Source organism: Leguminivora glycinivorella, chromosome 17 (genome assembly GCF_023078275.1).
Source record: "Leguminivora glycinivorella isolate SPB_JAAS2020 chromosome 17, LegGlyc_1.1, whole genome shotgun sequence".
NCBI classification, from domain to species: domain Eukaryota; kingdom Metazoa; phylum Arthropoda; class Insecta; order Lepidoptera; family Tortricidae; genus Leguminivora; species Leguminivora glycinivorella.
In genome coordinates, this window is record NC_062987.1 from 13,617,191 (window position 1) to 13,736,260 (window position 119,070).

Genomic DNA, 119,070 nt, shown 5'->3' on the forward strand with positions numbered 1-119,070 from the left:
TAACATAATCCAACATTTGAAAGTATTTATCACCAGAAGCCCAAACGAAGGCGGTTTTTTTTTTCATAATTTTTTTTTTTAAATGTGTAGACGTGATATCATGATAAGAAAATATGATTTTGGCCACTTCCAGGCTGCGAAACAGCGCCATCTAGTTTTAAGCCTTATGATGGATCCGCTTTATTGAAAACACTTTGTTTAAAAGACACACTTTAAGTTTATTTAAATACATTTTTACAGAAAGAATTACACAGAGAATTTTGGATCGTGCTTACGCCGAAGATTATAGACTGACGGGTTCTTTTCTTTCTCTTGATCATTTTTCTTAAATTAAATTCCAAAATCAAATATGAAAAAATTTATAGACAAGAATCCGTCACACTCCCAAGCGGGAAAGAACCGGAAGGTATTCCCTTCATCTTCACGCTATTTTGCACGGTTAAGCTAGGAACATACTACGCGGACGTCCGTCGTCGATCGACCGCGGACGGGGATCTGGAAAATGAATATACACCCGTGCAAACTATCGGTCGACGGACGTGGACGTGGCCTTGAGTGCATGGACGTCCGATCGAAATCTGGCTCGCTGGATGTTTTGGTGACCGTGCACACTGATCGGTCGCGGTCGCGGTCGATTTACGACGGACGTCCGCGTAGTATGTTCCTAGCTTAAAGCTAGGAACATACGAGTACTACTGCGACCGATCAGTGTGCACGGAACAAAACATCCAGCGAGCCAGATTTCGATCGGACGTCCATGCGCTCAAGGCCGCGTAGTATGTTCCTAGCTGAAACATACTACAAAACACACTGAAACATACTGAAACATACTGAAACATACTGAAAGCTAGGAACATACTACGCGGACGTCCGTCGTAAAACGATTTATTGTCTAGATCCGCGTCCGCGTTCGCGCGACGGCGGACGTCCGCGTAATATGTTCCTAGCTTCACTCAAGCTAGGAACACACTACGCGGACGTCCGTCGTAAAACGACCGCGACCGCGACCGAACAGTGTGCACGGAACAAAACATCCAGAGAGCCAGATTTCGATCGGACGTCCGTGCCCTCAAGGCCACGTCCGCGTCCGTCGACCGATAGTTTGCACGGTTATGTGTATTTCCATTGTCCAGATTACCGTCCGCGGTCGATTCACGACGATTCCTAGCTTGAAGCTAGGAACACACTACGCGGACGTCCGTCGTGAATCGACCGCGGACGGTAATCTGGACAATGAAATTACACATAACCGTGCAAACTATCGATCGACGGACGTGGACGTGGCCTTGAGCGCATGGACGTCCGTTCGAAATCTGGCTCGCTGGATGTTTTGTTCCGTGCACACTGTTCGGTCGCGGTCGCGGTCGTTTTACGACGGACGTCCGCGTAGTATGTTCCTAGCTTCACTGGTCCGTATCGTATTTGTTGCAACGTGTATAGAACTCTTTATGGGGGATTAATTTTCCACCTACTGGCAACCCTATCAATTCTTTCTTGTCTATGCGTATTGCACAATTTGTCTCGTTCTTTACCTTATTACAGGTTATGTTCAGTTGAGTTTTTGATTTTGCAAAAAATTTGATAATAGTGTAATTTTGCCACAATTTTATAATGGCGCAGAGTAAGCTCAACGACATGGCGGGCAAATTTGCGAAAGGTGGACCTCCCGGTCTGGGCATCGGCTTGAAAGTTATGGCTGTCGTCGGTGCGGCGGCCTATGGTGTCTCACAATCGTTGTTTACCGTGGAGGGTGGCCACCGTGCAATCATGTTCAACAGGATTGGAGGTATCCAACAGCACGTCATGACTGAAGGCATGCACTTCCGCATCCCTTGGTTCCAGTACCCGATCATCTATGATATCAGGTCGCGACCCCGCAAGATATCTTCCCCCACCGGCTCCAAAGACTTGCAAATGGTGAACATTTCGTTGAGAGTACTCTCGCGCCCCGACTCGAACAGTCTCCCGACCATGTACAGACAGCTAGGAACCGATTATGATGAGAAAGTCTTGCCTTCTATCTGCAACGAGGTACTCAAGTCTGTGGTAGCAAAATTTAACGCGTCGCAACTAATTACACAGCGTCAACAGGTCTCATTGCTCATCAGGAGAGAGCTTGTAGAGCGCGCGTCGGATTTTAACATCATTCTAGATGATGTCTCTGTGACTGAGCTGAGTTTCGGCAAGGAGTATACTGCTGCCGTTGAGGCCAAACAAGTGGCACAACAAGAAGCTCAGCGAGCTGCTTTCGTAGTGGAAAGAGCTAAGCAGGAGCGCCAGCAAAAGATTGTCCAAGCTGAAGGTGAAGCTGAAGCGGCTGAGATGTTGGGTAAAGCTATGGGCATGAACCCTGGATACTTGAAGTTGCGCAAAATCAGAGCTGCTCAGAGCATTTCTAGAATGATTGCTCAATCACAGAACAGAGTCTTCCTTCCTGGCAATAGCTTGATGATTAACCTGCAGGACCCTACCTTTGATGACCTCTCAGAGAAGCTGACGAAGAAGAAGTAACATATGGATCCGGTGGAGTGCGCTGAAGCTCTGGAGGCTGCGCCACCTCTCACCGATGTTGAAGCTGCTGTACTGATCAGTGGTGCTGCTTCAGTTGCTGTATAGTGCAATAACTTCCTAATTTGAGCATTTCTAAGTCGAAGGTTTACAATTTAAATGGAATTCAAAAATGTTGCATTTTATGTTAATTAGTTGTAGGACTATAGTATGTATGAGAATCAAAGAAAACAATACACTATCTTACAAACATATTGATTTTTTATTTAACCCAAATTTTCCTTAAAGTACATTATTACAATCTGAGAAAAAATCTAATTTGATTAATATACTAGTATTGAACATATATTTTCTGTCAATTCTATCTACATGCTATAAGGATAAGGAGATGCAATATAAAACACAATGTGACAAAACCATAAGTAAAAATGTGCCTAAGGGGCACTTGCACCACCCACTTAGCTCAAGTTTAGTGTCGACTGTAAAATTCCATATATAATGGTGGGTTAACCCTCCATTTTTGGTGGCGCAAGTAACCCTAAGTCAACATACAGTGGTATACTATTTCATTTGTTAACTATGAAACTACCGCTAAGTTAGATTTAGTGTGATCATTGATCAGGTTTTTATGATTGTGTTTGTTCAATATATCAAATGTTTAGAAGCCTGGCTACCTATTCATTTGTGGCTCTTGCTTCTTGACTCATGTTGGGACAGAGGGATGAGGATGACTGATTGGAGTGATAGGTATTACTGTAAAAAAAAACAAACGAATTATCTAAAACAATAATTTATTAACAGGAAACTAGAAATTTTACATATCACGGTTGCGGGGTTTCACTTTCTGAGAGCAGACGGTTGCGGGCAGCGGTACTTCGACATTTCGATTTCAGCCTCGAAGTAGCTCATGTTGTTGTACAAGTAGTATTCGGGAACCTTGTATGGCCCCGACTTTTTAGGGTCCACTCCAGGTCCTACTGGTTGAGATGCTGGAGCAATACAGTTTTGGCTGAGGCCAGGAACATTTTCGTTTACTTTGCCAGCTGATGCCGATGCTGGGGACTGCGAGGAACCTTGACCAGACCCTTCGCTGAAATATCTAGGAATAAATCTGAACGCGTTACTGTTTCTTGCGGTTCTGGCAAACATTGTTAAAAACTGCGCCCAATTTATATTATACAATCAGTCAAATCGTCACGAAAAAATAACCAATGATTCCAAAGAATAGTCAAAGAGAATATTCACATTCAGAGACAAACTTCACTGGCACATAGGCTTGTGTCGTTCACGAACTATGAACTATTAGGAATAAAATCCCATCAATGACCGAAATGAACTGAATCTTTCCGTGGTCTGAGAATCGGTCTTTGCTCATTTAGTTCAGTATAGGATCGGCGAGCGCGAGCGGTTTGGATCGAGAACGAATGTGTGACTGCGCCGACCGAGAGCGAGAGCTACTTAGCAGAGCAACAAAAAAAAGTCAAGTTTTCATATTAAACTTCGGTTACTTACAACCTTTCGGCCCGGAATGTTACTATCTATGGACTATTCGTATAATTTTGACACTATTCGGTCCCATTCGTTCTGATCTTTCCGACCGCAGTGATCGCTGGTCTGGCTGAACTAAATGAGCAAAAGACCTAAAAGAGCGAACTAGTTCATGGGAGCGATTGAACGAGATCGGAGCGCTCCGATCAACGAACGAAACGGCACAAGCCTACTGGCACATTGTTTTTTTTTATATTTTGTAATATCGCTTGCCATAAGCAAAAAAAAATTGTATTTTCGTTTTCTACTAATCTTTTCCAATGTCAGTGTCTCATTGTGCTCTTAAACTAGAATATAACTACTGACATTAGTTCAAAATAAAATCCCGAGATATTAACATATATTATTCACTCCGCGGGAAAAATAATCGGATCGTTACCAAATAATATAGCTAGCTTTACAAATGTTCGTCTATGCACTGCGTGCGTCTATGGTGCTTTTTCACGACTGTTTTGTAGTTATCTACCTTTGCTTATTTCGCCGATTATCGAGTCTCGGAGTATTATATGTGCATGATTTAAAGCATAATCCATAACTGTTACGTGTAATAATGTGCTACTATCAAAGTTAAGTCTTTATTCTTATAAGGAATTCCCTAAAGAGCTAGTTCAGCCATTTACATGAAAGGTGAGTACAAAAAACGATACCATAAGATTTTTTTTATTTTGAAGTGGAGCATTAGTTTCCTCATTGTTAACGTAGCAAAATTGTATGTAGTTATAAATCATATTAATATACTTGATAGTTTCTGTTAACCGACTATGAGAATTGATGCATACATGATAGTTACTGTATATAATAGTCATTTGTATATGTCTATTTGCCGCTATTTTGTATCTATATTTATGTATAGATAGTATAATCCTACCAAATTGAGATGGTCGAGCAGCAGGTGGAAACTGCGTTCCGTTTCAAGTAATCTTATGTAATATTGAATTTCAGAACGTACTTCCACAATATCTTTCAATACGTGTATAATGAACATACGATAAAAGATGGCTGCCTTACACGCAAAATTAAAATATAAAGTGCTGTAATTTCTGCCGCGCGATTCCTGTGTTGTTTTATATTGCTATATCTAATATATCCATTAGTAAGTGGTCAAACTATTAGTATCCGAAACAGTGATTTCGAGCAGATTTTTTTACTCTATGGTTTTTTATTTTCTTTCGAATTTAGTAGCATTATAATTCTTCTGCGTTGCGTTTTCGCCTGTACATAAGTAGTGAATTCGGATCGGAATTATTGATGAACTCTTTATCCGTAATTCATCAAATACTTACAAGTTTCCTATATTTAGTACTAAGTAATTCGTGTGTGTAGAACGCGTAACAAAATGGCAGAAGAAGTACCTGTAAGCGATGTTCTTTGTGATGCCATGGAATATTTGTGCAAGCTCGGATCGAATTTGAGAACGCGCTCTCAAAACCTTAAGGATAAGAGAATTAGCAAAGACAAGTTGCGAAATTCCCACGCGGTGCGTAAAGCGGCGTCTAAGGTGTTATTAATATGCGAATTATCACGAAAATCGCTGGAGAATGTCGAAAACGGCGTTAAAAGGGTGTTGACGCTTGTAGACGCCTCGCGGTGCTCGCCGGTGACAGTTGGCGCCAAAGATGAAAACTACTCAAGGAATAAGAAAAATTACTTCTACTTTGAACACGATTCTTGTAGGTTAAGAATTTCTGAGAAAATATTATTAGGGCATTATACGTCGGTCAAAGTTCATGCTAAAAGTATGCCCGAGTCTATGATGGATAAGTATCCTGTGTATTACAACTGTCGTCTATATAGAAAACGACAAGAATCTTTAAAAGACAGTGGTAATGTCACTCAAAAAACTAATAAAAGCGAGGATAATTCCTCTAAATCTGAGAGGGTTGAGGAAAGTGACAAATCAGATTCAGATGTGTCATCTAGTGACAAAAACATTAAGGATAAGACTAAAAATAAGAAGAAACAAAGTAAAGGCATTTTAAGTTCAGACGACAGTGATAATAGTACCAAAGAAAAGGAAGCAGATGGTAAAGGCAAGAATAAGCAGAAATGCAGGTCCTTCGAAAATAAGACAAAGGAATCTGATGATGAAACAAGTACAGCTATTCACAGTGATGGCAGCTTTGAAGATAAAAATGGAGAGAATAAAAGCAGTGAAAAAGAAAGCAATGATAGCCAGAAAGAAACTGCAAGCCCCTCAGCTAAAGCAAAAAATAAAGCTAAAAGCCCTGAAAGAGATGTAAGTAGTCTTGTAGACACAAATAAGCAAGTGATTAATGAGGAAAAGTCAAACAAAAATGAAAATAATCCAATTATTTCAAGTGATGAAGAAGACATATGCAAAAAGTCTAAAAAAATATAAAAAGTGTTGTGTCTGACAGTAGTCAAGAAGATTCAAGTGAAGTTAAAAAGCTACAAAACAAGAAAATAAAACAAGATGACACTAATGTTGTTAATGATGATGAGAAGTCTAAAACCATTGAAAAATTAGATTCAATGTCTAAGAGTCCTCGCAAATCTTCAATAAGTGATAGTGAAGAAAAGAAGACAAATACTGAAAAATCAAGAAAGTCAAAATCAGTCCGATTTATTGACAGTGACTCTGAACAAAGTAGTGAAAATATAAATGAAAATGAGAGGAAAAAAATTAAACTTGATAAGGAAAGTCTTGATAAAAAAAATAAGACTGATGAATCTGAAATTGTTAATTTAATTGAAGATTCACCAATGAAACCAAAAGAGAATTTGAAAAGGAAGGAGAGCAAAGAAGATAGAAAAAGTGACAATGTAACTGGAAATGAAAGCATGAAAAGAAAGCTTGACAAGGAAAGTCATAAAACTGATGCATCTGAAATAGTTAATTTAATTGAAGATTCGCCAATAAAACCAAAAGAGAATTTGAAAAGCAAGGAGAGCAAAGAAGATAGTGATTCTTCTACTCAAGATAAAAAACCTATGATCAAGTTAGTTAGTCTTAATAAGTTACTCAAGCCTGATGTACTACAAAAAGAAATCTATGATGTGGATACTAAAGTTCCCACAGTTACAAAGACATACAAGAATCGTAAAGAAAAAAATAAAACTCAAGATGATGAAAAGAAGAAAGCAATTAGTGCCTTCAAACCCAAAAAGTTTGATGTTGTCATTACTAGGCTACCAAAATTTACAGATGTATTTTTATGTCAACATGGGTTGAAGAAAATTACACAGAATGGATGTGAGATTTATACCTTGTCACCTAAAAAGAATGATAAAAAAAAATTAAGCCTGAAGACAAGAAAGAGTCATTCCAGGTCAGAAAGTAAAGAAAAATCATGTGAAACTGTTGATCCAGGGGATAAGAACAAATTGGATGAAGGAATTGAGGCGAGCAAAAATGCATTACTTAATTCTGATTCTGATGATATAGATACCAATAAGAAATTTAAACCCACTAGAAGGAAATCTATGGTTAAACTATCAGACTCTGAAAATGACGATGTTAATGGCAAAAATTCAAGATCTAAGTCACCAAGTGAAGGGAACCAAACTAAAAATGGTAAAATTGATAGTGAATGTAAAGAAGAATTAGCTAAAAACAGCGAACCAGAAAACATTGTATCTCTAGATCCTGTAGACACTCCAAAGACACCTGAAAGAAAAAAAGAAGAGACAGAGAAAACTACACCACAGTCCAAGCGAAAAATTATCATGGAGTCAATGCATGCAAAAAAAATGTTATTGACCTATTCCTCAAGTTCTGATACTGATGATGAGCAGCTCAAAAGTGCATTAAAAGATATTAAAAACTCCCTTTTGAAGGGTTCCAGTTCTGATGACGAACTAGATGTAAAAAAGATAGTTCAAATGAATAGGAGAAAGTTAGTTACTCCTTCAGATTCTGATGACAGCTTAAACATAAAGAAAAAAAACAGAGAAAAAGAGAAAGAAGATAGCAGTATTAGCCAAGTGGATGGAACCAATGATGAATTGTCTAATTCAAGTTGTAGCCAGGTTAGGAAATAGATAACTTTTTCATTAATACTTTGTCTATTTTCAATTTGAAATGTACATAAACATTCCTCTGTCCCAAGTTTACTTAAGTTTATTGTACCAGTACAATTGTTTCTGTTTATTGCACATTTATCTAGTTTAGGAGTTCTTTGTTTGTACAACTTAGGAAATAAGAATAATTTGTTTATGTGAACATAAGTTCCAGTATGACATTTAAGAATTAAAGTCTGTTAAGTAATAGCAGTGTTTTCTTTGAGTGAAAATCAGCAAATATTATGAATATTCTACAAACCAGGAAAAAACGAAAAACAGATCATTGACTTTCACAAGTCAAAAAACCCAGATGGGCTCAATATTTTTTTTATTATTTTGCTTTAAATTTATTTATAAAAAGTTTATTTTGTATATATTTATGTTCAATATTTTTTTTTACGCATAGGCAAAACTAGCATTGCATGACTTACTAAAAAACAAAAACAAGAGACTTAAAAACAACTAAAATTTCCAGATGGGCCGCTCTAAAACAAAACCTGCCAGTAGCAGCTCTGAGAATATGGACTCTGTTGACTCAGAAATTAATAGGTAAATATCAAAAAACACTGACTGAAAAAGGTCCTAAGTGTTACTTTTTGACAGTCTTCAAGGATAAGTATTGCTATGTAATAATCATTAAAATGGAAATGGGACAGTCACATATCACATAAAATGGGGCTCATCCTTAGTTTTGCTTAAAAAGGTGAAATAATGCCTGCCTATAGTTTTCATTCTTGAGGTAAGCTGGTCGGTAAGGTAGGTTATTAGTGTTATTACATTGTGTTGGGTTCAAGGTTTTGTTTGTGTTTTGTTTTCTGTTTAATGGCTCTGGGTATAGTAATTTTTAAAGCATGTCATATTCATACACAGTGTTTTTTTCATACAAAGTCCATATTTTAACATAAGGAAATAGATACTTACCTAACTTACACGAAATAAAAACTACATTTTTCAATCTCAAATGTATAATTATATTCTGTTAAACCTATAAATTATTCCATGGTTACTAATAAACATCATCTCTAGGTTTGTTTTGTTTTCGATGTTAGGCCTCCCTGTCTCGACAATTTGATCTAAATAATCAGAAGTTACGATTACCTGTAAGGCAGCTTATAATGTTGGTCGGCCATCTCAGTGTCAACAAATTTAGACACTAAGTGGATATGATTCCATCGTTTCTCGTCTTGCAGTGAGTAGCGTCGCCTTGCTAAAACATTGGAGTCACGTGACAAATTAGGTATCTATTTAATGTGCTTAAGGGCCTTATGATATTGTATTTTGTACAAATCAAATAAATAATTAAATTTTAACTTACATCTCTTAACTCACGCACTATACGCTCCAATTTTGTTAAGCCGTTAATTACTACATGTATAACCGCTACCACACACAACTCATGACAAAAAAAAAGTTGAAATTATTGTGACGTTGCAACTTTCGTAGGTAGGTATTACTAGGTATTTCTTTCGCAAAGAATTCGACTTTCAAACTGCCCATTTCTCGAAGCTACTAGTAAGATAAGGACCTAAAGAACAAAGATATTTACTATTTAAGAATATTTGGCCACCTACTGTTCTTTCAATCCATTCTAGACTCTTGTCTAATATGACAGTTTAAAAACAGACTTTTCACTTTGAGCTTTGAGAAATGGGCCTGTGGCAAGTAATGGACTAATGGTTGTAATGCTTAGTGAAACGGTAGGTATCTTTGGCACCAACCTCATTGTTTCAAGGAAACTTAGATAATACTTAATGTAAGCAACGGTGAAAATGGACAGTGGTTGCTGACTATGAATAATTCCTACATATAACATAACATTACCAACTATACCTGGCCACAAGGGTCGCTGAACATAGGAAGGCGTGGCGCGAGCTCGTGAAGGCCCTTTCCATCTCTGGGATGCCTTAAGACTACAACACACACACCAACTACCTAATAGATTCTGCACTCGATGGTATGTTCATTGTTAGTTTCGAAACCTTGGAATGGAAGGCGTGAAGGGCCTCTCCCGTATGCTGCTACGGAGGCTTGAGTATCTTCGCGCACCACAAATACCACAATGTGGACGGTCTTTTATCTGTTGTCATTCACATGCGACATGGCAATTTGGTGGCTTTCTGCACATTAATTTCTTGGAATTTCGGAAAAGCCCGTACACCGTGCGAATTCGCAGCTTCTGACGACGGCTTCCGATGATGGTGCGTTTATATTCATACCAAGCCGTAATGCGGAACATAAGTACCCTGCGGTTCATACGCACCGTTTTTTCTTCTGATACGGCAAATTGTGGGATTTAAAGAGGATAGATTCTACAGTAGGTAACAACGTTCGAAATCGCAGGATTGAATATCATTCTATAATGTAAAATACCCTATAATGGACGGCAATACCATTATGGGCAAAAAAACAGAAATCTTTAAAAATAACTATCTAAACTTAGTTTCTAAAAACTGATGGCAATGTACCATAAACTAGAGTCATAGAGCTGTTTAATTTTGAAGTTTCATTTAATTCGCTTATTTCTGAAGGATTTGGCGGCAAGATAAAAGTCATCAGTTCAAGACGAATTCTTAGTAATGTTGCTAAGAGAGTTGAGTTCATGAATAAAGTGATAAAAAAATAATACTTGTTGTAAACTTAAATGAATTTACTTATTGCATTAACCATGAGATAAGGTATAAAACATACTAGTTTGTTTCTCTAAAAATATAAAGAAATACTTAGTGTTATTTTGCTAGTGTCCATTAATGGAGCCGAAAAACTGCGTCCTTCCTATGATGGACAAGGAACAACTTACGAAACCAAAATTTGCAAAAAACTCCTATGTTAAAATAACCCAAACTAATTTTATTTGGGGTGTATAAAATAAACTCATTGAGTATCAGTTGGCTTTAAAAGTAAAATTTTTGACCTATTTCACTGTCCATAATGGGGGATCCATTACTGGAGAACTGCCGTCCATGATTGGAGAAAAAACACCTAGTTTTAATTTGTTAACTATGAAGAAACCAGTAGGAGTATCTATTCTGCAATGCGCTTGAAATGTAAAAGAAGGATAAGACATTCAAGTTTTAACATGCTTAGCGGTAGAATGTTGACACGTATCAGTGAAATATCAAAAATAGGCAAAATTTTATCTTAAACTGTCCATGATTGGGTCCGTTACCTTAGTACCTGTTAGTATGGTAAAGGCCTAAAAGACAAGAATATTTTTAAGCATTTGAGACTTCAATTGGATAAGATTTCCAGTTGGTTGCCGTCACTAAGATTCAGTAAATTACTCCCGAGCGGCTAACAGTTCTCGACCTCTATAATAGGTCAACCAAAATGTACGTTGTTGAAGGTATCTATAATATTTGCAATGAAGTTAACGGAAAATGAGTGTTGAGTAACTGGACACTCGGTCACTTACTTTTCTGTCAAACCTAATAGGTAATTTCTCTTAAAGCTCTAAGTAATTTTTTTTTTAACTTAAAAGCTTACCCAACCTTTTTTGTCTTAATTAGAAGCGTAAATAGATTTAGGGTTGATACATGTATGTATAAGTGTAAGGCTTGAGTACAGTGAGTACACGCTCTGAGCGTGCCGCGTGCATGTCAAACAATTGAAGTTCATACAAGTGTCCCAAATCGACGCTGCATAAGTATATTGTACGCACGCTCGCCGCCCGCCCCGTTGTACGATAATAAGATGGATAAGTAGAGAGCGGATTCCAAGTAGCGATTTAAATATGAATATGGATATGACTGGCATAATTTATTTTTTTTCTACACACAAAAAAAATGTATCGGAACATAAAAGTAAACCCTTTTTGGATGCTTTTGTGCATATTGGGCAACAATTATGATGATAATAAATAAATAAATGTTTGTTAATTTTTGTAAATATAGTTTATTTATTTAAGTTCTTTAATATTTCTTCTACACATTGCACGCTATAAACTTTTATTAAGACAAAAAATAGAAAAATGAAAATAATTCGCTTCCACAATGCTTACAGAAGTTGTGTAAAATAAACGATTGAAAAAAAATACAAACATTTTTTAAATTATTATCATTATAATTTTTGCCCAATACCTACTTATCTTATTCACAGAAAAACCCAAAAAGTGTATTAAAACTTTTATGTACCGATACATTTTTTTTTGAAAAAATAAAATAAAAATAAAAAATTATTTCTTGCCGTGTAGTCATATGCTTGTATGAGTGAAATATGACAGGTCGACTGTTCGTGTTTTTGACAGGCGGTAATTTAAAATCGGCACTTCAGCGGGGAGCGGGAATTCGCGATAGTACTCTTTATTATACCTGGATAAGAGTCCTTAGTCCTTAAAAGCATATTTTCCAGATTGTCAAACCTCAAGACGCTGAACCGCCGTCGGCGGAAATCTGTCGAGAAGTCGACTAGAACCACCCGAAGAATGCCGAAGGCGCCGCCGATCAAGGACGAAATGCTCGCCCCTGTCAGCTCGGGGTCCGGCTCTGAGAGCGAACCGGAGGCGGTGGACACGGAAGGTAGGGTTTCCAAGTCTCATGCTTTTGAACCACTGATGGCGTTCAGCTGACAGGTTGACTGCCGCCAATCAAAGCCGAGTCCCTGCTAGCTGTGGCCCTGAGAGTGAATACGAGATGGCAGAGACGACCGCCGCTTGCATCTCGAAGTAGTCTGTAAGAACCGATATTCAACTACAATAATAACATCATGTGTTTAACACAACACACACTTGAAAACTTGTGGAATCTCCTGCGATTTAAATAGCTGCTCCTTCGTTACATTCTGCAGAGTGTTGCCATTCTTCCCGCAGAGGTGCTTTCCATGACCATTCGATTATTGCCACTAAATAGTTGATACCTTTTGATAAATCTCCCTCTTGAACATACTGAGATGATGATGATGAAATTGCTGTGTGCTATCGATAGCGACAGTTTTTTTTCTCTAAGCATAATGATTCTTGGAAATGTTTTCAGAGCTGCCCCCAATCTCGGTGCCAAAGCTGAACGGGGACAGCATCAACCACATCGCTAAAGAGGACCTCCTGGCTCAGAGTGACCCGTCCAGCTCCGAAAATGAAAAAGCTAATGGTTCTGAGGTAGGTATGCCAATCTTTTATTACGGTTTGGAAACGTCGTAATATCTGCCGAAGTGTGAATGACCCTTATTTATTTATCGTATGACAAATAACTAGACTGCAACTGTGAGCTCAGAAGACATAACGGTTGCCAGGTTATATCAGTGGTTGATTCTTATTGGCGAACCGTGGTGCAACTCGACACCCAATGTCCCTCATGAATAGGTGTTTCAATCCAGAGACTAGATTGAGAATTTCTTCGAAATATTTAAAATGTTTTCGAGCAAGAGATATTTACCTTAGATGTCTTCATCTTCTTCTTCTCACCATATTCGTCCACTGCTGAACATATGATTTTTTCATGGATTTCCATTCCGTTCTATATGCGGCGGCTCGTCAAATGGTACCAAATACATTTTTTTTACTTTTTTTTCGCAGGAAGACAAAAAAGACTCTGATAGCGACGAAGACACGTAAGTTTCCATATAAATATTAAATTAGTATACTTAAGCATGTGTGTAAAAATGTCATTTGAACACTTTAAATCCAAAACTTTAATGGGATATAACATTTGTGTCTGTGTTTATTAAACGCTTAGAAAATATACGCCGTTTTTATTACAGTGTGAAGTCCACAAGACGCAAGGCGAACGCCATAGCGTCTGATTCCGAAGCCGAAGCGCGGAAAGCGGACAAAATGAGCGACTTTGAGGACTCTGAGGATGATAGCAGCGAGCCCAGGAAAAAGAGCAAGAGAAAGAAGAAGGTTTCTGACAGTGATGGATCCGTCTCATCTACGGACGGAGGGTAAGTGTCTCATAATGCCTAGAGATCCTACGCACACTGCAACTCTCCTAACGGCCCAGCCACGACATTGGTCAAAACGCGACAGCGGTGAGCGGCGGCCATACGTGCAAATGAAAAGTCCCATCGCTGTGTCTCGCTCCAATGTATGACCGCCACTCACCGCTGTCGCGCTTAGACCAATGTCGTGGCTGAGCAATTCCCGAAAAGTTTGTACATTTCGATCACGTTTCCGATTTTGATAAAATTGGTAGACTGATACAGTCCATGATGCTGAGCAAGATCCTACCCTAGGTTGTTTGTATGAAACCTTCCTTTTTTGTTACCAGATTTCTATACTTTTTCGGTAACAAAAAAGGAAAGTTTCATACAAACAACCTAGGACATTTTGGGAAACCTAGTGGATCTTGCTCAGCATCATCGACTTATCAGCCTACCAATTTTTATCAAAATCGGAGACATGATCCAAATGTACAAACTTTTCGGGAATTGCTGGGCTGAGCCGTAAGGCTCAAGGTCCTACCCACTTATTCAGCTATAAAAAAGAATAACCCCCTTATTCATAAACGTACACTAAAGTTATCAAGCCGATAAAGTTCGTTTGTCCCTTTCTATCACATCAGTACGTCGGAAAGGGACAAACGAACTTTATCGGATTGATAAGTTTAGTGAATGTTTATGATTAACGGGGTAAGTATACATACATTACATACGACATAGTTCCAGACATTCTGGTATTTAATTGCGACTTGGGGTAAAGTTACTTCTGAAAAATACAGACGAATTGAGAACCACCTTCCTTTGAGATATTTGAGGCAGCGGTTAAAAAGCATTGATCTATACCTATACTGAGAGAAATTTGCATTGTGAATTTAACAAGTTGGACTTGTTGCGGTTTATCCGTTTGAATCAGCCAAACGTATGTTTAAAACAATATGTGTCAGGCTGTTTTTATAAAATCGACTTGTTGATTCAAATATATTGTCGATTCAAATGACAAGTAGCTTGTTGTTTGAATCAAAGAGCACGTAGGCGCTATTTTAACCAAAAAACTTGTTGAACGAACATGAAAACTGGTTGTAAATCCTTTTGCAAAGATTCGCCAAAAAATATAATGAAAAAACTTTTTTTTTTATACTACGTCGGTGGCAAACAAGTATACGATCCGCCTGATGTAAAGCGGTCACCGTAACCTATGGACGCCTGCAACTCAAACAGTGTCACATGCGCGTTGTCACCCCATTAGAAACCTGTACACTCCCTTTTGCTGTGTTAAGTACACAGCAAAAAGGAGTGCACAAGTTCCAAGGAGGGTTCGTGTTGCCGACGACTCAAAGGACAATAGACGGAACAAGTTAGTTCCGTAAGTCCTCCCGTCATCAGCACACCGCACCCTCGTTGAGCTCTGGCAGCCTTACTCACCGGCAGGAACACAACACTATGAGTAGGGTCTAGTGCTATTTGGCTGCGGTCTTCTGTAAGGCGGAGGTACTTCCCCAGTTGGGCTCTGCTCTAGATTCGAGCGAGATGATATCCGCTGTGCTGTGCCCTACCACACAAAGCGGAATATCATTCGCTATGCCCTACCTCCTACTAAATGTAACTCCTCCTGCGCCTATACAGGGGGTTGTCATGAAGTACTAAAGCCGTACGATTTGGTTGAGAAAGAAGGACGGAGTTATATAACGGGTAAAGAACTTTTGCCATGACGATACTGATGTTTTATTTTTAATTTACAGTAAAAAGAAGCGTCGTCGCATCAAACAAGTGAATGATAGCGATGGCTCCGGTTCTGACACGGAAAATGAAGGCAAGAACAAACATGGCAGAAAGAATATTCGTAAGGTAAGACTCAATGCTTGAACAACTGCAGAGGCGAAACGACAGTTATATTCCACTGAAGAAAATGTCCCGTATATTCTTATTTTTATTACAACTTGTTTTCGGCGCTCAGAGCTAATGATTGTACATACTTTTTACAAGCTTTTATTCAACTTATGCCTTAAAGTTTAAATCACACCAATACGTCGGAAAGGGACAAACGAGTTTTATCAGCTTGATAACTTTTAACGTTTGGGTTTGGGTCAAAACATAGAAGCTTAATTTGACCCACTTCCCGTTTTCCGATTGAGCTGAAATTTTGCACACAAGTAAATCACGCGACAATGCAATATTATGGTATAATGGAGCTGATCTGATGATGGAGCAGAAAGTGGTCATAGGAACTCTGTTATGAACGTCGTATCTCCATCGAGTAAGGGGTTTTTAGAAACGTCTCGAAAGCAGTAGATGACTGTTGAAAGAAAGGTACAGTCAACAATAAAAGCTTGTGCCAAAAATGAAAGTTTTTGTAAAATTCTTGTTAAAATTTGCTTTAACACGTTAATGGAGACTTTAACTTAGTTTTAAAATGGGAACAGTTTATATTTCTAAGGTGTTTAAATACAATAATATTTCTCATTTGTGAAACAGGTGATGAGCAAGGACCAACTAGAAGAGGCTACCAAAAAAGCAGCACGACAGGAAAAGGAGAGGATCGCTCGTATTGCCGAACGCCAGAAATTGGTAAGTGTGCTTACATTTTTGAGTCTTTTTTAGTCATGAATTCCTACGTTTACTACGTTTATTTGCAATCATCGGGGTGCGAAGCCAAAATACCAATGATTTGAGACAACAATGATTTTGAAGACTAACGCCAAGAGAGAGAGAGAGAGAGAGAGATAACTTACGATAAGCTACAGATTTTCGACGGACTGCGTCCTGCGTCCATTTAAATGATACCCATCAGTTCTTCTAAATTTTGAACGGTTTAGCACATTTATACATACAACTCTAAAAGGAAAGTAAAGCCAATTTAGCTTTGGCTTTCTTACGTAGTAATGCTTATTGTAGTGCACTATCGCCCGACCCTGGGCCCCACGGAAGACCAGCGCTGTGGCACCATCTGTGCCAGAGCATATGCTGAGTGGTGTCCTTTTGCAACCACTATACAAAACCTTATATATCTTAATGCTGTGATCCTGTACTGCTTAGTATAAGTATCTTCTTGGTTGCGATAAATGTATTTTCTTTCTTTGTAAAGTTATTTTGATATTTTGTTGATATTCATTGTCCACTAAATTTGTTGTAGTACAACAACCTGGAATTCGACGAGTCTGGTAAACCTGACGAGGTGGTGCTAGACAAGGTAGTGTTGGACTTCAATCCCGAAACCAAGGAGCCTATCATCGAAGTAGACCGCGGGCTCGTGAAGAAACTCAAGCCGCATCAGGTTTGTACTAAAATTTTGAAAAAACCCCCGACCGCGACATAGTAAACCGATTTTCATGAAACATGGTTCACAGTGTTCTTAGGAACGTTCACAGTGTTCCTAACTCAGCTTTCAAACAAAAAAAAAACTAAATCGAAATCGGTTCATCCGTTCGGGAGCTACGATGCCACAGACAGACACACACACAGACAGACAGACAGACATACACACAGACAGACACGTCAAACTTATAACACCCCGTCGTTTTTGCGTCGGAGGTTAAAAAACGGCGCGGATCTTATTTCAATAGCATAGTACTGGAACGTTCATCCTACAACCGCGCGGTGTATTCCGTGTATTTGTATTCCGTGTGTTGCGGAATTTCATCACGACTATTTTTTTCATACTAAACTGTCACCGCATGCATGAGAATAATCATATCTACCTTTTCAGGCTTCAATTCGTAATAACAGTTGTATAATATGTAAAGATCGTTATCAGCGTGCTGTATTGGTGGCAGAGTATGGTTGGCAAAAAAACAAATACACAAGTATTTGAAACAATAATATCTGGGCGACCGAGCTTCGCTCGGTTCTATTTTAATATATCACGTCTTTAGATAAAAAAAAACTCTTATAAATACAAAAACAAAAAAAAAAAAAAGACAAAAAACAAAAACTTAATTTCTGGCCGGGATTCGAAACCCTGACACCTACGATCTATCTGCGTACATTAGACCGACCTCGTGCGACTGAGCTAAGCGGAATCGATGCGCGCGCGGCGAAATTAAGGACCATATTTTACGTTTACAAATGCGAAAGAAAAACTCATGAAAACTCGAAAATTCGCGTTTTCCGGGATCTAAGGCTACGCTAGATCGATTTTTCACCCCCGAAAACCCCCACAAAACAAATTTCAGCGAAATCGTTAGAGCGGTTTCCGAGATCGTCGGTATATATAAATAAATATATAAATAAATGAATAAATAAATATACAAGAATTGCTCGTTTAATAGTATAAGATATACTTAACTAATTATGAAATATTATATACATATTTATAATTACTTATCTGAATTACATTGAATAAACAACTAAACTTTGTTCAACAGATTTGGCTTCGTGCACTACTTTTGACTTGAACTACTTGAATAACATTCTAGATAGTCGTATCTACATAGAGTGCTTTTGATTATTTGGATTAAAATAATATATACTTCGCGTAATGTATTTTTATGACATAATTAATGTCATTTGACGTATATTGTTGACGTATATTGTTTTAAAAATATATAGTTGGCCGGAAAAGGCTTTGTACCGTAGAGGCGTAATCCTAAGAAGGTAAGTATTTATTTTGTAGTTATTTGTTTTTTTTGCCAACCGTACCATTTGCCACGAAAAGTGCACCTTGATAACGATCTTTAATAATATGTTTTTTTTTTGACAGGCTAACGGAATAAAGTTCATGTGGAACGCGTGCTTCGAAAGCGTGAAACGCATCAAGAAAGACCGCGGGTCCGGATGCATCCTCGCTCATTGCATGGGTCTCGGCAAAACTCTACAGGTTAGTTATACACTTTCCATCACAGTAAATGTGCCATTGCACGCAGGCAAAACGGGAGTTATAGAAGAATCTTTCTCTCTAGGGAGTTATGAAATTAGTAGTACTTATTTAAAAAATATATATCGTTTTTCATGTTTTTCTATATTTCAAGTGTGATGAAAACATTGTGCGTAATTCGGGGCGTAAGAACATTGCAAAGTCGAGTTTTTGAATCGTATCAACAAGCCGTCGTGATTTTACTTACTCTAGTAAGCAATTTTCAACTTCCGCGCCACGTTTCTCAATGTACTAATATAAGGTTAGGTTATGTTGAAAAGAAAAAAAAAGTGCTGTAGTAGGTTCAGTGGTGTTGATAACAAGTTGACGTTGAAATCTGCTATAGATAATGGGCAACTATGACCAGCTTGGCCAGTACAGCAAATTAATAAATGTTTGACATGTAAACACTATCAGGGGCGGCTCACTCCGCGATTCTATCGCCGCGCAACAAGTACATACTGGCGGCCGCGAACTATTATATATTCTGTGACACTATGTAACAGACTAAGGGCCTGTTGCATCAAACCGTCTGTCACAAAGCGTTCGTTAAATTTTATTGTATGGGAAATTCCATAGATGTCTGCTGCATGACGATGATGTGTCTATCAAATATGGTTGATGCAACTGGCCCTTAATATCTGGATATCCAGTGGATATTATCCACAGAACTGTAGGATAGCTCTAGTGAGATAGTGGTAATAGGCGCGATTCTTATCATCTACGCCTAAGGGACATATCGCAACGCATTGGATCGTAGACACTGACACCGTAAAAATCTACGTGCTGACTATATGATTATTTATTTTTTTAATCAAATCAAAAAGCAACACAGCATTACAGTTTACACCATGGCACTGTGAAACTACAAAATACAAAACAAGACTTATAAAAAAAACTACAAAAAATAAACATTAGATTTGGACGACGACGTAACAGCGTGGCTCCGTTGCGTCGTCTGACTCGGCGTAGGATTCGGCAGGTTGCCCCGGAACCGCCGAAATACCACACCCAAGTGAAGTGCACGTAATGGCGCGACTGCAGCTGTTGCACCCTCAGCGTGTAGCCAGTCTTCCGGCGAACGTACTCCACCACCTCATCAGCCCCGGCGGAGTAATGAATAGAATAGAATAGAATATTTATTTGTATTAATTGTACATCGTCACATTCATCTTTCATACACTATTTACAATTAGGTAAAATAATCATAAGTATTTCAAAATCACAATAAAATCATTACATTAAATTATAAAAATTAATAATTAATTAATTAAATAACATAAATTAATAATCAAAGTTCAACTTAATTTGTTAATAATAATTCTCTCATCCAAGGTTTATTTTGACACATTACTCATCGAGAAACTCTCTCACAGAGTAGTATGCTTTATTTGTGCAATACGTTTTGAGTTCATGAGTGAAGCGTCGTTCAGTACAGCCTTTTATTACATCAGGTAATTATTAAATGTTTTGGCACCTATTACCCTTACTGACTTCCCTGACTTCTGAAGTCTATGCGAGGGTACCAACAGCGCAGGTCTTCTCCTAGCCGAGTGGGATTTGCTTATAGGAAATGCAAGACATGAGTAGTTTATGACATATCCTTTTGATTGCTCGATGCTAATTTCTTTATTTCTCCACAGGTGGTGTCCCTAACCCACACACTGCTCACGCACAGCAAGCTAACAGGCGTAAAGCGGGTACTAGTTGTGTGCCCACTGTCTACAGTGCTGAACTGGGTCAACGAGTTCAACATGTGGCTCAAACACGCCGAGACTGACACCGAAGTTGATGTATTCGAGTTGTCCAGGTAAGAGCCGTTTTTGTGTTATCTTTAACTACCTGAACTACTTGCCTCCTGAATTTCGACAAATATTGTGGGGAAGAAACCGGAAATATTTGAAGAAATTGTTCTGGATTCATTATTTACAATTTTAAATGTCAATTTTCTAAAAACCCTTGTAGAGAGAGGGAGGGGGAGGGGGAGGGGAGAGAGGGGGGGCGCGAAGGGAGGGATAGAGAGAAAGAGAGAGAGAGATTATTGTTCTACACCCTTAAATATAAGTGCGTTTTTACATTATCCGGTCCGATATTGGATGTCGGGCCGATATCCCATACATTACAGGCGCCATCTTGGATTTTTTCTATTGAAACCCTTCCGACATCCGATGTCGGATCGGATAATGTTTTCACATGCACACATCCACAACGGACTAAAGATTCCTAATCTGATCGATGCATATTTTGTTCCAGACACAAGCAGAACTCAGAACGCTCCTGGCAACTGCAGCAATGGGTGGAATGCGGCGGCGTTTGCGTGCTCGGCTACGAGATGTTCCGCAACCTCTCCGCCGACAACAACAAGAAGTTCAAGAAGAAGATGCTCAAGACCTTCCAGGAGGCTCTCGTCGATCCTGGTAAGTCCAAAGACTTAAGTGTAATCCATACTAATATTATAAATGGGAAAGTATTTATGTGTTTGTCGAACTGGAACGACGAATTGACCTCATGTTTTAGGTGGAGATAATTGAAGGGATGGAGAGTGACATAGGCTACTTTTTGTCTCTTTCTAACGCGAGCGAAGCCGCGGGCAAAAGCTAGTATCATAGAATATCGTTTATTTCAGTATAAAAACACAGTTATACAATGCATACAAAGTGAAAAATAGGCTTATAACTAACAGTGTAAATATACTGAAAAAGATGAACACTCAGCATAATGCCCAGTCCTACTGAAGTTAGTATACGACGCTGGTCTTCTGTGATCCTGTAAGGCACGCTTATATTGGACGCAGAGGGCGGGTGCATGTCAAACAATTGAAGCACAGAAGTTTTAGTGTCCTGAGTCCACGCTTCATAGCGAGCCTGCCACGCTATACGCGTCGCTGACGAGCGTCCACTAGACCTGAGGCCAGGCACTGGTCCCACCGGGAGCTAGTAAGCTATGAGCTATCGCCTATAAAAACGAAAAAAAGATAAGCACTCCCGTGCAAATAAAAGAGACACGGCGATGTTTATAGTTACTCGCCCAGCGGTGAGCTATCAAAATGGCCGTGTCTCTTTTATTTGCACGGTAGTGCTTATCCTTTGTTCGTTTTTATAGCCGATAGCTCATAGCTTACTAGCTCGCGGTGGAACCAGTGCCTTCCACTAAAAATGTGATCACTTGAAAGGCCCGGTCACCACTTTGAGGGGCGGCAGCAAAAAGGTAGACCGCTGTCTCTCGCTTTCAATACAAAACAAATGAAAGCAAATGAACTTTGTGTGTTCGGTTATGAGATGTTCCGCAGCGGAGCTCAAGACTTTTTAGGAGGCCCTCGTCGATCTTGGTAAAACTAAAGTCCAGACTAAAGACGGGGGTCACTGAACACACGATATCAGTGGCCAGAAACTGTAACCTGAACTTATTTGAAGACATTTGTAGCAAGCATGAGCTTTGACCACTTAGACCATAAAAACTTAGCTGAAGTTAAAATATACTTTTGTGATTTTTTTCATATAAAATATGGTTCAAAAGTTAGAAACTTTTTCGCCCTTTACAATTATTTTTGAAAATATTAAATTATCAAAAAACGATCTTAGTAACGCTTCTTATTCATTTTTAAATACCTCAACAATATAACAAGACGACATAAAATATCAGCCCCCACTTTACATGTAGGGGGGGTACCCATCGATCTAAACTACCTAGATGCACCATCACGGCTTAGAATGTGTCCGCAGCAAATTGTGCTTGAAAATGTTCTAAGCACAATTGGGCGGTCAGTAGCGCTTCATCCGCCGTGTCGGCAACATGCCTAAGTGCTCCGTAAAAAAGTGCAAAAATAACACCTTATATACGTTGAAAAAGGATGACGTATCGTATTTCCGGTAAGTAATTGTTAATAATTTTATAATGTTATGCATTTGTGGTCAAAATGGCTTCCTAACTTACAAAAAACATTTATTTTCTAGAATAATTAAAGTAAATTCCTTGATTTGGTCTTACGCAGTTTGTCTCTTTCTCTCGCGCTATACTAGTAATGAGCGGACGGCGACAAAAGATGGATGAAGTGGAACATAGTTAAAAATGGAATGATGGAGTCGCTAATTTATATTTTTTGTAAAAGAAGCCTATTTCATATTAATAATGTATGTATTTATTTATTATTATGGACCAATAAGTCTGAAATAAATGATTTCAATTCAATAATATTAATACATATCTTATAAATTACTTTAATTATAAAAAGAAACAACCCGGGAATAGCAAATTCGTTTTTAAGTAATAAAAAAGCTTTTATTCCAGATTCCCAAAACAAGACGTTGAAAGGGAAAAATGGCGCAAGATTATAGCTGAGGAGCGGAGAGAAGATTTACCCAAACAAAGCTTTGAAAGAAATTATACGTAGAATAATAAATTAATGTCATCGTTCAATTCTTCTTTGTTTTAATAGCTACTTAATTCATATTCTCCAAGTGCACCCTCACACACACCACATACAATCCCTCAACTGTTTACCTTCACATAATCGCTACACATACACTCACTACACGCACACACACACACACATATATATATATATATATATATATACCTCAGTTGACTCTATTTAATAATGCAAACATTGCAAAACGTGGAGATATTAATCAGTTCAGTTGCAATTGTCCCCCAGTCCAAATTGTCCCGCCGTACCTTATATATTTTTTTGTTTGAGATAATATCAATAAAAATATCGTACAGTAAAAACTCATTTTTTTTCGCTTAAAATACGCAACATCTCGAAAAATGTTATACCAAACGTTTTGTTCCTTAAGAAATTTTCTATCTAATAGGATTTTTTAAAACAGTTTTTCGCAAAAATACCGCAAATTTCCTCATTCTCGCCTTTCATCTCATAGCGCGACTCCCATGATGCCTCTGTCCATCCTCGTTCCCAATGTAAAAATGGCGTTTAGATTGTTGCAGCGCAAACGAAATTAAACTTAAGTTGGTTGCAATAAGACGTAGATTTTTTTAAAAATATGCACACCTGCGATCTGCGGTAATAAAATTTTATGGCTTTCGCGATGATCACATTCATTAATGTCATAACCGCCAATTGCTTGCATTTGAAATTGAACTTTAAGTACTAAGAAATAACGTTGTTTTTGTAAAAAAATGAAAGTAGTTTTTACTACATTGCGAAGTTTTCGTTTGTCAACTGGACGCACACATTTGCAACTAAGCGATCGGACACTTTTGAGTGCCGAATTTGTAGGTGATAGTGTATCTAGAGAAGTTTAAATCGATGGGGGTACCCTAATAAAACATTTTTTTCCATTTTTTATTTTTGCACTTTGTTGGCGTGATTGATATACATATTGGTACCAAATTTCAGCTTTCTAGTGCTAACGGTTACTGAGATTATCCGCGGACGGACGGACGGACGGACGGACGGACGGACGGACAGACAGACATGGCGAAACTATAAGGGTTCCTAGTTGACTACGGAACCCTAAAAAAGTGACCGAAAACTTTTATACCTGGGGCCCGTTTCTCGAAAGGTACAAGCCTTGTATTACAAGTGAGTGAACTGTCAAATCGTATGGGTTGTCATGGAAACACACTTGTAATACAAGGCTTGTACCTTTCGAGAAACGGGCCCCTGGTGTCCGGTAAATAATGGACCGGAAAGTTTTAGGTAATATTAACATTTTAAAAAGTGTGAAAATCTCGAAAACCGGGCGACTTTTACTAAACCTCAAAGTCGATTTTCTGGACCAGTAGAAGGTACCCTCTTGGTGGTTAAAAGGTTGTCCATTAATTACCGGGCACCCTGTATATAAATATGTGTTTTTTTGTGTTCAGGCCCCGACCTTGTGGTGTGCGATGAAGGACATCTGCTGAAGAACGAAAAGACAAGCTTGTCACAATCCATGAACCGCGTGAGGACATTACGGCGCATTGTGCTAACTGGCACACCGCTGCAAAATAATCTCAAAGAGTGTAAGTAAATTTAATCCGTACTAATATTATAAATGGGAAAGTGTGTGTGTCTGTTTGTTTGTCCGTCCTTCACGGCAAAACGAAGCGACGAATTGTCGTGATTTTTTAAGTGGAGATAGTTGAAAGGATGGAGAGTGACATAGGCTACTTTTTGTCTCTTTCTAACGCGAGCGAAGCCGCGGGCAAAAGCTAGTTTCATATATTTTATAAGATTTCGTAAGAGTAAAGTCAGTATTCGTCAGAATTTTTTTTATACATATTATTTGCGTTTTTTGGAAGTCTGATAATTCATGACTTTACAGTATAACCAATGCGTCAAGAAGTTAGATAACAGAAACAATGAGAGAAAAACCGGCCAAGTGCGAGTCGGACTCGCCCACCGAGGGTTCCGTACAAACTTTCTTTCAAACTACCTAGTAAAAATAATCTCATATTTTCATATAACTCTAATGAATTGACTAGAAGACAAAAGTATAGGCACTAAAATGAGTATTATTGTGTATAGCGCCATCTCCCGGTCAATTTGCTAACTAATTTGCGCGACCTGGTTTTTCAGGGATAATTCTTTATAATGTTAACCGATTTAAACAGTTTTTACTTTATTGGACAGAAGATGGTTTACGTAACATCTCGTATTAATTTGAAGTACGATATACATCCGCAAGGGTGGGTAAATTGAAAGTAAAAATCTGAAATAGAGGAGCATAGAGGAGTTTTGGTGCCTACACTTATGTATGGTAGTGAAAGTTGGGTGTGGGAGAAAAGACTTCAAAGTCAAGTGAATGCCGTGGAAATGAGAGCGTTAAGAAGCATGGCTGGTGTAAAGTTGAGTGATAGGATCAGAAATAGCGTGATAAGAGAGAAGTGTGGAGTGGATGTAGATGTGGTGACAAAGATTGAGATGGGTATGTTAAGGTGGTTTGGGCATGTAGAGAGGATGGATGAGAGGAGATTAACGAAGAAAGTATATGAAAAAGGAGTGAAAGGGTCAGTTGGTAGTGGAAGACCTAGGCGAACTTTTCTTGATCAAATCGGGGAAATATTGCAAAAAGGCCAGGTCAGAAGCACTCGAAACCGACGAGCGTGTATGAGAAACGTTATGAAAGTGTGTGAAGCGAAAGTGGTTTGTCAGGATCGTAGTAAATGGAAATCCGTGATCTCTGCCTACCCCTCTGGGAAACAGGCGTGATTGTATGTATGTATGTATGTAAAAATCTGAAAAGTTTTTTGTGAATAAAAAAAAGTATTCAAAATACAAACACGATTATATTTTTCCTGTAATGTTTAGTATAAAACCAATGTTTACTAAAATTTTCATAATTTTTCGTTGGTAAACTTCGGAGATAAGGGGGGAACGGTATTTTTTTTTACATTTTCCTTCAAAATTCTGTTGTACCTTTTTGGTACGGAAAAAAGACAAAAATAGAGCAATAAAAATTAAATTAAACAATTAATTTAGGCGATGACGTCGCAGCGTGGCTCCGTTACGTCGTTTGCCCCGGTGTTGGATTCAGCAGGTTTTTAAATAGTGATTAATTCTTGATTTGAGCCTATTGTAATGACATGATAATAGAACCCTAAAGATTTCGTGAGAGGTCAGATTTTTGTAGGCATAGTAGACACATTTCATGTGTTTTCCCTCTTGGATACAACATGGCGACGGTAAAGCCGAGCAAACGATAGTCTTGCTGTCGTAACGCGCTTCCATTTCTTCGATCTCAAATACTGTTGTTTAATGTATAATCACAACAAACCATAAATTGTACAATAAAAATAAATACAAAACATCTAACAAAATCGTATTTACAGATTACTGCATGGTACAATTCGTGAAGCCGAACCTGCTTGGAAAGTACAACGAGTACCTGAATCGATTCGTGAACCCCATCACCAACGGGCAATACACGGATTCAACCGAACGGGACATCAGTATTATGAAGCGGCGGTCCCATGTGCTGCATACTATGCTGGATGGCGCTGTTCAAGTAAGGAATTTAATTACATTAGTGTAGTTAAAGTAAAAAAGACATTACATACATACATATATAAATCTCTATAGTATTCCAAGTTCTTTAATACTTCAGGTATTATGCTAATAACCTCAAGTAGATCTGATCCAGGGTCAAGCCACGGCAAGAGTAACTTGAGTCACGATTTTCAAGTCACGACGCAATTTCAAGTAATAATCTATCTCTAAATAAGTGTTACTTTCCCGATATTATATGCGTAGATCTTTTAATTTGCAAACTCTACATCGGTGTGAAATACGTGCACGGAAATGGCGATGGATAGGGCACGTGGTACGCAGAGCAGACAACCTGTCCAAGCAGGGTCCCTGCTGGCAATCACGTGGCAGAAGACGATCGGGACGGCCTTGTACATAACGCGCGACCGCGAGCGGATGACGTAGGCCTACCTATATTCCTATGCTGTATAATTATAATGTAATTTATAATTTCAGAGAAGAGACTACGGGGTGCTGGCGCCCTTCCTGCCTCCGAAGCATGAGTATGTGCTGTTCATCACGCTCACCGACATCCAGATCAAACTCTACCAGCACTACCTGGACAACTATTCCAGAAGGTAAGACAGCGGCTTTAGCACTGGCTGTTCTTGAGCGGGCTTATCACCTCAGAGCATACACTGAGAGAAATTTGCATTGTGAATTTAACAAGTTCGACTTGTTGCGGTTTATCCGTTTGAATCAGCCAAACGTATGTTTAAAACAATATGTGTCAGGTTGTTTTTATAAAATCGACTTGTTGATTCAAATATATTGCCGATTCAAATGACAAGTAGCTTGTTGTTTGAACCAAAGAGCACGTAGGCGCTATTTTAACCAAAAAACTTGTTGAACGAACATGAAAACTGGTTGTATTTTCTCTCAGTGATATAATACTAGAGAGCGAAAAGCCGGGCTTGCCCTAACATTTTTAAAATCGCGCGCTAATATTAGATATTATTAAGTTCTCCATAAGTGAAGCTCACGGCCGACCGACCATACGGTACAGACCACAGCATGTTGCCATGTTTTGCCGTGGCGCTAGTGCACTAGCAACTTATATAACTATTTGTAGGTATATATAGAACATTTGTTCCACGATTTAAGCCGGGCTTTTGGTATGAAGTGAGGAACAAGATTGAGCGCGCGTTTGATTGACAACTTCAAATGTATTATTATTTAGTCGAAAGTTTTATTTGCGTTAAGTGAATGTGCTCTTCTTCGTTTTCTTGTTATTAAGTGTTTAATTCGTTTAAAAATCCAATTGACAATGGATCTTGTGACGGTGACAAATGCGTGGTACACATATTACTCGACGAAGGCAAGGTAAAGTAGTTAAATTTTGCCCAAAAACGAGACATTATTTCCGCGCTTTTCCACCCATTTATTCTGAAATCTTCTCGAGGCTGAGGCGTAGGGTTAGAGCCGGCGTAGCTTTATTTGACGTTCATATGCGCATTGTGATATGCCTACTTGGAAAATAAATATTTCATTTCATTTCAACTCGAGTTTTGAAAAAATCCTAGACTGATGCCAGGAATATGCCAATTTTTGAAGTGAAACCTTCGAACTTGTCCGTATTTCATGAGTTTATGTTTGTGTTTTCAACAATTTGAGCAATTAGCAATATTAAAACAGAAAAAAGATGGAAGTAACTAAACGCAAAAAGGTGACAGTCACTTGACAGAATGGTTAAGGTTTTTTCATTTCCACATTACGAAGTTTCACTTCTGCACGGAGGGGCTTCACGCGCTATTTTATTCTTTTTTTTTCAGACCACTGCCAGGAAAGTCATCAGGCTTCCTGTTCCCTGATTTCCAGTCCTTGCAGAGGATATGGACGCACCCGCTCGTCCTCAAGTACAACTCGGAACGATACGAGATCATGCAACAGAAAAAGGTATGCTCCCAAAAACATGATCATCACAGAGTTATGATAAGAGATGTATTATGATAACTACTATAAGTAATAGTGACGTCATAACTACCTAACTCATTAAAGGTACTCCTCATATCTGCCTATGTTACAGGCACACATAAGGACCGACGTTGCATTTGGCGCGCAGTTTCCATAACAATAAACTATAAAATAAAACAACAAAATAGACTGGACAATTGTATTAGAACTTAGTGCAAAATAAACACAAGTGCAGTGATATACACGCATCAGCTCGAAGAGCTGCTAGTGTATCAAATAAATAAATAATAATAAATAATTGTAGTTGAGTTACTTAGAGCTTGAGACCTTCAGCTCTACACTTTAGCCGTGGATAAGTGGATACCTTTTTATTTATTATTTTATTTTAATTTTTCAGAGAGATAAAGAGGAAGAAGATTCTGAAGGCTCACTTGCCGATTTCATTGACGACGATTCAACGCCAGAGGTAAATCTTTTATCAATTACAAAATGACTAGCCTACTCCACACGTGGCCAACACCAAGGCGGGTTCACTAACTATTATTTTTTCTTTTAACATTTATCTGACATATAAACTTAAATTTCGTGTTAACAGGAATCCTCAACGGAAGAGTCTACAGATGATTTGTCAGACCTGAGTGATGACAGTCGAAAGAAAAGCAAAAAGAAAACTAAAGGCAAGAAAGGGAAAGGCAAAGATGCTAAAGCTTCTGGCCGACGAAACACAAGGGCCAATCCAGGTATTTAACGGAGTCTTGTTAAGTTTTCAGGGATACTGTCGTTATTTCGTTGGAAGGATTTTTATTTCCATTCCATTCATATTATCGCTCTACGAATTTGTTTCAAAGAGGCATAGGTATATTTAAAATATTTTAGTCATTTGATTCATTTGAAGGATTATTCTTCAAATGAATCGTGCAAAGACACAGGTGATGACCAACAGCAAGAAACGTAGGGTCGAGGTAGATGGGCAGATTATACAATATGTCGACGAGTATATTTACTTGGACCAGCTAGTCTCTTTCAGTAACAGGCAAGACAAAGAAGTTGAACGCCGTCCATACATTATTAACTGATATAACGTGTCGACGGAACCGCATCTGTACATATTTTAAAACTGTGTCTCCCTCTCCTGTTCTGATAAAATCAAAAACTGTACGGATTATCACCTAATTTATGAGTAATTCTTGACGAAAGTTAACACGTTTGTGCCAACACCGTTTTCGAGGCCATAATTTAAAAAAAAAAAGACCTCTTTAATTAAAAATACGCAGTCATATAATGCCCGCAAGCTATAAAATTGATAAGTCAAATGAAAACACTTGATGTGCTAAATTCGATACGAGTCTAGTAGCCTATTGCCGCAGCGAAGGTGTTGAAGGTGCATACTCTGTTGTGGAACTGGCACACCTCTCATCAGTACTTAATATTTACTTTTTCAGTTGAACAACTAGAAGAAGATAAGGCCAATTCCGACATAGAGGAAATAAAATACGAGAACCCGACGGAGTGGTGGATGAAACTCGTCACAGAGGAAGAGTTGGAAGACATCCGGCATTCACACAAACTGCTGCTATTGTTCGATATCCTGCGGCAGTGCGAGGCCATTGGAGACAAACTGTGAGTATCATGTAGTAGTTAAGATGTAGTTAGACTCTGTGTAAATTATAAATTATGCTAGTTACTGTTACGGAAAAACAAGGAGAAGAGACACGCTCGATTGGCGCGGGTACCTAATTCGTAGGAAAGTGAATGCCATCTGACCCAGTGAATAAATTAGGTCTATTAACATTAGCCCGAGCGGAAACCAGTTCCTTATGATGTTTTCTTTCACCGGAAAGCTACTGACTGATCAAATTATATTTCATACATAAGTTCTCGATTTAAATTCGCACGCTCTTAACCTCTTAGACTTTTGATTATTAGACCTCTAGCGTTCATCATGACCCATACAATTGACTGCTGAAAGTCGCAACAAAGAACACTAATCTTAAACGTCTAAACACAACTATATTTTTTTCAGGCTCGTATTCTCTCAATCTCTCTATTCCCTGGACCTGATCGAGCATTTCCTGGGCAAAGTCGATGAGGCTACTCAGGAGGGCCGCATAGATGAGAAACTCGCAGGGCATGTTGGTGAGTTACAATTAATTGGCCTTGAAACTGGTATAAAGTCACCATTATTAAAATGTTTAGTATATTGGTCTACCATACAACTTAGTAGAGATGTGTATTATGTGCTTTGTTTTGTAATGTCGCCGGTTTTTTTCTTGATGTGTTGTGTGTGTTGAGTTTTCCTAAAAACACTATATGTTAAAACATAAACATTAGCCCGAGCGGAAACCAGTTCTTTACGATGTTTTCTTTCACCGAAAAGCTACTGACAAATATCGAATTATATTTCGTACATAAGTTCTCGATTTAAATTCACACGCTCTTAAACCTCTTTTTCTTTTATTAGAGTTAGACCATTAAATATACTTATTATGTTCTGTAGAGACAATTTACAAGATCAGTCTCAGGACTCATATATGTACATAGATCCAGTCTGAAGAGGAGAATTTAAAATCTTTTTTTTAGGTTCCTGGTCTCCGGGCGTGGACTATTTCCGTCTGGACGGGTCTACTTCGTGTGAAAACCGGTCCATCTGGTGCAAGAACTTCAACCGAGAGGATAACCCCAGAGCTAGGTAATGATATACTGCACGTTTGGCTCGCGTTCGTGCGCTGTCGGCAAAATTTATGTAGCCCGGTGATTGAGCATTTTCGGAATTTGGGACACCCCAATTAGAGCACAACTCGATAAAAATTTCAATAAAATATTGTTTTTGTGTTAGTTACATAAACTATAAGCGATAATCTACATCCAGGATGCGAAGAAACTAAAAATTTTTAGACATATTTTATGCTTAATTGTCGTCACAAAACAAAACTGACAGCGAGTTATGAAAATGAAAATGAAATATTTATTTTTCAAGTAGGCATATTACAATGCGCATATGAACGTCAAATAAAGCTACGCTGGCGTTAATTTTTGTTAACGACTTACGCTAATTGTGGGGACCCAAATTCTGAAAATGCCCGATTACGAAGTAATTTATAAGTCAATATTCTATATCGTCACTACTTCTAAAAAAACTTGTATCTTCGTCTGTCAATGAAAAGAAAATTGTAGTAAATATGTATGGAATGCATATAGACTTACTGCGTTTTAACTTTGAGAAGCTGCGTGAGATACGAGATTTTTTCAAAGTAGTGACGATATCTCTTTCCTTTCTGCACAAACTACAAGACCTTTTGTTGGACTCTGTTATCCGTAACAATTTTATTACAAACTACAAGACAATTTTATTGTACTGTTCTTTGTAATTCACAGGGCACCACTAATTATTTGATAAACAGAGTGCCAAGATGCCAATCATTTGCGCCGTATCGAATGAAATACGGCCCTCTGTAGTACGTCGAATATGAAATAGTAATAGAACTTACCATTTCATTCACTATAGCAGCAAACGTTTACATCTTGACTAAGCCCTTACACAGATTTATTTTATATAGTTATTTTTTCCTTATAGACTGTTCCTAATCTCAACCCGAGCCGGCGGTCTCGGCATCAACCTGGTAGCGGCTAACCGCGTCGTGATCTTCGACGTGTCGTGGAACCCTTCTCACGACGTGCAGAGCATCTTCAGAGTCTACCGCTTCGGACAGAAGAAACCGTGCTACATCTACCGCTTTTTGGCTATGGTAATACTTCTAGAATGTTATCAATTTCGATGTAGCTACTACCAGGCGAGTTGTCTTCGAAGTATCGTGGAACCCATCTTGCTGCGTGCAGAGCATCTTCAGACTACCGCTTCGGACAGAAGAAACCGTGCTACATCTACCGCTTTTTGGCTATGGTGAATATGAATGACATGTAGTCTTTTATAAAGTAACTCGAACTATAAAACAATCCGTAACACTCTTAACAGAGCACTATTTATTAAACAGATAAATAAACTTATTTGATCAAATTCTTTCCTAGCGTTAACAAATGAACTCGCCAATCGAAATCGAAAATGAACTGATAACTCTTTATAGACCATGAGTGCTGCAAGCGTAGCATCTGGTGGAAACCTTTGAAAGTGACTTTTTGTGGTTATTTTTCCAGTGTGTGCCAATAATATATTTCGCATATAAAGATTACGATGTATTTTAAAATTAACTAATTCACAGGGCACAATGGAAGAGAAAATCTACGAGCGGCAAGTGACCAAGCAAGCGATCTCCAAGCGAGTCATCGACGAGCAGCAGATTGACCGGCATTACGCTGCCAACGATCTCGCTGAACTGTACAAGTTCGAACCTGTTTCTGCTGAACCAAGACCAGTTCCCAAGCTGCCTAAAGACCGACTCTTTGCGGAAATGCTCAAGGACCATGAGAAAGCGGTAAGTGTTTATTATTAGTTGAAAAAATGTTCAGTTTTAGCTTTAGAAGCGATTTTTCGTATTAGGTATTACGTAAATAATTCCTTTATTTAAATCCGGCAGCCACTCTGACCCCACTAACTTTAGACCAATATGCCAACTTTCAGTAAAATATTTGAAAAATTAGTCAATTAGTACGACATTTTAACGTTAATAATTTAATGCATAATAAGCAATTTGGCTTCACACGGGGTCGTCGACAACCGATGCTGGTGTTGAGCTAATTAAGCATATTTTCGATGCCTGGGAGGAGTCACAAGATGCTTTAGGTATCTTTTGTGATTTATCTAAGGCCTTCGACTGTGTTTGTCATGAAACATTGATCAGGAAACTACATTATTATGGAGTCAGAGGATCAGCACTAGATTTACTCAAGTCCTACTTAAATGGTAGAATACAAAGGGTAGATGTCAATGGACAGAGATCAACTGGGTCATTGGTCTCTATGGGTGTACCACAGGGATCAATATTGGGGCCTTTCCTGTTCCTTATCTACATAAATGACTTGCCATTCCTTGTAAAGACCCACCATGATATAGTATTGTTTGCAGACGACACCTCACTTATTTTCAAACTCAAACGACAGCAACAAGCTCACAGTGATGTAAACAATGCTATCTCTAAAGTAGTGAACTGGTTCAATGCTAATAATTTATTATTAAATGAAAAAAAGACTAAATGTATTAAGTTTGTCACTAATAGTAACGTAAGGAATGAGCAAACAAGTGTCGTTGTGAAGGATGAGGAATTAGAACTGGTAGATAGTACAGTTTTTCTTGGTATAACTTTAGATTCTAAACTTCAGTGGGGTCCCCATATTGTTAACCTCTCGAATAGACTTAGTTCTGCAGCTTTTGCAGTGAGCAAGATCCGTCAGTTAACAGACGTGAAAACAGCTCGATTAGTTTATTTTAGTTACTTTCACAGCATTATGTCATATGGTATTTTACTTTGGGGCAGTGCTTCAGAGATAAATACCATATTTATTCTGCAGAAGAGGGCTATTCGAGCAATATATAAAATGAACCATAGAGACTCACTTAGAGATAAATTTAAGGACATTAATATAATGACAGTGCATTGTCAATATATTTATGAGAATATTATGTATGTACATAAAAACATTTGTAATTTTAAGAAAAACTGTGATGTACATAATATAAATACTAGAAATAAACATAAACTCGCGGTGCCCTTCACACGGCTCTGTAAAATTAAAAAATCATTCATGGGTAATTGTGTTCGATTTTATAATAAACTTCCGAATCATATTACTGACTTGTCAATTAATAAATTTAAGAATCATGTAAAGCGTGTACTCATTTCCAAAGCTTATTATACAACACAAGACTACATGAATGATAAAACAACGTGGGATTAATTGTTATTCGAAATGGTTTCTTATTTTTACGTTTATTATTATTATTATTGTTGATGAAATTAATATTGTATTTTTTTGGACATTGGATTTTTCCTAGAAATATTCTAGACATGTATTTTTATATATACATATACCTAATTATATATTTTTTGTTTAACGATTATTTTTATATGAAATTGTATATTATAGACTCAATATTATTATGAACAATAATTTACAACAATAAATTGCTCTGATAATTAGGTTAGATTAAGATCATAATATATTAGGTAGTTTTTTGCTCGTATGTGTACGATGCGCGAACTAGCCCCTTGCCCTTGTATTAGTGCCATGATTATGAATAAAATGTCTTACCAATTTTCTTACAGATCTTCAGGTTCCACGAGCACGACTCGCTGCTAGAAAACAAAGAGGAAGAGACCCTCAGCGAGGAGGAACGCAAGAAGGCGTGGGAGGAATTCGAGAACGAGAAGAAAGCTCCACCACCATCGCCCTTCCCCAACACCTGGTCCATGCACAACGGAATGGGTATGTCTATATCTGTTACTTTTTTCGGATGTTCCTGCTTTAGCAAGCTAACTGTGCATTATGGGACAACTTAGAATAATTTACGCGGGTTACTCACGTTTTAATTAAGCCGAAAAAATGCTCGTCATGTTTCGATCCATTTTCGAGGATCTTTTCCAAAAATTGGCGTCCCTGCCTTTACTCGTCGAATGCGCGCTGCGTACTGCGGCCGAGAGCCCGGCGCGCGGAGTTGGCGGCGCGAGCGACGTCACCTTACAGATAACGGACTACCCACTGTTACTTTTGTCAAAAGTAGGATTGCACACAATACTTACGTCACTTGGATGACTCTTTAGCTTTATAAAATCGAGGTAAATTATTAAAAAGGGTTGTAGACACGGCAAAAGCGTCTGATGAGTTGTACATCCAAATCTTCTTTTCAAAATGTCTAGGGATTTTTGTGTTCATATTTTTATTATCAAGTATATCTTATCTTATTAACGTATGAGAACAGTTGCAGATTTTTCAGTCTTGTTTTTTTTGTCCTAAAAATGAGACAGAGTGGAGCTTATTGTATTGGGTGAAATAGTTTTTACATTTTGTACTCGCATAATGAAAAAAAGTAGAATGTCACAATATTTTAAGGAGATTCCCTAAATTTCATCACTTATTGTTAGCGCTTTTACAACATACTTATGCGGGAAATTAATTTATATGACAACTGCGAGCCTTCAAAGCGCCACGAAGGATATGATTTTAAATAATTTAGCTTCGAAATTAATGGACTGTATAAATTTGAATATTAAAGTAAATTACGACACAAAATACTTGCTTGCACCTTGTTTAAAAGGAAAGAGGAAAATGCCAACGCCTACCTTTATATCTTTTTTTTTCTTCTTCTGCTGGCCAGCTTTTCCAAAACTCCTCTCAGCAATCAGCACAATAGTCTATACACTTGTCCACAACAGTTTTTAGGCGCGCGTTAATATTTATTACATTTTTGATATTTAGCCATGCGCAGGCTGTTAGCCAAACGGAGCTTAGACGGGAACTGGTCGAGGCGAAAATTGCGTCTCGAATATTCGCGATGAGTGAGATGGATATACTAATCTCACGTGCGTTGGCAAAGGATAGGTGACTTGGAAGGGTGAGGCGATTCGCAAGTACCTACATTTAAAAATATTAATATAAAACTACCTTAAATGTAAAAATAATAAATTTGGAACTCAACACTTATGATTATTTTTGTCCCCAGCAGCCAGCCTCCTTCAACAACAACAACAGCAGCTGGCGTACGCCGCTCTAGCCGCCATGATCCGCAAGGACATGCCCAACATCAACGACAACCAGATACGGGACATGCTGCCTATCATCTGCAACGCGAACCCCGGGGTGAGAACACTGCTTAACAAAACTATCCTTGTAAGCTGGGTCCACACTTTCCCAGCAACCTTACAAGGCAATTGCCTCGCCCAGAAAACGTCCGTGCTCGTACATTCGTCTCACCCTATCGGCTTCCATTCAGCTGTTCAAAATAGTTATTTATTTTCCGCGCGAGTCAATTGCCTACTTTGCTTCGTCGACCACATTTCTATGTACAGTGCTAGCTGGTCCACATTGGCACTGCGATCAAAATAGGAATATAAACGATCTTTGTCTGTAGTCAAAATAGTAATGTGGATGAGCAGTTGATGATTTAGACATTCTATAGAGAGGAAATAGCTCACATCGCGTTGTGAACAATTTAAAATGTAATTCATTTCTGAATTGATGCTCGATCCTTGAGCTGAAAGATCGAACTCATACGCATTTATTAAATTTCAAGTTTGAAAGTTACTTTAGTTTTTGATAGTGTTAGATCAATTGCAATTTTAGTATAAGGTTACATTCAAAATATTTGACAAAAAGCGTTATATTATATTTATAGCAAACTAGACTACAAAACACTACACAATAGATTCTACTATCTGTAAATAAGTAAATCTTGTACATAAAACTAAGGAGTAACAACTTACCCTATACCAAACTAAACACAATACAAACTATTGCCTTACTGGGCAGTACATAATACATTAATTTCACATTTATCTGTTCAGATGTTCGGTGGATATGATTATGGCGTAAGTTGGCGTCCTTATTCCTGTTATGTTAGCATTGGTAGGGATTATGTTCCAGCATGGCCTTTTGTCGATACGGCATTTTCTGTGTACGTTGAAATGCTGTTTCGACTCGCTACGGTTAAGTTGAGACTGAGTGACTTACATTAGGACAGTACAGATGTAGTACGAAATGATTTTCTTTCGTATTTTTACGAATAGTTACGAACATGTCATGCTATTTCAGTCAGTCTCAGTACACGACGTACTGACGTACTGAACTAGCATGACAAATATGAACGTTTCAGAAAAATACGAATTTAAGGAAAACCTTTTCGCACTATGTACATCTTTACTACTTTTATTAGATAAATTAGAATGGTGTTTAGAGTGAAGTAAATAATTGAATAGTCTCAACCAACTGTTAGCAACACTTGTATACTCACTATAGTCACTATACCCCGCAGTCTAAATTATGTTGAGGCTATGTATGGCTAATGTTGCTATAAATTACTAAAAGAGTTTCACAATTAAATGTTGCCACTATTTTATTCCATGGGTAAACAAATAGAGAAGAATCATCAACGCCAAAGCAAGTCAAAGGAAACTTTTACCGAAATAAAATGAAATAATCTGTGAACACTGTAAGGGTAGTTGCTGATAAGAAATAAAATAAAATGGCTGTATTGTTAACGTAATCTTCGAATCTCGTTTCTTCGAAAATCGTTTTAACCACATTTATAGCAATATTGATATTCTACATACCTCTACATAAAGAACCTACACGAACTACGAAGATCCTATACTTTCTCTCATTAAGATTTTCGTTTTCGAAGTAGGCCTAGTTAGACCGTTTTCACATTATCTGATCTGATGTCGGATGTAGGTAGGATTTCCAAAGCAAAAAACGAAGATGGCGTCTTTCGTCCGATATCGGATCGGATAATGTAAAAACGTAGACTGCAGGACCCACCGCACCGCTACAGTAGTTAGTGCGTACAACCCGGTTCGCATAACGAGGAGATTACTTGTTCCGCAGCTGATGCAGAAGATGAGCGAGATCTACAAGTACGCGCAGCCCGGCATGATGAATCCTTCGATGATGAACCCCGTCATGAATCCGGGTGAGTTGCACTTTATAAGTTAACTAGCTTTTGCCCGCGGCTTCGCTCGCGTTAGAAAGAGACAAAAAGTAGCCTATGTTACTCTCCATCCTTTCAACAATCTCCACTTAAGCCCACCACACATCTAACGCGGGCGCGGGCCCGCCGCGGGTCCTAGCGGGAGGGTGCGTTTTTCAAACCCTTCACACAGAGCGCGGGCGGGGGTGCGGCGGGTTTCCCATCCCATACGCCATCGATCGTTGGCAGTCTGCACCAAGATGTTAGAAGATACGGACACAGACGAGGAATTATTGTTTCTGCTTGTTTTGAGGAATAAAGTTCGCAAAAAAAATCCGGGTTCAGGAAATTAATATGAAACGATTAATATTTGGAGAGTACCATAGACTGTAGAGAACTGGAAACATATGAACATAGATTTTTTAAATATTTTCACATGTCAAAGGCAGCCTTTGAAGAGTTACATGAACATATACAAACAGGATACAACAACATACGATCACGCCTGTTTCCCATAGAAACTGTTAAAGTTACAGTTAAACTGTGACATTTCAGTGATAGGTTGCCAGCCTCTCGCCTACGCCACAATCTACCCCATATCCCACAGTCACCTTCTACGACACCAACGGGAAGAAAGGGGGTGGTGAAATTCTTAACCCATCACCACACGGATACAAATACAAACAAACAGAACAACAGGACACAAATTTTCACACGAAACAGGATACAAACTCTGTAAATAAATACAAACGCCTTGAAATGCACGCGCCCGCCCGACCCGCGCACGCCCGCTGTGTGTGAGCTTATACGCAAACCAATGAATTACGAAAAAAGCTACCGCCCGTTACCCGCCTCACCCGCTCTCTGTCTGTGTCGCGGGCGCGGGCGGGCGCGTGTGGCTGATATACGCACCCGCCCGCGCCCGCGCTGTGTGTGTGGATGTACATTATAAACTGGCTTTTAAAAAATTACGACAATTTTGCCGTGAAGGACTGACAAACAAACAGACTCACACACTTTCCCATTTATAATATTAGTATGGATTATAGGACTTTTTCTACGTTGTCTTACAAAATATGAGAAAATGTCCCGAAGTGGCAATAATTGTGACGGCGAAGGCTCGTTTAAAAATAAAGACAAAAATAAATAATAGAAATTTATAATCACTAAGGCATAAGAGCAATTTTAGTAAACGTTGCATATTAATCTAGTACGAAAATAATTTCGATGTGATTCATGTGATGTAGATCTTCAAAGAAATTGTTATTTAATTTTAGGTTATTTCTGAAAAAAAATTGAATTCGTCTTAGCCTCGTTTATTTTTTCAAAACCTTATAATAATAACCTAACCTAACCACAAAATTTAAAATTTTGAAAATACCCCGACAGCGACATAGTGGACCGATTTTCATGAAACATGGCTAAAAACACTCCCGACTAACTCAGCTTTCAAACAAAAAAAAACTAAATCTAAATCGGTTCATCCGTTCGGGAGCTGCGATGTCACAGACAGACACACACACAGACAGACACGTCAAACTTATAACACCTCGTCGTTTTTGCGTCGAGGGTTAAAAATGTAGTCTGATAATGAAGTTCTAGGCTACTAGACTCTTATCGAATTTGGCACAAGAAATGATTGTTTCCTGTAGTATTTGACATAAGAAACAATTTTTTAATAAATTTAAAAGTGGAAAATGTCTGCCCTGGGTGAGACTTGAACTCACGGCCTCTGGATCGATACTCCAGCGCTCTGCCAACTGAGCCACCAAGACTTCAACCAAGCCAGCGAAATTTTCCACTACTAAGGTCAATGGGACCCGTAGCGACATCTACCGTAAGAGTGTTAAACTTCTTAAACGGCAACCGGAGTTCCAAGTCATATTGGAAATTCACCAGTTACGATGCGCTAACCATGCTAAATTTTAACTTCTGATTAGCAGAAACGTCTGCAATCGATGCCACTAGGCTTAGAATAAATTTAAAAGTGGAAAATGTGAGAAAGAGGCCGTGAGTTTAAGTCTCACCCAGGGCAGACATTTTCCACTTTTAAATTTATTCTAAGCCTAGTGGCATCGATTGCAGACGTTTCTGCTAATCAGAAGTTAAAACAATTTTTTTATAGATTTTGGGTATTAAAAGTGTATGGTGGCTACGTATTTTCAATTAAAAATGTGTGTAATATTTATTTTAACTTTTAGCCACCGAAAACGCTGTCAGACGTGTAGTGACGTCATAGAACCTAACTTAACTCCATGCCGAGTCATTCACTGACATGATGAACTTTATGCCTCATAACTTAAATGTCAGAAAATTTTGTGTTCAATTCGATTTACGTCATACGCAGACAATCTATAGATTAACATGGCTAATGATGCTTTTGCCTTAAAGTTTAAGATTAAGGTAAAGACAAGACGACCGGTCTGGCTCAGTCGGTAGTGACCCTGCCTGCTAAGCCGCGGTCCCGGGTTCGAATCCCGGTAAGGGCATTTATTTGTGTGATGAGCACTGATATTTGTTCCTGAGTCATTGATGTTTTCTATGTATATAATATAAGTATGTATTTATCTATTTAAGTATGTATATCGTCGCCTAGCACCCATAGTACAAGCTTTGCTTAGTTTGGGGCTAAGTTGATCTGTGTGTGTGTGTGTGTGTTTGCCTGTGTGGTGACGGGTTAAGAATTTCACCACCCCCTTTCTTCCCGTGGGTGTCGTAGAAGGCGACTATGGGATATGGGTTAAATTGTGGTGTAGGCGAGAGGCCGGCAACCTGTCACTGTAATGCCACAGTTTCGTTTTCTTTTAACCCCTTATTTGCCAAGAGTGGCCCTGAAGCTTTAGTAGTCTCATGTGCTCTGCCTACCCCTTTATGGGATACAGGCGTGATTGTATGTATGTTTTATGTTGATGTGTGTAAGGTGTCCCCAATATTTAAGTTGAATGAATGGCGGGAATGTTTTATTGAGTTGTCGTTTTTCAGCTGGTGGCATGAGTACAAGCAGCAGCTTGCAGTACGAGCCGCCGTGGCAGCGCCAGCAGCAGCAGCAGCAGCAGATGCGGTTGCAGCAGCTCATGCAGCAGCAGCATAATGTGAGCTACCAAATTATACTATTTTATGTCTCTGTATTTATTTTTATTCTAAGGCAGCGTCTAGTGTTGAGTTCCTCACTCGTGAGGCACCTCATTTGTACCACTCATATTGTTAATTTGTCGCAGTACTTCACACGGCAAAAATGTATTGCATCACACTTCAACTCACCGCACCTCATTTTACTCGCTTGTGACAGTCGCAACACAAACACCTCACGCCTCACAAAGCATTCACGTACTTCAAATGTCACAAAAACGTCAAAACTCATCATCCACACGCGCGCCTCGCGGCCCTCAAATACTCGCTCGCAACAGTAGCAACACAAACACCTCATTCCTCACAGATCATGCACATACTTCAAATGTCACAAAACGTCAAAAACTCATCATCCACTCGCGCGCCTCGCGGCAGACGCGGCCCTCAAACTCCGTCGCGAGAGTCGACACCTCAAATGAAGTGATCAACCACACGTTCAGTTACCGAACTACAGACCTTATGGCCGGGACAAAAGGTCCACCGATAAAATAAAATGTATCGTTTGACTCGTTTGTACCGGAAATCGCTTTGTACCGGAAAGACAGAAGAGGCACTGTGACAACAACACTTCAAAAATCCTTTCAAAGTGAAACAGATAGTTACGTTTACCATAAGAGGGAGTGAGACAGACACACGCGGGCTTCAAATTTGCCTCACCAAAAATACGTTACACATGACTCGAAAGAAAACAATCTTATGCGCCGCAAGTTTTCATACATTTTACGCCTTTTTGATCCCAGGATAGTTAACTTGCTCGCAAAAATCGCGCGAAAAATCAGACGATTTCGCGTGAACCACATCTTTTGTCTCTGTCGCATTTGTGAAGTCATGAATAAATGCAGCTGAGATGCAAAATGTTGTTTTTCGCGGCAGGTCTTCATTTTTGAATTTTTTGATAGCTATTGCTAACACATTGACCAGTATAACGTGATCTACCGCAGCAATAGAGTTTGTATGGCTATTGTTATGTGTAATCAGGGAGCTCTCTTAGACTGGACATTGAAATGGTAACTCAAGTGTTTTGAATATTCGGAATACCAAGCATACCAACACAGAGGGCCAACCACTGAGAAGATGCGTTTACGAAGCTTGCTTAAAAACAATTACAAGATTACTGACCGAAATATAATATAAATTATGTGAAGCATGGTAGTTTAATTAAGTATTTAATCAGTAATAGAAAGAATAATTCATTTCTTAATTCAATAGAATGATAAATAAATCCGACACGAAACGTAATTCACAGGCGGTTGACGTTGACAGTAATGACAGTTTACAGAAGAAAAGTTAGTTTGTGTGTATTTGCATAAAGTTTAGTTATGTCCTACAGTGATAATACTAATAAATGAGCCAAAATGTAATAATGGTGACAACTTTTACACAATCAAATATACCTGTGATTCTGCCTTAGTGTCATTTGTGTGCAAAAAAATAGTGAAACTGAACTGAAAAGACTTACCGGCGTCGCGAATGTTGATGGTGTTTTTAATTACTATCATATTGCTTTTAAAACACATGGAGTGGTAAGTTTGTTATTTTTATGTAAAAGTGGTACTAATTATAAAACAATACGAACTTTAGTTTGTTTTAAAACATGCAGTTTTATGGTAACTATGCTAATCAAAGTATGTTATTATTAAGCTGTTAATAATATGAAACCACTGTAATTTGTAGCAGTAATTTAAATGGAACAAACTGTAAATAATATTATTCAATGGCAAAATTAGACCCAGTTCCATAAAAACATCAAATTAAGTTGTTATGCAGGCCTCTATGACAGTCCTTGAAATATTTTTTAATTTTATCTATTTTCTCTTGTTAAATGTTCAAGTACTCATTATGACTAATGAAATTTAGTATGTATAAAGGATATTTACCTAGTACACAACTACACATACTAGTTTTTGTTGCCGATGGATTTTGTCAAACAGCCGATGCTAGAAATTATATATATATACAGATCAGTACCTCACCTCATTTGAAGTAAGACATTGTAACACCTCATTTTTGGAAATGAGGTACTCATACAAACTCATTTGAAATTGATGTCCTACCCATCACTAGCAGCGTCCCCACTGAGGCGTCGCGTGTCTCCAAAAAAAAAAAGAAAAAAAAGATTGTAAAAGATGAAAAAATGATCAGATTTGCTCCCGCCCCCAGTCGAAATTGTCCCCTTTATTATATTATTTGTTATTGAAATCTGTTTTTGGAACTAGTGAATTTGTTTTATCTCACTGAGGGCCAGTCGCATCGACCACAGTTAACAGAGACGTCAACGCCACGAAGAAGAAGTCTAAGGAAATGCTCATACAAAAAAATGCGAACGCCGAATACGGTAACGGACGGTTCGGTGTAACCGACCCTCAGTGGAAAAGTTCTTTCGTATGAATTTCGTCACTCCCTTTCCTGCCTGCAATATCACAATTTCGTTTTCTTCAACTCCTGAATCGCCGAGGGAGGTACTGCATTTTGAGCGGTCGCACGCGCTCAGTATACCTCATTTGAGAATATAGTTTTGAGTTTTACGTATGTATAAGCGATTAAGAAATATCGTTTTCGTTCAGATGGGCGCGAAATACTACGCGGGCGGGCTCGGCAGCCGCGACCCGGTAGCCATGGCGCTCCAACAGCAGCGCGCGCGCGAGTTCCTACTGGGCCCCGGCGCCGCCGGCGCGGGCGCGGGCGCGGGCGCGGGCGGGGGTGTGGCCGCGGGCGCGGGCGCGGGCGCGGGCGCGGGTGTGGCCGCCGGCGCGGGGCGCCCGCGCGGCCGCCCGCCGCTGCAGCCGAGGGCGCCCACGCAGGGCGACGTCGTCAACCTGGCCGACTCGGATTAGACACGAGAGGTATGTAGTGGGTGTTGAAGGCGTCTGCGACCCCGTAACGGCTCAGCCACGACATTGGGCTAAGCGCGACAGCGGTGAGCTATACAATGGAACGAGACACGGCGATAGGACTTTTCATTCGAACGTATGGCTGCCGCTCACCGCTGTCGCGCTTAGACCGATGTCGTGGCTGGGCCGTAACCTGTAGGTTCTACACCAGTAGCGGCCGAGTTTCTCCTAGGAGGAGGCGGCGCGCCGGGCACCGCGGGCGCGGGCGTAGCGATGAGGGCTCAGCCACGACATCGGTCTAAGCGCAACAGTGGTGAGCGGCAGCCATACGTGCGAATGAAAAGTCCCATCACTGTGTCTCTCTCCAATGTATGGCTGCCGCTCACCGCTGTCGCGCTTAGACAAATGTCGTGGCTGAGCCGTGAGCGGCGCGAGGCGCCCGCCGCTACAGCCACGAGCACCTATGCAGGAAGACGTGGTTAACCTCGCTGACTCCGATTAGACACGACAGGTATGTAGTTTGAGAACGATGTGGCTACCGTCCGATAACCTTAGCGCATATAGGAGTGCAAGCGAGTTTCTACACGACAGGAGAACCCGTCGCTGCGAGAGATGTGGCACCGGATGCCCGTTCGGCTAACGGCACCTGGTAACTCCACTGCGAGTTCCCAGAGTATGTATGCCAACTGGAGAAACCACAGAAATATGTCGTTAATTTAATTAACTCCGACTACGCACTCGAAGTAAATACTCGCTGACGATGGCGTTCTAGTTAAACAGTGGATTAGAAACGCGAGCGACCAGCAATTGGAGTCGAGTGCACAAAATATTGTCAACCTCACCTACTTCACAAGACATCATGGAAGTTATGATAACTCTTGAATGATCCCATTTTTTTATCAAATTCTCAAATTCGTCCAATGCTGCCTTCATCGCCCATTCTTCAAACGTGATTTTCGTAAGTAATCTTTGACCACAATTATTATTTATTTTTTGATTAAACATAGATTGCAACGAAAGCAAATTGGAATGATCTAACTATAAGAAGTACATCTCCGCTGGCAGTCTAGAAAATCTTTTAACTTGTCCCCTACATACAAGACAATATTTAAAAATACTAATATAATATTTGTTTGTTTCAGGGTCCCCAAAGTGTATAGTGAACAGATGTGTACAGTGAACGATATATAGGTGCTATGGTGTATGGATCGACGCTGGCGCCCATGCCACGAGCCAAATCTGGAGTCCTACCGCACGTGTAGTGTACATACCCCTACCCGGCCCAGAGTACCCGACCCGTGGGCCCTAGGGACACAACCGACATTCCGCCTTCAGGCTTTACGCTCCACTACATATCAAGAATCTCATTTTCTACCCTCAATCTTATTTTAACGCATAAAAAAATGAATAAGATGCAATATATTGTTGGAATGATCTTTACACCTAAACTAGGTAGCAGCCTATTTCGAGCAAATGTAAAATTAAGTTTAGGTGCTTAAATCATTCCTGTAATATATTCCAAAACTTGTGTTATTTATCTATATTAATTAATACTTCGTTTCTCCCATGGGCTACGGTAGTATCGTTTCCACATTATTTTTTCACTCCGCTAGAGCCTAAGGCGTCGACTGTTGGCAGACTGGTTATGTAAGTCGTGCTCAAAATTATTGACGATTTTTCTGGGACATAAACATTCCTGGACAGTAGATCTGCTTTTATACTCATCGTAGAAGCGCAACGGGTTGCGTTGAAGACTCAGAGCATATAATATTGGAGAGTGGACAAGCCGCGTCGCAGTTGTTAGCTAATTGAGCATGCAATCTGAACCTGTATTGCGTAATAGTCCATCTATAAGTGTGTGTGGGTTCAAGAATTTGCGACAGAAGTATTCAATAGGTACAAATCGCTCGGCATGTCCGATCTAGGTACTTCCTATATCTGTGGTTCAAGCGAACTGCGACCTTATAAGGGCCGCTTGCATCGAATAGCATTTATATGATACGTGCTGACTGCAGCTTGCGAATCAACTGACATTTTAATTAAACATAGTTGATATTACTAGTTATAGTATTTTTAATATTACACCGCGATGCCGGCGGACCTTTGCGCGTTTATTCAATAACATCGATGAAAGGCCACTTAAAGGAAAGTGTGACATTAATAGTTTAAAATATATCTCTCAGTACAGGAAAATAGTAATAAGCTGTGTTATATGTCGGTAGGTAGATTACTTCTGTGTTTAACATCATACCACTATCCTAAAGAGGGTATATGACAAATCTTTATATCTGCATAATTAAAATACACACTTACCCTTTAGACTTACGAACTAAATTACTAAGAGAAACACCAATATGAGGAAAAAACTATTTTTTATTTTAGAGTAGGACAACAGCTTGCCAACGTTTTTGTTTCGCAAATAAATCGCCATCTAGCCTTTGAGTAATTATGTTAACTAGAGAGGGCACCTCAACTTGATTTTGTGTAACAACACTTAGAGCTGATCAGCACAAAAACACGCTTTCTTTTTAAAAAATGTATCAATATAAACTCATGCCGAAGCGCCATATGTTGCGGCGGCCATGTTTCGTTGAAACCAAAGAGTAAAAAATGCAAGAAAAGCAGACGTGACAATATCGCAAGTTAGTTCAAGTTTCCTATCATACATTAAATTATATATATTTATCGACGCAAAAAAGGTTATTTAATTATTATTGTCAGAATTGCACAGTTTTCCGACATTTCGGTCTATAACAGATTCTCAATACGCGTGTCGAATTTCATGTGAGTATGTAAATGTAAGTGCAGTACCTAACCTGCCTGAATGAATTTGGGTAGGTAGACGGTCAAGCAAATTATGAGAGTATAAAAACGCGCGAAATTCAAATTTTCTATGGGACGATAAACCCGCGCCCATACATACATGGATGTAGATAAAGTTATGTGTGCGACTATACATAATTAGGCATTAAAACACTCATGTTATCTTATTAACACAACAAAAACAACATTCATGTTTTAATGCCTACCATTATGCAAATGTCACATAAATAACTAATATCCAGTTGCGGCTACGTGTACACATGTACGCTCAGTCCGTATGCAGCTTTATATGTGGTCATTTAAAAAAAATGGGCCTCACAGAGTTGTTAAAAAAAAGTTAAATCGCTGTCAGTTTTGCAACGATAATTAAGCATGGAATTTCAATAAAACATCGTTTTTGTTTTAATTATGTAAATTATACTAAGCTATAATCTAAATTCAGAACGTGAAACAAGTTTAGTTTTAAATACAGATTTCAAGCTTCATTATCATTACAAAACTAACAGCGATTTATGTTTTTTGTTAACAACTCACGCTAATTGAGAGTCATAAATTAAAAAAATGCCCATGTAAACCCATGTCACTTCTATACTACGACTTCTAATCTATGCACTCTATGCAGGGCTCATCATTGCGACCGAGAGGTCGTAAGCGCCGAGTAAAATCGTAGCGCTTGCGACGTTACGGAAGCAGGCCATTGGTTCACACCCCGCCCCCTCGCCCCGCCTTCAGCTTACAGGCTGTGACACGTTCGTTGTTTGCTATAGCTCCTCTATACGAAGTAATAATTACTCAATGCATCTAGCGCTGGTTTACTACAAGTACTATGGAGTAGATTTGATGTTTTATACAATATATAAGTTTGAATACAAGTCTCCTGACTTGTCAGAATAGCCCCAGTATTAAAAACATGCTGTGACTATCTTTTAAACAATCATGTGTTTGACTGATTATAATTACTAGTACTTTCTTTAAACAGCACATTGCAGCAAAAAATTAATAAATGGATAATTCTAATTGACATAAAAAATTGTAATCAAATTAATTTTAGAAATTATTGGCATTGTCTTTTGATTTTGGTGAAGATTTGACGAATATAATTTTGTACTTTGTGACAATGGTGAAGCAATATAAGGTTGGGTGAACATGAACACAGAGTTAGTGAATCATCTTGGTGAATGGGCCATTATTTTCAAAGTTGTCCCCCAGTTTTCTGTAACATGGGTATTTTTTACGCGATTCGTACTCATAATCGCGAAGTCTTTCGATCCTGATAGGAGAAAAAAATGTCCCAAGATTTCCATGCATTTTTCAAACCTTCCATTCCGTTACCGCCATACAAAACGTATGAAAAAATGGTAACGGAATGGGAAAATAATAAATAAAAAAAAACTGGGGTGGACAACTTAAAAAAAATGGCCCAAATAACCTTATGCTGCCTCACCACATGTCTTGCATGTTGCAACATGACATTTCGTAGTTAATTTATTTTACCTGCATTGATCAGGTGATTTAGTTGTGATATTGCCTAATATAATGTTTTTTGTATACGTTTATTTTAATGAGTCACTATGGTGACTTTAATGTTAGGTTCAGCAATCATAGATATATCTAATGTAGGTTTAATTAATGTACCTAATCACAGTGTGACAGGTGTAGTGTTTTATTTGAGAGCCGCTAAAATACTTTTGAAACATTCTGAATGTTGATTTTTATATGGTTTAGATTTTTTACAGATTATTATTTTATGCTTACAATAATTTATAGTTACACAAATATGATAGGAAATGAGCAGTATTCAGTAATTTATAATTTATATTAGTTTCCATGTCTTGCATCCTGTAGGGAGTATTGTTTTGTATTTGTATGGTTACTGCATTGTTCTTATCTGGACGATGGCTGAATGAGGACTGCTGTAATTGTTTCACTATTTATGTAATATATAATTGTAACTGTAGAAAACTTCCTATTATTTTGTAGTACAATCTATAATAAAGAATTCAGAAATGTGTATTTTGTTGTTTTAGTTAAAATATATTCTTCACCCCTGTTTTTCCTAGAACTCCAATTTCTTAGGTGTTGTTATACATTTTTTCCCCTATTATGTGCCGTTGTCCAAGAACACTCTTTGAAGTTTTAGATATAGTTTGATTTATGAATCACAGTGGTAACAAACCAATGGAACTTCAATTCTAGAATTATGTTTTAAGTTTTAATTATAATTATGTATGCATTTAAAGGAAATAAAAATCAGCTTTAAATTAATCAGTAAAATTCATTGGACTATTTTGATTTTTTGGAAAAACCTTGCAAACCTGGCAATGGTTTAACCATATTATTACACAAATGTGGTATTATATGCCTAAACTCCTTTCTGCTTTATCTGCAATAAGGACAAATTCCAGTTGAACTTCAGACGAAAACATAGCATAAATCCCTTAGGTATAGACTTATATCTACAAGTAGATTTACACCTTTATACTTTTTATTCACAATACATATGATAAATTTTTCACTTTTTATTCACAATACTTGAACTAATGAACATGAACAGTGATTTTGGTTGCACTGCCTAGATACATCAAGTTGAAAGAGTAACATGGATATGAAGCCTGTGTTGCTTTGAAAGAATTAGAAAATAATTTTATTTGAGTGTGGGAATATTTCATATAATAAACTGCAATAAAATAATATTTAACCCCTCGTATGCTTAGACACGGATCCGTGCATGGGAATTATTAATCTATTGCTTTAAATGTCAAGGTCATTATTTCAATGACCAAAATTGACAGGCCACATACGAGGGGTTAAGTAAGCCATTTTGCCCAAGGTGTTCAAGCAAATCACCAATGAGTAATATGCAAGTTCAAGCGAGATGCAAGAATTGAGTTGGTTAACTGGAAGAAACCCCTAAAAGGGGTTTGCCTTTGTAAAAACAAATATTTTCTTGTACTATTTTACTACTACACTAAATACATATAAAGAAATAATGTAGATGTTAGTATATAGCTATCTCTATGCTACACCTTGTACTAAGCCTCAATTTAACAGCCACAGATGTCATATATACCATAGATCAAGCAAACGTATCTACTTAGCGTGTCAAATGAACTCGGTGAAATCCACTGAGTCGTCCTTCTTTACTCGCAGCTTGCAGCTTTCGGGCGTCAATTTTTGTAAGTTGAAGTCAACCAAAACATAAAAAATGCCTCGTTACGTGATATTCAATTGCAACAACACAAAAATTATAAACAATCAAGAGCCTGAGACATATTTAAAATTACAGGCAAGAATCAACTTCAGTACAAAATTTGACACGCTCGGCCCCTATACAAATATATGAATTTGTTTTCTTCTATCTAAATTAAGTTCTGTGTTAACAGCTCTATTGCGCATAGGACTCTCTTCTACTAAGGGACTTGTCCCGATCCTGAGCTAATCTCCTCTGAACACATTATTATTACAATCTAATTAGACCTTGACACAAAATGAGTTTGAATTTAGGGTTATAAAAGAGCATAATAACTATTGTGGTATGTATATCTTTAATGATAAAATACTCAATCACTTAAACAGTAAACTAAACACATTACTTTTGAGTCCATAGTTTCTTCATAATTCCGACATTATCTTAAAATAATCGCAACACAGAATAACAACACATTTTAAACATTTAAATTAGGTATTCCAGTCTTAACACCAATAGACACTTCCATGTATTTCAGCAGCCGTCGCGCCAAGAACCTTGCATCATCAGTCTTGAACACATCTGCTGTCATCATGTCAAGTTTGAAATTACTTTTGAATGCCACAAGTTCACTAGCATTTACTGCCATAGAATTTGGTGGTAATCCACTAGAGTTCACAAGGATGACCTGTCGACTCCTCAGGTCTGGGTGAACTTGAGTCAAAACTTTCTTAGCCCATTCAAGGCAGAACACTCGACTTGTATCCAAGCCCAGTATAACGAAGTCGATAGAAACTCTCCCAACTAAATCCGAATGTTCCACAACTTCTTCTAAATGGAAGGAACGTAAAATTGACAGTTTCCACCTGAAACTTCCCTGGGCATGGATATCTGTAAGAGCTTTGGATATCTTTTCGATGATGCCTACATTTGATGACAGTACAACAACGGATAAAAAGTTACTGCTTGTTGTGGGTCCCACCCATGGAGCAATTACAGTTGCTTCTTCGATCACAGACATCCTGATATATGATTACTTATTATCTTGAGGAAAATATATTTACTTTTTCAAATATAAAATAAACACAATACTATAACCGCCGCTCGTTTGAATTGGCTTCGGCTGTCAAAGTTAAGTGTCATTTGCCAATCGTATCAAGGGCTCTACTTACATCAAACTATCAAACCAGTCGTAGTCCATAGTCTGGAGCGGCCATCTGGAAAAATATCAGGGTGCGCTGGATAAATGTGCGTTGTCAGTGTGTTGGTAACCATTTGAAAAAATGAGTGGGTTGTGATGAACTGTAGCAATCAGAAAAATATTTTTCCCATAGTATTTCCACCAAATTAAGGGTTTTAAGGATTGTGTTAACTGACAACACTAACATTGTAAACGTCAAATTGACAGCACTAAATACGACGCGGGAACGGGTACATACATACATACTTTTAGCGATAATTCCCCAAAAACTTTAATTAAATTTGATAGTGAGGTTACATACAAGTCTTACTATGAGACGACGTGACGATAAATTCCCCGACAATGGCTTTGAAGCCTGGGGCGGGTACATGAACGCGAAAATTTCCAAATTGGAAGAGCAATTTGCTTCCAGAGTGGGCAGTGAACAAGAAGTATTGTCGGATATATTCAGTGGGGTAAGCATATATGTTAATGGATACACAATCCCCTCTGCAGACGAACTAAAAACTCTTATGGCTAAACATGGTGGTGTTTATCACACTTATCAGAGAAGTGATGATTTCATTATAGCATCTAATTTACCTGATACAAAAGTTAAGAATATGTCGTTAGTTAAAGTAGTAAGGCCAGAATGGATCACAGACAGTATCGCTGCAAGTAAGCTGCTGGATTATAGGGATTACTTATTGTATGGGAACTCTAGATTGCAACCTCGGCTGAACTTTGCTAAAGTCAAAAGTGATCCAGTAGTTGATTGCAAACCATCAACAAGTATGTTAGAGAGCACTGTCATTAAAGATCATGATGAGAAGTTAATTGACTTTCCCATTGTTGATACCAAGCAAGCAAATGTTACAGGAGATTTGCCAAAAAGAACGGACCACTCTACAAAAACAGCAGCAGATCCTAATTTTATTTCAGAATTCTATAATAATTCCCGATTACATCATATTTCACAACTTGGAGCATGCTTTAAACAGCATGTAAATGATCTGAGAGAGACAAGCAATTTCCAGTTTCCTGCTCGAACACAGTTAAAGGAGAGAGTTCTTACATTAAATAATGCTAATTGCCTGTCACAAGTAACATTTGAAGGTGGAAAGACTATTATGCACATAGATATGGACTGTTTCTTTGTATCAGTAGGATTAAGAAAGAGACCAGATCTGCGAGGGAAGCCTGTGGCAGTCACACACTCCAAGGGTGGACAAGGGAGACCTAAAAGAGCAGGAGTAGACAGAGATACAGAATTCAATCTGTACAGAGAAAAGCAAGCTAAAAAGCTAGTAAAGGCTACTGGTATTGATGAAGATATCAAATTAGAAACTAGAGTAGATGCCATTGGAGATGAGGATGACAAATATGGATCCATGAGTGAAATAGCATCATGTTCATATGAGGCTCGGGCAAAGGGCATTGGCAATGGCATGTTCATGGGTGCAGCTTTAAGATTATGCCCAGACTTACAAACCATTCCTTATGATTTTGATGGCTACAAAGAAGTGGCTTACACACTATACAACACTGTGGCTCAATACACTCTGAATATTGAGGCAGTGTCTTGTGATGAAATGTATGTGGATTGTAGTGAGTTATTAAAGGATTTAGATATTACTGTTCAGGACTTTGCAACAATATTAAGAGAAGAAATAAGAAGTAAAACAGGATGTCCTTGTTCAACTGGATTTGGAGGCAACCGTTTGCAGGCTAGGCTAGCCACAAAGCGGGCAAAACCAGACGGACAGTTTTTTCTATCTGCAGATCTTGTTGAAGATTTCATTTTTAATATTAAGCTGAGAGATCTACCAGGAGTAGGGAGGCAAACTGCTTCAAAATTGGAATCACTTGGCCATCAGACATGTGGGTCTTTACAGAGTTTCAGTTTAACTTCTTTGCAACATCACTTAGGTATGAAAACAGGCCTTCAATTGTATGATCAGTGCAGAGGTCGAGATAATAATGCTCTAACATTCCATACAGTGAGAAAGTCTGTTTCAGCTGAAGTTAATTACGGAATACGATTTGAAAATAATCAGCAGTGTATAGAGTTTTTAAAGCAATTGTCAGCTGAAGTCCACACTAGGATGGTACAGTTCAAAGTGGTAGGTAAATGTATAACTCTGAAACTAATGGTAAGAGATGAAGAAGCACCAGTAGAAACTGCAAAGTTTTTGGGGCATGGGTTTTGCAATGTCATAAACAAGTCCACTTCATTACTTAATGCTACAAACGATGCAGAAATAATAACTAAAGAAATAATCTCTCTGTGTAACAAACAAAAGATAGACCCTAAAGAAATGAGGGGAATAGGTATACAAGTAACAAAATTAGAATCTTTAGCAAATAAGGGTCAAACAAAAGGAGCTATGAGCAAATATCTTGTCAATACGAATTCAGTTAAATGTGAAAGTAAAAATACGATAGATCATCCAGTAATCGCAAATAAAGTAAAACCCGAGCCGGCTCTGAAGCCAGCAACACCCAAAAAAACAAAAGCGCAATCTCCCAAAAAATCTCCAGTTATAGGCTCTAATAAAACCTCTCCTGTTGCCTCTGGGAAAAGGCGAGGAAGGCCTCCCAAAAATCTATCCTTGAAAGCTAAGGCCTCAACTTCCAAAAATCTTATGAGTAAATTTTTACATGGGCAGAATACCTATAACCCACCATACAAACCACCTATACCACTGCAGGTGCAGACTGTAGTTAAACAAGAAAAAAAGGAAGTTAAAAAAGAAGCTGAGAAAGTTGAGAAAGAATCTGCTCCTAATCAGGGTTTACTAGATCTCCCATGGGACAAAGTTAGAGAACTGCTAAGAGCTTGGCTAGAGAGTGGTCAAACTCCCTTACCCTACGATATAAATTTAATCATCACATATATGCGGGAAATGGTTATCAATAAAAACATAGACAAGTTAAACATACTTTTGAACTTTGTGAGGAGGAGAATTCGAGAAATGGATAATAGCAGTTGGATGGAAGTCTATGAGAACATAATGGAACAAGTCCAAAACGCAATGGTTGCTGTTTACGGCAAAAAACTGTGGGTTGGTACCTAATTAACATTACGCATAAACGACACAAAACAGGGAAAGAGGCTAGCCAGCTCCGTGGCGAACAAAACGCAAATGGCTCTAGAATAACTGCGATACGGTACAGAACGTGACCGATTTTCAACAACTTGTCTAAGCGTAAGCACATACAGCGGCCATAAAACGGCACGATGCCCATAAGCCATAAGGATGTTGAATAAAAAGGGTTAAAGGCGACCAAAGACATATGTAACTCCGTATAGACGGATAAGGTCTAAGAAAAAAACGTACCTCAAAGCCATAGAGAAAAAGGTACGGTGGCCAAGATGGCGTTACACCTTTGGGGAACGCTCGACTAGATGGCGCTAATATTAATATTTGACATTTTAACACATATCATATCAAGCTGAGAATATGGGCCAAATTGCCAAAACTGAGGTTCAAAAGTTTTAAGCTTGTATCGAGAGATGGCAGTCTATGCACTGTGATTACACATTTTACTTTGACAGTATAACTCTCTATAATACTCGATCCTCTTTGAAGGCAACAAAGAAGAAACCATAAAATGACAACTGCAATGAATATGGCTGTGATAGTGCAAATATAAATTCTTTCCGACTATAATAAAACAAACAATCTTACAATTATTTCATTTATTTTCCATTGTTTCTATTATACATATAAGACAACCATTTATATACTTCTTACGATATCAGATACATGAATTTAGCGAAGTTATTGCATGTATCACACTTATAAGGCTGCCATGCAAGATTCACTCGAGCATGCAAGTTAGTATACATCCATTGAAGATATTCTAACCATTTAACGTCTTTGGCAGCTCCGGACATCACAGGACAATTTTTATATTTGCTTCAATCAATAGATACATTGCGGTTTAAATTCAAGGTGCAGCCAACTGCAACACCACTCTACGTACGTTTTTTTAAAAGTGATTTTAGTATCTATTGTCCTACCCCAGGGGTTCAGAGTATAGTCTGGCTTAATATTAGTATATATATATATATTTCAAAAAAGTTGGGTTATTTTATTACCTTATGATTAAACTCCAAAGATTTAGAGACAGCGACTATTAATTTTGATTACCCCATTATAATCGGGTAGTTGAAAAACGCCCACCAAGGACATCGTATTTTTAAATTGAGACGATTTGATGAATGCCTCTTTCGTGAGAAGTTGATTTTTTGTCATTTTTTGCGTAGTGTTCGTTGCAGCTGCTTCACCCTTATATAGCCAGTATTAGAATCGTGTAATACTATAATTTAGTAAGAACATGATCTTAAGTAGGTAGAACTTGATTATCGTAGTATATTTTTAAATGTACCAATACGGTATCATTCATAAAATGGCAGTTAGTATCACTTTACGTTTCGTTAAACATTTATTTAGACGCGTTACTGAAAAATGTTAAATGTCGAGATACATGTAAGGGGACTCATAAAAATAACATAACACGAGAAGTACAATAATTTCTCCACAGTTACATCTATAATTTATATCACAGTTGCTAATCGCAATAAAGGTAATACATTGATCTTCACTTAATTTTACGAGAAATATATTTCATTTATAATTTTGATACTGTCATATTGCCATAAAATTGAAATATTTTATGTAACTATAACCCGATATGTTTGTATACAAATCAAATTTGTAAAAAAATTATTAATAATGTACTTTTTACTTCATAAGTTGAAACCTAAAACTACAAACATATTTGTGACAGCAAAGTTCAGCTAAGCATTTGTGTGATGGTAAATAACAATTACAGACAAAAAATCTAAGAAAAGTAAAAAAAAAAAACTAATTCCACAACACATTTGTTAGTCTAAAGAACACTTATAAATAATTCTGTTCTCAGTGGAATAATAACAGAATTAACAGAGGTCCGTGGCAAATGAGGCGCACTATTTGGATGTCCATGCGCGTATGCCATTAAAGACTAAGGCATTTTGGCCATTCTGTTACCACGCCACCGAAGCCCACTAGCAAAACAATATGTACCACATGGCATTTAAGTTAGGGCCCGTTTTTCAAACAAGGCCCGTTTACAAGCTACTTGCATTTCATATAAAAATATGCTTTAGCCCTTAAAGCTAGTTTTACTGGTGTTGAAACGCTTAGGACTTCTAACTTAAGTTTTGTTGTCCGGTTGATTGAACGAATAGTTACGTAATGGAGTTTGCACACGGTGCAAGTATGACAATTAAATTTTAACAGATAGTCTAATTTACAACACAGGACTCTATTCACAAACTTCGTGTATTTCCCAGTATTACCAATACTCTGGGTGGGAAGATCAAATGGCAGTCGCTTTCATAATTTCTAGTGTTTACGCCAAATACTGTAATTAGTTGACAAAGCGGACGCCAGGGTCTTATGAGACGTGGCAAAAATGCGGGAATAAAGCAAGAAAGAAGTACTACACGAGATTTATCTAACTTTACGCGATTAAGTCCCATGTTATAAGTTATGTTTGAAAATCAGAAAGTTTGAACCAGATAGACTTTATTACAAAATTGTTTACGGTTACTGACGTCAACACTGGCACCTACGGGTTCTCGACGACGTCTCACGCGGTCGAGTTGGCAGAGATCGAGTGCTTCAGCTTGGAGTCAATGATGATCTCATCCCCTGACCGGATGTTGTAGGAATACAGCTGCTTGGTCGGGTACTTCATCTCCTCCGGACCCTGGTGGGACTCAAGGGAATTTAATTTATTAAATTTTAGATTTTGCATGCAGTTAACAGTAGGTGGACAAAATTACGTTAAGGGATGTCATACAAAATGTACTATTTACCTTACTCTATTTTACTAATATGAATCTTTCTCTCTATATGAAGGTATTTTTTTAGTAAAATGAATACCTATGATTTAAACTTTCACGATTATTACACATGATTTTTTTTTAAATCGGGACTTAATCGCGTATGACTGCATTGGAGGTCAGTTTAATATGTAGTCATACGCGATTAAGTCCCGTTTTTAAAAAGAATTAAATGAATGAATATGAATCCATGACATATAGACGCCGTGGTCTTTAGGATTTTGTTTCAACCATGTTGTCTATGGAACACTAAATGGATGAAATACTAGAGGTTTAGGTATTTACCTGAGAGTCTCTGAGCTCTTGATCGACGTAGAAGAGTCTCATTTTGGACGCCGGAAAGCCGGCCAATCGCTCCAGCCTCGTCTTCAAGTCAGCAACAGTTCTGAAAAAAGCAAAATCCAAGATTGACTTAAGAATAGACAAAATAAATACTAAGCACCTTGTAGAAAGATACGTAATTGAATGTCCGTAACCTAGGGACGACACCAAAATAAGCGTTCACGATCCATGCCGATGGGGATTATATCTGTTCTCATCGGGAACTAGTCTCCATTCGGCTCACCATTGCTACGAGCAATTATTAGGGTTGACAACTTGACACAGGCACGTCTCTGTAGGTGCAAAACCATTTAAGGTATGTAGTGTCTGGGAATTATATTTATTATATGCTCGTGATTAGTTTTGAAATCCTTAGCACCTTATAGGTACAGTACCTGTAAACATCGACGGTGCGAACTTTGCTATTCTCCCCACAAATGAAGGACATCTGCAGATCTATACTCGCTTCTCAGGCGTCAGGTCTACGGACACCAGCGGGTCCAGCTCTCGGTAATTACTACCAACTCACTACTAGTCGGGATAACCCTGAGAAGTCCCGGTGCTCCCAGACTCCATATGTCACACTCTAACAGACTATAGTTGCACGCACTTTTCTTTGCTCTGTACCTGTAAACATCGACGGTACGGACTTCGCTGTTCTCCCCGCAAGTGAAGGTGATCTGCACTCGCTTCTCAGGCCTCAGGTCTACGGACACCAGCGGGTCCAGCTTGCCGTGGACACCCACCAGCTCCCAGTACCTGGAAAAAATGTTGAGAGATCCTTAAAAAGGTTACAAATTCAAATTGTGTCAAAGTACCCATCAATATTTCACTGGACCTCTTCGGCCTAGGGTTCAATTGCACAGTGTGAGAATTAGCATGCAAGTTTCATTACATGCGGGCATTTGGTTGGTGTTCTGAAACCTAAAATCGTAAACGAGCAGGAGCGCAGTGTCGAAATGGGCCTTAATGCTTTTATGTATTGATTTGATAATGAATATGAAGCATAGATACATTTGCACAACGTTGTTACTAAAAATAAATGCAAATTGATGAATTTTAACTAGGAACAAGTGCCTAATAACTTAATAGTGGAATGTTTACTGCGACCTTCACGTGTTTCGCCATTGTACCAAATACGCATCATATTATAATCATAGAGGCACAGAAATTGCCATAAATATGTAATATATGTATACAAAGATCTGCCTTAATTCAATACCACAAGTTCTAAAATGGTGTAGCCGAATGGAGCCAAGAGGTATCATTGAAATTTGCATGCTGCTTTAGTCATTTAGGTCGCAATTTTAGTGCAAATTCGCTGCCTACACTTAATCATAATTATTGACCTTGAAGGTCCATCTAGTGTTATTTGCAATGTAACCGCACACAATGTATACAGACTAAAGACCTAAACACAGAACATCAAAAATAATGCCATGTTTTTTAGGGTTTCCAAGTTTATTTTTTTATGGATTTGCTTGTGATCGACGAACAACTGGACAATAAAGGCCAGTTGCATCAACCACATTTGACAGACACATCATCGTCACGCAGCAGACATCTATAGAACTTCCCATACAATGAAATTTAACGAACGCTTTAACGGTGACAGACAGCTTGATGCAACCGGCCCTTAATGTTCGTCGATCAGACAGACCTCACAGACCCTCGGTACTGAAATTTTGTACATCTACGAAACTATATTTAAGCGACCCGGCAGAGTCCCTTTTTTCTTCAGGTACTCCTCTTCCGTTCAAAATGCGGACTCGTGGCATCCTAGCTGCCAGCAACAGACTCTCGTTCTGGAATCTACGCTCTAGCCTACTCTTATTCTAGTGTGGAAATTCAATCATTTACCTATCCGGGCGGTCGCTTTCAGGTTTCTCCATGCAATGACCCTCTCGGCAGAGTCTCTTTCTTCTTCGGGAACTAGTACCTACCTCCTCCGGTCAGGGTCCGGAACTCCGGATCGTGAGATCCTAGGAAGTTATCAGCAAAAGCCTCCCGTTTTAGAATCTAGGCTCTAGTGTACTCTTACTCGAGTAAGGATATTCAATCATTTACCTATCCGGGCGGTCGCTTTCAGGCTTCTCCATGTAGTACCGAATGAAAGCCCTCTCGGCAGAGTCCCTTTCTTCCTCGGGAACCGCTCCTCCGCCGTTCAGGGTCCGGACTTGAGGCAGTCGAGCCACTAGCAACAGGCGCCTCTCGTGTTCCGTGGACTCCAGGCGCTCCCATAGCGGCCAGCCCTGGAATAGGATAAAAATAAAATTATTAGTTAAACCTATTACTCCTATTAGGTAAGTCTGAATCTGCCAGCCCAGTCAGTCATAATCATTAACGCTCCTTGGCAAATGAACTGGCTCTGGCGTACTAATATGGAAGAGCGATAGAGTGAGATCTACGGAGAACTATGGATCACAGATCATGATCGATTTGCAACTTGTCTACACACCCTGTTTCCTAAGGCGATTCATATGTTTAGACTCATTGAGGATTTCTTTTCTGTATATATCGTATGAGGAGGGGGGAAAGTGGGATGGATTACAATTCAAATCCAAATGTGTGGTCAAAACGTGCCGGATAGGCAAGGGCGACAGCTACACAGATCTGACTTAAGATTCTTATCAGACTTAAGACTCACGTTGTCCTAAGATTAAGTTTATTCAATTCGCTCTAATACTAATTACGTGAATGCCAGTATTCTTTCGCAGGTGAAATGTTATAGATATCTCAAGCTATATGGATAGCTCCATAATCTCAAGGCAAATTGAACTCCAGAGAGAAAATAAACCTCAAACGAATCCGTGCTCTCCCAGTATAAATATATCCGGGTTCCCATTACCATAAAGTCACGAGTTCAGCAGACGAACAAAGCGATCCTCGGTTAAACAAAAAGTGTGGAATATTTAATAGGTCTCTCAAGGATAGAACAGCCTTCCTTATCCGGAGATCGAAGTTCGCAAGCGCAGACCGTTTTGCTTTGAAATCGACTTATTTATTAATATGCTTTAATAACGTTGTCAACATTGCTAAAATGGAAGTCAACAGTTGTAAAATGTCCATAGGTTCTCAAAGCTGTTTAATAATTAGAACAAACAAATTCATTGGTTCGGTTATACAGATTAGGTATACCTATAGGCAATAGGTGCTTATGTTATAATAAAAAGCGTAATTATAGAAGAAATGTAAATACTGATTTATTTTCAGTTTATTTATTTTCATGCTTAATATATATAAGCATCAGGGCAACATGATATGCGTAAAAAAAATCTTAATTCCACTCAACAGAGAAAAATAACAATTCTTGGATTAGTTGCCTGTCGGACGCTCTCATGAGGGCCATGAGCCATGGAAAAAAGCCTGGATAATACAACGAAGATAACGTTAATCGGAACAAATAGATTAGATTGGATTACGCGCGTCCAAGCAATACTTGTAATTAAATAATCTAAGTATTCCGATAATAATATCCGCAATACAGATTCTTTGTTTGCACGATCAAATGTGATCAGCCTTGCCGACCAGTATTGACTTAAAACGGAAGACGGAACCATTGTGCGTCATCCGCAGGCCCTGAATATGCTTAGTTCCTTTGCTGAGGCCTCAATACATATCATAATCAGGACAAGTGACCGCTTTTTGGAGTTGAGTGTTCATTCTCCGCTTCAAACTGTGAAAGTAGTAAGTTAATGTAAGTATACGAGTCGGGCCCTATTCATCTTTTTGGGGAAATTATACCTGTCTAGAAGAATTAAAGGTTGCATTAATTAAAGTGTACGAAAAGCGAGTAACGAACCGAACCAGCAAGGTTAGTGACTTAAGTGCCACTTAAGGCACTTTCGATTAGAACATTGTTTATCTATAGCAGGTTTGCTGTGGTTAAGCCCATGCATCACCATCTACACATTCAAGATTGCTGATGAATAAAACCCATTGTTGGATGTCATATTCTCACAAGTGTTGTTGCGTGAAATAAATTATGTATTAAGCGGGTTTGGCTATAAACGGCTGCCTATTAGGACGCGATGGTCCTGTCCTGCCAACCAGTGCTGGTAAGGCCATTTATTTGTGCCATGGTGAGATATAGATTCGGGGTCCTGCCACTATCTACTACTTTTCACTTTTCCACCGATTCGATTGGTGAGTGGTCAAATAAGAATGTTGCGAAAATTGCACATAATTAGTTCGAGTTTCAAAAACAAATTTTCTCAACTTTTTGGGTTTGACCACTCACCCCTCTAATAAAATTGTTGTGTTTTTTTTTTACTTTTCCGCCAACCTCTTGTTCTATACAATTCATGTGAAATATCGTGCATGTATTGTAAATGAAAATTCAAATTAGGAACAAAATGTTGTTCGTTCCAGCCGGTAACGGTTCGGTTCCGACTCGTTAATTGCGGATATTGATTTCGTCCCGAGGTCCGGTGCAATTGCAGTGTCGTAAACAGACTCAGTCATCCGTTGAAGTGCACTAAACGGATGAAGGGTGGGATAGTTATACAGACATGTTTCTGAACATTTGTGGGTCATATTTGTTTGTGATACGGTTCACAAATTGTTAGTGAGTTGGGTTGTCTACATTGTATTGTAGTGGTGTTTAGAGTTTGATTTTGTAATATTATGCATTTCCGATACGGAGTAGGTGATATTGGAAATGATAACACGTGGAATTGTTTTGTGAATGTAGTAAGTACTATCGATTAGATTAGATCGATAAGCGATAACATTAACTAGTTATACTGTATCGAGTATTAACAACATTAATGAACATTTATACAGTGCAATTGACTACCTAGTATGTAGGTACATACTAGGTAGGTAGGTACATGCAGGTGCATAGTTGTATAAATAGACCTTGTAGAGCATGCCTAGGAAATGTAGTATTGAACTAGGGACTTATGTATTCTAAATTTAAATACTCGGAGCCGAAACTGGGTTGAATTTGAAGGGCGGAGACAGTTGACCCCCCTTAAAAACAAATCTATATGCAGGTGGGGTCAGTTGTCTCTGCAGCAGAATAAACCGACCATCAGTAGTATCAGTACCATGCTATATAGTTGCCATGTCGAAGGCGGAAATTATACAGATAGAACTACTAAGAGTACCTACTACCTATAAGTGTAGAACAGCAATAGTGGATGATAACATACCTACTTGCCTTGTGTGCATGTGATGTTCATGATATTTTTTTTTTTTTTTTTGGACTGATCGGCGATTGAATAGTCACACCTGATGGGAAGTGAAGACAGAGTCTAAGATGGGTACCGATTTCCATACTAACTCTACGTTTATAAAGGTCGGATATGTAAGTGTACTCATCTAGGACTGTTTATATTATCAGAGAATATATAATAATACAAGTACAGAAGGCTCATTGATGTTCACGAATTGACGCCATTCTAAATTTTTAGATGAAAAGATGGTTGACATTGAATTCTATGCGCCGCGTGACATAGGCTACGTTACGTCTGAATGGGCCGCGAACTCGCGGCTGCCGGCATGTACTTGTAGCTCGGCGATAGAATCGCAGAGTGAGTATATTATATAGTAACATGTTAATCGTATCACCATGGCAATTACTACATACTTGATGCAATTATTTAATTAAAATTTAATTGAAACAAACACCATCTTAGATCATCACTTCCTTGATAGATGGTAGGATAAGATGAAACCTATGTACTAGGTTCTAGGAAAATAGATAGAAGGTATCTACAGTCATGCACGTGGTTAAGTACGTGATGGTATAATGTCTGATTTTATCGGTCAGACATTTTAAACACAATACTAATTGTGAGGCAATGTGTTGGAGTCGCTTTTGTAATAAATTTTATAGTAAAAATAGTAATGTATGGCCTGGAATTCGTTCGGGATAATTTTTGAGGTAAATTTACATACCCTAAGTAATACCCCGAACTTTATATAAAATATTTTTTTTTAAAGAAGATCTTTGTGCAAAATAGAAACACGAAAAATTTGATTTTTAGACTTCAATACAATAATATGAGGACTGCTTTTGTAGACAATATTTATAAGACTTTTTCTAGCCATTTCTCTATACGTTGCCGTAGAGAAATAAGCATTTTTGAAAATACACTCCTGAAATATGAATATATTATTATAGAACATATGTAGGTAAGTTATTTATTAGGCAATGTCTTCTTCAAATGTCTTTTCCCGTCACTAGCTCGGAAACACGTGTTTTGTCCTTTAATACCAGCGGGTAAAAACGCATTTTATCCACTAGTGGGTAAAGTAATTGACCTTGAATAAAGTCAAATTAACTGCTTTAAAATTGATAAAAGTAGGTGAATCTAGTAATAAAGATGATTTACTTACCACCTGTGAAACTATTGGAAGCAGTGATAAACGCATTTTTTGCGTTGTAGTTTCCTCGCTATAGTGAGGGGAAAAGTTTTGTGTTACACTCGGGTGCAAATGTATTTTACTTCTCGTGTGTTAAAAAACTCGCAAGTTCAGGGTTCTATTCTCGAACCACGAGCGAATTCACTTGCTCGTTTTTCAATTCCACACTCGGCGTTAAAATACAACTTTGCCTGTAAATGTACAGGGATATCTTAGGTAGGTTAGGTATTCGAACACATAAATAACTGTACAAGGCATAGAATGTAGCTAATAATTATTTACTAGCAAAGTAAACTGACTAGTTGAGCAAGCAGTTTGTCGTAATGATAGCAAAAGTGCCTTGGAAGTGCTGAAGGAAACCGCCATGTTGCGAGTGAAGTAAGACTGCTGGTGCCCTGCATTACTTTGTTGCACCAGGGGCGGCTCACTCCGCGATTCTATCGCCGCGCTGCAAGTACATGCTTGCGGCCGCGAGTTCGCGGCCTAATCAGGGGTGGCGCGCGTTCTCACGGAACGCACGTTCGCACGTTCTATTGTTACTTTCCGTCGCGAGTTATTTTTTAAGGTTCTTATGCGATGTCCGCTTGTGGAATGGCTAATAATGCTTAGTTAAATAGATATTATGAATAAAATAAATACCATAGGACATTTTTACACAGATCTACTATTAATAAGTACCCCGGAAAGGTTAGTAAGGCTTGTGATGTTGGAACTTAAACAAAAATATATAAAACTCTTAAAAATATATAAATACTATATATATACCTAGAAAGTACCCAAGACTTGAATATAATAGTATAACATTTTATCTGAGTATTAATTCGTTTTAATCCATATGCAACCCTATCGCCGGACGCCGCGCACGTGCGGCTCGTTTCTTTGTAAGAATTTTGTAGGCATTTAAAAAGGCGGCATGTCGTGAACATCAAAGCAGTGGGCCTTCTGTACTTGTACTATTATATATTCTGTGGTTGCACCTAAGACTTATAATATTATTTTTCAGTACAGATGGTGCTTTTTTGCCCAGACTAGTGCGCAAAGTGGTTTATGTCAGGTCGAAACTTCAGAGGGCCATGTGTATCAAAAACGTCGTAGGATACACGTCCAAAAAAAATACTTAACTCCCTTTGGTCGTGTTTTAATTTATCGCCACTCGTTTGTATCGTAGTGTACTACAGCATTATCGACATTTGCTATACATTGTGTAAAAAACAAAAAGAAATAGTGTCACCTTCGTATTTCACTTAACAAAAAAAATATCGCGATGAAAAACAGCTATCATATCCTTGCAAATAAAGAACGAATTTGCTATTTTCTTATCTTTACTTTACCTAGAAACTTTTAATCTAATGTTAAATTGTATCGCTTGCCATAATAGGCTAGTTTCCTACACTTAAAATAAAATATTTTATGCAGTGCACGAAATAAAGCACCACATAATTAGAAGAAAAAAATGGACGGGAATTATGTTTAAACATAATTTCTATTTAATAAGTCAAAGAAAAAGATATAAAGTAAATGAATTGACCATGACGTCACTCCTCAGTATTTCATAGTAATTCCATATTAGCAAATCGTTTTGACAGTTCTTAAAAAGAAGCTGATTTGACTAGTAGGTAACTAGCCTATTAAAGGAGTTTTGACGACGACTAACGACGTTATGTTATAGAAGCAAATCTTGTTCTCATGGTTAGCGACAATGTTGAACGTTTTGCCGACTATGGACAGTATGGACACAATACTACTAAAGTGGAATAGACAATTTACTTATTTTTATTCTAAACATTTCGTTCCAAAGAAACGTTGTTATCGTGATTTCAGAATCTGTTATTAGGTAGGGTTTTGATATTACATGATAGAGGTGCTTATTCTGTCAAAGTCGATATAATAATAAAATCCACACAAATTGTAAAACAAAACACCGCTCCATGACTAGTTTACTCTGTTATTCTATTTACAATTTGCTATAAACCGAACGTGACCTGTTTTCCCTTCTCCAAGCACACGATTCCCTAGTGTAATATGCACACGTTCGTAAGTCGAATCTCCATCAAAGACATATATAACTCCGTATATACAGATAAAGTCTAAGAAAATAACGTACCTCAGTACCATACAGAAAAAGGTCCGGTGGCCTAGATGATGGCATTACACCTTTGGGGTACTCTCAGCTAGATGGCACTGATATTCATATTTGACATTTAAAAACGTATCAAGCTAAAAATATGGGCCAAATTGTCAAAACAGAGGTTCAAAAGTTTTAAGCCCATGTCAAGAGACGGCAGTCTATGCACTGTAATTACATACTATACCCTCTTTGGTCTCCATACTTTATGACGTTCCCTGTCGGGTCACGGACAAGACAACATTATTGCCCTTTCTCCGCGACAATAGAAACTGCAGTCACGTCACGGTGACCTGAGGGCCTGAGGCTAGTAGGTACAGTCAAGATATTAAATATAGATGCGGACATAGTGCCAAATATATGTATCCACAACCTTAACGTATTAGCAATAAAGTCGTCTATACATATACATATTTTAGGCACGTTGCTCGTATCTATATTTAATTATCTTGACTGTACTCTAGGGATGTACCGACTATTGATTTGGCCGACGACTACCGACTAGTCGGCGCTTGGGTGGCCGATTAGTCGGCCGACTAGTCGGCCAGAAAATAATTTTCGAGTAATTTATCAAAATTTTTGAATTACATTGGTCCTTTGTTAGCGCTATTCATTTTTTTTTAAAGGTTCAAAGGTCAATGAGAATATTGATATACAATTTCCATTTTTAACAAACGGTTTGGCTTAAGTGGGTAGGAATCCTGCCTATGAAACCGATAGTCCTTGGTAGGACATTTCTTTCTATGATTACCGCAGTTGTTCTTTTGACTAACAACATAACAAATAGGTTCATAATACAACAATATCAGCTGTTAATTTATGTTTGTACTGTTTTTCTATCACTTAATAATCTGCCGACTAATCGGCCTTTTTTGCCGACTAGTCGCCGATTAGTCGCCGACTACAAATATGGCCGGATAGTCGGCTTTTTCGACTAGTCGGTACATCCCTACTGTACTCGTAGTGCAATATTGCGGATAACAATGCATTGCCCTAGTTAGTCGGTTCCCGGCGCGTCTTTGACTTCGATGCTGTTCAAACATGTTAGAACGATGTCATTTTGTATGGTAGCTTTTGTGACCTAAATCTATTTTGCAATGGATCGGAGTAAAAATTGCAATTAAATACAGTTTGAACTTTGAATAAAATATATACGTGGTGCGAAATAATATGAACGCAAGATTTTGCATTTTTTTTTATTTGTTTCAAATATTTTATAAATAGTACATCAGACACAGTCACTGATTGCATTTGCTTATGAGTTAATAGCGTTTGCCTGCGGCTTCTATCTCGTTAATAATTTCGAGAATTGCGTAATGCTCCATACATACAGACTACAGACATACAGACCTCCCCATTTTAGGGAAGTGGGGGGTTAGAAAGAGACAAAATGTAGCCTATGACACTCTCCATGAGTTTTGTCTCATCCTCCTCCTGTCCCTTCATCTATCTCCACTTAAAAAATCACGTCAATTCGTCTCCCCGTTTTGCCGTGAAAGACAGACAAACAAACAGACACACACACACTTTCCCATTTATGATATTAGTATGGATAAGATTAGAGTATAGGTATATTTGACTGCCAGCAAAATTACCTACAATATCTTAGCTTGCTATCCCAAATATATCGGTTTCTTTGAAGCTCATCTCCTGAATTACAGCGAGTCAATAAGTAGTCATCAATCAAACAGGTATGAAATTCGCAGCCCAATTTGTGGTATAATTATTAATTCATCCGTTCTTAAATCCACAGTCGATGATTTGAAAGAATCTCTAAAGTTAGATCGATATATTCCTAAAAATCTGTCAAAGTATGTATACCTCGTTAATAGCAAGAATATAATTAAATAATACCTAATAGCCTGCAATTGCAACTATAGATTTAATCGACGGCTGATTTCTGGGACATTGGGTAATACGCTTAATTAAACGTTGAGCTGAGGGCGATTAGGGTTACTAGAGTCTCTAAATGTGAGTGTGTTTAGTAAAACGTCCCACTTTGTCGGTTACCATTAAGGCTACATACTTGTATATTATTTATACGAATAAACTGACAAAGCGGCTTTATATCAATCGACAAAGTGGGACGTTTTCCCGTGCACACTCACAAATTTAAATGTAATGGCAAGCACGGTCGCGTGATAAACGATATAACGTCAGGCCGTCCTTTTCGCACTATTTTTAAGTATGATAGGGACACACAGACGCGATAAAGTTTTCCAACTGTGTGTTACAGCCGCAGAAATATATGACTACGCGCGCCATGTTGCGGATTTTCTTAAGAATAAAAATAAGAATAAGAAAACATTCATTGACACACAAATAAAAAATTGAACATTTACACAAATATAATAAAAAATAAGATAACCAATTTACACGCATGTCAAAACACAACAGACAGTCATGTGATCTTTAAGGGTCGTTCTATCTTTTCGTGCCGATTTGGCGTTTTTTGTGATAACTTTTTTTTTTAAAGGTATGGTCGTTATTTTGATATTGCGAATGTATATACACATAGTAACTATGTTTTAGTGAAAGGCACCTTTATACTAGTTTTACTTTCTAAGAAAAAGTAAGGATTGTAATGAAGGCGTAGATGGAAATGAAAATCCATGGGAAGGTAATGTCCACGTAAGGATGGAAATGAAATTGATTATATTTTAAAAGATGGAGGCTTAAAATAAAACGATTTAATACCTGTTTTATAATATAATAATCAACTGTTTGATATTTTCCAAATTTTCGTGAGCCAAGTTTAGGTACATTACATACTGGACTTGTCCTCGGCTTTCACGAGATTCTCATCATGGGGGATGGTGATGTCAACGAGCACGGCCCGGCGTTGTGGTCGATCTATTACCACAATGTCAGGCTTATTGGCTACAATAGTCCTGTCAGTGATAATAGATCGATCCCAATAGAGCGAGCGTGGCATAACCGATTTCGATAACTGGCGCAGTTACTAAGGACGGCAGTGTAATATGGTACTTCGCGGTCCACAAGACCGTATTGAAGAGCAAACTGCTGGTGAATAATCCTGATTATGACTGTACAAGTACTCACCGTTAGCAAGATGAGAACAACCCGAGATGATAGATGATATGCCTGAGTGACTCTCCGGGACGGCAGCATGCCCGACAAATGTCGACCGTACCGTCCTTCAGGATATATTTCCGGTAGTTGTTCGTCATCATAACTTCATCCGCAATTGCACAGGCAAAACCCTCGGTTTCTCCATAGAGGTCCCCGAATTTGAACTAGTTTAATGATGCGAGCAGGTCTACATCTGGTCCCGTGAGGGCCTTGTAGAACCACCCTTGTAGCGGCTTGCTCTCCCATACCGCCTTACGGTCCGCAGTACTTAGTACCACAGGTTTGCGCCAGTTTTCTTTCGCCAAGGAGAGCGGCGTGAGGTTTCTGTCTACTGCCACCACATCACGATGCATCCCACATTCGTTGTTAAGTAAGTAATTCCTGAGGTAGTACACCTCGAGGTTGTCGAGATTTTTGGCGTTTAGGAAGCCTCGACTTCCGCACTTCCGTGGGATGTACAATCTCATGAGTGTAACATACGATGTGTGGTGAGCAGTAGGGGGACCCTTCGATCCAGGGCGTCCAGCTCGGTCTGGGTCCACTTTAGTATGCCAAAAGAGTATAATTATGAGTAGGGGCATTACCCAGGCATTAAAGACGCGCACTTTGTTGCCTCCTGACAAAATACTGTTAAGGACTTTTGTGAGCCGACTGAAAAAGCGCTCCTTCACCGACCATTTAATGTCATCATCCTCAATACCCAACGACTGTGGCATACCAAGGTAGGTAATTATAGGTTTCTGATTTAGAGAAAGATCTGAACGACACATTGTCTCAGAAAAGTGTAAATCTTCTGAATTTACTACCTTCCCCCGCTATACATGCATATCCGCACACTTATCGACACCAAATTCCATTTTGATGGCGGTACTGAAAACTTCTGTGGTTTTCAATAGCACCATCAGATCTTGGGTGTTCGGTGAAAATAGTTTGAGATCCTCCAAGTACAGAAGGTGAGAAATGACTTCACCCTCTCTCTGAAGCTGGCAACCTAGCCCAGAATCCTTCAGCAGAGTGCCGAGAGGATTCAGAGCTTGGCAGAACCACGGGACTCTAATGTCACCCTGGAATATTTCATTATGAAGTCCGGCGGGCCAAGGGGGTCATCCCTGTCTCCTGTCTGACGAAGGACTGTGGTCCACTGCCTCATACCTACATGCGGCCAGGACGGATATTAAAACTGCATCAAGTTTATACAGCTCCAATATCCGTCTCAGCCATAAGTGAGGCACCGAATCTGTGCCTTCTTATAGTCAATCCAAGCGGCCGAGATGGCCTTTTGTTCCGCTGAACTTGTTGGCAAATGGTCATGTCTAATAGGAGCTCTTTAGTACCGCGGGACCCAACCCTATCAAAGACATTTTGAGCGGAAGCCAAAATATTGTTAGAGGTAATGTTCGCGTTAACGTTTGCTCTCAAAATAGATGGAAAGAGCTTGTATAGTGCAGGCATTAGGCAAGCACGTAATGGGTAATGGGTCTATAGTTTTTTGCTTCCGTGTTACTACCGGACTTATACAGCAGGAAAGTAACACAAGTTGGATCCAAGATTTTGCGCTTGGCTTGTTGAAATTGCGTTGCCAGCCAGAAGTTCCGCGGAGAAGAAGAAGCGGAGTCCGCGCGAGCAACGAGAGCCTAGCGAAGCCAATCAAGTGTGGCGTCATTCAGCCGCCTTGACTGCTGAATGACGCGCACCTGATCCGATAGCCGTTGATCCGACACGGTGGTGGATGGCTCAAGTGCCTGAAACAGACGTAGCATCTGAAACGGTACGCGGATAGCCGGGTCCCGCCCACTGTAGCCCCATTATTATCATTTCCTTCCAAACTGATTCATTCCCTTCCACGCCAAAATTGGAAGGAAATGGACGGAAATGAATAGGAGCGGAATGAAGTTTTAACGTTTATTTCAAATATCTTCGCCGTCTCTCGGACTTCAAGGCCACCAAGCAAGCCAAATGAAGACATACCTAAATGATAATAAATTAACTTGACAAGCAATTTCTTTCACTACATAATGTCAAAATAATAACCAGATGGTAATGAGTACTTACCCAGGACGAAACTGGATTTTGATGAGGAGAATCGAAATTGTTGGTAAACCATTAACGTGCGTCCTTCCCCATTGACAAATCGTGGCAGGCTGAGGCGGCAGAGACACGTGGGGATCACGGGTGTTTGTAAATAAAGGCGCGTTCAAACTGGACAAGTCTGACAATTTTTTCGACTGGAAATGAAATTGCGCGCGTGACAAAATTAAAAAGTGCGTTCTCTCTATCAAAGATGCACGCTAGCTAAGCTGAATATGTACTTATATAGTATTAGTTATATACTTACTTATAATCAATAAAGAAAACTGGGGTTTGTCTGTAAATTATGGGAGTTTTGTAATTTTGAACTTCATGGTACGCCATTTTTGGTAAGAGGGAAATGAAGATTTCGCATGTTTTTTATTTTTATAAAAAAAACTATAAGAGCTAGCAAATTTCCAACATGCTCGCCTTATGTTTAAAACTTAAAATACAACTTTTAAAAATAACCACTTGTACATGAGAGTCATCTAAACGCTTGATCCGAGCTCAAACACCAAATCGGCACGAAAAGATAGAACGACCCTTAAACTATACTGAACTGTCATCCCATACATCAGAACAACAGTACCCTCTTGACAAACAGTCATATATTTCTGGCTAGGTTTTAAACATGTAGGGATTCGGCGTATATTCGTGATGTTATCTCTCTTCATCCGAAGAAGGAGAGGAAATGGCGTATAGGAAATAAATGCAATGAAAGTTCACCGTAAAGCCTTTATTGAGGCAGAAGAACCGTTGAGGCAGCCATAGATATAGGGTTTTCAAATACAGGTTTTCAAAAAAACGGCAAAGTACACAGTACGCCATAGTTTTATCGCGATTAATCTTAGTTTAATCTCATCAAGAGGTGATTTTGGCATTGTTTTTTGAAAACTGTTGCAAACAAACTACACTGAGAGAAATTTGCATTGTGAATTTAACAAGTTCGACTTGTTGCGGTTTATCCGTTTGAATCAGCCAAACGTATGTTTAAAACAATATGTGTCAGGTTGTTTTTATAAAATCGACTTGTTGATTCAAATATATTGCCGATTCAAATGACAAAGTAGCTTGTTGTTTGAACCAAAGAGCACGTAGGCGCTATTTTAACCAAAAAACTTGTTGAACGAACATGAAAACTGGTTGTATTTTCTCTCAGTGTGCCATTGATATTTTCAAGTTTTTCTTCTATATAAAATAGAAACTTATAAATAGATAGAACTGGTTACTTGTAAACCGGTTGGATGGATTTCCTATCCGTTTCTTTATGATTCATAATTATACTTTAGCGCATTAATCATTTTCACTAATCACCATATTCAAATTGAATAGACTTACTCTGACACTAATTAGGTAAGTAAACGATTTGTTTACAATTTGTTTTTAACACATGTATATTTTTTTAATTCAAATTTCTATTTCCAAATACTATTTCGGTCAAATTGGCAGAATAGGAGAAAAATCACGACCCTCAACTATAAATTACATGTCTACTATTAATTTCGTATTCGTGCGATTATTTAACATCACTGCTTTTATTAAAATATGCGCATATGTTTATCATTGAAGAATTGAAAAATTTAGGCCTCAATTTATCATTGTACTTAAAGTTCTAAGTAGGTAGCTGTAACTAAGTGTCTATAAGGATTTTGATTATGTAAATTATATTCCACGATTTTTCTTTTTCCGAACACTATAATAAATTTAATATGATTCCAATAAGTTTAAATAAATATGCGCTTCAGTATAATGATTTATTTTAAAACTAGATTTCCTTTAAAATAATGTTTTAGTGAATATGCAATGCTGATTATCCCGTTTCGTCATCATGGGTTACAAAACGTGTCAGTTGAAGTTGAGTCCACAGTCCATGGTGTTCCTTGCCATTCGACGTACGTCATAATTTGTTTTTTCTACTCCCGAACTGTTATTCGTCATTTACAGGGTCGTGCATAGATCTATAAAACCCTACATAAATGTCTATTCCCCAAAGCCAGCGCCCACCGGCTTCCGCGCACGCGCGCAGTAACGAAAAAAATGAAAACGCATTGTTTGGCTCTGTTTCCATGGCAACGCAATTATAACGATACGGCGCGCGAGCGCGGTAAGCCGGCGGGGGATGGCTTTGGGTTTGGGCAGCTGCGCTGGTAGTGCAAAATACAGGAAACAGTGTGAATTTCACAAAAGTATTCTAGAAAACTATTAAAAACTAAGTGCATTGTCGTAGAAAAAGTATTTTATGCAGCGGTGTTTAACTGAGTCAAAAAATACTCGTGGCGTCTTTACCCACGCCACTCGTCTTTTTTGACCTCCTTTAAAAGCCACCCCAGCTCCTTTAAAATACTATAGAAGCATCGCACTCATGATCCTTTTTAAAACTAAAACATAATGCATAATCCTTATGTTCTCAAGTTATTAGTAACTCAGAAACTTCAGAAACTCAAAAACACCTTAAAACGACCCTGCATTAGCTTCAATCAAACAAAGAACCGCGCAGAAGGCGTGGGTGTACAGACCGTTGCGTTCATCTGACATGATTTTATGATTCACTGGCCGGTTCCAGTGTTTTTCCAAATTTAAAAATAAACTATGCCTGGGCCATTATTTTCAAAGTTGTCCACCCCCTTTTTTTGGATTTGGAAAATATTATGTGGTTTCCAATCATGAATCGCGAGCTCTTTCAATCCTAATAGGAGAAAAAAAGTGTCTCAAGGTTTTTTTCCCATTCCGTTACCATATTATTTATACAGTAAGAGAACTCTTCAAAGAAAAACTACTTAAAAAAATCATTGATGTTAAAGGCTTATTACAGAGTCGAGGACTATTTGACAGACAAACATGCATGGCCCGAACCAGAAACTACAAAAAACGAATAGCAATTAAAATAATTGTATTATGTATAGAGGACACAGTTCAGATAAGAAAGCACATCAAATATTTTATATTTTATGTTGTGTAGGTAAATTACATATTTAATGATATTGAGATTCATATTATCTTTTTCTTCTATGACAATTTGATATGTTTTCTCTGAAGAAGAACGACGTATTATTAAGCAATAATATAATTTATTGAAATTGATTTCCATAGAGTACCTAGTCTGTTCATATTCTTTGATGAATACTTTTGCATGTTAAATTGTATGTTGTTATTTAATGCATGTTAATTATAAGATGTAATGTTTTGAAAAGAAGTTGCCCGCCGAGTTTCTTGCCGGTCCCATAGTGGATACCCCCCTCCCAACTGAAGGAGGGACTGAAATCTTCTCGAGGCTGAGGCGTAGGGTTAGAGCCGGCGTAGCTTTATTTGACGTTCATATGCGCATTGTAATATGCCTACTTGAAAATAAATATTTCATTTTCATTTTCATTTTCATTTACATTTTGTATGGAGGTAACGGAATGGAAGGTGTGAAAAATGTATGGAAATCTTGAGACATTTTTTTTCTCCTATCAGGATCGAAAAACCTCGCAACTTCTGAGTATGAATTGCGTAAAAAATACCCATGTAAGGATTCAATCGATTGTTATGTTCATACATCCACCACGGGTGTAGATAAAAAAATATTCTAACTCTATTAGTAGGAAAAGATCAACTTTTTGAAGCATTAACCTACTAAAGCTTTAGGATATTTCCCAACTTTTTCTACTGACGGAAATGGTTTGCAAAACTACAAACTGTAGATATATAGACATAAAATATACCAAATATGTAGGCACCCTACCTGCTACCATCAATCTTAAGTTCATTACGCCGTGGCTTGCGTGGGCGACGGTCGCGCGACGGCGATGCGACGCATACGAAATCAAACCTTATCGATATGGAAGTATGAGACGCGACGGCGATGGTCGCGCGACCGTCGCCCACGCAAGACACGGAGTAACAATTTTACCCTTCAGAGAAGCGATGAACCGATTAGGTGACTTTTAAAACGCAATTGAAAACAAAATAAGGAAAATCCTGCCGAAATATAGAAAAAAGCATCACAAAAGAATCAAAAATATTTCCCGTCATTACATTCATTCTGCATTGACTTCTTCTTATCGTGCCGAGGTTCCTTCCTTATACAGTAGATGCCCAATATGCAGCAGCATTAACAGCCCTGGGTGTAGCGTCTCTCAGATCGAACTCCGAGCAGTGATGAATTCTGCATTGACTGAACGCAATTCAAGTGTATGTTTTCGTTATTTGAGTGTGACACTAACCGCTCTAATGTGTGATATGAGTAATGTAAAGGTGACATTAGCGAGGTAGTTCTTTGACCTTTATGTTTGTCTGAGTCATATTTGTTTAAGCACAACGATTTTTTTAAGGACCTCTGAGGATCTCGCGACTCGCTTATATTAGGTATATGTGATATAGGGTATGCAAAAACCGGTTAACTTAAAAAACCAGTTAATAACCGAGACATTTCCTTCAAAACCGGTTAACCGGTTATTAACCGGTTTTGAGGATTTTTAGTAAATGGCCGTACTACGCAATAATTACCATTACCTTTAAACAATCTGATGTTGATGATATCGTAGCAGGTATTACTTGCACGATGAAGATCATTTTTTTACAGTTTTTGGAAATTTTGTAAAATGTGGAAATTGCTAAAAAAAGGCTTGTATGGTTTGAATGTGATTCGTCAGTTTTGCGTTTTCTAGGCATGTCGCGAGGGTCTACAGCTCCCAGAGCCCCTAGTAATACAAGCAATTGATGTAAGAAAACCAAGATCTCCATTTTACCTTTCTTTTATAAAATATAGTTTGAAATATATGGTAGACTCCGGTTACAAAGACGCTCAAGGGACCGCTGATATTACGTCGTACTAACCGGATGTCGTACAAAACGAATTTCATTTCTTTTAATTAAAAGTAATATCTACATCTCTATTTGGATGGAAGTAGTTTTGTTTCCTCAATTTACTAGTAAAACTAAAAACGTTGTCGCTCGTCGTTGCAACCGGACTTGATGGATGGATTCTGTGTAAAATGTGTCGTAAAAAGCGGCTGGTCGTTAAAATCGGAGTCGTAATAAACGGATGTACTTTCATACTATCACATACGAAAACCAAATAAATACCTGTGCTTATGTCGTTGTAAGAGGTTGGATGTTAGGTCTATGCGGAGTCGTAATATACTAACCGGACTCTACTGTATTGTATAAAATGTATACTCGGTAGTAGACTCGGGACTAATTTTTAAAATAAAATCATTACAGATAATAATTGTGTCAATTAAAAGTAATGAATAAACCTTTATTATTACAAAACATTAAATAATTACGTATTTTTGAACCTTTTTATGCTTAATTTTCCAAATTTTGAGAAATGAATACAGTTTCGGTTATTAACCGGTTAGAGACTATAAAAACCGGTTTTTAACAGAGGCCAAAAAGTCTCGGTTAACCGGTTTTTCGGTTAACCGGTTAACCGGTTTGCACACCCTAATGTGATACCTCATTTTTAATAAAAAGACCAACATAAATCTCCATCATGGTAATTATCGTTAAATCAGTTTTTCTCTATAAAATTTACAAAACGTAACCTTACTGCATGCATACATACTTAGTAAGGTGCATTGGGGTAATTTCGAAAGTCGTTTAATTTCGAAAGTCACATGAAAAATCACCATTATTACCATCATATCAAGATTCCCCTTTCGAAATAACCCGAGCATTTTGTGCTGCGAAATTACCCCAATACACCCTATCTCATTATACAAAATTATTAACGAATTGCAATTACCAAACGCAGATCTGTTGAATTTACAAATGACCATTGCGGTTGCTTTAATCATCAGATTGTCTCTGGCAATACGATTGTGAAAGAAAGAAATCGCAGTTTGTCTATGGTCGGAAGAGTTTGAGAGGAATGGAAGGTCGGCGGTTAAAATGGCGCCAACGCTGATAGAGTGGCCGTGGATATGCTAACCTCGGTAATTATTTTTGGCACAGATATGAGGCATAGTTTTCGTTTCTGACGTTTTGTAATTGTAACTTTTTGTAATAAATATTTGCGTGTGTGATATTCATGATTTCGTAGGTATAGGAGAATAACGGGTAGAGGTTTTTAAAACTGTTTCTATCTTAGGAATAAGTTTCCTTTTGTATGAAATAATGTTATGTTATTTGTGTCCTACATCCCAGCAGAGGGTAACAAGATTTAAAGAAGAAGATATACCTACAATTTTTCGTAAGAATAAATACTTACTTAATATTATTAATTTCGGCAAGGGTCATGCAATCATTCATAGCTCGAAGTAGATAGCCTAACCTACTCTTAATGATTCTAAAGAGATTTAAGAGATCAGGAAAAGTGTCTATGGTATAGTTTATTACCCTAATAATGTGAGTAAGATGGTATTTAGCCAATAATTAAGTGTCTACCAGTGTCTAATCGACTAACCAGTTTTTCCTGTCGTTATTTTCACAATTTTCCTAATATATTTTTTTCTGTTTTGACAAATTTATAGTAAACACACACGGGATTACCAATAAATAATAGGTAGCAGCAAATTGCGCGTTACACGTGAAACAAAGAGCCGTTTCATAACTTTACGTCAATAGCTGTGACATCACTTATACTACGATGCAATTCAACGTAAAACCATACAAAGGTAGGGCTGTCACTGTCAGCCGTTACAATTTTGCAACATATTGTCCGGCATAAAATTGTACAATAAAAAAAAAAAAAGTTTATTTTCTATACATGATTGAGAATTGAGACGCTTACGGGCAGATCTGCTCCTTATAAGTTTAACATAGAGAAGTGTTTTTTTATTGATTCATTTATAAAGTTTGTATATACGATTATATCTGACAAATGCAAGCAACAAGTGGCAACGCGCATGTGACACTCTTTGAGTTGCAGGCGTCCATAGGTTACGGTGACCGCTTTCCAACAGGCGGACCGTATGCTTGTTTGCCACCGACGTAGTATAAAAAAAAAATGCGAAGAAAGTGATGCTCTCATTTCTATTCTACAATTTTTTGTCGTACTGTAGGTACTGTACCCAGAAATAACTTAAATTGGTAGTTAGTTAAGTAATCGGACAACTTAATATTTAACGCTAACAATGTTACTAAAGTAAGTAGATAGTAAAAATATACTACTCCACATTTTTATTTGAACATGAGTAAGATATCGACACGCTCAAATGAAGTTGGTTACATCTGATTATGCACCGCAACTTACTGTTAGAAAAGTCGTGTGCTCATGGATTAGAACTGTACAAAAACTAAAAAATATCTGACAACAGTGGCAACCCTACACAGCGGAACACTTCGTTAAACCATACTTTCACATTCTTCGTCGCGTGACGGTCACAAAGCGACCGCTAAACGATAGAAAAACTATCTTTACCCACAGCTAAATAAGGTTCTAATTAGCACAGAAATTCTCTGGATATAAGCATATATAGCAATGAAATAAATGTATGTTTATATACAGTCGCAATTATATCGGAACAGCCAAAGTGTTCAGAAGTATCTAAGCACGTCTGTGTTGAAGGCGATAGAGTGGGTGTTCAGATGTTTTCGAGTAGCTCGGGCGCTCTGATATATCTGATAGCTGGCGGTGCTGCCGGTTATATTCCGTGTTATGATTGATCGGCCTTGACACAGACAGGCGCGGAAATTGAACAGACAATTAAACAAAAACAGTGAATACTGGATGAGTTCACTGGGTTTTATTACCTAGTTTGCTTAGATTATGGCTTTGTTGCGTAACTTGCATATGTTAAATAAGTGTTGGGTGATGATTAAAAATGTGCTGGATTATTGGCCCTAATTTACTAATTAAGATAAAGCAGACCGAACGGAATCAATGACCAGACCAAGACCGGACCGGAGTCACTGAAGGAATATAATTCGAGCCCTACATTACACTACACCCCAGCAGTGGGTAACAACATTTAAAGAACTAGGGAACAAATCAAATTATTTTATTGAATATTTTTTTGATTTGTTCTTTTTTCAAGTAGTCACACTACTATATATAAATTATAAATTTAAATAGATATCATACACGAAAGAAATAAATTAATAGTTTAAAAAACACTATAAAACACGCTTTTATAAATGCACGTAAAAACCAAAAATAAATTATGGATCGTTCAAGTTGTCTCTATTTGTGAGCTGAAGTTTAAAAACTATGTGCTTTTAATTATAATATTTGATTGTAAAAGCGTGGGGCGCTGGAACAGGAAAGACTTTTTGTATAACTTGCTGATAAATCAAATTATGCTATGTTACGGGAAGGAGGTTACACAGATTAAAAGTCAGTGTTCAATGTAGGTACCAGTTTGTCGAACTCAGACAAAATATGCGCTAGTAGCGAGGAGAGTCGACAGTCACCGACACTTAGAACGCCGCTTTTTTCCGGTAATCAAAGTACAAAAGGGGAAAGTGTCTACAGTGACAGGATGCAGAGTTCTTGTTCGTGGACGAGATATCTTTGGTTCTCTTTGGTAACCCTTAGGCGGCATATGTAAACGTTATGTTCTTATGCAACTTCATTCGCCAGGAAGTTCGGATTAGTATTTGTTTACAAGAAAGTCTTTCCTGTTCCAGCGCCCCACGCTTTTACAATCAAATATTATAATTAAAAGCACATAGTTTTTAAACTTCAGCTCACAAATAGAGACAACTTGAACGATCCATAATTTATTTTTGGTTTTTACGTGCATTTATAAAAGCGTGTTTTATAGTGTTTTTTAAACTATTAATTTATTTTATACTTTTTAGTCATTAATAATGAAATACTTTTAACATTTATACATAAATTTATTTCAAGTAGGCGGATTTTACATGCCATTTGTGGCTTAACGTGTACTTATTGCTAATTGCTACTTAATAATAACTAGCGGCTACCTTCTTATTACGGTATTATCATAAAAATGTTTATACCTAGTAAGTTATCCGTAAAAGATAGACAATATAGACATGTGCCATCGCGGACTTTTTGAAGACATTAGAGAGACATACTTTCGCCATACATTGTTTTGAAGCTCTCAGCTAGTGGAATTTTGTTTGACTCGATTAGAAAATATTGTCACATTTCAACTAATTCAAACAAAATTTAAGTATTTCTTTTTTGCCGAGCCCCCTTTATTTGCTCTTAAGGGTCACAGGAAAACCATTACCCAACTTATTTTAAATACAACGTTGATCTTTCTTTTATGCGGGGGCTTCGCCCCCGAGCCCCCTTTGTTTGCTCTTAAAGGTCACAAGAAAACGCTAACCCAACTTATTTTAAATACTACGTTAATCTTTCTTTTATGCGGGGGCTTCGCCCCCGAGCCCCCTTTTCGTTGCTCTTAAGGGTAACAAGAAAACCCTTACCCAACTTATTTTAAATACAACGTTTATCTTTCTTTTATGCGGGGGCTTCGCCCCCGAGCCCCCTTTGTTTGCTCTTAAAGGTCACAAGAAAACGCTAACCCAACTTATTTTAAATACTACGTTAATCTTTCTTTTATGCGGGGGCTTCGCCCCCGAGCCCCCTTTTAGTTGCTCTTAAGGGTAACAAGAAAACCCTAACCCAACTTATTTTAAATACAACGTTTATCTTTCTTTTATGCGGGGGGCTTCGCCCCCCGAGCCCCCTTTGTTTGCTCTTAAAGGTCACGAGAAAACGCTAACACAACTTATTTTAAATACTACGTTGATCTTTCTTTTATGCGGGGGGGCTTGGCCCCCCCGAGCCCCCCTTTTCGTTACTCTTAAGGGTCACAAGAAAACCCTAACCCAACTTATCTTAAATACTACGTTGATCTTTCTTTCATGCGGGGGCTTCGCCCCCCGAGCCCCCCTTTGTTTGGTCTTAAAGATCACAAGAAAACGCTAACCCAACTTATTTTTACTACGTTGATCTTTCTTTTATGCGGGGGGGCTTCGCCCCCCCGAGCTCCCCTTTTCGTTACTCTTAAGGGTCACAAGAAAACCCTAACCCAACTTATTTTAAATACTACGTTGATCTTTCTTTTATGCGGGGGGCTTCGCCCCCCGAGCCCCCCTTTTCGTTACTCTTAAGGGTCACAAGAAAACCCTAACCCAACTTATTTTAAATACTACGTTGATCTTTCTTTTATGCGGGGGGCTTCGCCCCCCGAGCCCCCTTTTAGTTGCTCTTAAGGGTAACAAGAAAACCCTAACCCAACTTATTTTAAATACAACGTTTATCTTTCTTTTATGCGGGGGGCTTCGCCCCCCGAGCCCCCCTTTGTTTGCTCTTAAAGGTCACAAGAAAACGCTAACCCAACTTATTTTAAATACTACGTTGATCTTTCTTTTATGCGGGGGGCCAGCCCCCCTTTTCGTTACTCTTAAGGGTCACAAGAAAACCCTAACCCAACTTATCTTAAATACTACGTTGATCTTTCTTTCATGCGGGGGGCTTCGCCCCCCGAGCCCCCCTTTGTTTGGTCTTAAAGATCACAAGAAAACGCTAACCCAACTTATTTTAAATACTACGTTGATCTTTCTTTTATGCGGGGGGGCTTCGCCCCCCCGAGCTCCCCTTTTCGTTACTCTTAAGGGTCACAAGAAAACCCTAACCCAACTTATTTTAAATACTACGTTGATCATTCTTTTATGCGGGGGGCTTCGCCCCCCGAGCCCCCCTTTTCGTTACTCTTAAGGGTCACAAGAAAACCCTAACCCAACTTATTTTAAATACTACGTTGATCTTTCTTTTATGCGGGGGCTTCGCCCCCGAGCCCCCTTTTCGTTACTCTTAAGGGTCACAAGAAAACCCTAAACCAACTTATTTTAAATACAACGTTGATCTTTCTTTTATGCGGGGGCTTCGCCCCCGAGCCCCCTTTGTTTTCTCTTAAAGGTCACAAGAAAACGCTAACCCAACTTATTTTAAATACAACGTTGATCTTTCTTTTATGCGGGGTGGGCTTCGCCCCCCGAGCCCTCCTTTTCGTTACTCTTAAGGGTCACAAGAAAACCCTTACCCAACTTATTTTAAATACTACGTTGATCTTTCTTTTATGCGGGGGGCTTCGCCCGCCGAGCCCCCCTTTTCGTTACTCTTAAGGGTCACAAGAAAACCCTTACCCAACTTATTTTAAATACTACGTTGATCTTTCTTTTATGCGGGGGGCTTCGCCCGCCGAGCCCCCCTTTTCGTTACTCTTAAGGGTCACAAGAAAACCCTAAACCAACTTATTTTAAATACAACGTTGATATTTCTTTCATGCGGGGGCTTCGCCCCCGAGCCCCCTTTGTTTGCTCTTAAAGGTCACAAGAAAACGCTAACCCAACTTATTTTAAATACAACGTTGATCTTTCGTTTATGCGGGGGGCTTCGCCCCCCGAGCCACCCTTTGTTTGCTCTTAAAGGTCACAAGAAAACGCTAACCCAACTTATTTTAAATACAACGTTGATCTTTCTTTTATGCGGGGGGCTTCGCCCCCCGAGCCACCCTTTGTTTGCTCTTAAAGGTCACAAGAAAACGCTAACCCAACTTATTTTAAATACTACGTTAATCTTTCTTTTATGCGGGGGTTTCGCCCCCTGAGCCCCCCTTTTCGTTACTCTTAAGGGTAACAAGAAAACCTTAACCCAACTTATTTTAAATACAACGTTTCTCTTTCTTTCATGCCGGGCTTCGCCCCCCGAGCCCCCCTTTGTTGGCTCTTAAAGGTCACAAGAAAACGCTAACCCAACTTATTTTAAATACTACGTTGATCTTTCTTTTATGCGGGGGGTTTCGCCCCCCGAGCCCCCCTTTTCGTTACTCTTAAGGGTCACAAGAAAACCCTAAACCAACTTATTTTAAATACAACGTTGATCTTTCTTTTATGCGGGGGCTTCGCCCCCGAGCCCCCTTTGTTTGCTCTTAAAGGTCACAAGAAAACGCTAACCCAACCAATTTTAAATACTATGTTAATCTTTCTTTTATGCGGGGGCTTCGCCCCCGAGCCCCCTTTTCGTTACTCTTAAGGGTAACAAGAAAACCTTACCCAACTTATTTTAAATATAACGTTTATCTTTCTTTTATGCGGGGGCTTCGCCCCCCGAGCCCCCCTTTGTTTGCTCTTAAAGGTCACAATAAAACGCTAACCCAACTTATCTTAAATACTACGTTGATCTTTCTTTCATGCGGGGGGCTTCGCCCCCCGAGCCCCCCTTTGTTTGCTCTTAAAGGTCACAAGAAAACGCTAACCCAACTTATTCTAAATACTACGTTGATCTTTCTTTCATGCGGGGGCTTCGCCCCCCGAGCCCCCCTTTTCTTTACTCTTAAGGATCACAAGAAAACCTTAACCCAACCTATTTTAAATACAACGTTGATCTTTTTTTCATGCTTCCCCCCTCGAGCCCCCCCCCCCCTTTTTCTGTTCTTATCTTCCGGCACCATCATCAGGCCTTGAAACCTAATCGTAGTCATAGTTCATTACAAGACTTTTCTAAGAAGCCCAAAAACAGCTATGATACGATGTTCCATCATGTAGTTCCAGTTCATATCTTCCGGCTCCATCATCAGACCTTGAAACCTAATCGTAGTCAAAGTTCATTACAACACTTTTCTAAGAAGCCCAAAAACAGCTATGATACGATGTTCCATCATGTAGTTCCAGTTCATATCTTCCGGCTCCATCATCAGACCTTGAAACCTAATCGTAGTCAAAGTTCATTACAAGACTTTTCTAAGAAACCCAAAAACAGCTATGATACGATGTTCCATCATGTAGTTCCAGCTCATATCTTCCGGCTCCATCATCAGACCTTGAAACCTAATTGTAGTCAAAGTTCATTACAAGACTTTCCTAAGAAGCCCAAAAACAGCTATGATACGATGTTCCATCATGTAGTTCCAGTTCATATCTTCCGGCTCCATCATCAGACCTTGAAACCTAATCGTAGTCAAAGTTCATTACAAGACTTTTATAAGAAACCCAAAAACAGCTATGATACGATGTTCCATCATGTAGTTCCAGTTCATATCTTCCGACTCCATCATCAGATCAGCTCAACAGTACCATATTATTGTATTGTCATCGGAACTACATATAGCTGCCAATTTTCATTACGCTACGACTCCTGGAAGATGGTTAAATTAGCTTCCTTAGATTCCATTACATACATAGTTACATACACGACGACCTAATAAAAGCGTGTTAAAAATGTTTATACCTAGTAAGTTATCCGTAAAAGATAGACAATATAGACATGTGCCATCGCGGACTTTTTGAAGACATTAGAGAGACATACTTTCGCCATACATTACATACATACCACAGAACTATATTTAGATAGAAGAAACAAGTTCATCTATTTGTATAGGGGCCGAGCGTGTCAAATTTTGTACTGAAGTTGTTTCTTGCCTGTAATTTTAAATATGTCTCAGGCTCTTGATTGTTCATAATTTTTGTGTTGTTGCAATTGAATATCACGTAATGAGGCATTTTTTATGTTTTTATTGACTTCAACTTACAAAAATTGACGCCCGAAAGCTGCAAGCTGCGATTAAAGACGGACAACTCAGTGGATTTCACTGAGTTCATTTGACACGCTAAGTAGATACGTTTGCTTGATCTATGGTATATATGACATCTGTGATACATACATTGTTTTGAAGCTCTCAGCTAGTGGGATTTTGTTTGACTCGATTAGAAAATATTGTCACATTTCAACTAATTCAAACAAAATTTAAGTATTTCTTTTTTGCCGAGCCCCCCTTTGTTTGCTCTTAAAGGTCACAAGAAAACGCTAACCCAACTTATTTTAAATACTACGTTGATCTTTATACGGGGGCTTCGCTCTCGAGCCCCCCTTTTCGTTACTCTTAAGGGTCACAAGAAAACCCTAAACCAAATTATTTTAAATACAACGTTGATCTTTCTTTCATGCGGGGGGCTTCGCCCCCCGAGCCCCCCTTTGTTTGCTCTTAAAGGTCACAAGAAAACGCTAACCCAACTTATTTTAAATACAACGTTGATCTTTCTTTTATGCGGGGGCTTTCGCCCCCGAGCCCCCTTTGTTTGCTCTTAAAGGTCACAAGAAAACGCTAACCCAACTTATTTTAAATACTACGTTAATCTTTCTTTTATGCGGGGGCTTCGCCCCCGAGCCCCCTTTTCGTTACTCTTAAGAGTAACAAGAAAACCCTAACCCAACTTATTTTAAATACAACGTTTATCTTTCTTTTGTGCGGGGGCTTCGCCCCCGAGCCCCCCCTTTGTTTGCTCCTAAACGTCACAAGAAAACGCTAACCTAACTTATCTTAAATACTACGTTGATCTTTCTTTCATGCGGGGGCTTCGCCCCCCGAGCCCCCCTTTGTTTGCTCTTAATGGTCACAAGAAAACGCTAACCCAACTTATTCTAAATACTACGTTAACCTTTCTTTCATGCGGGGGGCTTCGCCCCCATTTTCTTTACTCTTAAGGATCACAAGAAAACCCAACTTAATTTAAATACAACGTTGATCTTTCTTTTATGCGGGGGGCTTCGCCCCCCGAGCCCCCCTTTGTTTGCTCTTAAAGGTCACAAGAAAACGCTAACCCAACTTATTCTAAATACTACGTTGATCTTTCTTTTATGCGGGGGGCTTCGCCCCCCGAGCCCCCCTTTTCTTTACTCTTAAAGATCACAAGAAAACCTTAACCCAACTTATTTTAAATACAACGTTGATCTTTGTTTTATGCGGGGGCTTCGCCCCCCGAGCCCCCTTTGTTTGCTCTGAAAGGTCACAAGAAAACGCTAACCCAACTTATTTTAAATACTACGTTAATCTTTCTTTTATGCGGGGGGCTTCGCCCCCCGAGCCCCCCTTTTCGTTACTCTTAAGGGTAGCAAGAAAACCCTAACCCAACTTATTTTAAATACAACGTTTATCTTTCTTTTATGCGCCTCCCTTTGTTTGCTCTGAAAGGTCACAAGAAAAGGATAACCCAACTTATTTTAAATACTATGTTGATCTTTCTTTCATGCTTCCCCCCTCGAGCCCCCCCCCCCTTTTTTTCTGTTCTTATCTTCTGGCACCATCATCAGGCCTTGAAACCTAATCGTAGTCATAGTTCATTACAAGACTTTTCTAAGAAGCCCAAAAACAGCTATGATACGATGTTCCATCATGTAGTTCCAGTTCATATCTTCCGGCTCCATCATCAGACCTTGAAACCTAATCGTAGTCAAAGTTCATTACAAGACTTTTCTAAGAAGCCCAAAAACAGCTATGACGATGTTCCATCATGTAGTTCCAGTTCATATCTTCCGGCTCCATCATCAGACCTTGAAACCTAATCGTAGTCAAAGTTCATTACAAGACTTTTCTAAGAAGCCCAAAAACAGCTATGATACGATGTTCCATCATGTAGTTCCAGTTCATATCTTCCGGCTCCATCATCAGACCTTGAAACCTAATCGTAGTCAAAGTTCATTACAAGACTTTTCTAAGAAGCCCAAAAACAGCTATGATACGATGTTCCATCATTTAGTTCCAGTTCATATCTTCCGGCTCCATCATCAGACCTTGAAACCTAATCGTAGTCAAAGTTCATTACAAGACTTTTCTAAGAAACCCAAAAACAGCTATGATAAGATGTTCCATCATGTAGTTCCAGTTCATATCTTTCGGCTTCATCATCAGACCTTGAAACCTAATTGTAGTCAAAGTTCATTACAAGACTTTTCTAAGAAACCCAAAAACGGCTATGATACGATGTTCCATCATGTAGTTCCAGTTTATATCTTCCGGCTCCATCATCAGATCAGCTCAACAGTACCATATTATTGTATTGTCATCGGAACTACATATAGCTGCCAATTTTCATTACGCTACGACTCCTGGAAGATGGTTAAATTAGCTTCCTTAGATTCCATTACATACATAGTTACATACACGACGACCTAATAAAAGCGTGTTAAAAACGACAAGGCCCACTGGTGGCCGAGCCGGGAAGCAAACCCGGGTCTTCAGCTTACGCGGCTAACGTCTTCACCACTAGACGGGCGGGCGGGTGGTCTAGTGGTGAAGACGTTAGCCGCGTAAGCTGAAGACCCGGGTTCGATTCCCGGCTCGGCCACCAGTGGGCCTTGTCGTTTTTTCTTTCGTGTATGATATCTATTTAAATTTAACATTTAAAGAAGATCATTTACTAATAACTGCCACAAATATTAGTAACTAGCTTTTGCCCGCGGCTTTGCTCGCGTTAGAAAGAGACAAAAAGTAGCCTATGTCACTCTCCATCCCTTCAACTATCTCCACTTAACGACACTACACAATTCGTCGCTCCGTTTTGCCGTGAAGGACGGACAAACAAACAGACACACACACTTTCCCATTTATAATATTAGTATGGATAAAAAGGACCAAATTATTCAAACTTGTAAGAATTGAAAGAACTTGAAAATCATTGTAAGAATTCTGATTATGTCTTTTTTCTACTCCCGAACTGATGTAATTCGTCATTTACAGGGTCATGCATAGATCTTTAAAACCCTACATAAAAGTCCAGCTATTCCCCAAAGCCAGCGCCCACCAGCTTCCCGCGCACGCGCGCAGTAACGAAAAATTTAAAACGCATTGTTTGGCTCTGTAACCATGGCAACGCATTATTCTTATAACGATACTGCGCGCGTGCGCGGTAAGCCGGCGGGGGATGGCTTTGGGCAGCAGCGCTGGCAGGGCAGTGCAAAATACAGGAAACAGTGTGAATTTCATGAAAATTATTCTACTTAGTCTTAAAAAAACTAAGTACATGGTCGTAGAAAAAGTATAGTATGCAACGACGTTTAACTGAGTAAAAAATACTCGTGGCGTCTTTATTAACAATTTACCCACGCCACTCGTCTTTTTTGACCTCCTTTAAACGCCTGTTGCATAAAATATTAAAATACTATAATCAGAAAAATATTTATGCAGCTGAAATCGCGAGAAAATATTTTTTATTTGTTTTTGTTACTTAAACAGACGCAATCCAATAGGTACGACTCAACTGTAGAATACTGTAAGTATTAGATGCGCTCATCAACTTTCATATCATCGTAAAATGAAAACAGTTACCTTAGAATACATATACCTTAATTAATACTAAAGACATATGCTCCACCCATGGTCAAACAAAAGTGTTCATTTGTATATTACGCATGTATTTAAGTACTTCTCGAAGTCAACTTATGCGTAGCAACATGTGTTCCTCGGTAATGCTGATATTTATTGCTTATTTCGTAATGGATGTTATTGGAATTTTATTGAAACTAAACATGCTAGACGTATTAACTTACTACGCGTCTTATATTGCCCATACAAAATAATTAATCGCAAAGTTTATTTTCATTAAAAAAAACATTTGCCATCCATTGACGTCATTGTGTCGATGTCACATTGTTTTCAAATTCCTTCGATCAGATTAAAATCGTCACATTATAATAGGACTAATAGCATAGACAATAAATAATGTTCAGAGACCCGAGTGAAGAAATGTGAAGTTACGATCACAATTAGAAGAAGTACTAAACTGATCATCAATAATTGATAATGTTATCAATGTTATCAAGTAAATAAATATGTAATATTCTAAGACATACTGCAAAAATTTGATAAAGCTACGAAAACAGATTGACTGGTCGTTTATACGACTGGGCCCGTTTCTCGAAAGGTACTAGCCTTGTATTACAAGTGTGTTTCCATGACAACCCATACGATTTGACAATTCGCACACTTGTAATACAAGGCTTGTACCTTTTGAGAAACGGGCCCATGGAATAACATTGTGAATGTTAAGTATTCTCAGATTGCATGAAGAAATGATGAAGTTACGATTACGAATTGAAGGAGTACTAAATTGATCATCTATAACGTATGCGTCAGATCAAGCTAATGTGTCGAAATTACGCGTGCCGGGGTCGTAATATTCCCAATAGACGCGTACGCGCACGAAAGTCTTATTCCCAAGCCAATACAAAATGGCCTCTTAGTCTATAAGAACTACTCGTAATCTTAGAGAAACATACTGGTCTTACAGGGTTCAGGTTATAGTAGCTGAACCACCAACTGGCTACTGAGAGTTTAGCGCTATCTCATTTACTCATTCTAAGATCAGGTCAGCGTGACAAGGATAGCATTAGGACTTAGGTATCGCTATTGGAACGGGAGTCGAGAATTGCGTAAGTGAAGTGGGCCACAACTAAATCCGGAAGACCTTCACCTGCATTGGGCCGATAGCTCCCGAGGGACGTACGCACAAATTACGACACCCCGAGACGCTAATATAATGTATTGATGCTGGCTATCGCGAATATTGATGGGCTATAGTCTGATGAAATTCAAACTGGAGCAAAGGGATTGATTATTTTCACAACTAGGTATCTTGCATAGGTAATAGGTATATTAAATCATTGACCCCAGTATCTATAGAAAAAGTTGCAAGCATGTTAGACAAACTGCTCGTCTTATCCGGCTAAGGCACAACACAGCTCGATTAAGTGGCAGTAGCCGCAGTAGTAGTAGTAGTAGCTCTTTATTGTACAAAAACACATTAAAAATAACATACATTGAGATGTGAAGTACAAAGGCGAACTTATCCCTTAGAGGGATTTCTTCCAGTTAACCACCAGTTAGTCAGTTTTAGTTATTTCGCCACAAAGTGCTGGAACAACATACCTCCGCCTATAGAAAACACCCATTCGTTTCCCAGACTTTTCTACATCTTAAAGGCATATCAACCACACTTACCTGAACTCGTAAACTCTTCAACGAGGGAAACTGAGCCAGCCTGTCGATTTCATCCCACGTCGCGAGCCCCGTATTGTTCAGGTTCAAAAACCGGAGGCGGCTGCAAACGGATAGGTCATTAATAAGGCTTATTACCTAAGTACGAGCCAACACACCAATATTTAATACATATACTTATTTAGCGTCCATAGCAGGCATTTGAAAATTTAGAACAATCGCACGTCCTTGTTTTTGTATTCCTATATATAACTATAGTACCTAGTGTAGTGTCCTATCCTTCGGGTGATGATTTGAGCAAAGCAATTCTCAATGTGCTAAGCGAGATCTCGCCAATCCCGATGAAATTGCATCTAAGTCGTCCTCTCATCTTAAGCAACAGAACTGTTCATTTTAGTATCTAATAGTAATAAAGGCAGAAATTAGCTAATTGGCGCAGTGCGATTTAGAAACATCTCTCAAATTTCACTGGAACGTCTCTTACGAAATGCTTTTGTCCTTTGTTTTTGTCCTTTGTTAATGGTGGTAATTCGTGTTTTGCCTTATATAACAGCTACTTTAATCTAGCAAAGCTCGAGATACACTGCCAATTTTGAAGGATAGTATTTCGCAAAGGTCTTTCTCGAGACCTATGACCTATTTCTATGTATACTTGGATAAAGATATAACTTTAGTTTTGGCTTTATGGTGTAGGTATTGAACAAATTACGAATAAAAATCCAATATAACAGTTTAAAAAATCTACAAGCACATGGAAACATAAATCTGTAATAAAGGTCATATTTTACGAGCCGACTAATTACGGCGCTAGGTTCATTAGGTCAATGTTAGTAGTCAGGGTTAAGCCGATAACAATATAGGGGACGAGATTACATAATCCACTTATTATGTTTTTGTCTAGGCCTTTAAGAGATGAATAAGATGCTGAGCTCTATAGCCATGCGTTTGAGTCGTTTGCGATAAAATTAGTAGGGTAGAGAGCTCGTAACTTTAAGAAATTGAGATCTCAATCAAATTCTGGACATGTATGTGTGATTCAGGATTATACAAATTAAATCGTTGTATCCTATTCTTCTCTTCTCAGTCGTTCCCTCATGGCTGAGGATCGTGACCAACAGTGATTTCTCTTCACTTGACGCGGTCTAGGACCATATGGACTGCCATCTGCATGGAACCACAACTATACCTAGGATACCGCTGTATCTTAATTAAAAGTGCTAAAGAGAGTACTTACGGGAAGGCATCGTGACTTTTTCTATTCCCATTGCCGTCGCCGCATTTCTCGCAAGGATCCGGCTCCAACGTAGTGACAGGACAGTCGTTTACCAGCAGCGTATCCAAATTCGGGAAAGCGTATCCCAATTTCGATATTTCCCGCCAGCTGTTGATAGGGTTGCCAGAGAAGTGGAGTTTCTGCAAGCCCTCGTGCACTGGTTCGAAGGAGTCTGGTGCTTTTAGGCGTGAGCAGGCATCGCATCTGTCCTTTTCGTCGACTTCTTTGCCGCTTAGGTCTACGTAGGAGTACTCGTTTAGGCTCAGGTGCAGTTCTTCGAGAGCTGGCAGAGCTTTCAAGAGTGCGTAGACGTTGGACCAGCCGACGTATGTGGAGTTCAGCACGAGGTTGCTGAGGCTGTCCCAGCGAGGGTTGAGAGCTTGCGCGGCCTGAATTTGTGCCGAGAGACGGTTGAAGCTAAGGTTGAGGAAGCGCACGCGCGGCGTCTGCTCCAGTATTGCGAAGACCTAGGGACAATGAGATGAGCTGCTGAAAAATGTGCTGATGTGAAAATGGATAAACCTTCATAAAACTCTGTTGCTATGCTTCAGTGAAAAGTTGTTGCGAATTAACCAGTAGCATAACAATCGATAGTGCATAAACATGGTAGACGATGGGTGTCGGTCCCGGTCCATTATGTTGGGGTTGGGGACATAGGATCCATAATTATGAAGGTGTACCTATTGCACCCCTCGTTTTCCCGTGTTAAGATCATTTGAATCATTTCTCAACTTGGAAACTTTGAGATACCTCTGACCATTCCGTAAGCTTGTTGTTAGCTATATCCAGCTCGACAACATCAGCGCACTTGTCAGCCAGCACGCAAGCGTCGCCGGCGCAGTCGATGTCGCAGTCATTGAGCACGAGCAGCGTCGGCACGCTCAGCCGGGGCGACCGCTTCGGCACGAAGATGGCGACTGGCAGGTTGTCTATGCACGGGTTCACTTCGCCTTTGGCGCCGTATTTGCGCTCTAGCGCTTCTAATAGCGAGGGCATTTTGGTACCTGTGGAAGAAAATGAGAGTTTAGTATTCGTCGGTTGGACATCGCTTTTTGGGTTGTTATGACCGGTCTGGTCTAGCGCGTAGTGACCCTGCCTGCTACGCCCGGTCCCGGGTTCGAATTCGAATCCCGGTAAGGTAATTTTTTGTGGGATGAGCACAGATATTTGTTCCTGAGTTATTAATGTTTTATATGTACCTATATAAGTATTTGTATATTACTTATATACATCGTTGTCTGAGGAAATGCAACACAAGCCTTCTTGAGCTTACCGTGGGACTCAGTCAATCTGTGTAAGAATTTCTTATAATATTTATATTTATTTATTTATATTTATGATGTCCAGACATCGTGACTGATTGAACGCCCATATCATCTCCTCCTAACCGTTTTCGGCCACAGCGACTGCGTTTTACAGTTGAGAGCGTCGCTGAGCGCGCTGGTGTGCTCTCAGGTGACTAACGTAGCCAATTTTTGCGACGAATGTTTTGCGACCACGCTCGCTGCAGGTCAGCACTCCTCCGACATAATTGTCAATAACAGCCCCAGGTGGTCTGGCTGTCATTCACATGCCAAGTTCATGGGCACGCGAGATATACGGAACATTAAAAAGTTTGAGAGCGAATGTCATAATTATAACATTTATAACACTGGAGCGCCTGGCGCTAAGGAGAGACAAGAACTGACGGCGCATTTAAAATTTGATAATGATAACGTTCAAAGGGTTGTTAAGGGGAAAAATGAAGTGATGTAAAAACTTTCCGTAGGAAAAATACGGCGGAAAATCACCGCGTAACAAAGAAATACGAGTATCTATACAAGTAACCTAACACACACAAGGGTCGTAGGAACTCCCAAACCATTACGCGAAATTTTGTTTACGTGTGTTAAAACAATATGCAAATAGTAAAACAGGGCGAAAGTGAAGGTATCTTAGGTAAACTGGTTGAACTATACTTAAGGTGGCAATTTCATTACAGAAAACCGACGAGTTAAACAATGCAAATGGCTGGTAGTTCGCACTGGACTAAAACATAAACTGTATCTTATCGGGACGATGCTAGTGTATACGCGTAGATTACGTAATAAAATAAGACTGCATCGTATTTTCTGAAGTGCAATGAGTCATTTGGCAAGAGAGTGAAAGAATTCGTGTCGAGGGGTTTCAGCACAGTTTAATATAAGATAAACTCACAAATACGTGATAATAATTATACACCTTATAAATAAAACAGATCTATTCATTTTATACACGATTCTTTAATTTGATAACAGGTGACTGAAAAGAATTCAGTGCTTCTCGTAAATCCTTTCCCTGTTCATACTTGAATTTAAATTTTTCGACGCAGTAGAGTCGTGACAATCAAATATCGTGATAAACAATGCATGTTGTTCGAATCGTATAAGGGTTGAATCGTGAGTTCGTGACACGAAATTCCATATCCGATATTCAGAATTGTGTCATCATTTTAATAAGAAAGAATAGCTGGGAACGAAAGGGAATCTACTCAGACTCACTGCGTTAACAAAATCGTATCAGGTAAGTACCTAATTGTCGGCAATCAGTTATATCGTATACAGGGTGTCCCACGGCGATGCCACATGGAGGGAAAGTACCTTAAATGTCGTAGATAGCATGTTTTGCTGAAAGAAGACTTCATTTTATTTTCAAAACTTAGTAAAAGTGCATTCAATTTTTTTTAATTTTTACTATGAGGACTTATACAGAATGTATTTTGATAGCGGGTCAGTAAGGCCGATATGAGATCCCGTAGTCCTACATGAAAATTAAGGGGACCATCCATAAATTTCAAATTTATGAAAAATGACATTTACAGATTTTGAAAAAAACATACAGGGTGCGAGAAAAAGGGCATTTTTGAAAATTTTTTTTTGACGCCAATCGATCCCATTCCTATCCAGTATCAAAAGCTTGTATGGGACCAAAAAAAAATGTCTGGCCAGAAAAGTCACAAATCACGAAAAATTTTTCCCATACACTTTGTATGAAAAAATTTTTTTTCACATGGTATTTTTATGATGCCAATCGATTCCATTCCTATTCAGTATCAATAATTGCTTAGGGGTCAACTCACGACAATACACCAAAAAAAAAAGTTTGTCAAAAATGCCCTTTTTCTCGCATCCTGTATATTTTTTCCAAAATCTGTAAATGCCATTTTTCATCAATTTGAAATTGATGGATGGTCCCCTTAGACTATTTTCATGTAGGACTACGGGATCTCATACCGGCCTTACTGACCCGCTATCAAAATACACCCTGTATAAGTCCTCATAGTAAAAATTAAAAAAAATTGAATGCACTTTTACTAAGTTTTGAAAATAAAATAAAGTCTTCTTTCAGCAAAATATGCTATCTACGATATTTAAGGTACTTTCCCTCCATGTGGCATCGCCGTGGGACACCCTGTATAACATTCGCTATCATACTATGAACATGCCAGTATCTCAACTCAACAGTGCTATACCTTCTTATGTTATATTGATTCAAAGAGCGATAAACCGGAATTGCTTTCAAAAGGGCAGAGATGTCAAATGGCATGGATCAAAGGGCTTATTGCGGATTGAGTGCTCGATCTACAGCTGTTCTGTTACGCACAAGAGGATATTACGCGAGATATGTAAATGGTTTAGTTTAAAGGGAGATATGGAGATTTCTTGTTTTGTGGGCCTAGCCAGTATTGCAGTAGTTTGGCTTTTGGCCAAGAAAATGTTTGATCATTGAGGATCTACTCTACATGTGTACGCATAGATATGTTGTTTTAGATCAACCCTAAACCTCTAGAACTTATTTGTAACACTTGCGTTACATGAAATAGTAAGTAGTTCAAATTTACGGTCGCCAAACTGATTCGAACATTTATTTCTAAATCCAAATTAGGTACGTAAGTACCTAAGTACTTACTAGAAGATAACGTCAGTAAAACGTCACGTTTCACATAGAAAATAAACCTTCAGTATAACTGTGCTGCTACAAGGTAATACAATATTTGCATCGACCAGCGACGACCTATATTCAGACATTGTAAATTCAATAGGTTAATGATATAGTCTGGATCTAGACCGAGAGTGCCTTATTCCAGGGGTTTCCAAGAATTGTCTTTACCCACAAATAGCCAATTGTATTCCGGGGTCTAAAGGGAATTGTATAATTTTAAAGACTATTAACTATTGTCCCAGAGCTGTAAGAACCTCTTTTTGACACATGACAGCGTCTACAATACGTAAACTCGCGCAACCTAATGAAATTTTAAATAAAATCCTGTAATAATATTTTAAAAAATCAAGTACTTTTAAACAATATTTCTTTTACTTTAAACATAATCTTACACGTGTTACATTTTTGCGGATCTTCGTTAGTGAGTATTTTACGATATTAATTTATCACGCAGGATTTACTTATTGTGTCATTTATCATTCATTTTTATTTTTAAACTAGTGCTGTGGCAGAGTCTGTCATTTCGATTCAAATGACATTTCAGTAAGTTGATAGAAATCGTATATTTGTTTAAGCGCCTCCTTGTACATAGGGCCTAATCGATTCAACCAATTCGAAATTAATCGTTAGATTTGGCAAACGATACGTCTTAGCCACATCGCAACATACTTCAAAACAAATGTGTCAAAAATGTGAACTTACAGATCCGGGATTCCGGAACAATAACTGTCAATTCTTAGTGTATAGGGATGAGAGGAGGTTGTCCGGAAGATATTAGGACTTTTTTTTAAGCTTAAACACTGAATGTGTCCAGATAAGTCACTAAATACTTGAGCTGCAGTATTCTTTGTATATTAGTTATTTCAGTCTAGTTAGATATCAAGATGGATTGAAAAGTTAAGTGACTCAAATCAAAAGGTATCAACGCATCATAAAAACATCAAAAATGGCGCCAACGGTCGTCACTTCTTGCACTCTTATATAATTTTACAGCACCAGACAGACAATTGAAACAGCAGTCTAATGAATACTTCTTGAATTTATTGGAGCGCCTCCAAAGATGTCCGTTACCTCATTCTTACCTTGGGACCAATTATATTATGATTCATAGAAATCATAGACTAATTGACTAGTAATAAACCACGCTGTGCATATTAAGAAAATGTCAAATATATTATTTGAGGACCACTAATGGAAGGACCACTGAATGGTAGAGATGTACCTATGTAATTTATTGACCCCAGGAACGTACGATTCGGACAATAAATTTATGACTGATGAAGAAACAATAGAATTTATAGATCATCGATAGTATACAATACAAAGCCAAATCTTTATTAGTTTCATCTGCCCAGTCGTTTCAGTTCTCATTTCGAAAATATGCCATGATCCCTGATAATGTGATAATCGAATGTTGCAGAAAATGGAAAAAGACTCTAGTTTTTTTGGTTTTTGGGGCAGACTTCCTTTGTAATTATAAGCTTCATCAGGCTATCATCGTCAAATCGATATGTATCGATAAAACCAGATATTAATCGATCGAATAAGCAGTCAATAGCCCACCGCAAAACTATTGCCCATTCAACCGAATGCGTGTCGAAACGACGTCAGACACCAATGTATCGTACCCACGTCAAAATTTTTACCCTATTACAAGGGAATACGATGCATACATATATTTGTTGACCACTGTACTGCCAATACATACACGGAACTGAAAAGGGACTATTTGTAGACCTTATATCAATACGATAAAGACAACTATGGATTAACTGAGTTGCAGTCAGTACATATCATTTGCAATAATTACTATTGCAGTCAAGAATGTTTCGAAACACAGTTTTTATACGACTAAGTTTCTTTTCGTTGGCCGTCAGAAAGTTGCAATAACACCGATTTAAAAAAGTAACGCTAAATCTTTCTTAGTTTCTTTTTCCTTTATTTCTTATTTTCTATTTTTGTTTCTTATTTCTATTGTGATGGTCGGTAAAAATGTATACGTTTTGCCTTGTTCATAAGAAAATATTATGCCCTTGCTTGAGCCTCAAACAACGGCTGTCACTTCGGTTAATGCATTATTCATTAGGTGTAGAGAAGTGTTACTTCTGGAGATGTCTTTAAACTGCTGTCCAGAAATGGTAGACAAATTATTTAATGTGTCGGAAATCATTAAGCTAGCCAATGTGAACTCAAAATAAAATTTCAACCGCAACCGACAGTCTGTCTGTCAAGACAGACGATGAAATTTTGTCACAAAAACTGTCACAAGTAATTCATATCATAAACATGAATCATTTCTATCATGAGATTGAAATAATTGACAAGGAATCCCGAAAAGATTATCATTTCGATCGACCTATTTCTCGCTTGACAGTCGACATTGGACTTGACAGAGTAACAGAGCAGAGCTCAGTAATAAAAGAGGCTCTAGAAGGGGAGTTTCTCAACTGTCGGGAGAAGGTCACATCGTGAATTTCGTGATGGACTTTCAAGACGCGAGACGGTGGCATATGATTTTAATGCTGCTCAGTTTCGTGTGCTCTTATAATAGTAACTGCAGATTATTTGTAAATCCAGGTGTTTATTAAAACACAACGTTATTTTGAAATTTGTACGGAAATGATGAATTTTGAAATACAAAATCTCCATCGAACAATGTTACCAAAACTTACATGCCAAAACTGACCAATTAGTAGATTTTAGAAACCCACTGCCACCAGCAGATAATTAGGCTATGGCATTTTAGAATTGATACATTTATATGTACTACCTGAACTTTCCAAATTGTCCAAAATCTGAATGTGTTCTCAGAACCGTTAGTTTATTTTGCGAAACTGAATCTATAAATAACCAAAATTATGAAACCTGCACTAAGTGTACATATATATAGTTGCGTTTTTCTACCCTTCACAATATTACTACCTAAGTACCTAATGACAATAATGACCAACTAATCCATTCGTAATTTGGGCACCAATGTCAAGTTATATTTTAGTAACCACTATTTGATTGTAATCAGCATTATTAAGTGCACGCATTGCAAACCTTGGTGTCGTAAAATTATACCATTTTATATCTACACGTGACTGGGACTGACCTTTTTGCCCTATCAATGGGTCAGGGTTGATGTTCGATGCTTAAATTAAGAAGTCTCCGAGTTATACCGTTAGGCATGTCGTATTTATAATTATAGAAGTGTACAAACGCCATTTGAAGATGATTTATGATTGTGAACGATGTATTTACAAATATCGTTGAGAAATGTAAAATCGAAAAGCAATTTAACTCAATCAAGATTAAGGTTTCTAACTTTGTTTGTGCAAAGATGCTGAGGAAAGAAATATGTATATCTGACTCACTAAAGATTTTTTATTATAAGTTAATTGTGCAAATACCGACTACGAGTATTACATCTGATACTTATTTTGAACATCCAACTAAAAAGCGGAAACGGTGGAAATGTGTAGGCACTAGAGGCTAAAAACAACACGTTAAAAACAACCCACCAGAAATTGTTTTAAATCTTATGGGAAATATTAGAAGTTTTAGGTTCTTCGGGTTTCCTATTAGTCTGACTAATCTATCCATAGGATTAGGACCAGGATCCTAAAAAATGTTCACTTAAATTAATGGAGGTGGATCTTACATTATTATTAAAAGGAACTAAAAGTGAAACATAACTTCATTGAAACAAGTGCAAGAGCAAGACGCAGAAGTGATATCCGCTAAACGACCGAGTAAGGAAATTGATTATTACGCCTCGGTTTCGACAAAGGCCAAGGTCGTGGCACAATCGGATACAATTACATTCCTCTTAAACCAAGTGGACTTTTTGCGCACTTATCAAATGGACCATCTTGAGTGGAAGTTATGAATTTTGATGAGACAAATTACGAGACAAGAGATTATTAGGAAAAGGACGGTTGTGTTGTTGTTGTAGTCCTAAGGCACCCCAGAGGTGCAAAGGTCCTTCACAAGCTCGCGCCACGCCTTCCTATGTTCAGCGACCCTTGTGGCGTCGCTCCAGCTCAAACCAGCCGCTCGTAGCTCATTTTCGACGGACCGCTTCCATGAGTGGACAGGGCGCCCGGGGCCACGGCTTGCGTTCTGCGGTTTCCAGTCGAGAGGCTCACGTTATTTATTTCCCCTCTCCGAAGAGTGTGTCCAATCCATCTCCATTTCCGTGTCACGAAAAGGACGGTTGGTGAAAGAAAACCTTGTAAAAGGGTTGATGCAATGCAACTATTATAAGGAGCAACGAGAGATCACAATTAAAGTTGCAAATCGCAAACCCTATAAAGTTTTAGGGGGTTAAGACGTAATAAAAATAAAAAAAAAAAAAAACACTGTATAGTCTGGGTACGGTATGTGTAGGTGTTGACAGTGCATCAGGACCAACCATCAAACCGTCTTAAAGCACCGAATTATTATAGTTAGAGGGAGCCATATTATAATCTCTTCGATCCGTCTTTGGATTATGCATTTCCTCATCAATTACGCACGTAACATTTCACAGATTATTCAATTGTAGAGCGCCGTCAGTAAGCTATGGTTTACACGCATCATATCTGTATGTGTCATACAATTCGACCGTTCTAGATTTGAAATAGCGCGTATAATTCCATTGCACGATTTGCGACTATTGACCAACGTTTGTACATCTGTTGTGCAAATACTCATCAATTGCGAAAAACGTTAATAAAAGTTAAATAATAAAAATGATACGAAAAAGTTAAGAACAAAGGCTTTAACAAAAAGGTTGTGGATGATTGAAGAACTTAACGTCCCACGCGTCCGACATATTGGAGCCAATGACATCGAGCGGAACACTTATTAAAACCAAGAAGCTATTTCAGTAGACGTTCGCGTTCTACTTTGAAATCACTTCAATAAGGAATTATGCATATTAAAATATTTGTTGTTTCTTGGAAGAAAATACGTTGTATAATTTTTTTTGAAAAATATTTTTCCAAAAATAAATCCTAAATATATGTATAAAAACAATAGGACCGTTTTAAGACTATTATTAGGTATTATGCGACCTGCTTCAGCATCGTCAATCGTCATGGTGGCCAATGTGGAAGTGTGGTGTGGCGTCACTAAAAAACGACGTGGTGGAAATTAAAAACACCTAAGTACGAGATGTATACCTCATCATTGCTAAAGGAATAATAGCATAAATTAATAACAACGAACTAGACTTTAATAATGCTGCATATTCTAATAAACGAACTAAAGATTAACTACAGCGTGGAAGGCTGTTGAAAGCGAGAGCTCGCAAGGTCGAGCATAAACTGTATAAAGCGATACCGCTTGTTGCTAAAGGAGCAAAATATCTACGGGAAATTTAGTCATCCTTAGTGTGAAGGATGAAACTAATAGAGCATTTAAAACAAATGCTAGACTAGATATTCCTTTCATGAGTCTAGAAAGGGGTGATAGAACAGGTGACAAACTAAAAAATAGATTTAGTGAGCTACGAATAACAGTAGCTACTTTAGCTTCTACAGTCGCTGAAATTGTCAAAGAACCCGGCTGCATGGAGAGCAATAAAATGGTATCCTGATGTGAGAAAACGTAACAGTCAAGACATAAAGGAAGGACCTAACAGGCTTTTTTGAGCTCATAATCGAGATACCTGCCTATAATGGTTGGCTAGTCGGAATCAACTTTGAACGGCCGGGCGGACGGGAAATTTGAACGACCGAAAAAGCATGGCTTTTGGTATGCTTGGTGCACCTATTAATTCTAAAAGTTTTGAGCTAAACCGGTGGTCAAGTCAACAGGTCTACACCGACAAACCCTAGCCCAAATTTCCATATTTATCTCCCTTCTCCCTGATGCTGCTCCACGAAATTTTGGCTTAATGTACATGACCTGCTTAATAACAATATCCTCCTTGCGTTATTAGTTATAACAAGAGAATTAAATTTAAGTACTATTACTTCATCTCATCGCTAACACAATATCATTATGAAAACAAGGTCAAACTTTCATAGTCAAAGCTATTTTATTCCAGGGACATGGACGCAGTTTTCTTGAGTCCTTGTCCTAGAATAAGCACTAAATTTGAGTGGATTGTGAAATAAAAGCTATTCATGTTTGTGCCATACTATCTTTGAGGTTTTCAATTATAAAATTTCGTGATTTAGAGGCAATCAAATAAATATATGTCTTTTTTTCTAACAATTGGATCAAGTTCATGTTCATACACTTCCCAGAGTACAAACGTTTTTGAAGGGAGAGAAAGATACAGTATAATAGGATGTAGTACGTACTTTGACATGCACTAAGATAATTTGTCACTACAATCTACAGTACAATCGTAGTAGTTTCAAGAGCATAATACCGAAACGAAAACAGTTCTTAGCAAGGCATTGTCTGATACAGTAATTAATAAACCTCTAACTGTGTATGCTTTTATGCTTCAGCCGATAAATCTGCGATACAATGGAATTAATAAAATTAACTGCTGCACGAGGAACCATTGTTACTGAAACACTTTAAAGCTCTACGTAGAGCTACTTAAGTATATCGGTGACACAGTATTACTGTTTCAGATATAAAGGAAAATTTTTGCCAAAAGTTGTTTACGTTCAGAGCCCAAGACTGGTTGGTTTCAAATTCGTATGGGAAATATTAGACAAGCTAAACTGTTTGTATTTGTGGCGCACGTGTTGCGCTAAATTAAACCTATTTTAGGATAGAAAAACAAACGGTTCAGTCTACAAAATCGATCTGGCTAGACAATATATTGCTAGAGTCGTAGGGTAGGGTGGTGAATAATTCAGCGCCACAGTCTGACCTTCAGTGCTATCACAAGAAATTTAATAAAATGTGAAAATATGTGCCCCATACTTTGGTTGAGAATGATTAGCGTGAGACTAGAGCACTGTCCTTGCTAGTAATATGGGACAGGATCGGAGTTATTGTCCAAATAAGTTAATCTGTCAGTATAAACATCTCAGACGTAATCGCAATATCACGTGTACCAACCAACCAATAACAGATTTTTCTAATGTCATTGGCTGTGTGACCGCCTGATCGGGGAGCTGCGTCAATTTACCTCGTTTGATAGCTTCCTGTCTCAAGATCTTGGATATAATAAAATCATCCTAACCAAATCTTAACCCGAATCATAAAATCTCAATGCATGCTACGAATTTTTTTTATGCAGTGTTTCGCTAACATAAGAACGTTGAACTAGTTAAGTGTTCAACGTTCAAAACTGACACAAGTGACAAAACTTAATTTATCAAGAGAGGTACCAGGAAACCATGAAATATTAAGAGCAACATCAACGATGCTCGCAAGATAAATAATGCATTGTGCAGTGGTGAATGATTTACTACAGGGTGGAGACACACCCCGTCTCGACAGTGAGGAATTGTGAGGGTACTGAACCGAAAGTCTAGCCTCATAAGCATTAAATAGTGGAATAGTACTCGAATTCACTGTCTAAATGCATAGCAAAATTCACAAGGAATTAGAATGTGTTCAGTTTAATCACGTTTAATGGCAAATTGCTAATTAGCAATGTTGTCTGGAAAGTTCAGGAGAAAAACGATATTTTCAAACACCTGTTTCAACGTTCGAATAAAATTTGGTAGTTCTCGAAGTAATAACGTATTTATTTACATTGTTCAAGGACAGAAAATAAAATGGAATCTGTAAATAATGTCGATGAAAATAAGTCTTTATTAGGTCATTCTAAATATGTCTGCGGTCTAATTGCCGCTACGAATATTTTATCATACATAAGAAAAACGTCGTAGAAATTAGATTTGACCCCAGACATTCTCAAAGAATGACCCCCCTAAGCTAAGCCATTTTAATTTCAGAATCGCAAAATCAGAGGATCACATTTCACATAATGCATATAATGCTTAGTGATTTTACGCACGATCACGTCCTGAACAATTCACACTAAAAATTCATTAGCAAGATAATGGCAACGATTACTGAGGTGTGACCGTGTCTGTGTCCTTGGTGGACATCCACAACACTCGCAAAAAACTGTTCGTGTTTGCAATTCCGACGAGGATCGAGTATACATATAGAGAATTACCCACTGTCAAAGTAAGGGTATGTGCCCACGTGCGACTCAACTTTTTTGTCTCTCACACCATCGGACTATGAAGCTAGGAACATACTACGCGGACGTCCGTCGTAAAACGACCGCGACCGCGACCTATATGCACGGAACAAAACATCCAGAGAGCCAGATTTCGATCGGACGTCCGTGAAAGTGCGTCCGTCGACCGTAGCGACGCAGATTCCCGTCCGCGGTCGATTCACGACGGACGTCCGCGCAGTGTGTTTCGTGAAAGAAACGCAATAGAAACATATCCCAGAGACAAAGTTGCGGCGACTAAGTCACTCATGGGCGCATGTTCTAAAATATGCACTCACAGTGCATAGACTTAGCCAGCGTTCACACTCACGAGACGCAGACGAGACACGCGACGCCTAAGAGGGGACGCTGCCTTTTAGACTGTTGTCTCTCGAAATAGGCTTAAAAGTTTTGAACCTCAATTTTGACAATTTGGCCTATATATAAACATAATATTTGATGTGTTAAAACTGTCAAATGTGAATATTAGCGACATCTAGCCGAGAATCAACCAAAGTAAGCGCCATGTAGGCGACCGTACATTTCTCTTGATGGTCCAGACTGTTTTGACGTACGTTTTTTATGTCTTTATCTGTCTATACGGAGTTATATGTCTCTAGAAATACCTATCGCGAAATCGTAAAGATTATGTACTGCGTAGTACGAGTATTACTAGTTTTTGGTGCGCAGTAGGTAATTGTTTTAGCTTGTCTAGTTTACGTAAAGTTATTTAACACACAAGGTCGTGTTAAGTGGAATTTTTACGGTCATAACTTTGAATTGCGATTACATGTTTTATTCGTGCATTCAGGTGCCGTCATACCTGTTGTGATATATATATGAATAGGAACAATTGAGAGAATGAAATGAGAAGAATCTCACTCTAGAGATAGTATATTTCTTAAACTGATCTTAGATTATAAAAAAGGTAATACGAGTACAGTGAAGTCCGTGAAACTCCTTGGATCGATGGTTCGCAAGCTACATTAGCTTTTAGCCCAATTGGTTGACCAATTAGTGTTTGCTCTTCGCATCTTTACTTTAGGGAGGGTGGATCCTTCGTTAAGCCTTTTTAAGGCAGCAGGAATATATTTTGTGTGTTTTGATTGGGTTAAATATTGCAGAATTCCTGACACATTCATATCTTATAAAGGGTTAAGTATGATTTAGAAATCTCTAAACCAAAGAGTTGAGGGGTCACACTGCAGCTTAGTCAAATTTAAGCGGCTCAAAACTTTGGCAATGCTAATAATGTATAAGGTTAGGCCGAGATGTCAGCTCTCCGTTAAGAGGGGTTCGGTTTAGATTGCAGCCCCCTTGTCTAATTCAATAAATCAAAGCCTAAGCAATTAGATGTCCGACGCCGCGGAAGCAAAGATAAACCCTTTCCAAGAGCCCCCTAGTTATTCGTCCCTATTTTAAAGCAATATCATTCAGATCCAGAGGTTTCGATAAGTGGCCACTTCACATCCGATTAATCGAAATCCTAATATTAGGCGAATATGTTCATATCCGCCTAATATTAGGATTTCGACCCGCGGATTGGAGGAATACTTTCGCGTAGGAATACAATACAAATTGTAAAACTTCAATAGTTACGGTGACCGCTTTCCATCAGGCGGACCGTATACCTGTTTGATACCGACGTTGTATAAAAAAAAAGTAGTGGTATAGTTTTGAAGTCCAAGTCCAAACCATCTATTTTATCTAGAGGAGTGCCACAAGGAACGATCCTAGGCCCTGTTATTCATTTCGGAAATTATTTTAGATGAAGGTATCGAAAGACGGAAGGTAACAGTGATTCGAAGGGAATTTGGTTCGGATAACGGGCCTATGGAGACCTGTTAAGTAATTTAAAATTAATTCATAAATAGATCTAATTAATTAGCTCAGTAGTTTCGCACGTGGTTACGACCGCAAGGACGCGCTATTTCTAAACGCAGTTTCGAAATGGACGGGAACTCGACGATCGTTCTAACGTTTTCACTGATTTCCTTCTCATCTATTTTTTATTTTTGTTTATTTACGTTCAGCGCCGAACTAGCGGACGAAGGTTTCAAAACCAGGTCATGGTTAAAACAAAGCGAAACTGTTGATAAGATACTAGCTAGGCATGTAGATAATGTAGATTTGATTTGATTCCAATACCTTAATTAGGTATGACGTAATTATCATAAGTATCCTTACAGTACAGTTAATTGAAACTGTGTATAATAGATAGGTAGACAGGAGACATACCTACAGCCTAATTAAAAATCGTTGTCGAAATAATTAATTTCAAATGCGTTGAGGCAAGGTCAACCAAAAATAAATTCGATAACATGTAAGTAGATCCCTACACAAAGTACCTACCCATGTAGAACTGCATTGTAAGTAATTTTGTATGTAAAATGTCACTGTAAATAATTAAAATACCTACTCATTGTAAATGCGAAACATTAAACATACTTTTTTACTAATTATAAACTTGGGAGTTTCAAGATATAGGTAATCCCATTATTCCCGTCAACGTGGTCCTTCGAACCGGATAAATAGCGAGAAAAAAGTATTATGTATAAATGCGTTATAAATTCTATAATACCTACTTATCCAATTCTATAAATCGAAAATTATCTTTAGTGCTGGGAAAATCTACTTCATGCAAAGCAAACAAAAGAAAAAGAACTAACTACCAACGCTTCGTCCTTCTCACGTTTGTTAATTTTTTTATCGCGCGATTAACGGCGTACCTAGTTACCTAGAACAAGGAAGTGCCTTATAGTTTTATACAGTAACGTCACTTGACAACCAGCCATAGCAGTAAAACTGGTTTTAACTAGCCAGGGTGATGCAGTAACGTTAAAGAAAAAAAAAACTTAACCCTTTCATGGCCAAGGACTGTCGACTGCTGACTAGATTTTTAAAGTGGGTCTTTTATAGGTCACAGGTGTACTATAGGTAAGTAATTTATGTGTACTCACCCTATAAAGTCCAGCAGCAAGTATTAAATCCAAAATCAAAATAGTCAATCACGTTCTTATCAATTGTTGAATAAAACCAAAATCTACATAATCTGAGTTTGGTTCCTATGAAATCATTTGGACTAGGAACAACAAAAAACACTGTTATGTAAACAAAGATGAACACTTCGTCAAAATTGTGCGAGTGTGGATTACATGTGCACTGTAATTCTCATATGATTGTAGGATAACAGCTGTTCACGTGTTTAATGCATCTAATAAGAGTCCCATACGATCTTGGAAACGCACTGAAACAAAATGACAACAGTCAATGTTTACATCAATAACAAGCGAGCGCGGCGCAGCCCGCACGCACACTAAACGCTTCGCGCTCGTGTGTGCGACGCCGAGGTATCGACTGGCTATAGTGGGGATGAAGGGGGACAATGACGCTACCAGCTGAGCACTGCAGCAAGAGCGAGAGGCATGATATGAAGCCACGTGTGTTATGAAACAGAAATACAACAAAATGACGCACACAATGATAAATTTTAAGAGGTTTACGTACGTGTAGTTTTCCCACCCCAGATTTTCTCAATGTTTGCCTAAAATTTATTAAAATCTGCATTTGAAGTTTTTTTATCGTTTTTACATTTCCTGTTTTCAATGCATTAATTTTCTGACAACTGCTTCCTGTCAATATAAATAAAAAAATAAAAGAGAGACAAATCAGTGTTTATTAAATAATACAAATAGGTTACACATATATTAAAGTATCGTTTTATATTTATTTAGTTGTTATTTAGAGACAGACTGGAGAAACATATTTTTCTTACTAAAATTCTAACCGGAAACAAAATAGTCTTATGTACTACCTATTTCAATAATTACTTACTATTGCGCGATAGTTATTTAGTTCGCTGCAAAGACCTTTACAGGGGACAGCTCAATCACATTTTTTGCCATACGAAATTAAACCTTATTACTGAAACAGAAAGTCGATCGTATCAGACTAGCGAAAACGGTCCACATGAGAGGGCATTGTTTGGGCTGGTGTCCCTCTCGCACGTGTTGCCAGTGTTAATGAGGTTCCCATATTAGTAGTATTTTTATCTGTATATTACCTGACTTTTTAACTTCTTATTTTATTTTAAGCTAGGAACATACTACGCGGACGTCCGTCGTAAAACGACCGCGACCGCGACCTATCAGTGTGCACGGAACAAAACATCCAGAGAGCCAGATTTCGATTGGACGTCCGTGCGCTCAAGGCCACGTCCGCGTCCGTCGACCGATAGTTTGCACGGTTATGTGTATTTCCATTGTCCAGATTCCCGTCCGCGGTCGATTTACGACGGACGTCCGCGTAGTGTGTTCCTAGCTTTAATGTTATATTCAAACTAGGGTTTCGATATATTTCAAAAAATTTGAAAATAATTATAATGTAATTATTTTGATGCCAGTAAATCAAAGATTTGTATAATTAAAAATACTTTCAATTAGGTGTTAGTAGATTTGGTAGTAACTTTGAAAATTGACTGGTATCCCCAATTTATGACAGTGATGACGTCACTGAATAATGTTGACATTGTCAGCAAGTGCGAGAGGGACACCAGCCCAAACAATTACCTCTCATGTGGACACACTTTTTGACCTAACTAAACAATCTAGTTTAATAATTCTAAATCTATGGTTCGCTGTCTGATAAGTTATCTTTTAGGCTGAAATGCTGAGCTAATTCAGATGCCAAATCGTGTGGCATCTCTTTTCTTTTGGATACCTCTTTTCGTAAATAAAATTCAGCACTCGGAACAAAGCTCCGTAAGTATTTTGAAGGGAGCCTAAAATCAATAGCTAAATAAGGGGATTTTTGGTTTTATTAGTTGCAACACTGGAGTGGTACTGTCACTGTCAGTGTCAGTAGTGTTGTCAGTGTCACTGTCACAGGATGACCGATGCGATGAAGACTGTACTGCTACAATCAGATCAAAGCAAATTATCGAAAGAATGCGATAAGTGTTACATAAATGATAAGTTTTTTCAGTCAACGGTAAACACGAGATTGAGCACTCGTACTAACGACAAGAGCCAGTACCTGAGTTCCCCGAAAGAACAATAAATCTGGAGAACAAACTTTGAACTTCAAGTATGTATCTTATTAAAGGCACATATTTATTTATTGTTTTGAGAGCTAAATTGCATATAAGTCGGCGCTCACTAAGGAAGAATGGTGGTCTTAGGGTTTATTGTCACCAAATTGGAATAATGATTTTTTATTTTATTTTAAAAGAAACTTGAAAATATAAAAATCACTAAAATTGTTGAAAAGGCATGTGGGTATCTCTAACTGAGAGCTTACATTTTAATAAATATTTGTGTCTTACCTTAATAAAAGAGTGATCAAGTGTGATAAGGATGTTTTCATCTGAAATTGCAACAAATTTGTCCTTATTGAAGATGCAGCATAATGACTCTTAGGCGTGGGACACCACATTTGTATTTTTTATGAGGAACAGGTAAATCATTTGAATACAATCTCACCTGATGGAAAGTGCCGTTCAGTGATTATTCAGTAGATTTTTTAAAAATAATTATGACATTAATATACGTAATCTAGAAACTGAATTACACTTCCATGACATATTATTATAATACTTTGTTTTTATAGTAAATAATATCTCTTATACATAAACGACCTCCCTAAAGAAACAGAGTACCCCATGTCCCTGTTTGCTGATGATATAGCCGTAATAATACCTGCTGATGACGCCACAGATACTTATGAAAACAAGCTAAATGATGCAATAGACACAATAGACTCATGGCTAAGCAGAAACAACTTGCAAACGAATGTATCAAAAACATGTTATATTCAATTTTGGAACTACAAAACAGAGCCGATGGATCTACAATTATACTGTAGAAGTCAGAAAATTGAGCAAGTTAATGAGATGAAATTTTTAGGCATAACCTTAGATGAACATTGCACATGGAAAAATCATGTAAGACTGATCTCCGATAGACTCGATAGGTTTGTTTATGCTTTGAAACAGCTTAGAACTGTCGCTGGAGAAAAGACAGCATTGCTTGCTTATAATGGTTATGTTGCATCGGTTTTAAGGTATGGTATATCAATATGGGGCAACTGTACAGATGTCAATAAAGCATTCATAGCTCAAAAAAAGTGCTTAAGAGCAGTATGTGGAGTAAAGCCAAGAGACTCTTGCCGACCTTTGTTTAAGAGACTGAAACTGCTAACTTTATTTGACATGTATATAATAGAATTAGGATGCCTTGTACGCAAACTTCCACAGTTTTTCAAAGTAGTTTCAACTAATAGTAGATTAAGAGCAAGGGATGAATTTAAACTACAGATGCCACTATGTAAGACATCCTTATTTAAGAAAAATTGCTACGTAATGAGTATTCTTGTATACAACAACTTGCCCTACGAGATAAGACAATTACCCGACAAATTATTTGCTACCAGATTACACAACTGGTTAAAAGATAAATGCTTTTATTCTTTGAATGATTTTATGCACTATTCTGATAATATAAATGTATGAATTTAAATTAATTTTGGAATGCTATTTTAATGCTATTATTTAATGTTTTTCTTTTTGTAATTTCATTTGACCTTTCTTATTAAATGCGATTGCGTATTATTATTTATTAAATGTAATTATTGTTAGTTAAATGTGTTTATAATGTATTTATATTGACCTCTGAATTGCGTGTGATTAATGATTATGTACAATTTTTATATTTTAGTTTTAAGTTAATTTGCATGCCATATTTGCTTTGGCTAAGCATGTGATACAATTTAATTAGTAATTACTTTAAACATCTGTATGCAATTACCATGTTTAAGCAAATAAATATTTTCTTTCTTCTTTCTTTCAAAAAATAATGCTAAAGCTATTTGGTTCTTACATAGACTGTTTTGCAATAAACTCGACATTTTATTCTGTGAGTCATACACATCTAAATAACTATGATTTGAGCACAAACAATGTCCCATTACATTTATCAGTAACTTCAGTGCTGTTCAAGTTGATAGTCAAGTAAGTAGAAAGTCAGAAACATTTTAGGTATTGAATGATTATTTGTGTTTTTCTATTTGATAATCTTTAAAAATATGTCAGACCAAATAAAACATTATAGTTTAAGTTTTTTGTTTTCTTACTAATGTAATGTAACACATATTTAATTATGGTTTGTTATATTATTAATTTATACCCTATTTAATTTTAATAATTAAATTTGTTGCCCAATTAAAATGCTGCTACTGTGCCCTCAAATTATATTAATATTAATTGTTTTTATTTTAGATGAATAATCTAAAATATAAACAATTAATTTGAATATAATTTGATTGTGATTTTAATAACAAACCTGCACTGTGCATGTCTTATCTTATACTTTTAAACGAGCAATTCTTGTATATTTATTTATTTATATATATATTTATTTACACTGAAGATCTCGGAAACCGCTCTAACGATTTCGCAGAAATTTGTTATGTGGGGGTTTTTGGGGGTGAAAAATCGGTCTAACTTATCCTTAGGTCCCGGAAAACGCGAATTTTCGAGTTTTCATGCGTTTTTCTTCGCGCGCCATCTCGTGTGCAGTAGTTGTACTGTTAAGACAGAATTCTTTCGGTTGATGTAAGAACTATTTATTGCAAACACTAGATGGCGACACAGGTCAAGGCTAAAACGAATAGAAAAATACACTATTTGAGTTTTTGTGGCGAAATGCGCGCCATCTCGTGTGGAGTAGTTGTGTTGTTAAGGCTGAGAATTCTTTCGCTCGATGTAGGTACTATTCATTTTTGAACTAGATGGCGACACATGTCAAGGATACGAAACAGAACCGAGCGAAGCTCGGTTGCCCAGATATTTTAATCATAATATAAAAATAATTTCATACTAAATATAAATCATTTCATAGAAGTTTGATGCTTGTAACAACTCCGACAAGAATCACATCAACTACAGTCAACAGACACATCACCATCACCACGTCATCCAGCAGAAGTCAATGGAAAATACACATACACAAAATATTCGCAAATGCTAAATTCGGTAACAGGTGGCTTGGTGCAATCGATCCTTATTTAATCTATCTCTGTGCATAACTATTGTGTTTATTTGTTTTATCACAAGACAGTGACACATTAATTGCATCAATGCTAATATTATCCAATATAACAACAAACAATGACTATTATTATTACAATTAGATAAATATCATCTCGGCAGGATGGTGACGCTGTCAGTTGGAATGAATACTGCGAAGGCTGTGCGCTTGCTGCTGCGGCCAGATATACAGACAAAATTAAGATTCGCTTCGACAATGGACAAGGGATCTAACTTCTTTTTTAGACAGGTGGGTTATTTTTGTAGCATTTAGTAAGTTATGTTCCAAATACTTCATAGTTGTAGTACAGTACAATCTTGATAATCTGGCACTTCGGTGGTCTCAAAACATCCAGTTTAATTTATTTCATTTTTAGTTGTAATTTCAAGTGCAAGTTTACCTTCCATAAATATTCAGTTTGACTTTACTTTGAAAGTGGCTAAAAATCGGATAATGGTCGAATATTTTTTGAAATTATTATTTTAGGACAGTCTTTTTGTACGACATAAGTACATAACCAATATGAAAAATATGGAGAATGGCTCTAATTTCCAGTAATCCGAATTTTCCAGTAATCCGGCACCTTCGTGTTAGCGACAGTGCCGGATTATCGAGATTGTACCTACTGTATAGCCTTGTAATTAGGTGTGATTCCTATTACTAATTAGGTGCGATGGCATTAATTGCATTTTCAAGTAGACTAACAATTCTTATAAGTTGAAAAATTGTATTTAATGTTCTAGAATTTGGATATTTCTTATAATTCTATGAGTTCAAAACTAGAATTGAATTAGATGGTAATAATTACAGTAATTAAGTTATAGTACCTCTTTCATTTAACCTTCAAGCAATGAAGGAGGCACATTGACATTTTATCCCGCCAGGCGGCGCCAGTGGCATGTCACTGTCATTCATATGTGAAACAGGGAAAAAAATATCATCTTCTCGATCTCAAGTATGAAATTCTTTATCTGTGCAATGGACTATTAAGGTGGCGCCATCTGTCATAAACTTTGAGTGTGCCTCCTCATTGAGTAAGAATTATTGTGTACCCACCTCCATTATAATTCTCATTGGGGTTAACCATTTCTGATAGGATTCTTAGAAAGTAATCATACTAGTTTAATGTTCCTTACTAAGGTATCCTTAGTTTTCATTAACACTTTATATTGTAATGGAATGTTGTCATAAAAATTTTATTATGACATTAATCTACTGGTGTTATTAAAATTACCGTTCATTTTTGATTGTATTATGAATGAGCATTCAATGCTGGACAATCTAGAGCAGGTTAAATACCTCTATGTTCCATTCCGTCTCATTCTATTCTTTGAATTATTGGCTTGACAAACATATTTTAGCATAATAATTACCGACCGACGGGCCGAACTAGGTAATATATCGTCACTACTTTTAAAAAAACTTGTATCTTCGTCTGTCAATGAAAAGAAAATTGTAGTAAGTGTGTATGGAATGCATATAGACTTACTGCGTTTTAACTTTGAGAAGCAGCGTGAGATACGAGATTTTTTTAAAGTAGTGACGATATGCAGACATTAAACGTCGATACGAACTCTACATTGTCCCAAATACTGATGTGCCGACGGAAAGTTTCCTAAATTCTGAAATTTTCACCTAGGAAAACTTTGGAAACTTTCCATACTTTGTATGGACAATTGTATGGATGGAAACTTTCCATTTCATAAATTTAAATTCCTTTTATTTTTCCTGAAAGGTTCGTGAATTTTTCAAGAAATTAAGGATTTTTTTGGAAAATTTCCGCAACTTGCACATCATTAGTCCCAAAGTTTCATCCTTGAGAAAATGAGACAGGTCTGGCGGCTTTGGGCTCTTAGTCAGAACGTCACATAAGTATATTGGAAACCCTTAGAAACAAACATATAAATAAGGTAAACCCCCCGTCGGTAGTAGTTACAATGTTTGAAGATGTTAAGTTTTACTGACTGCACTCAAGATTAGCACCGTTTGTGTAGTGAATTGCAACCTTGGTACTAACAGCAACACTCTTAGCTAACCATCGCTAGACGGTATGCCCTTGTAATAAGGATTACAAATGTACCTACAGCTAACAGTGTTGCCAATGGTAGCGTGTGGGTAATTAGGTATGTTGTTGCAACGTGCGAAGTGCAATGACTTAGTTAAGTAGTTACGCACACTGAAAGGAAATAATTTATTTATTTTGACGACCGGCCTGGCCTAGTTTTGAATTATAATAATGATAGAATGAAAGTAAATAAGGAGAATAATGATGTAGTAGCCTGAGAAGCCGAAGGCACTGGGTTCGAATCTCGGTTAGGGTATTTATTTTAGTAATGACCACAAAAAAGGACGAAACCTTATTCATGTTTGTTTTCTTTAGGGTCCACCCACATCTAGCGTCTCGCGAGCGTCGCGTCGGGCCAACTGTATGGAAAAAGACGCCGCGTCGACGCGACGTCGACGCGTCGTCAGGCTTTGCCCATACAGTTGGCCCGACGTGACGCTCGCGTGACGCTAGATGTGGGGGGACCCTTATATGTATATTGTCGACTAGTACCCATATTACAAGCTGTGCTTAGTTTGGGGCTAGGTGGATCAGTAAGTCCCCATATATTTATATATTCAATACATTTTTCTTATTTTCCAGCTGTTCGACACAGCATCCAGCACATACACCTACATTCTAGGCGACAACTGTACGCGGGAAGCTGTCCTCATAGACCCGGTCATCGAACACGCTGAGAGAGACGCCACGTTACTGAACGAGTTGGGATACAAGCTAGTATATGCCAGTGAGTATTTCATAGATATATGTAGGTTTAAAAATCATTACACTACTTCATAAATAAATAAATATTATAGGACACTCTTACACAGATTGACTGAGCTCCACGGTAAGCACAAGAAGGCTAAGCTAGGGAAGGCTAGGCTATAATTATACTTACTCGGCGTTTCGCTTCGCGATCACATCTAGGGATACAGAAACTACAGTGGGTAGTAGGTACAGGTAGGTACAGTTACTAGTGGTGGTACGGTACCTACAAGCTTGGGTCATGTCAGTGAAATGTTTCATACATTTTTGCTTACATGGCGACCCCGCCGGACGCATGCTGTGTGGGTTCAGTTACCAAAATTAACGCCCAAAAAGGTATGGCTACTTATAGTAAATTTATGTGTCTTCTTATAATTTAAGAGCTAGTTCTTGTCGGTGGAGTATGCGCCATATTTTCCTATTCTCCGCTTTAGTTCTTGCTACGACATGACACCGGCCTTCTCCTTGAAATGGTCAATAAACTACATCAACAAAATTTCTGTTACGATATAAAATATCTTCAACCCTTGTTAATCATTGAGACCGATGAGATTGTTACAGGCGCTGAGGCATATAGCTCTGTGTTATATTTATGACCAGTCTATGCAAGTGCTTAAATCGTAAATATGTACCTATGGTATGACCTCCATGGTTCTTTATTGTTGCGCGAAATGTGAGGATTAACAGTATATTATTTTTAAATTCCAGTGAACACACACATGCACGCCGATCACGTCACAGGCACGGGGAAGCTCAAGACCCTCCTACCCGGTACCAAAAGCGTGATTGGAGCCAACTCTGGTGCGCAAGCTGACGTTCATCTCAAAGATGGGGCCACTGTTAACGTCGGGTCTATAAAACTGCTTGCCGTAGCTACTCCGGGGCATACGAATGGTTGCCTGACTTACATCTGTCATGATCAGGTAGGTTCCCTTTTCAGTTATTTATTTTTTGACAAAATAAATACTTAAATAGTATTTAATATTCAAACAACGATCACATAACAGGTACTTTCAAGTTCAAATTTCTTCTACCTGACACAAAAGTGTGAAAGAAGCCAACTACTACCTATCTATGACTACCCTCAGTTGAGGCAGGGGCGGCTCACTCCGCGATTCTATCGCCGCGCTGCAAGTACATGCTTGCGGCCGCGAGTTCGCGGCCTAATCAGGGGTGGCGCGCGTTCTCACGGAACGCACGTTCGCACGTTCTATTGTTACTTTCCGTCGCGAGTTATTTTTTAAGGTTCTTATGCGATGTCCGCTTGTGGAATGGCTAATAATGCTTAGTTAAATAGATATTATGAATAAAATAAATACCATGGGACATTTTTACACAGATCTACTATTAATAAGTACCCCGGAAAGGTTAGTAAGGCTTGTGATGTTGGAACTTAAACAAAAATATATAAATACTATATATATACCTAGAAAGTACCCAAGACTTGAATATAATAGTATAACATTTTATCTGAGTATTAATTCGTTTTAATCCATAGGCAACCCTATCGCCGGACGCCGCGCACGTGCGGCTCGTTTCTTTGTAAGAATTTTGTAGGCATTTAAAAAGGCGGCATGTCGTGAATATCAAAGCAGTGGGCCTTCTGTACTTGTACTATTATATATTCTGTGGTTGAGGTAATATTTGTGATAAATAAGCGATTCATAAGCGTGTTTGCCAACGGCATCACAGTGGTTTTATTTGTATTATTCAATGATATCACCGTTTTGTTTGCACTAATTTATCTTATCGAAGTAATCAATTAATGTCGATTGTTGGTAGTCGAATAACAATTCATTTGTTGTTACGCCAATATTGTTTTTATTTTATTTGTATTATACATTATTGAAAGAATCTCATGCTCTTCAAATGAATTACTCCATATATGCTCTGTGGCATCATGGCTTACAAAACGCCCCGAGCAAACACGCTAGATTCAGTCCAAAATAGATTGGCAACGATTTTAAGTGTTTTAAAAGTTAAGTTTTCGATGAAATTATGACTTTTATTTCACCCTTGCAGAGGCTTGTAGGGCCTATTTAAAATCATTGTCAACCTTATCTTGGCCTGACTCTATCAACTGCTGTTAACATTTTTTCTGTCATAAGGCATTGTCACCTCATCTGCTATTTCGGTCACTTATAAAAAGATAATAAATAAATTATACGAAATAAAAATAAAATAACCACCTTTCCGTGATCGTTATAACGTATTCTATTAGAAAAATATATTATTTGCCTAACTTCAAAAAACTTTACCTAACCTACCCAACTAGATGTGATCTGAGATTACTTTACTAGGTATTGAATCTACTATTGTGAATTCTCTTTTCCAGGCGATGGCCTTTACCGGTGACACGCTCCTCATCCGCGGTTGCGGCCGAACAGACTTCCAAGAGGGCTCTTCAGAATCCCTATACAAGTCCGTCCATACTAAAATATTCACTCTTCCCGAACACTATACCCTTTACCCTGCCCATGACTATAAGGGGCAGACGGCGACCACTGTAGGGGAAGAAAAGAAGTACAACCCTAGGCTTACGAAGAATTTGCAGGAGTTTATCAAGATAATGGATAATTTGAATCTGCCGTATCCTAAGATGATTGGTAAGTTTCAGCATATTACCATCTAAAATCTCTCAATCATCATGATCTAAATCATCTGTGGGATATGGGTTAAATTGTGGCGTAGGCGAGAGGCTGGCAACCTGTCACTGCAATGTCATAATTTGGATTTCTTTCAACCCTTTTTTGCCAAGAGGGGCACTGAAACTTAGTTCATGTGCTCTGCCTACCCCTTTATGGGATACAGGCGTGATTATATGTATGTATGTATGTATGTATGTACAGTCAAGTGTAAAAATATGGGTGCGTACAACTTATCAAAAATATGTCCCATAGCACTTTATGTCGGCGGAATAAGGTCTCGGTACATATTTTTGAGCGGATAAAATCGATACGTATTTTTGCACTTGACTGTACCATCTAAAATTTTGTCCATCCATCTACAATTTTTGAAGAAGATGAACCAAAATGTAGTTTATGATTTTTATGAAGTTAGGGCTTGTAGAGTTAGATACTTAACTCTTACCAAAGAGGATCAAGTGTTATATAGAGTTACTGTCAAAGTAAAATGTGTAATCACAGTGCATAGACTGCCATCTCTCGACACAAGCTTAAAACTTTTAAACCTCAGTTTTGACAATTTGGCCCATATTCTTAGCTTGTTATGTGTTAAAATGTCAAATATTATTAGCGCCATCTAGCCGAGAGTCCCCCAAAAGTGTATCACCCACCGTACCTTCACCGTATCTTTATGGTACTGAGGTACGTTTTTTTCTTAGACTTTATCTGTCTATACGCAGTCTTTGGTTTCAGCATATTTCCATCTACAATTTTTGAAGCAGTTTAACCAAAGATGTAGAGTTTACGAAGTTAGGACTTGTACAGTTAGAGAATTAACTCTTATAAATGAGATCTGATAACTTTGTGACAGGCGGGCGATTATTATGTTATTAGATAATTTTATTCCTATACTTCGCCATCCCGTTTAATATTCCATCAAAACAAACGCTAAATAGAATTTCAGAAGAATACAAGTTATCAGGTTATCACAACATAACATTTTACTTATGCATTAGCAATGCCATCTTTCGGTAGCTGCAGAATTCACAACGCGAGCAAACTGAAAAGGAATTGCAGCTAGATTACCCGAAGAGATAATAGATGGCGCTAAAGGTCTTGTTACCATACTCGAATCCATTTTATAAATATATTATGGTATGGTATTTCATTTTAAGCCCTGGCAAAACTTATTGGTATACAAATATTAGGGTATGGGCTAAGTCTAGGACGACCTCTGGATATGAAGCCACTTTGCTAGTTCTACTATAACTGATTGCCCAACTACTTGAGCCCAAATTTCTTTCCTAACTAGAATGAGTTCTGTGCTCAGAATCAGTGAAACGTTGCGCGTTGGCCATTAACAAATGTGAGTGTGCACGGCAAAACGTCCCACTTTGTCGATTGCTAATAAAGCCGCTTTGTCAGTTTATTCATATAAAGATACAAGTAAATCTCTCCTTAATGGTAACCGACAAAGTGGGACGCTTTACTAAAGACACTCACAAATGTTGACTATGATAGATTTAGATTTCTCTATTGCTTTTTTCTCTAATCTAACTGCCTATCTCTTTCTTACAGATAAAGCGATTCCTGCGAACAGAGTATGTGGTATCTACTGAAAATTTGAAGAATAACGTTAACAAAATCGCGCTTATTTTATCACACTCACATGCTTTACAAACTGTGGTTGGTAACTCAAAATCATAGCACCTACGTTTTTTCCGGCGACAAAAATGGCTTGAGATACTATATTTACCTACTTACTATATTTAAAGAGAAGGAAAGAAAGGATGCACTTTTTACTGTTTTAATGCTAAAAAACGTGAGTAATAATAATATGGAACGAATATTTATGTAATTAATATGTTTAGTCTGTGATAAGTGATATGCTAAGGCACTGGTCCCACCGCGAGCTAGTAAGCTATGAGCTATCGGCTATAAAAACGAACAAAAGATAATCACTCCAGTGTAAATAAAAGAGACACGGCGATGTTTATAGTTACTCGCCCAGCGGTGAGCTATCAAAATCGCCGTGTCTCTTTTATTTGCACGGGAGTGCGTATCTTTTGTTCGTTTTTATAGCCGATAGCTCATAGCTTACTAGCTCGCGATGGGACCAGTACCGTACAATAATTATGATATTTTAACTCTGCTCATACTCGTTATAGGTACGATGTGCAATATTAAATTAGAGAAAGTTAATTTACTCAGTTTATATAGCTCAAATGCAAATAATTT

General features: G+C 38.3%; 7 protein-coding genes across 11 annotated transcripts; 5 read left to right on the top strand and 2 right to left on the bottom strand.

Annotated features, from left to right (window-relative positions):
* Window positions 1-1,503: 1,503 nt before the first annotated feature.
* LOC125235219 (prohibitin-2) lies at window positions 1,504-2,760 on the top strand. The gene has a single exon (XM_048141698.1). The coding sequence runs from the start codon at window positions 1,612-1,614 to the stop codon at window positions 2,509-2,511; it is 900 nt and encodes a 299-aa protein (XP_047997655.1). The 5' UTR covers window positions 1,504-1,611; the 3' UTR covers window positions 2,512-2,760.
* A 522-nt stretch (window positions 2,761-3,282) lies between these two features.
* On the bottom strand, window positions 3,283-3,747 carry LOC125235220. Its single transcript, XM_048141699.1, has one exon. It carries the CDS (start codon window positions 3,655-3,657, stop codon window positions 3,346-3,348), a length of 312 nt encoding a protein of 103 aa, XP_047997656.1. The 5' UTR covers window positions 3,658-3,747; the 3' UTR covers window positions 3,283-3,345.
* Window positions 3,748-4,495: 748 nt separating this feature from the next.
* LOC125235154 (transcriptional regulator ATRX homolog) lies at window positions 4,496-45,903 on the top strand. 4 transcript variants are annotated; one of them, XM_048141605.1, is made up of 29 exons: window positions 4,496-4,683; window positions 8,555-8,628; window positions 12,427-12,593; window positions 13,047-13,168; window positions 13,586-13,620; window positions 13,771-13,953; window positions 15,690-15,795; window positions 16,423-16,515; window positions 17,081-17,221; window positions 18,647-18,763; window positions 20,443-20,609; window positions 21,053-21,216; window positions 24,629-24,766; window positions 26,576-26,751; window positions 27,228-27,349; window positions 28,544-28,667; window positions 29,083-29,151; window positions 29,281-29,425; window positions 30,128-30,305; window positions 30,709-30,821; window positions 31,266-31,374; window positions 32,260-32,431; window positions 32,903-33,115; window positions 34,904-35,063; window positions 36,298-36,434; window positions 38,178-38,262; window positions 41,242-41,351; window positions 43,953-44,231; window positions 45,362-45,903. In XM_048141605.1, the coding sequence occupies exons 2-28, from the start codon at window positions 8,555-8,557 to the stop codon at window positions 44,220-44,222; spliced, it is 3,690 nt and encodes a 1,229-aa protein (XP_047997562.1). In that variant the 5' UTR covers window positions 4,496-4,683; the 3' UTR covers window positions 44,223-44,231; window positions 45,362-45,903. The 4 variants fall into 4 exon arrangements, with proteins under 4 accessions (XP_047997562.1, XP_047997563.1, XP_047997560.1 ...); XM_048141603.1 differs by lacking the exon at window positions 4,496-4,683 and adding an exon at window positions 6,550-8,046; XM_048141604.1 differs by lacking the exon at window positions 4,496-4,683 and adding an exon at window positions 6,550-8,046 and having other exon boundaries at window positions 36,301-36,434.
* LOC125235155 (dentin sialophosphoprotein-like) lies at window positions 5,207-6,432 on the top strand. Its single transcript, XM_048141607.1, has one exon. The coding sequence runs from the start codon at window positions 5,393-5,395 to the stop codon at window positions 6,413-6,415; it is 1,023 nt and encodes a 340-aa protein (XP_047997564.1). The 5' UTR covers window positions 5,207-5,392; the 3' UTR covers window positions 6,416-6,432.
* Window positions 45,904-51,541: 5,638 nt separating the features above from the next.
* Window positions 51,542-54,809, top strand: LOC125235548 (DNA repair protein Rev1). The gene has a single exon (XM_048142145.1). The coding sequence runs from the start codon at window positions 51,742-51,744 to the stop codon at window positions 54,484-54,486; it is 2,745 nt and encodes a 914-aa protein (XP_047998102.1). The 5' UTR covers window positions 51,542-51,741; the 3' UTR covers window positions 54,487-54,809.
* A 286-nt stretch (window positions 54,810-55,095) lies between these two features.
* Window positions 55,096-106,652, bottom strand: LOC125235258 (tubulin-specific chaperone cofactor E-like protein). 2 transcript variants are annotated; one of them, XM_048141755.1, is made up of 8 exons: window positions 106,273-106,652; window positions 91,990-92,243; window positions 91,201-91,706; window positions 89,970-90,069; window positions 59,697-59,881; window positions 58,257-58,388; window positions 57,594-57,693; window positions 55,096-57,181 (listed from the first exon to the last, which is right to left on the bottom strand). In XM_048141755.1, exons 2-8 carry the CDS (start codon window positions 92,233-92,235, stop codon window positions 57,053-57,055), a joined length of 1,398 nt encoding a protein of 465 aa, XP_047997712.1. In that variant the 5' UTR covers window positions 92,236-92,243; window positions 106,273-106,652; the 3' UTR covers window positions 55,096-57,052. The 2 variants fall into 2 exon arrangements, with proteins under 2 accessions (XP_047997712.1, XP_047997713.1); XM_048141756.1 differs by having other exon boundaries at window positions 55,096-57,172; window positions 106,273-106,650.
* A 1,526-nt stretch (window positions 106,653-108,178) lies between these two features.
* LOC125235532 (persulfide dioxygenase ETHE1, mitochondrial) lies at window positions 108,179-118,828 on the top strand. The gene is made up of 6 exons (XM_048142118.1): window positions 108,179-108,397; window positions 111,519-111,645; window positions 114,044-114,188; window positions 114,917-115,131; window positions 116,544-116,814; window positions 118,411-118,828. The coding sequence occupies exons 2-6, from the start codon at window positions 111,520-111,522 to the stop codon at window positions 118,449-118,451; spliced, it is 798 nt and encodes a 265-aa protein (XP_047998075.1). The 5' UTR covers window positions 108,179-108,397; window position 111,519; the 3' UTR covers window positions 118,452-118,828.
* The last annotated feature ends 242 nt before the right edge of the window (window positions 118,829-119,070 follow it).

Coding starts and splice junctions, on each gene's coding strand:
- LOC125235220 (XM_048141699.1), bottom strand. CDS start 3,657: ATGTTTGCCAGAACCGCAAGAAACAGTAACGCGTTCAGATTTATTCCT.
- LOC125235258 (XM_048141755.1), bottom strand. CDS start 92,235: ATGCCCTCGCTATTAGAAGCGCTAGAGCGCAAATACGGCGCCAAAGGC. Junction 90,070..91,200: donor AAAAGTCACGATGCCTTCCC/GTAAGTACTCTC, acceptor ATCCGTTTGCAG/CCGCCTCCGGTTTTTGAACC. Junction 58,389..59,696: donor GAAAGCGACCGCCCGGATAG/GTAAATGATTGA, acceptor CATTTTTTCCAG/GTACTGGGAGCTGGTGGGTG.
- LOC125235219 (XM_048141698.1), top strand. CDS start 1,612: ATGGCGCAGAGTAAGCTCAACGACATGGCGGGCAAATTTGCGAAAGGT.
- LOC125235154 (XM_048141603.1), top strand. CDS start 6,550: ATGTCTAAGAGTCCTCGCAAATCTTCAATAAGTGATAGTGAAGAAAAG. Junction 30,306..30,708: donor GAGGCCATTGGAGACAAACT/GTGAGTATCATG, acceptor TATTTTTTTCAG/GCTCGTATTCTCTCAATCTC. Junction 36,435..38,177: donor TCTGCAACGCGAACCCCGGG/GTGAGAACACTG, acceptor CTTGTTCCGCAG/CTGATGCAGAAGATGAGCGA.
- LOC125235532 (XM_048142118.1), top strand. CDS start 111,520: ATGGTGACGCTGTCAGTTGGAATGAATACTGCGAAGGCTGTGCGCTTG. Junction 111,646..114,043: donor CTAACTTCTTTTTTAGACAG/GTGGGTTATTTT, acceptor CTTATTTTCCAG/CTGTTCGACACAGCATCCAG. Junction 114,189..114,916: donor ATACAAGCTAGTATATGCCA/GTGAGTATTTCA, acceptor TTTAAATTCCAG/TGAACACACACATGCACGCC.
- LOC125235548 (XM_048142145.1), top strand. CDS start 51,742: ATGAGACGACGTGACGATAAATTCCCCGACAATGGCTTTGAAGCCTGG.
- LOC125235155 (XM_048141607.1), top strand. CDS start 5,393: ATGGCAGAAGAAGTACCTGTAAGCGATGTTCTTTGTGATGCCATGGAA.